This window comes from Apium graveolens, chromosome 11, assembly GCF_009905375.1.
Source record: "Apium graveolens cultivar Ventura chromosome 11, ASM990537v1, whole genome shotgun sequence".
In the NCBI taxonomy this organism is placed as follows: domain Eukaryota; kingdom Viridiplantae; phylum Streptophyta; class Magnoliopsida; order Apiales; family Apiaceae; genus Apium; species Apium graveolens.
Window position 1 is genome coordinate 187,710,373 of NC_133657.1, and position 144,179 is coordinate 187,854,551.

Sequence of the window (144,179 nt, forward strand, 5' to 3'; positions counted from 1 at the left end):
ACTAGCCCACAATACGCCACTCTAATCGACGGTACCTTCGATCAGGATTCTTCTTTTTGTCGATTAGGACTCTGATCGAACTAAGTGAATTTCTACCCTCCTGATCGAATAAAATATCGATCAGGATTCTTTTCTCTGTCGATCAGGACTCTGATCGAACTAAGTGAATTTCTACCCTTTTGATCGAATGAAGTATCGATCAGGATTCCTTTCTCTGTCGATCAGGACTCTGATCGAACAAAGTAAGTTTCTACCCTTTTGATCGAATGAAGTATCGATCAGGAATCCTTTCTCTGTCGATCAGGACTCTGTTCGAATCATTTCTTTAAAATTCTGGTCGATTTTTGACCCTTCAGTTTCCATCGGTGCTTCTAGATTATTCCTGACACTTCCTGATAATGGGCTTTTTTAAGTTGGGCCTGGTTATATGGGCCTAAAAACGCCTCGTATTCTGAGCTTTTCGCTTATATAAGAGAAGTGTGAAGTGAGAATCCTCACTTCACTCCTCATTTCTCAAACTTCCTCTCAAAATTCTCTTTAGAGTTCTCTCTTAAGAAGGCGATTTCCGGCGGCTTTAGCCACCGCAGCTCCACCTTTCTCAAGTTTTTTCTGGGTTTCAAGCATTCATCCGAAGCATATCAATGGCGGATCGTGACTTGGCTCGTTTGGGGAAGATGAATGTCTCTAAGAGAGGTACAAACATTCAAATTCAATCTCCGTATACTTCCTTAATTGATATGATAAACTCTAGAGGTGATGAATATCCTTCTCTATCTGAGTTAGATTCGTATAACCATGGTAACACCTTTCATGAGTTAGAGGATAGAATTGAGTCCCTGAATACCCTGTATAAACTTCCACCTTATCTTAGGATTACCCCAGCTGCCCCCGGGGATAGGACATGTAACTGGGAGGGGGATACCTTGTTTATTTATCGAGGAGCCCTGAACGCGGGTCTTAGGCTTCCGTTTCACGAATTTATTCCTCGTCTGCTTGCAGATGTAAAAATTAACCCTTGCCAACTTCCCTCTAATGCATAGAGGAATATTCTCTGTTTTATGGTTCTTTGTCTTAGAAACAGTTTTCCTATTTCTGTAGCTGTCTTTGGGAAAGTTTTTCAATTTTATAATAGTTTCATGAGTCAACCGGGCTGGGTTTTGATTCGTCAACGGCCCAAAATTCCCCATATTTTCGATAGCAACTCCATAGTAGAGAACAACCCTAAATGGAGGGATGAATTTTTTAGGCTGACCTAGGACGGGGGTGATTGGGCCACACTCTTCCGTAGGCCCTTTTGCAAAGTATCGGATGGTAGTCCTGGTAGCATCAGGTTAACTGATGAGGAGGAGGTGGCCTGTCAAGCCTTAATCTCAGATGATGGGAAAACAGACACCTGGACCCTTTTAGAGGAGTTTTCCTTGAAGAAAGTCGGTCTCTCTCAGGCCAGTGATAAGGGTAAATTTATACCTGCGTAGCTATTTTTCCTTCTCTTTAATTACAATTTTATTATCTTCTGAAATTTAATATTCCTTCTACTTTTTCTTTCAGCTTGTGAAGCTATTAATAACGTCAACAGGCCTAAGGAGGGGGAATCTGGCCGCCAGAAGAGGGCCAAGCTAAACAGGGACCCCAGGGGCAAGCCTGATGCTCCTGCTTTTCTTAAGCCCCACGTCCCTGTTGTGGAGCTGGGGGATGACGTGGATCATCCACTTAAGGCACACTCCTTCAGGCCTAAATGGGGCTTTAGGAGAAGTGACACGGTGGTTGGATCCACCAAACATGCTAAGGATTGGTCGTACCATTCCATCACTCCCCATGACTTCACTGACATCGTCACGGGGAGTGAAATCGAGACTATTGAGCTTCTGGGTTCTCAGGCCTAAGCTGCGGTAACTTTCTACTCTTTCTTTCTTTTTTAAATTCCAACTTTCTCATATTTCAATGAACTTGTGTTAACTCATATTTCTTTGTAGAGTAACACCTATTTCCAGGCGGCCCTCCATCAGGCTAGGTCCTGGAAGGGTAACTCTGATGAGTTTGAGAAGGAGATGAAGAAATGGGAGGAGAGAGCTAAAGTCCTGGAGAAGAAGTTGGACACGAAGAAGGAGGAGCTGGCTAAGGCTCATTCCGAGCTGGTGAAACTTAGGAGCGATAAGGAAAAACTCATCGATGACTACATGGATTCTGACAAGTTTAGGAATCTCATGGAGATTCATGATGAGGGTCTTTACTCCCTCCAGTTTACTCAGGGATGGGATGCGGCCGTAAAGGCGGTTTCTGAGAGGCATCCAGGCTTAGTTGACCCTAAGGACTTTATAGGTCATGAGCAGGCTGAGACGGAGGACAGCATAGATGCCCTCTTCAACTCCCCTCAGCCATATGATCGCATCTTGGATCCTAACACTGCTTCTCCTCCCGCTTCTCCTGCAAAGGATGTTGAAGGTGTTGATAAGGAGCAAGGGAATGAAGGCTCCCGCATGGAGGAGTAGTTTTTCTATTTTATAATTTTATCCTTAACTTATGTCTGAACTTTGTTTGTATCAGAACTTATTACCCTTCGGGGTTATTTCATATGCTGCTTTCCTTATTCGCATCTTTCTCCTTTATCTTTCCAATACTTAATATGCATTTAAACTTGAACTAATTGGCCCTTTGAGCTGTGCAACATGCACTCTTATAAAAGAATCCTTGAAGTCTTCTTCTTTCAATGATCAAAGCATGACTTTTTGTTAAAACCACACAAGGTATTATCACAACTTAAACATCCATAGGTCGAAATAATTTCAAACTTATTAATATGAAGTATAGTTTTTCTAAAACCTTACATAGTATGGGTTCGACCCTTAACAATAATGACTCGACAATGTAAATTCTACTGGATTATAATATCCTATGCAAGCAAAGCTTCAAGGTGCTTTTCAACCTATTTGTCATCTTGACAAGTGAGAATCGTACTCAGTTTCCCTACACATAGTAAACCTTCAAGTTTTGTGCATGCCAGGTTCTCGGGAATTCAAAACCATCCATAGTCTCCAGCTTGTAGGTTCCTCTACCTTGAACACTCTTGACTTTGTATGGCCCTTCCCAATTCGGGGCAAGTTTCCCTTTCTGTCCTACACCAGAAGCTTCTATCTTCCTCAAGACTAGGTCGCCTTTTTTGAAAAATCTTTCTTTAACTATCAGGTTGTAGTAGAATGAAGCCTTTTTCTGATATTCTACTATTTTCGCATGTGCCTCATCTCGCACTTCATCAATTAAGTCCAGGGCTAACCTTTGTCCTTCCTCATTCTCCTCAACATTGAAAGCTTGAATCCTGGAAGAGGAACATGATATCTCCACGGGAACAACTGCTTCCGCCCCATATGCTAACATGAAGGGAGTTGCTCCAGTTGTGACTCTACAGGTAGTCCTATAAGCCCACAATATTGGAAGTATCTCATCCACCCAATTATTCCTCGATTTCTCGATCCTCTTCTTTAGTCCATCCAAGATTATTCAATTTGCTACCTCTGCTTGCCCATTGGCTTGCGGGTGAGCCACAGAGGTGAACCGTAATTCAATTTTATTTTCTTTACAGTACTTCTTGAACTCCTCGTTGTTGAATTGTGTTCTGTTGTCGGTGACTAAGATACGGGGAATTCCATACTGGCACATAATATTTTCCCACAGGAATTGTGCAACCTGCTTAGTTGTGATTTTGGCCAAGGGTTTGGCTTCAATCCACTTAGTGAAATAATCAATGGCTACAATCAGGAACTTCCTTTGTGCCATGGCCATGGGGAAAGGCCCAAGTATATCCATTCCCCATATAGCAAAGGGGATGGGTGAGTTGATGGAGGTCAGCATCTCAGGGGGTTGTCTAACAATAGGTGCATGCTTCTGACAACGGTCACACTTCTTCACATATTCTTTGGCATCAGCCATCATTTCTGGCCAATAAAAGCCTAAATGGGTTATTTTATGAGCTAATGCTATGCCCCCCAAGTGTTGTCCACATATGCCTTCATGTACTTCTTCAAGAGCCAAACGTGCCTCATCAGGCTTGAGACACCTTAAGTAAGGAACTACAAAAGATCTTTTATACAAAATCCCATCTATTAAAGAGTATCTTAGTGCTCGAATAGCCAATTTTCGTGCTTTAGTAGCATCGTTTGGTAACCAGCCGGTTTGAATGTGAGCCTTAATGGGATCAATCCATGATGTCCCCAGGCCTATAGGAGCCACAAGCTTAACATCAATGCTCCGTGTTTTCAAAATGCGATAGTATACACTTCCAGAACTTTCTTCCATCTCAGATGAAGCAAACTTTGACAACGCATCTGCCTTAGCATTTTCCTCCCTTGGAATGTGCTCAACATGGCATTCATCAAATTTGGTCATCACAGCCCTTACTAGGCGGACATACTTAGCCATCGTCTCATCTCTTGCCTCAAACTCTCCCTTTACCTTTACCTGGGATATGACCAACTTCGAGTCTCCACAGACTTTTAAGTTCTTGACTCTAAGTGTCCCTGCTAAGCCAAGACCAGCTATCAGAGCTTCATATTCTGCCTCATTATTTGTGGTTGGGAAGTCTAGCTTCATGGCATACTCAATTAAGAACCCATCAGGGCTTTGTAAAACCAAACCTGCTCCACTTGAATTCGTTTTTGATGCTCCATCAAAATAGAGAACCCAGTATTTTTTTCCTTATTAACCTTCTCTTTATCCCCCTTATCAACTTCCTTGTCTTGAGGTATGTTATCTTCCTGCCCCCCGACTTCTTGGTTGGGTATGGTACATTCCACCATGAAGTCAGCTAGTGCCTGGGCTTTTATTGCCATCCGTGGCTTATACTTGAGGTTGAACTCTCCTAGCTCTATTGCCCACTTGATCAATCTCCCACTAGCCTTGGGACTGTGAATGATATTTCTCAGGGGTTGATTTGTTAGTACCTCAATCTGATGAGCCTGAAAGTAAGGTCGTAACTTTCTCGAAACCATTACCAAGGCTAGAGCAAATTTCTCAACAGTTGAATAATTCAACTCAATACCATACAGAATTTTGCTGACATAGTATACGGGTTTCTGGACTTTCAGTTCCTCCTTAACCAATATAGCCCTCAAGGCACTCTCTGAAACAGCTAAGTACAAGAATAAAACTTCATTCAAAACTAGCTTGGCCAACAACGGGGCATGGGCCATATATTTCTTTAACTCCTTGAAGGCGTTCTGGTTTTCCTCACTCCATACAAAGTCCTTAATATTTTTTAGTGACTTGAAGAATGACAAGCACTTATCTCCTAACTTGGAGATGAATCGTCCCAGCGCAGCAACCCTTCCTGTGAGCTTCTGAACATCCTTGACAGTTTTTGGTGGCTCCATGTCCAGGATCGCCTTTATTTTATCGGGGTTAGCCTCGATCCCTCTCTTGGAGACCATCAATCCCAAAAATTTTCCAGATCCTACTCCGAAAGCACACTTTGTAGGATTTAACATCATCTTGTGGTACCTCAAGACCTCAAAAGCTTCCCTCAAATGGGTTATATGATCAGTCTTTGCTAGACTCTTGACTAACATGTCATCAACATAGACTTCCATAGTCTTACCAATAAGATCCTTAAAAATTTTATTTACCAACCTTTGATAGGTGGCTCTTGCATTCTTAAGACCAAATGCCATAACAAGATAACAATAAACACCAAAGTAGTGTGATGAATGATACCTTTAGAATGTTATCCTTGTGCATCTTAATCTGATTGTATCCGCTAAATCTGTCCATGAAGCTCAGCATCTCATGCCCAACAGTGGCATCAATCAAAGTATCAATTCTTGGCAACGGAAAACAGTCTTTGGGACATGCATCATTCAGATCGGTGAAGTCTATACACATCCTCCACCTTCCATTGGCCTTCTTCACCATTACAGGGTTTGCTAACCATTCCGGAAATTGAATCTCCTCAATGAATCCAGCCTCTAAGAGCTTCTCTACTTCTTGTCTTATAGCCTCTTGTCTTTCCGGGGCAAAGTTTATTTTCTTTTGTTTCACTGTCTTCCGGCTTGGGTCCACGTTTAACTTGTGAGTAATCAGCTCCGGTTCTATGCCTGGCATATCAGCTGCTGACCACGCAAACACATCACTATTTTCTTGCAAAAATCTCACCAACTTCCCTCTAAGGGGCTCCTCAAGCGTGGCTCCAATTAAAGTCATCCTCTCAGGATTCCCGGGGTCTAAAGGAATCGAAACTAAGTCTTCTTTTCGCTTTCCTCTCTTCTCATCATTCTCTCGGACATCCATATCTTCGCTAGGAAGAACCTGCCCCCCAACTCCATCTGCCCTCAAAGAGGCTACATAACAGCTTCTAGCCTTTTTTTGATCTCCTCTCTCTTCTCCAATCCCGTTCCGAGTGGGAAACTTCATAACTGAATGGTAAGAAGAAGGGACTACCTTGAAGGCATGTATCCCTGTTCTTCCTATGATAGCATTATAAGTTGAACTAGCCTTTACCACCACAAAGTCCAACATCTGCGTTGTTTGCCTTGGTTCCTGACCTATGGTGGTTGGCAACTTGATTATCCCTTCTACAGGACATTCTACTCCCGTAAATCCATATATCGGCATGTCGGTTGGGGTCAATTGAGAGTCATTATACCCCATCCTTAGAAAGGTGTCATGGAGTAAAATATCCACTAAAGCACCATTATCCACAAGGACCCTCTTGACCGGGCTATTTCCTATTATCGGTGTTATGACCAGCGGGTCGTCATGAGGAAATTTCACACCTTCTAGGTCAGAATCGTCAAAAGCCAATGTTACTTCTGTCCTGGCCCTCTTCGGGGCTTCTCCAACAATATGCATAACTTCTCGAGCATATGCTTTCCTGGAGATCTTTGATAACCCAGCAGCAGTTGGCCCTCCAAAAATCGTGTTGATCACAGGTCCTTGGGGGAGAGGTCCTTCGAAGATTGTATTTATAATCGGTCCTCTAGGCTGGGGATTTCGCCCCTGATCTTCTTGATCTCTCCTTCGGTCATCAAAGTTTCTTCTCGCGTTGTTGCTCATATCCCCTCCTTCTCTAGTGTATTTGTTCAATCTTCCTTTTCGAATGAGGAACTCTCCCACTGATGAATTGCTTAATAAAATCCTGACTTAATTCTCTGAACGACCCAATAGAGTTTGGGGGCAAGCGACTATACCACCTTTGAGTCATACCCGACAGGGTTTGAGGAAAGGCCTGACACTTAATAGCATCATTCACGGGATGCAACAACAGTGCATTAGAGAATATTCTAACATGATTAGCGGGATCTCTCGTGCCATCATAAGCTTTGATAGTTGGCATCTTGAACTTCCTTGAGATATGGGTATTCATTATTCCTCCAGTGAAGGGTGGAGTATGATCATCAGGATCTCCAAGAGGAAGAAGATTGCTTGGATCAGCCCTTGGGACAACAGCCCTTCTCTGCACTGGACCATCCAGGTCTATGACAGGAGGAGGATTTCTCCCCCTAGAAGGTGCTTGGGGTCTGGTGGTCTGGTGCGCCTCCAAATCGCGCCTCAGCCTTTGAATCTCAGCCTCATGAGCCCTGATCCTTTCCTGCACTTCCTGGGGATTCATCCCTTGGGTGCTTTGAGGACGTTGGCTTCCATCAGCCATCGGCTCTTTGCCAGCACGCCTCCTACTTGGGGCTACTTCATCATTCGAAGACTCGGAGTCTCTTTCAGTGTAAGGACCAGAAAATTCCCAATCCTCGGGGATAGGAGCCAAACCTCGTATGTAGGGGGTGATTGCCCTCGTGCTTCACTCCGCCCAACATGTCCACTTCCTCCAACCTCGGGGCAACGGGGTATCCCATAAGGGGGGTTAGTAGTAACAAAAGTTGAATATTCATACCCGACAGGTCGAGAATTCACAGGTGCATGTACTTGTTGAACTTAAGGATTCGTACCTTGAGTAGCCGAGGGGATCGTCCCTTGTTGCTGAGGTTCAATTGCCCCTATCTGGGCTTCTCCTTGCGTGGTTGCATAGGTTGAGTGAGGAGGCACCTCCACAGTTGAAGAAATCACTTTGGCTGTCCCCGTTGGTGTTCCTCCTTCAAGGGCTCTAACTATTCTCCGTGTTCTCGCCATGGTTATTATTGTGCTTTTCCACAGACGGCGCCAAATGTTATGGGTAAAAAACTAAGGTTATTATTTGTTGTATTTATTACTAAGGTTCGGGAGCTCAAGGCCTATAATGGTTGCTCTCGTGTTTCGTAGCTTAATTCTGCCTTTACGAGATGCCTACGTATCTCTGAGAATTAGATAATCAAGCCAAAAAAACGTAGTTCTGATCTGTGGGATGAGGCCCCTTATATAGATGTGGGAGTCCTTGAATTGGACTTGGTATAGGAGACTTGGTGGTCAAGTCTCTGAATTAGGATGGACTTAGGAGTCCTAGGAAGTGGGAAGCTGATTCCTTATCCTATGAGGTTCCTTGGAGGCCAATCTACAAGGATTTATATCCCCACTAGGACTTATCTTAATAGCTATTTTTCTCCCTTATTAATTAATTAAGAAATTAATAAATAATCAGGGTTTGGGGCCTTCTTTGTTCCATCAGGCCTGATCTGGTCCATCAGGCCTGATCAAAGTGTTAACCTTTTGGTCTGAATATCATACATATTCTTATTGGGCCTAGCAGCCTACATCTTGTATAATCAATGTAATATTTAATTACACAATCAAGATCCCTATCACACATATATCTAATACCCATGGAACTAGTGTGACCGTCGTGCTTCTGCTGCGACAAGCCTTTGGTTAGTGGTTCTGCAATGTTATCATTTGTGTGCACTTTACATATGTGTATATCACCCCTTTCATTAATCTCTCGAATAAGGTAAAATCTCATGAGTATATGTTTGGCCCGGGAGTGTGATCTAGGTTCTTTAGCCTGTGCAATGGCTCCATTATTATCGCAGTATAGATCAATGGGATCTGCGATCGATGGAACCACTCCCAAATCAAAAATGAACTTTAGAATCCAAACGGCCTCCTTAGCTGCTTCACAAGCTGCAATGTACTCAGCCTCCATTGTAGAATCAGCTACTGTTTCTTGCTTTGAACTCTTCCAGCTTACAGCACCTCCGTTTAGACAAAACGCAAAACCAGACTGTGATACAGTATCATCTCTGTCTATTTGGAAACTTGCATCGGTGTAACCTTTTACAATGAGTTTATCTTCTCCTTCATACACCAAGAATGAATCTTTAGTTCTTTTCAGGTACTTAAGAATATTCTTGACTACCGTTCAGTGACCTTCACCCGGATTAGACTGGTATCTGCTCGTCATGCTCAAAGCATATGAGACATCTGGACGAGTACATACCATTGCATACATGATAGATCCAATTGCTGAAGCATATGGAACTTTATTCATGTGGTCCTTCTCATCCAATGATTTCGGACACTGGTCCCTAGAGATCGTTATCCCTTGAGACACGGGGACATATCCCCTTTTTGCATTTTGCATTCCAAAATGATGCAAAACCTTATCAATGTATGTGCTCTGACTTAGACCGATCATCCTTCTAGATCTTTCTCTATAGATCCTCATTCCTAGAATATAGGATGCCTCTCCTAAGTCTTTCATGGAGAAATTGCTCCATAAACAAGTCTTAACAGCCTTCAGAGAAGGTATGTCATTCCCCATTAGTAGTATATCATCAACATATAGTACTATGAATGCCACATGGCTCCCACTAACCTTCTTATAAACACACGGTTCATCTTCGTTTTGAACAAAGCCATACTCTGTGACTATTTCATCAAAACAGATATTCCATCTCCTAGAGGATTGCTTCAATCCATAAATGGATCGACGCAATTTACATACCTTGCCAGCATTCCTTGGATCGACAAAACCCTCAGGTTGTGTCATGTACACATCCTCTTCAAGGCTTCCATTAAGGAAGGCTGTTTTGACATCCATTTTCCAGATTTCATAATCATGGAATGCTGCAATGGCAAGTAAAATCCTTATAGACTTGACCATAGCCACTGGTGAGAAAGTTTCATCATAGTCAATACCATGAATTTGTTTGAAACCTTTTACAACCAGCCTAGCTTTTGTAGGTCTGAACATTTCCATCCATGCCTTTTTTCTTCTTAAAAACCCATTTGCACCCTATGGGTTTTACCCCTTTAGGTGGATCAACCAAAGTCCATACTTGGTTTTCGTACATGGAATCTCTTTTAGAGATCTCATGGCTTCAAGCCATCTCTTAGAGTCTGGACTGTTCATAGCATCTTGGTATGTGAGAGGCTCATTTTCATCTATGAGCATCAAATCACCACACTGAGTCAAGAGAAATCCATATCTCTCTGGCTCATGGTGAATTCTACCAGATCTATGAACAACCTGTGTTTGTTGACCATTATCATTATTCTGTTCTTGTTCCACTTCAGGTTCAATGCTATTTTGTGGTTCTCGATCTTCATCGAGATCTATAGTTCTCCCACTGTTTCTTTTGGAAACAAAATCTTTTTCCATGAAGACAGCATCTCGAGCAATAAACACTTTCTGCTCAGAAGGACTATAAAAATAATACGCCTTTGTTTCATTATGGTATCCCATAAAAATGCACTCTTCGGATTTAGGTCCAAGCTTGTCAGATTCTTGACATTTCACAAACGCCTTACATCCCCAAACTTTCATAAAGTTCATGCCTGACCGTTTCTCCTTCCATATCTCATATGGAGTCTTTTGAACCTTCTTAGTAGGAACACGGTTAAGTGTGAAAGCCGCTATTTCTAGAGCGTAACCCCGGAAACTTATTGGAAGATCTACATGACTCATCATCGATCGTACCATGTCCAACAAGGTGCGATTTCTCCTCTCTGAAACTCCATTCCATTGAGGTGTTCCTGGCGGAGTGAGTTGTGATACAATACCACACTCTTTCAAATACTCTCTAAATTCGGTGCTTAAGTATTCACCCCCACGATCGAATCGTAAGATCTTAATACTCGCATCTCCGCCAATTTGCTTCTCTACTTCAACCTTGTATTCTTTAAATTAATCAAAAGAATTGGATTTGTTCTTCATAAGATATACATATCCATATCTGCTGAAATCATCAGTAAATGTTATGAAGTAATAGTAGCCTCCTCTAGCCATCACACGTATTGGGCCACATACATCACTATGTATTAGCTCCAGACGTTTAGTGGCCCTTTGACCCTTACCAGTGAAAGGGGTTTTAGTCATCTTACCAAGCAAACAAGATTCGCATTCTTGGTATGATTCAAAATCAAACTTATCCAAGTATCCATCCTTATATAATTTGGATATGCGTTTCTCACTTACGTGGCCTAGATGACAATGCCAGAGGTATGTATGATTTGAGTCATTCATTTTTAAGTCGTTTGTTTTCTATATTACAGACAGGATTATCTAAATCAAGAACATATAAACCATTAAATAAACACGCAACACCATAGGTTAAATCATTCAAAGCAAAAGAGCAACTGTTATTCTTTATTGTAAACGAAAAACCTTTCTTGTCCAAACAAGAAACAGAAATAATGTTTCTGCGAATCGCAGGCATGTAAAAACAGTCTTCTAGTTCTAAAACAAGCCCAGAGGGCATAGATAAATAATAAGTCCCTACAGCTAAAGCAGCAACTTTTGCTCCATTGCCTACTCTTAGGTCCACTTCTCCCTTAGCCAAAGTTCTACTTCTCTGCAGGCCCTGCACATTTATACAAATGTGAGAAGCACATCCAGTATCCAATACCCAAGATGTAGAAGTAGACAAATTGACTTCTATGACATAAATACCTGATCCAGAAATCTGAACTGCTTTCTTTTTCTTCAGATCCTCCAAGTAAATTGGACAGTTTCTCTTCCAGTGACCATCTTTCTTACAGTAGTGACATTCACCCTTGGCCACACCACCTTTAGGCTTTAAATCCTGTTTGGGACCTGACTTTGGCTTGGGTGTAGAATTAGATCCAATCTTCTTCTAACCCTTCCACTTGCCCTTCTCTTTGGCCTTACCTTTATTTCCCACCATTAGTATGGGAGCAGGTTCAGCTGTCTTCATGTTGGTCTCGTATGTTCTCAACATATGCAACAATTCAGTAGGTGTTTTGTCAAATTCATTCATATTGTAGTTCACAACAAACTGAGTGAATTTGTTGTTCAAAGAATTCATGATTAGGTCAATACCAGTTTCCGGACCAATCGGGAAACCCAAAGTTTCAAGGTACTCAATGTAACCAATCATCTTCGGAACATATGTGCCAACTGGTTCACTTGCCCCTTGTTTACAATTAAAAAGTGACTTACTCGTGTTGAACCTTTCTTGACGAGTTTGGCATGCAAACATGCTTTGCAAGTGCTCATTGATAGTATATGCATCCATATGCACATGTTGTCTTTGAAGCTCCGCACTCATAGTTGCCAACATAAGACATGCAACATCATTTGCATCATTCTCATCCCTTGTGTGTGCTGCTCGTTCATCAGCAGTAGCACCCTCAGGAAGGGGGCCTGGAGGAGGAATATCAATGACATGAAGCTTGCGCTCCTGCCTGAGGACAATCCTCAAATTCCTCTGCCAGTCTAGGAAGTTGTTTCCTCCTGTCAGCTTGTTCTTCTCAAGGACTGAACGTACGGATAGTGTGTTTGTGTTGTTTGCCATTACTCAGTATCTACAATAATAAAAGCGCAAAATAAACATTAGATTGTCTGAGTTAAAATTTTATGTTCATATGATTATGATATATTCATAATATATCTCCCACTATTTTTATCAAATTAATAGCCCTAACTATTAATTCGGAAAGTATATCCCATAAATCTTTCTAGTGAGCCAAGATCCATATTTTGTCATGTCCTAAGTCAACCACTGGTATCCTTAAAATATGATTATTTAGGTAGACAACAGTTGTCAATTATATCATATATAATTCTTGGATAGTTTGGTGAACAACAATTGCTCTTATCTATCTAATAGATTTTTAACCAAACTCTATGCTTCTAAGTTCATAATAGTTGAATATAACCGTTTATATTCACCTTATTATGATGACTCAGTTAAGTTAGACCCAATGATACAACGTCCGAATATAACCGTTTATATTCGTCGCATTTCACCACGATAGATAGGAGTCCCCTGCCACTGACAGCCCTTCCCCTTATCGATCTAGGATTTAATGAGTGTTCATTCATTGGAAAGCATCTGTTTAAAACTTAATATTTTTACTTAGAGATTTTTAATTTAGAACGATAATGATCCCATCATAAAGAGATTCCTAATTTTTCCTTGAATAAAATACTTCAAATCAATACTCGTCAATGGTTTGATTTTCAGGTAGTGGAGGAGTCACATCGGTCTCGCTTAAAACCCACATCCTTACAAGTTCTATGAACCCGTTGTTGACAAAATCGCCCCATGTCAGAAATAAAGAAAAATCGTATTTTATTCCGTGTTTCATAAACACGAGAATCTCATGATCGTTTGTTAATTTTAAATCTTGAGTCGTTACAGATTTTATCTTGTTTAAAGGCATGGCATGGGTGATGTATCTAATACATACATGCATCATTAATCTAATTAAAACATGCATTTTCTAATCTACACATACTATTTATACATCATATGAAAAGTGCGTAAAGTAAACGTGCAATAGTTATGGTCCAATCCTATGTGATCTTTTCAGGCTAATGAAAAGATCAAGGTCAATCTATGGTGTAAAAAATAACTATTACATATGTCTTCTCTATTGCTTCCCTTGTCTCCTTGGCCTCCTGGGTGTGCCTCCTTGTTCCCTTGTCCTTCTTGGATGTTACATTAAGAATTATACTAATGAACTTACAAAAGAACTCGAGTTACATTCGAGATAAAACAACTACAAATAGAAAATAACATGCAAGTCGTATTTATTACAAACCAAAAGAATAAACCATTACAACTAAGGTCTTAAGGCCATAACTAAGCACCATGCTCAAGCAACCATTAAAGAACATGATAGATCATATAAAGATGACATATTATTTATTACTTTTCATGATCCAATCAAGAATAATAAATAAGTAAAGCATATGTCATAAGCAAAAATTAAAACGAAACCCTAAACACGCGGATCGACCTCCGCGGTGAGGTCGTTGGGGGGTTCGGGGGGCAGTGAGCCCCCCGATGGCGAATTTTTTTACGAAATCAAGTATCAGAATACTAGCAAAACATGTATCAGAATACTATTCCAGAAGCATGTATCAGTATACATACGACCCATATCCCAGTTTCCAAAAACATGTATCATTATACATATTATAAGAGATCGCATACATATGAGTTATGGAAGATCTTAAACAGACTAGTATCATCATATAAATCATTAACAGAATCATCATATCATTCATATAACATAACTGTTATCATGGCAGACTCATATAACATAATTGTTATCATGGCAGATTCATCACACATGCATACTTGTAAAAATACAGTAAACACGTAACCAAATCAACCCCTTATACACGTAGCTCTGATGCCATTGATGGGTTCCGATGCATAAAACGCAGCGGATAAACGTAAATAAAACAAAAATTTCAAAACCCAAAAACAGGATCCATGTATAATTGTGGGCAGATTATGGAGATAACGAATCATACCTTTCAAGAGCTTGACTTTCACGAACTCAACGGAGATCCTAGCTATCACGCTTTGTGTCTGCCTCTCGGAGAAACACCTCTATGATATCCACACGAGCACCACCAAGAACGTCTCACGAACTTGACTACGGAATGGATGTACTAGCCTCCTTCTTGATGATCTGAATTGCCTCTGCCTCTCTTTGCTGCTAGGGTTTTTTTTCCAAAACATTACCTCTCTCTTAACCTATCATTATCTATATATAATGACTGATTAAAAGGCCCATAACAGCAAAGCCCAACCCTAGTAGGTATAGGATTAAATAATAAAAACGAATTTATATTATTTAATTAATAACTAAGTCATACTTAATTATTATGGGCAAAAACATTCCCTTTAATTCGAATTTATATTATCCCAATTAAGTCTTACTTAATTATAATAAAATTCAAATAATCATCAATTAATTTAAATCCACAATTTAAATTAACTATTCCATTAAGTGCTCTATTTGTGTGACCCTATAGGCTATTATTTAATTGGAAATAATTTTATTCTCTAATAAAATTATAAACAATGAGCGGTATCTAGTAATACATCATTGTTACCCAATTAAACAATAATTAAATCGTGATTAGATAAAACCTTTCGTGATTAATGTTTTTTCGTGTAATATAATCCCTTTAACCATACATATTATAGATTAAACTCGAGGCATGTATTTAGTCATCCTCTTCAACATTTAATCTGGGTTTACTTTATCTAGAGTAGACTATCAAGACAAATCATTATTTGAGCAATGGCCATGCTTTTTATAATCTCACTCAATCAAGGGCCAATAATATATCTCCTAATTATAGGAGGGTTAAATCCTTTATCTATCATTCATATTTCTCATACGACTCATGATATACCCGATGTCCACTTTTATCATCACCCGATCAAAAGTAACTTTTAATATAGTCAAAGTATATTAATCCTCGTATAAAAATATAATGATTTCAAGTCAAAGGATCGTTACACCATGATCACTGTGAGTCTTTCTTATGACTTTATTAAACATGAAGAATCTCACTGTGGGTATGTCCAGTACCACGTTCTCTCACATGTACCTATGTATTGACTTTAGTATCCCCATACTTATAACCAATGAGATATGGTTATCTCGTCAAACAACATACTAGTCTATCTATGTATTATTATTGTCCTATATAATAATACTCAACTAGGGACCTTTAAGAATATGATATATTATATAATCTCAAGTTCAAGTCATGTACTTAAACTATACAATGTGTATCATGATTCTAAGGACATTTATTATGCAAACAAAATATCGCAGTAATTAAGGTCATAATAAATACATTTATTGAATGTTCAACTGACATAAAGATTTAAAAGAATAATGTATTGCCTCTAGGGCACCTACACTAACAGAGTCTGTGCATAAAAATCTAAAATCAATCTAGTTTCAACTTCTATTCCTCTCATTTTTTTCTTTCTTAATGAATATTCATCATCCGTTGATAAGTGATTGTCTTTCAACGGATATGCTTCACAGCAGTCATCCGTTGATAATTTCAACTACTCTTTCAACGGATTTTACATCCGTTGAATATCACTGCACAACTTGACATCTCAAAATCTATTACAAGTGCAGATGATTTAGTAGTTTTCCAATCACTCTTAGGTTTGAGAAAAAGGAGTGAATTGAGTGAGAGGCTAGGTTGCTCCAAGGCAAAAGGAGAGCAAAAGAGTGAAAACATGCATGCTATATCTTCCATCATGGAAAAAGAGAGTGAGTGGAGTCCCACCTTAGATGGAGAAGGTGAGGGTGTGAGGGTGGTGAGACAAGGGGATCCCTTGATGCAAGAACATAGAGATAATGAGAGAAAAGCATGTACTGGTGATATAAGGGTGGCATCCATTGCAAGTGAGTCAATGAATGTCAATAAGGCTAAAAGGAAAAGACTATATCAGCAAGAATATAGGGTTATTATAGACTTTATTTCCCTGGATGCTGAGACATTTACTCACCCTGTCACAGCCTATCAAACACTGGCTGTTCGGGGAAATGAGGAGGCAGAAAGGACACTTAATCTAGTACATATAACAGCATCAATACAAAGGGCCAAAGACATTTTGTCCTCTCTACCTCTTACAGCTGATGATGTGGGCTCAAATTTTGGAGCTAATGTTGATTCTGAGTTTGATGATGATTTGGTGATGAAGCTAGTACCAACTTAGGGGGAGATGAAGTCCCTAGTTCTTCTATTCAAACTACAGAATGGATACTCAGTAAGGAATGCAACTATCATCATTTCACAACAACCATGTTCAAATTAATCAACCAAACTCAGTCAGCCATTCAAGCCACTACAAATGCAAGCACTAAAGCTCTCTTAGAAGCCCATCTTGAGTCTCTCCAACTGCACAAGATTCAACATCTCAAACAGACTCAAGATGTGGATGAAATGAAGAATGCAGTTGAGGAAGATAAGAAAGAGTCGAATGAGAAGATTGAATATAAACTTCCAGAATCAATCATGAGAGAAGTGCAGCTCAAGCTCAGGAAAAAGGGTGATTTAACAAGGAAGGTTGAGGCCCTCACTGCAAGATTATCTAGAGTTAAAGACTCTGTGGACAAGATACCGGAAGAACAAGACAAACAAACTCAACTATTTCAACAACTGGTGGTTGCTCAAACTTCAACCCCTACTCTACTTGATGATAAAAAAAAAGGGGAGAAGGATGTGCATATTCAAGTCAGTAAAGTAATAGTTCCAGCTATTACTATCTTAAAGCCACCAGTCTTGGATAGTATTGATGTCATAAATCTTCCAGCAGCTGAGCTCAAGTTAAAATAATAAAGGAAACAGATTGATGAAAAGATTGCACAAGTATTTGGTTCAACTGCTACTCAAACAAAATCTATGAGGCATTTCACACAGTTGAAACTAATTACTTAGGAAGAAATGAAGCTAGGGAATTATGAAAGGGGACAAACTTCTATGAAAAAACAACAACAGTCCATTGTGGTTTTGAAGCCCAAAAAATCATTCCTCCAAATTCTCAAGTAAAAATCCAATGGACCAATTTTATTCACCTCATAGATCTGATGAAATGAAGTTGTTGGGTAAATCAATTGCAAGCTTCAAAACTACCAAAGACCCCATACTGAAGAAAAAGATGGCAAAGAATAGACATGGGAGTTTGATCTATGTGATGAGTGGTCATCCTCAGTTTGGAGAAGCCAAAAAGGAAGAGAAGCTAAGATTAAAATCTAAGAAAAAACAGGCTGTCAAAGAAGCTCAACAAAAAAGTGAGAGGCCTGTTACCATAACTAAAATTGAGAAGCAATTGAATGAAGAAGAACCCAAGCTGGAGACTTGAAAAAGGTTGAAGTTTAGAGCAAAAAGAAAGATTATTGAAGATGAAGAAATGGAAACTAAGCCAATTCAATCTACCACTTCAAGTCAACCAATTGTGCCCCCTATGGAGCCAGTTGAATTCAAGGTTCATCTAGGTATCAATTTTCATGGTGAGCCAATTATACCTAAGGATGAACCCATAAATTGGGACAGTTTACCAATACCTAATCTAAATCTACCACTACCAGTCAAGAGGAGGAACTCAAGGAAGAAACACATTTGAATCAAGTCTAACCCACCTCAATTCATAGCCATCTCCAAGCCTAAGCCTACAGTCAACAAGGAGGATTAACTCTTTATATGTGACATCAAAGAATTCTCAGACATCAATCTTTATCTGGATGAGCTAGAAGAAATAAGATGGATTAACACTTCATACAAGCTTCTAAAAAGATTGGTGTTTAGATACAAGGGTGGTACGGAAATTACATGGCCTCTCTACAATATTATCAATGAAGGATACAATGTCCTAGTGAAGGTGTTCTCTGCAATGAAGAAAGATTTTGGATTCACTAAGGTTGCCCAATCAGAAGTACTTAGCAAGATCAGTCAAATCAGACAAAGCTGGAGAGATACAAATGCACTACCTAGAGTTTTGACTATCCCATACACTGGTGATAGAGTGCATTTGAGACCTTATTGGATGATGAAGTTCAAAGATGAAAGATTTTTCAGGAGATTTTTCATAATTGAGGACCGGCTACAAATATCAAGAAATGATACTCTCAAGGAAATGCAGGAGATGCTGGATGTCAACAATGAAAATGAAGTTGAAGGCAACTTCAACACCGGATTGAGGAGAATAATGAGAAGCTGGGAAAGAGGAAAAGGAATTCAAGGGAAAAAATGATGTGCTCAGTCTAGAGAAGCACCTTAAAAATGACATGTAAATATTATTCACTTTCTTTGTTCAACTTTTCAATTGAAACATTTTGCAGTTTATCTACTTTTTAATATATTAGTTTTTATAGGGTGTTTTGTTATCATCAAGTTATCCTGAATTTATGCCTATAATTTTATTAGACATAAATTGGGGGAGATTGTAAGGAATATGTTGTAGGCTTGATGATAACTTACCAAAACACTCTAAGTAGATAAAATAAAAGATATTGTAGCTTTCAACGGATGACCACATTATTTATCCGTTGAAAGAGTAGCTTATATGAATAAGTATGTAGCACATTCTGTATACTAGAATAGTTGGGGGATTTGGGAGTTTTAGTTATTTCTAAGTCATGTTGACTACTAGCAAGATATACAAAATATGAGGGTTAATTATAAGTATAAAATGCCTTAAAATTTTGTATAAGTGAAATAGTATCAACTGTTATGGAAACAACTTCAACTGCTAATCTACAAAGCTTCAACAGATGAGTTAGTCAAGTTTCAATGGATGAGCTAGTCAAGTTTCAACAGATGAACTAGTCAAGTTTCAACGGATAATAGATGAAGCTTCAACGGATAACTCCTATGAAGCCTCCACGGATGATCAACCAAAATAGCAGTTCAAAGGGATTTGACAGTGACTTGACAATCATATCGGTTGATTGTATATAAAAGGAATGTGGCGGCCTTGTATTATCCCGAGTTTTTAAATTTGTGTGAGTCTATAAATCTTATTATTGACCTTAAGTGAATATTATTATGACAATGTGAATAGTCTGTATGTGCTTGTTATATAAAGTAGTATGGATTAACTGTGGCGCCCCAAAACCCGGGGTCAGGAGTCTCGGAGGCCACGCCATCTAAACTCACACTACAGTATATAAATACTCACGCTTCACGACCCCACACTTATAACACACACACACACTTACAGGTTATTATCTTGGAAATGAACCATCATAACTAGAGTCATTGCCCACCATCAAGTGATTATAATTACAACCCAAAAGTAATTAATCTTACCGGGGAGTGACCTTTAGGTAAGGCTAGTCCGCCGGCCAAATATACGTTTCTTACCTTACATAAGTCATACTTATAAATAAGCCGAACTATAAACAACTGAAAACTAATCCAGCTTATTCTGACTACATGTGGTACCGCACCAAATAATCTACGGAACAGCTGGCCATTTCCTACCCGTTTTCTGGCTGTGGTTCTCATGGCAGACATCTTGATTCACTGTTGTGTTGTGTCAATTTAAGAAAACAAGTAAGAGCTATAATGCCCAGCATAATAATGTACAGTATGAAAATGATTGTATGATAACATCATATATGACAATTATGTTTTATTCGAAAATAGTTTTCCTTGGTGATACACACCTTCTTATGAAAATAATTCTTTTAAGGGATTTTATTATCCTGCGAATACCTTAATAGTAATCCCAGCACCTAGGCTTGGGTTACGGTATTGCATCACAATTCCAATTGGAAGAATTAGGACATTCGTTGGAGCCACTGCATACGATGATCAGTCGTACTGCGATAAAAGTAACCTTTTCTACTAGTAGAGGGACGACACCTTCACATCTCGGTTATTACCCTTGCCACATACGGGCTATGTGTCATCATTTCGGATATACACATACTTCTCAGGTCCATAAGTACATATTGTACCGTCTCTTACGATACCAGTAGTCTATCCATTACACGAAGTACTTGGATCCTACCCCTCCCTTGTCCATTAGGAAATCCTATCATATCTCGAGAACTCGAACCACATCGAAGTTCCTCCAAGCGTTTTGCTTGTTGATGGGCATAGTTTTACTGTATATATATGTACTTCCGAAAGTTTTCGGAGGAAGTACTAAGGATGTGAGTTGACCGTTGTCAACAGATAATTAAATAAGGGGGAAAAGTTTCTCCTTGAAACTATATTCAAGATATTAAATAAGTCGGGATAATATTCTCCGACGATCTAAAATTACTCGAATGATTTTCCGAAATCAGAAAGTATGTTTTAAATCAGGATCTATGATTTTAAATTAAAATAAACTCTTTAATTAAATAATAATTAATTAAATAATAATCGATAAATAATTAAACCTCGAATGAGTTTACTCTTCAAAAGAGTATTTAAAATAATATTCCTCAACTAGTTTATGTTTACGCAATTAATAATCTTTAATGATTAATCAGGATTGAAATAATTAATTATTGGGGTATACTACGCCCATGATAAAAGAATAAATATATAGTATTTATTATTCAAATCAATAAAATATAGTTGAGGGAATATGATCGTTGGGAAATCGTTTTAATAAAAGTTCGAGGGGTTTTAATGTTTCGTAAGTGGATGTTGAGTCCCTTTTAAAACGTAATACTATGGACTTATAACCGTCCTATAATATCACCGGAATGATTCACGGGTTTAATCTTAAATCCCGACCGACTCTCGATCTTACATAATACGTCACGCTTAAAGCGGAATAAACATTTCACGATATATACTTATCGTACAACATCGCTATATTATGTGAAAATTCAACAACTACGTATTATGGCAAACATGGTATTTATGCAATGATAATAAAACAATCATTTCACAACACAACAGTAAATGGAGTTGGGTTCGTAAACTTGCCTGGGTATCTCAAGGTGGAGGATGCTCTAGGTTCCGCTCGGAAATCTATGACCATAAACACATTTTATTTCGTTAGGTTCCGTTCTAATTTACGGCAACTCGCACTCATGCGCTACTAATTATGCACCCTCTAAACTTATACTACCCTTATTATTCCTTCAAGTCATTATTCACATTATGGTCGCTTCATTTTTCCAAATATCTTAGGTTCATTCTCATTATCGTCGTCGGCTCCGCTTATGGATTCTCACGATTTCTACTCGCGCGGTCTCGGCTCCGATATTTTTATAAAATTTAGAAATCATTATTTTCACTTGAAATTTTTATGGAAGTTAGAAAAATAAATATTTTACTCTCTGTAAAAAATTTATGATTTATGAACACTTTTAAGTCTATCGTTTATATTTTCAAAGTTCATGATTTGTAGCAGTTTTCGTCGCGTAAATCACTTTTAGTAAAACGGCCATAACTTTTGATCTGTAAATCGGAATCAAGCGATTCAAGCGCCTAAACGATCCTTATAAAATTTTCTATCCTAAATAAGGGTTATTTTTCAAGAAACTTCAGTTTACAATTTCGTGACTTTCTGCAGAAACTTAAAGTTACGATTTGTTGGTTTTAACGAAGTTACGTTTACGATCGGGGTTTCGTTTACGCCCTAACTCTTAACACAACCACCAATAATCATCATTACATCATCAACACACAAACTCCTCTCAAGAACATCATGTTCTTGAGGCAACAATAATCAACCTTAAATCTACTTAACTTAAACACCAAGATTTTATCAATACCACTCATTAAACTAGGTTCACTACCACATACTAAATGGATCTTAAAATTGAATCTTAAATAAAGTTGGGCCAAAGATTTTTACCTTTCTTGAAAGTTTGAGATGTTTTCTTGAGGATGGTGGAGGCTTGGAAGTGCTTGGTATGATTTTTGGAACCTAAAACTACAATTAAAATCAAGAAACCAAAGAGAGGTTACTATTCATACTATTCACTAGTGAGTTTCTTGATTTTATTTCACCCATCAAACCTTAATAAAAAGAGATGAAAGAATTTTCTTACCTTAGTTTAATTTCTAGGAGGCTTGAGAATTATTAGGAGAATTTAACAAGAGCTAGAACTTTGAGTTTTGAATTTGAATTCCCCTTTTTTTTCATCAATAGTCGAATGGAAGCATCAAGGGGTATTTATACTACTCTTGGTTGCTTAGCTTAATTGATTTGCTAGGTTGCTTCTAGGAAGATGGGGTGATATCTTGTACTTGATTTTATTCTTCCTAGTATAGCATTCTAGGTTTATTCTTTGTAGCAAATCTTGGGGACAAATCTTAATAGCTTGCTAGGTTACAAGCTAAACTACATGGTTAGCTTCCTTAGTACACTATTTTGCTAGCTAGCTTGATCATCCTATGGTTAGCTCACTATTTGATGAAGTAACCATGGTTACTTTCTTACCATGGTTTGATTAGTGCGTTACGTTTATTTAATCGTTTACGCGTTCGCTCGGTTGCTTAAACGTTTTTGTAATACTTACTCGTAAATGGTTCGCGACGTAATTCCTTTCGTATTCATTCCTTATATTTTTAATTATCCTACTTGAATATACATCCATAGGGTTTTAATCTCGTAATTATATTGTGATTCCCGTAATCCTCGATGAGTCGTAAATACGGTCGTTTTTCAAAGTTCATTTTCTTCAAAAACTAATAGCGTTTACATACACTCATTTGATACGTATAACCGTAATATCAACTCCGAAACTCATTTTCTCATGCACTGCATAGTGTGGGCTCAAAATTATTTCCCGTCCGTCAGGGTTACTATTCATTTAAATGTTTTACAAGGTCTCAAAAATTTGAGTTATTACATTCTTCCCCTCTAACAAGGATTCTGTCCCGGAAGCAATTAAAAAATAAGTGGGGATATCTATTCCTCATTGCATCTTCAAGTTCCCAAGTCGACTCTTCGACATTTTGATTTCTCCATAAGATCCTAACCAGCTTCACAGTCTTGTTCCTCAGCACTTGTTCTTTTTGGTCCATTATCCTTACTGGTTGCTCGACGTTGGTCAGGTCTGGTTGTAAATCTACATGCTCGTATTCTATTATATGTCGTGCAACTGTATGGTACTTCCTTAACATAGACACATGGAACACGTTGTGTACTTGTTGCAAATTAGGAGGCAGGCGAGCTCGTAAGCTAGAGGTCCTATTTTCCTCAAAATTTTAAAGGGTCCTATGAATCTGGGACTCAGCTTCCCTTTCTTTCCAAATCTCATCACTCATTTCCATGGAGATACCTTCAATAGCACAAAATCTCCTACTGCATATTCCCTATCCTTCCTGGTCTGGTCGGCGTACTTCTTTTGTCTGTCCTGGGCTGCTACCAGTCTTTTCCTGATGAGTCCTACCATTTCCCTGGTCTGTTGGACTAACTCTGGTCCTAATATCTTGTGTTCTCCAACTTCATCCCAACACAGGGGAGAGCGACATCTCCTTCCGTAAAGAGCTTCATACGGGGGCATTCCTATGCTAGCGTGATGGCTATTATTGTAAGCAAATTCGATCAGGGGTAAGTGGTCATCCCAATTTCCTTTGAAATCAATGGCACATACTCGTAGCATATCTTCTAGGGTCTGAATAGTCCTTTCGCTTTGTCCATCAGTCTGGGGGTGGTAAGCGGTACTCATGTTTAGTCTGGTGCCTACGCATTCCTGGAAGCTTCTCCAAAATCGGGAATTAAACCTCGGGTCTCTATCTGACACTATGGCTACCGGAACGTCATGTCTAACTACTATTTCCTTCAAGTAAATATCCACCAACTTGTCTACAGTGTATCTTTCATTGATTGGTAGGAAGTGTGCGGACTTGGTCAATCTATCTATGATAACCCATATGGCATCGTGATTGGTCTTTGTTCTTGGTAAGCCTGTCACAAAATCTATGGCTATATGCTCCCATTTTCATTCCGGAATCTCTAGGGGTCGTAATAGTCCATTAGGTCGTTGATGTTCAGCCTTCACTTTCTGGCATGCAAGCACTTGCTGACCCACTCTGCTACTTCTCTCTTCATGTTAGGCCACCAATAATATTCCTTAAGGTCACGGTACATCTTCGTACTTCCTGGGTGGATTGAATATCTAGAGTTGTGCCCTTCGTGCAGCAGCTCATCTTTTAACTCTTGCACATTTGGAATCCAAATTTGGGACGCATATTTCATGATCCCTTTCTCATCCTTCTCGCATCTCACTTCTTCACCGGTCAATGTTCATCTTTCTTCACTCATCTTCTTTTCCTGACATACTCATATCTTTTCCGTCAGCTCTAGCACTAGCTTAATCTCAAATAATCCTTTCGTTCCCTTACCGGTCATCCTCACGTCAATTTCCATCTTCTCAAATTCTTTAATTAACTCCTCTGATATCATTATTATCTTGAGTTTTTCCTTCCTACTAAGGGTGTCAGCCACCACATTGGCTTTATCCGGGTGATACAAAATTTCACAGTCGTAGTCTTTTATCAACTCTAACCATCTCCTCTGTCTCATGTTCAGTTCCTTCTGAGTGAAAATATACTTGAGGCTTTTATGGTCAGTGTAGATCTCGCATTTCTCACCGTATAGTAGTGTCTCCAAATTTTCAGGGCAAACAGTATGGCTGCTAATTCTAGATCATGCGTAGGGTATCTACTCTCATATTCCTTCAATTGCCGAGAGGCATATGCTATAACTTTGTCGTGATGCATCAGTACACATCCTAATCCTTTAAGCGATGTGTCGCTGTATATCACAAACTTTCCCTTTCCATCGGGAAGAGCGAGCACTGGTGCTGACACTAGCCTCCTTTTCAGTTCTTGAAAACTCTCCTCACATTTCTCTATCCATACAAACCTTTCTGTATTCCGGGTCAGTCTAGTCAGTGGACCGGCTATCTTAGCAAAATCTTGCACGAATCTTCGGTAATATCCTGCTAAACCCACAAAACTCCTAACCTTTGTTGGGGTAGTTGGTCTTTCCCAATTGGATACCGCCTCTATTTTGGCAGGGTCAACTAAAACTCTTTTGCTACTCACCACATGTCCTAAAAACTGAACTTCTCTCAACCAAAACTCGCACCTCGAGAACTTGGCATACAATTTCTCATTCCTCAAGATTTCTAAGACTATCCTCAAATGTTCTGCGTGTTCTTGCTCTGTCTTTGAGTAGATCAGAATATCATTGATAAAACTATCACACATATATCCAGGTACTTTTTGAACACTTTGTTCATCAAATCCATAAAGGTTGCGGGTGCATTGGTTAACCCAAACGACATAACTAAGAACTCATAGTGTCCATACCTAGTGCGAAAAGCAGTCTTCGGTATATCTTCCGGTTTGATTTTCAACTGGTGATATCCTGTTCTTAAATCTATTTTGGAAAAATGTACAGCTCCCTTGAGTTGGTCGAATAGGTCATCAATCCTAGGGAGAGGGTACCTATTCTTTATAGTCAGCTTATTCAGCTCTCGATAGTCTATGCACAATCTCATACTACCGTCCTTTTTCTTTATGAACAGAATTGGCGATCCCCATGGCGACACACTGGGTCTTATCATTCCATTATCTAATAACTCTTGCAGTTGAGAAGCTAGTTCCTTCATCTCAACTGGGGCTAGCCTATATGGGGTCTTGGATACTGGTGCCGTTCCTGGTGCTAATTCTATAGCGAACTCTATTTCTCGGTTAGGTGGTAATCCTGGTAAGTTCTCTGGAAATACATCCTCGAATTCGTTTACTACGGGTATGTCCTGTATGTTAGGGACTTCCTTCTTGGTATCTATCACATAAGCCAAATAGGCCTCGTTACCTTTCATTAACAATTTTTTTGCCTATAGCATGGTTAGAAATTTCTGGTTCTGTCATTGACCTTTAAACACTACTTCTTTTTCATTTTGCACTCTTATCTTTACTCTCGTAATTATATTGTGATTCCCGTAATCCTCGATGAGTCGTAAATACGGTCGTTTTTCAAAGTTCGTTTTCTTCGAAAACTAATAGTGTTTACATACACTCATTTGATACGTATAATCGTAATATCAACTACATAGTGTGGGCTCAAAAGTTTTTCCCGTCCGTCAGGGTTACTATTCATTTAAACGTTTTACAAGGTCTCAAAAATTCGAGTTATTACATTAACCAATATTTGCACCCTCTTTCTTTCTGTGATTCCGAGGACGGAATTTCTTTAAGGAGGGTATATTGTAATATCCCGGACTTTTCAAAATAGGTTTATTATTATAAAAGTGATTTCCATAAAAAGAAAGGAATAAAATCTAATATTTTATTCCGGCTTGAATAGTTTTCAAAGTATTATATTTAAACTCCGGGTTATTGTGTTGTCAATGTGTAACTTCCTTTCTAAACTAAATATCATATATTGTTTCTAATAATTAGATTTATTGGTTATCTGAGTATAATTGTTATGTGATTAAGTAGTACATGTGGATTTGGTCGTATGTGTAGTTAGGCTAATTTATGAATATTATCTAAGTATATGAGAAATTTCTGCAGAATTAGATGTTAATTGATTTTTTGTAATTGCGGTTATATCTGCAAAAATGTGAGTTTTAATTTTTATTTTTTTCAAAATGAGTCATATATTATTTAGGTATTTTGCAAGTGATTTACTGGGTGTAATAAAATTTTATAAATGATTTGCGGATTTATTTGATGGTTTTTCTAATTAATTATTAATTATTAATTATTTGTGATTATTAGAAAACCTGCAACTTCAATGGTATAGGAAATCTACTAATTTGGTAATTTCCAGCACTTTTCGTGTTTGGACTTTTTCGATCCGGAGTACGGTTTTATTTGCAAAGATTCCGGGTCGGTTTTACGGGTATTAAATTATTATTTTATCGTCTTGATATACATGCAACCTAGATATTTTCGTTATCCAAGATATTTTGGTTAAAGTATTAGTTTTTATTAAAGTATGTGCATCTGGAGACTCGGAACCCCAAACCTTTATTAAATTATCTGGTTTTGATGTTTATCCTAAAACCGAGACTGTTTGAATCAGTTTTTATTTATTCTTAACTAGTAAGTATTGGATTTTTATATCTGACATGATCTAACGGGGTCCTAATTTCTCGTAAATATAAATAGCCTTCACAGTACTTTATTTGGTTCAGATAAACACAAATATACAGTAAAATTATATAATTATCGAGAGAATATATATATATATATACATATATTCATCACGTTCTTCATAATCAAACCAAGAATCGAAGGCGTTATCGAACTCCAATTTTGGTGTACAAGTAGTCGAAACGAAACTCTTGACGAGTACAATCAAGTTCTAACATCCATATTGCTACAGATATATTAGGTGATTTCCTAGAATTTTATTTAAATTCGAATTTAATTGGATTAATTAGGGCTTTTTGATATTGATGTTATTTGTGTGATTTGATGATTGTATGTTGTAAAAAATTGAATTCTGAGCATTCTGGTACATTATATGATGAATTTTGAGCTTCATAACATAGAGAAATTTGAGTTTGAAAATTAGAAATTAGGGTTTTTAAAGATTTGAATGTTCTTATTTCGAATTTGGGGCTTTTAGTTTGATTGATTCTGGATAAAATCAGAATTCATGAGCATGTAGATCACTGAGAATAGGTTCGAATTATGGTCTCAAATTGTTCAAAGGGTACCGGGAGCGTGTCACCGGAAAAACTCGGCCGCAGCTTTGGTTTTGGCCGGAGATCGGATTTTGATAACGAGACGAGGTTGTTGTTGTTGTTTCTGGAATAAGATGAATTTCTGAATGATTTTGCAACAAGAACAAATCGAAACCATGTTGATTTGACCCCGTTTGGCCTGCCGGAAGTTCGCCGGAATGTCGCCAGTTTCTGGAAATTTTCCATATTCCGGTTGACATTCAAGCAACTCCAGCGGCTGTTCTTGGTAGAGGGGAGTTTGATCCATCTAACCCTAATTGCAAATCCTAAAAACTGTTTCTGGGATTTTCTTTTTAAGGATATTCAAAATTCTTATTTTAAATTCTAAAATTCATTTTTAATTCAAAATTAATTTGGTTAATTATTTTTAAATAATTAACTGAATTATTTTAATTCCAGAAAATTATTTTCTTATTATTTCTAAAAATTCAAAACTTGATTTAATTATTTATAATTATTTTAATTATTTATTTATTGATTTAATTAATTGATTAATTTATTTAATCAATTAATTTTATCTGTAAGTAATTAATTAAAATATAATTATTTATAATTAAGCCAAATAATGACTTAAAAATATTAAAAATATTGATGGTAGCCAACCAAGAAATAGAAAATAGAAAATAGAAAAAAAATATTGATCAAATATTTTTAATATTTTTTACAAAAGGGGAAGGAAAATATTGAAAAATTCAACATCGGCTCTAATAAAATCTTTCTTTTACAAAAGGGGAAGGAAAATATTGAAAAATTCAAAGAATTAAATAATGCTTATAATGATTTAGTTCTTGAAACAAAAAAATGACTATAATCGAAGGATTATTAGACTCTGTCTGCTCGAAAAATCCATTGGATCCGACCAAAACTAAGAAATGGATGAGGGCAGTAATTAAGCTCAAAGATCCGGAGACAGTAATCAAGCTTCGACCTATGAAGTATAGCCCACAAGATCGAAAAGAATTTGGCAAGCGAATTCAAGAGCTTCTAGACATGAAAATCATTATTCCCAGTAAATTACCTCACATGTCGCTAGCATTTCTTGTAGAAAATGAAGCAGAAAGGAGAAGAGAAAAGAAAAGAATGGTAGTCAACTATAAAGCAATCAACGATGTTACAATAGGAGACAACCATAATCTCCCTAATAATGATTAGCTTCTCACCCTTATCAATGGTAAGAAAATATTTAGCTCACTAGACTGTCAATTTGGTTTTTAGCAGGTTTTGCTAGACGAAAAATCTCAGCCAGTTACGGCATTTACTTGTCCTCAAGGACATTATCAATGGATTGTGGTTCCATTTGGACTTAAACAGACACCCTTCATCTTTCAAAAACACATACAGAATGCATTTAGATCTTTTGAATCATTTTATTACATTTATGTTGATGATATCCTTATCTTTAGTGATAATGAACATGATCATTTGAGACATCTAGCAGCAGTAATAAAAAGATGTCAACATCTTGGTATAATATTATCCAAGAAGAAAGCACAGCTTTTCAAAACAAATATTAATTTCTTAGGATTAGAAATTGATCAAGGAACTCATTGTCCACAAGCTCATATTCTGGAACATATTAAGAAATTCCCAGATAAACTTGAAAACAAGAAGCAATTGTAAAGATTTTTAGGTATATTAACTTATGCATCTGATAATATTCCAAAACTTGAAATTATTCGTGCATCTTTGCAGGTTAAGCTCAAAAAGAATATTCCATAGGAATGGAAGGATTCAGACACCGACTACATCTGTAAGTTAAAAAAGAATCTCAAGGGGTTTCCAAAACTCTATCATCTAGATCCAGATGACAAGCTTATCATTGAAACAGATGCTTCTGGAGAATACTGGGGAGGGATACTCAAAGCAGTTAATTCTAAAAAAGAATTAATTTGCATATACGATTCTGTAGCTTTAAAGATGCTGAAAAGAATTACCATTCTAACGAAAAGGAATATCTCACGGTTATTAGAGTTATCAGTAAATTTTCTATTTATCTAACCCCAATTAAATTTTTGGTTAGAACAGACAACAGAAACTTCACTTATTTTCTTCGTATTAAGTTACAGGGAGATAATAAGCAAGGAAGACTTGTTTGTTGGCAACAATGGTTAAGTCGATACAACTTTGATGTAGAACACATCGAAGGGGTCAAGAACTGTTTGGCAGATTTATTGACAAGGGAATATCAACAATAATACTACTAATGACATCACTAGACACATCATTTAGTTGCTTTTTGCAGGCATGTCAAGCTTTAAAATGTCTATAAATACAGAAGGATGAAAGAAGAAATCACAACCAAAACCGAATCCATCCTCATAAACAAACTAGTTTCTCTCAAAAGAAATAAAAGGCTTATTTGCCTTAAAAAAATTTATCTCTTTCTTTGAGATTTCATGGACCATTCCTTGGAAAATAGTTACGAGCAACTAGCTCTAAAAGAAGCTATTTTACAAAAAAAAATCAGCTGCTAATCGATAAGAGACACATCATCCTTGCAGAAATGGAATATGTAAGGAAGTATTCTCTTCCTGAACAACAAAATGTTATTTCATCACCTTCTTCAGAAATGAACAAAGATGAGGCTATTCCTAAGCAAACGACTTCAGGTAAAGAATCAACAAATCCGTTAAAGGTTGTTGCTTTGCTAGAAAGCAAAACGGAAAAGGTCATTTCATCACCTTCTTCATAATTGAACAAAGATGAGGTTATTCATGAGTAAACGACTCCAGGTAAAGAAACAACTAATCTGTTAAAGGTTGTTGTTTTGCCAGAAAGCAAGACTGAGGTTCAGGCCTCCATAACGTTAGTAAAACCCTCTGATTTAAATCCGAGGCCTAACGGGGAAATTCCAATCCTTAAAAAGACTGAAGATCAAACTTCAGCAATCCCTATCGGATACAGGACCCCTAAAGCCTATTATGTAGTTTTTAACGGTTTTAATGCAGGAATATACACATTTATATTGTTTGCTAAAAGATTGTTTGCTAAAAGATTTTTTACACCCGTATTCATATGATTTCCCAATTATCTTTTCACAATATTGTTTGCTAAAAGATTTTTAATTATTTTTGTTTCTTAGGTAAATCGCAAACCTTAGTGATTTCTTCTTTAACAATTCTTTGAGCATAAGCTAAACTATACTTTGTTGGTCCTTTAGCCTCTAGATTAAATCTTTCTAAAGCTTTTAATCCTACCAGAGGAATCTTAAGGAGATAATATTTGACGTATTTTGCATATTTTTCCTGATCGTGTAGCTGGTACATATATTTTTCATAATCACAATAAAATTGATCTAGAAAACATATGTCACAAAGCTGCATATTAGTGATCATGGTTTTTGCTTTTATTTTAATTTTTTGTAACTCCTGAAGTTTATCAGAAGATTGATTTATTCCTAAGAACATGGTATAGATAGCATCTAAAATATTTTCAAAGGCTGTAACAGGACTCATAACTGGATCCTATTGGTGTTTTTAATAAATGAATTAACAACCCCTAAAGTCTTATATTCGACCAATAACAAAACTGTGTTTTGATCATCATAAAATTCTTTGTTAGTCTGAATAATCAAACTGATTTCTTTTGCCCATGAATCTATAAGTTCTTTTCTGTTTGGTTTCTCATCAATATTCAAGATACTACTACCAAAGATATTAGTAGTTTCTTTTGTCTCAGAGTTATAAGGATATAAATTACATTTTCTTTTTCTGTTTTCTTCGATTTTAACTCCTAATGTTCCCCCCATTTCTTGCTTTGGGGTAGAAGGAGGAGAAGCTTGTCTGTTTGTTCTGAGATTTTTGTTTCTTCATTTTCAGAACTGTCAGCTTTCGTTTCTAGAAAGTCTTACTGTTCTTCGGAACTGAAACATTCAATAGTGTTAATAATATCAAAACCAAATAAAGAGTTTAATTCATTACTATATTCTATTTCTTGGTTTGCTTCAGATTAATCATCTACCTCCATTAACCTGATTGCTTGTTCAAGGACTTCGACAGCTAAAAAGCACTTCTCTTCTTGTTCTTGGTTGGTTCAGATCCTGCTTTTTCCCGCCTGGTGTTCCTTTCTAAAACGCTATGAAGTATATATAATTTAACAATGATATTTTATTCATTATTTTAAAGTGATGTTGGATATGTAATAAAATATGTATCGATTCTGGCAAAAACTGACGTGGATCAGATATATATTTGGCCAATAGGTCCTGGATCAACAAGTATAGAAGAGCAACTTCAAATATCTAAAGTTAAAGCTAAAAAGAGTACTATCTTGGAGTAACGTATATTTTGAAAGTTTTATATAATTGAAATCAGTTTGATGCTACATAGACATTATAGCTAAGTGATTTTCATGGTTAGAGATGCTCTAAGTAAAAAAGATATAGATATTTTCTATATTATGTTAATATCACAAGCTAAGTCCAATACAATTTAAAAATCGCAAAATTTTTGAGTGCATGTATTAACTATAAAAATTGAAAGGGCACTACAGCATGCATGTAGTAGTGATGCAGAGATGTTTCCCCCAAAATATGTTTGAAATTCAAAGTTTAAAAAAAAATTATAAACTTTAGAAATTAATATATAAGAGCATTTTTAGGAAACTATTGAATCACTTCTAAATATAAAATAAATTTTTATTTCTTACTAATTTAGTGCATATTTCATCTCCAACAATACTCTTTACATTCACTGCTCATTTAGTTTTATATTATTAAAAACAACTTAAACTCATAAAATATAAAAGAAGGTGGGGAGATGGAGAAAGTATGTCGCATTGATTTAATAAAAAATATTAGATGAGAGTCATTTAGAGGCTTTTAAAAATTGAGGATATATAAGACACTCTTAAACTTTTAAAGAGAATCTAACAGTCTCTTGGATCTCTAGCCTTCCTCTTTATATTCTAACTTAAAAAACCTGTTTGAAAAGTCTGTTGAAGATACTCTAACTATAATAGTAAAGTACAACATATATCATGTGCAAAACTTTTTAATTTATACGCTTATAACGTTTTTCAATACACACCCGATAAAAAAATATTGTTTTGCAAAACATATAATTCAATATTTTTCATTAATAGACAACAATTTTCCTTTTTTTTTAAACAATATAGCAAGTTTAAACTCTTACGAGTTCATAAATAATTTTAACAAGTAAATATTGATATAACCTTTTTTTTACTTGTATAATGCATTTTTTTCTTCTTCTCAGGCTCTTCTCCTTTATTCGAGTTCTTGAAGGCCTACCAATGAGGCTAACTTACTATTTGGTCCAGCCAACCCAAATACTACAACTCTCATTATCAATGTTTCTTAAAGGATATCGTCAGAAAACTTATATAACTATGTAGTTTTCAAAAAAAATTAAGTGGAACTAATATTTAACTAAACAATTGACACAAGATTTGGTCAAGTACATAAAGTGACAGGGAACACAAATCTAAAAATAAGATATTTTTTACTATTAATTAGGAACCTAACACAAACTACAAACAGTGATAAATGCGTTGCCGTGTAAATAATGATAAGTCCGAACTGTTGTAGTTAATAACTGAATTAATCACATGACAATGATGAAATCAACATTTATATAATTAACTAAAGTAATTACAAATAAATTAAGTTATTTTTATAATAGTGTCTTTAATCGACATATACATTTTTTTTCTTTTACAGCTTTCTTGACGAATATCAGGGAAGTTTCTTATAAGTGGACTAACTAAAAACAACTACTCTAGATCTTCCATATCCATCAATTCGGAAGACAATTCAAGATACTCTTTATTTTTCTGTCTGCAAGTATTTTTTTTTTGAATGTAATTAGTTAATGATAATAATTATAGAATTTCAATATTCTTAATTTTATTATTTAAATGAAAGATGAACGATAATAGAAACTGAAACTGATGTTGATTTTATTAAAATATGTAATTTATTTATAAATAAAGGGGTTTGTAAATATAACTAGAAAATTTAAGGTTCATATAAACACCGACCCAAACCATGATCCTCAAACGGTTAATTTTCTTTTTTAAGTGACTTATATGTATATTAGACCAAACCTTAATAGTCAATCTTTAATAAGCCTATTACTGTAATAATGCACTGTACTTCCCAAATATTACCGCCTAACACGTGTGCATATTCTTTTTCACCCCACCTTCAGATCTCCCAAACAATTTCCCCAAAAATCTTTCTTTACGAAACCAAACTCACCCCTCTACTGTTCTTCCCTTAAAACCTCTAAAAATTTCATCTTTCATCTCTTACAACTTAATAATCTTGGCCAGGTACAATAAAGTTTCAATCTTTACTAATAAAGTTTCAATCTTTACTTCATTTTTATATTCTTGCACTTGATTAGCTTCACTTTTCTTGATTTTCTTGAATTTTTAAGTTGGTTTTGTAATTGGGTTTGTGTGAATTGTTGTGGTTTTTGTAGTGTAAATTGGATATTTATGAATTGGGTTTTGTTCAGATTGTGAGTATGGATAAGCATGATGATGATTCGGGTGTTTCTAGGGTTAGTGGAAATGCTACTGATTGTGTAGGTAGTGAAACCCTAATTGAGAAATTGGGTTGTGAGGGTGATGAGTTGATGGTGGAGGTTGTGGGGTCTGATGTGTTTTTTGATGGTGTTAGTGGAGTTGGGATGGGTGGGAATGGAGAATTGGGAGTGAGGGAAGATGGGGTTGAAATTGCGGGATCATCGAGTGATAAGATTGTGGTGGATGAGTATGTTGTGGAGAAAGAGGGTGGTGTTGAGGTGGATGTGAATGTTGCAGTGAGTGAGGGTGATGGGTTGGGAAATATTGCGGGATCATTGGATGATAAGGTTGTTGTTATGGAGGAAGTTGGTATATTGGCGAAAGAGAGTGTTGTTGAGGAAGATGTGAAGGTTGCGGTGAGCGAGGGCGGTTTAGAAAAAGGTGAAGAAGTGACTTATAGGGATGGTTTGAGCTGTGAATTGGCTACCCCGTCTGCTCGTGAAGATAGTGATATGCACAGAGATGGTAGAAATGGTGATACTAAAGTTGGCGAAGAGGATGTAAAAGCTGTGGTGGATGATGATTGTAAGAAATGTGAAAAATTGATTGAAAGGGATGGGGTGAGCCGTGACGTAGCTGCCCTGTCTGCTCATGAAGATAGTAATATGGATGGGGATGCTGTAAATTGTGATACCAAAGTTGTTGAAGAGGATGTCAAAGTTTTTGTGGACGAGGATTCTGAGAAACGTGAAATAGTGGCTGAAAGGGATGGTGTGAGCTGCGAAATGGCTGTCTTCTCTGCTCACGAAAATAGTGATATGCATGGGGATGCTTTGAAGTGTGGTAGTGAAGTTGTCAAAGAGGATGTCAAGGTTGCGGAAAATGAGGATGCATTAGGAAGAGGTGAAAATGTGACTGAAAGGGATGATGTGAGCTGTGAATTGGTTGCAGAATCTGCTCAAGAAGATTGTGGTATGCCTGGGGAAGCTGTAAATGGTGCAGGAGAAACTTTGGTGGTTACTGAGTCCTCCAGTGTAAATACCCATGTTGCAGAAAATCTTGATTCTGTAGTAAATGAGGATGGTGCTGAAGCTGTTAAATTTTCGGGTGAAGTTCTTGAGAAACAGATGACGCTAGAGATTGGTGGTTTCGGTAATGAAGCATCAGATGCACATGTTTTAGATGCTACGGGTTCTGCAGATAAAAGTGTTGATGCAGCCCAGAGAACAGAGTTGATTGAGGATGTTATCGAGGAAGATGTGAAGGTTGTGGTGAGCGAGGGTGGTGAAAGAGGTGAAGAAGTGACCGTAAGGGATGACGTGAGCTGTGTGTTGGCTACTCCATCTGCTTGTGAAGATAGTGATATGCACGGAGATGCTATGAATTTTGACACTGAAGTTGCCAAAGAGGATTCGGAAGTTGTGGCATATAAAGATTATAAAAAATGTGAAGCAGTGACTGAAAGGAATGACGGGGGCTGTAAGTTGACTGTCACATCTGCCTTTGAAGATACGGATATGCAGGTGGATAATGTGAATTCTGACAGTAAATTTGTTGAAGAGGATCCAAAGATTGCACTTATTATGAATGCTACAGGAAGAGGTGAAAATGTGATTGAAAGGGATGATGTGAGATGTGGATTGGCGGCTACCTCATCTGTTCATGAGTTGAGTGGTATACATGGGGTTGCTATAAATGGTGCTGATGAGGTTAGTGCCGGAGATAAATCGGTTGGTATCAAGTCCTACAATAAAGATACTAGCGATGTTCCGGAAAACCTTGCTACTGTAAATAATGAGGGCATTGCAGAGGAAGCTGTTAAACCATTGGGTGAAGTTCTTGAGAATCAGATTATGCAGGAGACTGATAAATTGCAAGAAGCAGATGTTCTAGACAAGGCTATGGATATTGAACATACAGATGATTATGATGAGAAAATTTCAGAACAGATGTCTCCTGGTGATGGGAGATTATTTAGTGATTGCCACTCCAGTTATTTGCTGCCACCAAAAAATGAAGGTGAGTTCGCTGCTTCTGATTTAGTCTGGGGGAAAGTCAGGAGCCATCCTTGGTGGCCTGGGCAGATATGCGATCCTTCTGATGCATCAGAGAAGGCGATGAAATATCATAAAAAGGACTGCTTCTTGGTGTCATACTTCGGAGATCGAACTTTTGCATGGAATGATGCATCTTGGCTAAGGCCATTCAGGACCCATTTTTCTCAGATAAAGGAGCAAAGCAATTCTGAAGCATTTCATCATGCAGTCAGCTGCGCGCTAGCAGAAGTTTCTCGTCGGGTGGAGTTGGGCCTTGCCTGCTCTTGCATACCGAAAAGTTCCTTTGCCGAGATTGAATCACAGATTCTGGAGAATGCTGGGATTCGTCAAGAAGCTGGTATTAGATACGGTGTAGATGAATCTTCTGCAGCTTCTTGTTTTGAGCCTGGGGAACTTTTGGAGCATATAAGATCATTAGCTGTCTTCCCGTCTGCTGACAGTGATGTCCTATTACAGCTTGTGATTTCTAAGGCTCAATTATCAGCCTTGTCTCGTTTCAAGGGACAGGGTCCCCTGCCCAAGTTCCAGTTATGTGGGGGTTTGCTGGAGAAGGATGCAAATACAGATGGAATTCAGCAGCACGGCGAACAAATTAAAGGTGAAAACAATTTCAGTAGCAAACGAAGTCATGATTTTGCTGATAATCTACCCCCAAGAAAAAGAGAGAGAAGCCTGTCTGATTTGATGGAGGATAAGCCACACTCCTCAGATGGTGACGATGAGTTCGACAGCAATATGAAAGACAAGTCTTTTGCGTCATCTGCTGGCATAAAGAGAAAGGCGTTAGATTCTTTCACTGAAGGGTCAGATAAGAGACAAAGTTATTATGCTGCAAAAGTGTCTACCACAGCATCTCAAACTCCTAAGCCATCTTTTAAGATTGGTGAGTGCATTCGCAGGGTTGCAAGTCAACTGACCGCGTCTCCATTACTTGTGAAGTCTAACAGTGAAAAGTTTCTCAAGATTGATGATAGTGTTGAGCAACATGTAGGGTTTGAAGATGCTTTGCAGACTCCTGTGAATTCCCAAAAAGAGGCGATGATGGTTTCACCAGAGCACTCTTCTTTAGCTGAGATTCTTTCGCAACTTCACTTGGCAGCACAGGATCCTAAGAAAGGCTACAGCTTCTTGAAAAACATTACTAGTTTTTTTACTGGTTTTCGACATTCAGTTGCTTTGGGCCAGAGCTCTAGAACAAGGAACTCATCTACAGGAAGAGGTGGTAGAAAGAGAAAAACACCTCAGTCAAATATGAACTCTCCTGAAGATTTTGAATTTGACGACGTAAATGATTCATACTGGACAGATAGAATTGTACAAAATTATGGTGAGGACGAACTGCTAAATAATGCTCAGAATGGAGAAGCCGAATATCATTTAGTGCTTCACCAGGCTGATAAACCCGTAAAATCTGGTCGTAGATCACGAAAGCAGTTTTCTAATGGGGAGCATTTAATTGTAGCAGAGGAACCCATAGCAGAACCTATTGATAAGAAGCCAGATTGTTCACCAACAGAACTCATACTTAATTTCTCCCCAGGACATTCTCTTCCTACGGAACTGAATCTTAATAAAATCTTCAGGCGCTTTGGCCCATTACGGGAATGTGAAACAGAAGTTGACAGGGAATCCAGACGTGCGAGGGTCGTTTATAAGAGGTGTTCTGACGCAGAAGTTGCTTTAAGTAGTGCGGGGAATTTCAGTATTTTTGGGCCAATGCATGTTGATTACGAGCTGAGCTATGTGCCATCAGCACCGTACAAACCTTTGCCGGTTGCAGCATTAGAAGGGGAGCTTAATGCGAATCCATTTATTTAGGTAAGTTTTCGTATTTTCGAAGATATAAATTTTCAAGAGTTAAAACAGAGTTGGTATTCAAATTATTAGTGAACTGTTCCTTCAATACCAAATTCCTCTTCTAACACATGCTAAATAACAATATACCCCTTGAGCTGGGATTAGTTAAATGAAACCTGCATAGAGTCACTGGGATTAGTTAAATAAAACCTGCATAGAGTCTCTTTCAGTTTTATGCACAATTATCTCTAGATTTTTATAGCCATATGGACGGGATGGTCACCAAGTAGGGGTGAAAGTTCTATTGAATTTTGATACATCCTGAATAGGAACTCAAACATTTGTCCTGGCATAGCTTTTTTGTTTGAGGTGTAGCAAAGAGATAATTGGCCTGGTCTGGACATGTGATATAAAGTTGTCAGATTGCAGTATCTTCCCCATTCTTCTCCTCCGTCTTTTTATTTTTGTCTAGTGCAATGTGTACTATCCCTTGCAACAATATTGTATTTTTCAGAATTTGCCATCTACTCGCTGAGTCCAAGTGAAATTGTTCAAATGTCATATAATATAATGAACTTTGTCAGCTCTACTAAACCGCCTGTATTATTCTAGTACTTGCTAGAGATATCGGTTGGTTTGAGTAAAGTGCTTTTAAAAAAAAATCCTCTTTTTCCTGATCTCTCTATTCGCTGTTGTAATTGCTTGCAATTGCCTGATGAGTCAACCTGAAGTCCTAAACTTATCATTTAAATTTGTTTCTTTTATCACAAGAAGTCAAGAACCACAATATATCTAGTTCTCATTATTACATATTTTTTTAAAAATTTAAATTGCACTTACATATCATTATTATATAATTATAGGTGTATTTATTGTTGAGAGGATCCAGAGGAACTACTGAGTGTGAGCTGCACAAGTGCTCGGGCTGGATGGAGATGGAGGTAACCAGTCTATTTGTTAATCTATCTATGAAGAAGATTCTAGAGATGTTGTCTAGTGATATTAGTGCCCTGTTGTTTCATGGCTATAATGTATTTTATCACAACCACAACGGTCATGTATTTAGTTAGGACTCGGCTGACTTCAGTATTGATAGCCAGGTGCCGAAGTTTTTTGTCCTTGTAAGATTAAATTTTTCATTTCATTATAAAATATGAAGTTGTGATATGTTATATATTTGAATTAAAGGATGCTGCTTATATTGGTCTGTCTAACCTTTTGAAAAAAAATCATACTTTATATTGCTGCTGAATAATTTCTTGGCTCATTAGTGTGAGCTTAGATATAGAGATATAGTGATTTCGTGTTATTATTTTATTATAATTTATGACATATGATGTTCTGTAGTCTTTTTTTTGGATTTGGAGAAAGTCTTTCTGGGCTCATGCTTTTCAACTTGATAGAGTGTTGACATACCTATAGAAGTCAAAAGAGCTTATGTTTTTTTCATGCAATGAGACTTTGCCATGAGGAGATGAAAAAATGACTTACACTTCGAGTCATAGACTCATAGGATACTGTAGTTCGCCAGAAGGATAATTTGACAAACATCAAGTCATCAGTATATTTTTGTTTTTTAATTATGAAAATGTGGTGTATTTGTAGATGCACTACGTGAACTTTATTGTTCTAGAGTTTTAGATAATGTTACTTTTTAATAATTTTATTTAAATATTTATATCTATTATTCAGACATTGCATATATATATATTTGCTATTTTCATATTTTTTTGTGAATTTCATCGATGAAGCATTTTACCTTCCCCTTAAGCTCTCGAAATATCTTTGCATGCTGCATTAGGCCTTTTGCCTTTAACAACTAATACCTATTTCATTTTTAAAGTGACTAATATAATCAGTATACTTACCAGTAACATCTATGTCCTTACCATCAACTAGGTAATGTTACTCTTGTACTACTAAAATAATGGATTAGGGAGCAACGGAAACATAAAGTTGCAGCATCGGAACCTCGGAACCTAGGAGTCGATTGCAAATTGGCCTTTAGTTTTGGCATGAAATATGTTAGTAGCTCTATACAATGTATGTTAATAATGACAGGCTTGGGATTTTTTGTTATTTTTTTTGGATGCTTTCTATATATCTGATGATCTTATAGTTCTAGCAGTTATATCTTTTACTTTCTCTTTTTCTTTATTGGCTGTGGGGGGTATGAAAAGCTGCTAGATGAGGTACATTGTTGAAGTAAATTTCCTGTTTAAATTTTTGTACAAAAAGTTATTGTTCTTGATGAAGGAAGGAGCCCAGATCGAAGCATAATTCTCTATTGGAACCTGGTACTAAATAGTAATAACATCGTTCTTCTTCATGAGTCGAGAACCCTACTTGGTTTGTTAACTACTAGTCTTGTATCTAAGAGACTGATGGCGTATAGGGTGGGGGATGAATCTGTTTCCTTGTATGTATATAATCATTCGATGATCAGATACTAGTGGGTGGCTGTGGAGGCGAACAGCTACTGTAACCAGTTTTTAAGCAAATTGCAAACCGGCACGTATGAGAAAATGTGTGGCAAATGCTTTCCTCAACTGTCATGCAAATATTGCAGGAGATACGATTTGTAGTTGCCTCCTGTACAGTTGTGTGGTGCATAGATCAACTATGAATTTTGTACATGCCCCATTGCCCATATCTGAGCTGTACGTGATGGTCATTCATTGTTGATGAATTACATTTGGAAAACATAGATTACTTTCTTTTTTTAGCATAATCGCATTCGAGAACAAGCTTATGTTGGGACTTGTAGTTTGGGCTTCCGTCCTGTACTTGAGTAGCATTGTTTTCGGCTTATGATTGTAAGTATGTCTGTCATTCTTGGCCAGGCGTGCTCTCTCAATCCCCCGCATTTTAAAATAATGTAAAGTATAGTTTTATAATTTTTTTTAAAATTTCCTTTTTTTTAAATAAAATTAGAATGTTTAAACTTTTATTTAGAAAAAAAAAATAAAAAAAAAAGTTATTGAACTATATTTTCTATTCATATTAAAATCGTATCTGACACTTTTTTAAAAACAACAACACTTAAGATGGATGGATGGAGTAAGTAATAATTAGGGGAGAGTATGGGCCGGTTCGACTCGGTTTTACCTTAAGAGGGATGGATGGAGTGAGTAATAATTAGGGGAGAGTATGGACCGGTTCGACTCGGTTTCTAGGTAAACCCGGAACCGGAACCATATACCTCGGTTTTTAGAAATTGAAAACCATAAATCTTCGAATTCGGTTTCGGTTTTAAAAAGCCGGTTCGATTTTCATCGGTGTTAAAAATGAACTTCTCTATTTTGTGGTACAGAAAATGAAGTGACCAGAAAAGCTAGTGGAAGCATCTACTGAACTTCTCTATTTTGTGGTACAGAAAATGAAGTGATCTGCATATATCCTTGTGTGAAATTCAAAGCAAGGGATACGAAAAGTGTACAACAATCCACTGCAGAAAAAGTACAAATTAAAGATGACAATCTACATCTACAGATTAGCGGAAAAATAGCCTGACACTTGCAAAGTCTGCAGAAACAAAAAGGCAGCAGAGTGGTCTTAAGCAACACAAGATTAACCGGCTATGTCACTGTATCACGGTCAATAAAGACATTTTTGATAGCATTTGAGCTCAAGGAGATGAAGTACAGAATACCACAACAGCCGAAAGGGAACAGCTAATTATTCAGAAAATAAAGCCCAAGTTTACAAAATACTAATCATAAGCCCAAATTTATAAAAGATTTTATATATATATATATATAATTAAAATTTATATAAATAATTATAAATAAATATTATTTATTTATTTTAAATATTCGGTTCGGTTTTTTCGGTTCTGTTTGATGGTATAAACGGAACCAAACCATTTCGATCGGTTCGGTTTTTTTTCGGTTTCGGCTCGGTTTTTATCGGTTTCGGTTGTTTTTGGCAATTTAGTGTAAAAATATACTCCCTCCGTCTTTTTCAATTGTTTACATTTTTTAGAGAGTGTCTGACACGTATTTTAAGGTGCATATAAAGTATTGTTTTATAATTTTTTTTTACAATTTTGTTTTTCTGAATAAAAATTAAAATATTCAACTTTTATTTAGAAAAAAAAATCGTAAAAATAAGTTATATAACTATATTTATTATGCACCTCAAAATGCGTGTTAGACATATTCTTAGAAATATAAACAATTGGAAGAGAATGAAAGAGAATGAAGATTAATACATATAGTGAGACGATCGCTGAATTCTTAAGATGGGAACCACCGAACCAGCCGGTTATTACTGTAATTAAAGTGCTGATTTCTTTTTTGCCAATAACTGCTGATTTTTTTGAAAAATTAAAATTCCGAATTTGTTAAATTGGTTATTTTGTGCAAAATTACAAATTTAAATTCTCGCTAAAGTCTATCTATTAAATATATAGGGGCAATTGTACTATTTCATAATTCAAGTTTGGGAAAATCAATTGAGACAAAATCATATATGAATAACAACATAATTAAGGCTATATTTGGGAATACGGTTAAAAACTGCTATATTGTGAGAAAAAGTGTTGAGGGAAAAAGTACTGTCAGAAAAATTAGATGACTGTTTGATAATTTTTTTAATTTGTGCATATTTTGAGATATAATATATAAAAATAATATTTTTGAAAAGGTTTGATAGTTAAACTGATAGTTATTTTCTATAAAAGTTGAAAACGGCTTTTTCCAAAAGCTCGACAAGTTTTTGCTAATAACAATTTTCAAACCAAAAGCGCTTTCAGCTTTTAGAATTTATCAAACATCTGTTTTTAATAAAAACTGTTGTAAATGAGTGCAACAGTAATACCAAAAGGAACCTAACGGATAGTATCGTGGACACCAACTTTCTGTGTGGGTTTGAATGTCCATTTGGACCTAAAAAACAAATAATAAAGGGAGGAGATTTTGTAGTATATTTTTTAATTATATATCCACCTAATCATGATTTTTTTTGGGAATTTATCAAAAATATCATTTTTTAGCAAAATATTTGTAAAAATACGGACACGTGTTGCATATGAGGTTGCATACGAGATTGTAACGGTTGCATATGAGCTTGATCTGTATTTTTACAAATATTTTCTGTAACTTGGATATTTATGAAAAAATCCCTTTTTTTTATTGCACCCATAACGTCATAACCATAACACTTTGAATGTTACACAAAAATAGAAAAATTTAGAATATAAATTACATTAATATTGAAATCTTTTATTCATGAACCTGAATTATAATATTGCAATACTTCATGAAATGAATTTATTTGTGATCTTAGTATCTATATTTACGCCTGTAGTTGCTATGTTTATATCCGTTTTTCTTTGTATAACGGTTTAATAATTCTAATATCTTTTCCGTTTTCCGCTTCCTTATATAATCGTTTTAGATCATTTTTATTTGCATATTTTTTTTCTTTAACTGTTTTAGATAATTTTATTCTCTATCTCCTTTTTTCAAATATTTCTTTTCTGTTTTAAAATATCGATGACAAATTTTGTGATAAAATTCAGCCTCTGTAAACATGTTTTATATTTTGATAATCACAAAAATAAGGTTATCTTCGAAAATATCAAGGTGATTTTTTTTATCACTCTGACTCAGGTGATATAATCATAAATGACTCTGATTTCGAACTCATAATTATCCCCTATTTAACCAACTGAGACAAACCTTGAGGGCTAATGATTTTAATCCTTCCCCGAACTTCTTTCATTTCTAAAACAAATATTTTACGAATACATTATTTTTTTTTTAAAAAAATGGCAAAATGCATCGTAGCGGGGGAGTTATATGAGTTCATAATGTATTTTAATAAATAAATTTCTAGATTTTTAATCAAATCAATTACAAAAGTATGCATCATGTATTAAATTAAGTGTTAAATTATGTATATTATATTAAAAATGCATTAAAAGATTTGGATAGTAAAGCATTAAGCCCAAAAGAAAAATTACAAATATATAATATTTTTGAAAAAGTAGCAAAAAACAATATTTGCAACTGTTCAACCATATTTGCAATTTAAACCGACCAGAGCCATAAAAAAATGCAATTTTAGAAATTATTTTGTAAGAATAAGGTGCAACTAAAATCAACTTCCATTAAAAAAGTTGTTGCATTAGAGATTATCTAATTACATAAAGTTGCATAATAACTTTATTTTTAAGAATAAAAGTTAGAAAATATATATTTGCAAAAAAGTTAAAAATATAAAATATTTTCACAAAAACATTTTAAATTAAGTATTTTATTAAAAACTCTCAAACAGAATTAGAGGATAGTTGGATAATTTCATTACCTAGTAGAAAAATATACCCAGATTTCATAAGTGTGAACAAAACCATACTCTAAAGTCAAAGTCTAAATCAATGGAGATAACTAGGTCCAGGGCTCCCACCATTGTTATTTGTCATTTTTTTGTCATTCACATCAATACAAGAATTTGTATAACAATTTTGTTGTAAATCTCTTTATATTTGTTAATTTATTGCCAATTTCAATTTTTAAATAATTTATAATACACAAATTATAGTTTTTACTTTTTTAAATTAATTATTTATTTTTAATTTTTTTAAATATTTTAAGATGTATTGAAAACAAATTCTTATAATTATTGTAGTTTTTGAAATAAAAATTAAATATTAAACCATAATTACATTATTTTTTTATTTAGCAAAAGTAAAATATTTATAAAAGTATGTATTCAATATATTTAAAAATATGTAAAAAAAATTGAAAGAAATTAATTGTAAGGTAGTATCATAAATATTGGGTATAATAAAAGGTCTTTCTATAGGACAGTTACATTACCTGGCGGGAAATCATAACTAGGTTTAACAACAGTTGCTAACTTAGGTTAAGATTAGCGCTTAAAATAACTAACTTCAACCGCCATTTTGTTTATGTAACTCAAGTTCCTTTAAATACTTTTGACAAAAAAAAGTTCCTTTCAATACTTTTTAGTTTTTATAGAAAACTATTCACCATTTTTAATATAATAAACATTAGAAACTCCAAATTTCAAGGTAAGATAGTGAAAAAAAGATGACATGTTATTTTTTTAGAAATTTTTATACAACTAAAATTAATCAAATTTAGAAAAACATTTTTACAATATGAGCCCCACAGCATAAAGTTGAATATTTTTGGAGGGTATAATAAGAAGCTAGTAGTCCAATGCAATTCCAAAGGTTTCTTCTTACAAATAGATACACGAGGTCACTCAAACCCTCTTCTCCTGTATATCTATACATTTCATGCTCACAAGGTACGTTTCTTTATACCTACATACGTACGTATATCTTGATTGTATCTATCTCTATGTCTTCATTTCCTCTCTACAACTTACACCAACCTCCTTTAAATTTTTTCGATATTTAACGCACTCACACACACACGGTCTTGTCTTTCACGATATTCGAAAACTCGATATCTGTTACAGGGAGAGAGGGTGATACCAAGCTGATTGTTTTAATTTTCTTCGATAATTAATGTGTTTTAGACAAAATTTGAACTCTCAATCTCCTTTAAGAGCCATGCTGATTGATTTTAATTTGTTCGATAATTAATATGTTGACCACACCGTCTTCGACAAAATTCGAACTCTAGATATCCTGTAAGAGGGAGAGAGGGTGATGCCATGCTGACTGTTTTATTTTTTTCGATAATTAACACGCTGACAGTATTTGACAAGATTCCACACTTATTATTTCATGTATTTGTACATGTCATTTATTTTACTTGAGTTTTTGTAATCTGATTATATTTGTGTGAATTGTGTGTTTGAACGTTTGTGTTTGATTGTTGTAGGTGTAGTGAGAATGAATGAGAATAATAATTTTTTGTCTAGGGTTTTAGATGATGGTGGTGGTTTTGGATTGGGTAGGGATTTTGGGTATGGGAAAGATGAAATAATGGTGGAGATTGTGGGGACTAATGTGTTTGTTGACGGCGTTGTCGGAAATGAAATGAATGGAAATGGTGGGGTTGGAGGGGATTTTGTGCAAGGGGAAGTTGGTGTTGAGGATTATGAAGTTACGGAGGATTTTGTGTTTTTGGAGAATGGTGGTGGGGGTACACGTGATGAGGTTACGGGTAGTGGTGAGATGTGTTGCGGGAATGGTGGTGGTTTGGGTGGACTTGATGAGGGGACAGGTAGCGGTGAGATGTATTGTGGCAATGCCAGTGGTTTGGATGGATGTTGTGATGGTTTGGATGGACTTGATGTGTTGAGGGGGAGTGGTGTGTGTTGTGGGAATGTCGATGGTTTGGAAAGACGTGATGAGGTGTTAGGAAATGATGATATGGATTGTGCATTGAGGACTCCTTCTGCTCATGAATGTAGTAGTGGTATGCGTGATGAGGTGATGGGTGGTGATATGTGTTGTGGGAATGGTGAAGCTTTGGAAAGACGTGATGAGGTGTTGGGAAGTGGTTATATGGTTTGTGCATTGAGTACTCTGTCTGCTCATGAATGTAGTGGTTTGTGTGATGAGGTGACGGGTGGTGATATGTGTTGTGGGAATGCTGGTGATTTGGCTGGAAGTGATATATGTTATGGGAATGGTGATGGTGATGGTTTGGAAAGACGTGATGAGGTGTTGGGAAGTGGGGATATGGGTTGTGCATTGAGGACTCCGTCTGCTCATGAATGTAGTGGTTTTCGTGATGAGGGTTTTAGTTCTGAAAGTGAAGTAAGTGCTGGAGATTCTGTAGCTAGTGGAAAGATGGAGGTGGTTGCTGAGAAAATAAATTGCAGATTTGATGATGATGCTGTGGAGCAAATGGTGGAAAATTCTGATGTTTTGGTGTCACGATTTGGATTTTTTGGGGATGATTCATCGAATGCCAATGCTGAATCTGAGTTTAGAAGTTACTCGGTTATTGCAAAGGCTGAAGAAATTTTGGAACAAGTCTTCGTGGAGGTGAAAGAAAGTGCTGTAAATGGCAAGGATCAAGTTGTGCATAGTATTGTTGTAGATGCAGAATCACCGTGTTTAGAAACCGTTCGAAGCATATCTGTCAAAAGTGCTTATGTCGGAACTGATATTGGCACAACTTGTGTAAATGCTGAACCTGTTGACCACCAAACTGAAGCTGTTGCAGGGCTGAATGAGATGCTGAATAAGAAAGAAGAGACTTGGAAATTAGGTCCTAAGATTATTGAAAGTGATGTATATGATGGAAAGTGTTTAGCAGGGGAAGGGTTTGTGAAGAACAATCTTGTTACTGGAACCTCCAGTGATCATGTCAATGTGAGTGTTGATTCCATATCCTCCCAGAATCCAGCAAAACTTGTAGTTGACAGTCAAGTTGCAGATGATGTACGATAAGGTTTCTAATAAAGGTATCGAGACTTCCAAGGGTGTTGATTTCAGTGAGGGTAAAGGGGATTGTGGAGAAAGCACTCGAACTTCTCCAGACTCGGTATCTACTATTGAGCACACTCAGGTTGTGGCAGGTTATAATGAAGCTGTTTATAACAAAGTCTCAATCGAAATGACTACAAATGATAGCTTCTTACAGAATCCTATGTCAGAGGTCTCAGAAATCAAAGCTGTACAATGTGAACCAAAGTATGAGGATGCCAGAAAAGATTGTAAACAAGCTCTCATTTCAGAAATGAACTTTGAGGAGGCTACAGACTATAAGGGGTCAGAGGCTGATGCTTCAGGTGTCAGTTTAAGTGTTTGTGGTGGAGATAACGACAGTGTCGATGCTATATTGAAGAGGACAGAGGTCCTGGATTTGAAGGAAGATCCAACAGCTGGTGTTTGTTGTAACTCAGGTTTTGTAAAAGAAGTTGTCAGAATAGAAAGTGTGATCCTGTTGCAGGAAAAAATGATTTGCCTTCACTTGAAGATGGCTCACAGAGACAAGGTCTGGTTTCTGAAACAGAGCCAAGTTACACATATGAAAGTTGTTGATGAGATTTGGAAATGATGTTGTAGAGGAACAACATGATATAGGAATAGTATCAGAAGGCATTGTGGAAGCAAGTTTGGAGACAATATCTGATCAAAAATTGGATTCCAACTCCAAACCGAGGGTCGTGGATGGGGATATGAATCTAGTGAAAGACTACAAATTTGAGTGGACTGAATTCGAGAGGCAGTGTAGTGAATGAAGAGAAAAAAGATGACATGCTGAAGCCAGATGTAAAACGAAGGAGATCGCTTGGTAGTGAGGATGATGAGAATAATATTTTGAACCAAACATTTACCGGTGAGATATTAAATGAAGGTGATTCAGATTCAGCTATTCCACATAGTGTCGGCGAGGTTACTTATGGGTCTGAAGCTGTACCTTAGTTCTGATATGTTGCAAAGGGATGTTAAAGCTGTGGATTACTTCACGAACGATGTTCCCTGTCACTTGCCAGATTGCAATCGGAATTCAGTTAATCTGATGTCTGATGGGGTAACTCCCGATAAACTTTTGCATCTGACCTTCCAAAAGGGGAATAGTGAACCTGTTTTGGGCAGCCTGGTTGATCATATGAGTACCCTTTGGAATGAAGAAGAAAAGAAGGTAAACGGTTCGCTTTTGGACCGAAATGTAACTTTAAGTTATGAGTTCAGTTGTGTAGACTCCAATTTTCAAGGGACTGAAAAAAATATTGACCTGCAAGATTCAGAGTGCTTAGATGCAAGTTCAACAGGCAACCATACTGAGGTTAGTCTAGCATCAAAATCACATTTTGGAAGTTAATTATGACGAAGAACAGGTTGATGTAAGTACTGATCAAGAAATGAAGAAAGGTTTTGTGGATGAATCTACCTTGGCTTCTTGTTTTGAGCCTGCGGAACTTCTAAAGCACATAAGATTATTAGCAGTTCTACCATCTGTCGGCTGTGATGGTCAATTACAGCTTACAACGTCTAAGGCTCAGGTAGCAGCCTATTCTCAGTTTCAAGTAGACATGTGTCCTCTGCCTGACTTTCACGTATGCTATGGTTTGTTGGAGAGTGATGCAAATAACTCAAGATTAAGTGATGGGATTCAGGGGCATGATGATGTGGCAGAGAGTCTAACCCCACGAAAGAAAGGCAGGAGCACATCTGAGTTGATTGGTGAAATGCCAAAGGTAGATGGTAAAGAAGAACGTGAGCTCGACATCAGGGATTCATCTGTTACAGCATCTGCTTGCAGAAAGAGAAGCAGAAAGAGAAAGGCTTTTGAATCTCTTGTAAATAGTTCAGGTAAAAGACAAGTTAATTTTGCTGCAAAAGTGTCTAGTTCTGCATCTCAAGAACCTAATAAGTCCTTCAAGGTTGGGGAGTGTCTATCACAACTTCGCTTGGCAGCACAGGATCCTGTAAGAAGGTATAGCTTCCTTAATGAAATTACTACTTTCTTCTCCGGTTTCCGACAATTTGTTATTTCTCAGTTTGGAGAAGCAACAAGTCAGCTAGTGCCTTCTGAGACAGATAAGCCTGTTAGATCTGGCCAGAGATCTCTGAAGCGGTTTTCTAGTGGGAAGCAAGTAATGGTAGCAAAGGAACCAGTAGTAGACCATATGGATATCAGGAGTTCAGATTGCTTGCTTTCTGAGGCAGATAATTCCATTAAATCTGGCCAGAGATCTCGGAAGCGGTTTTCTAGGGGGAAGCAAGTATTGGTAGCAAAGGAACCAGTAGTAGACCATATGGATATCAAGAGTTCAGATTGCTCGCCTTCGGAGGCAGATAAACCCATTAAATCTGGCCAGAGATCTCGGAAACGGTTTTCTAGTGGGAAGCAAGTAATGGTAGCAAAGGAACCAGTAGTAGACTATATGGATATCAGGAGTTCAGATTGCTTGCCTTCTGAAGCAGATAATCCCATTAAATCTGGCCAGAGATCTCGGAAGCGGTTTTCTAGTGGGAAGCAAGTATTGGTAGCAGAGGAACCGGTAGTAGACCATATGGATATCAGGAGTTCTGATTGCTCGCCTTCTAAGGCAGATAAACCTGTTAAATCTGGCCAGAGATCTCGGAAGCGGTTTTCTAGTGGGAAGCAATTAATGGTAGCAGAGGAACCAGTAGTAGACTATATGGATATCAGGAGTTCAGATTCCTCGCCAACGGGACTAATTCTAAAATTTAACGAGGGAAAATCTGTACCATCTGAACTGACTCTAAATAAAATATTCAGACGTTTTGGCCCGTTATGGGAACATGAAACAGAGATTGATAGAGAAAGTAGCAGTGCCAAGGTGGTTTACAAGAGGTGTTCTGATGCAGAAGTTGCTTTTAGTAGTGCTGGAGTATTCAATATATTTGGGTCAATTCTTGTTAGTTATGAACTCAGCTATAGTCGATCTGCACCATTTAAAACATTGCCAGATGCAACAGGACAAGACCAGAAAGCTGCAAATTAATGTCTCGAGGTAAATACAAACTTTTATTTTGCAGAATCAACAATCTTTATTGTTCAAGGAGATGGTACCTTTTAACCCCTTTAGAGGTCCAAGTCTGTCATACCAAGTTACTAATATATTCGCTTTTCATATATTGCTTTTGCCACAACTTCTGTAATTGATGATTTCAGTGGCTTGCTAGCTTCTTCATTACTAGATAATAACGTGTCTTTGATTTTTCGCTAAGCATCATGCTTACTATATGCTTAGCAAAATTTGGATCTCTTATAGGAAATGTATAGAATCTGTAGATGTTATTGATTAACCTGCTAGTGGGACTGGTTAATTGCAAAAAAAATTGCAGTAATAATTTTTTTTTTGTTCTAGAATCCTAAACTAAAAAACATCCTCTACTTTCTACACTTTATTATCCTAGTTATGGTGTTGCTACTATAAACTTGAAACTACATGCTAGTTGTGTACTTGTATTAACTTATCTGAACATATATTTGGTTGTAGGTGAAAGGAACCAAAGAGACTTCTGAACATAAGTTCGCAACAAAGTGGGAGGTGGTGGAGCTAGCGGTCTCATAAGTAATCTGGTTATAGGAAATTTGGCGCATTGTCATCGGTGCTATTAGGTTTTTACTTTTTGGGCGAGACGCAAAGTATTACTTTTTTTTCCTATTATCAGTATATTTAGAGGTTTATTCTTAGATAGCAAATTACAGCAAATTTCTGATATATAAATCAACTTGTTATAGATTATAAAACATGATGCTGCTTCTGGATTTTTTTGCATGCTGTTTAGAAATTTTAGTGTTTACAGTATCAACTGCCAGTATTAATATCAACTGTTTATATGATGCTGTTTATTCTCATAAGTTCTGTTTATTGCGATTGTGAACAACATGCTTTGTTGTTTCCTCCCCCTTGAATGAAATATATTATGTATTAAATAGTGCAACATAGCTTGACAAAAAAAAGTGCAACAGAGAGGTTTGCTGAGCCATTTTAATCCACATCATCAGCCCCATCGTCAGCCACATCAGGTCTATTTAAAATGATAATATTGGATCTACCGTCTAATCCATTTTAGGGCATAGATTCTCCTCTTCGTTCACACCCAACTCTTCCTTTTCCAAGATCCGTTGAACTTTATCCAGCAGAACAGACATTTAAGAGCAGGAGATCCTGCACGGGTCCTGCAAACAGTTTTCTTACAAACCATTCACGCCTACATTGAATCCAATGGTGATGACTAGTTCTTTTCTGACTTTCTTAATCCTGAATGATGTAATTTATTTTATATCCATCTCGTATATATAGATGCAAATACGTGATGTTCTTGACATTTTGTTGGCCCTTCCACATCACCTGCCTACGAATTCAGCTGTTTGCTAGAACTTGTATTAAATGTAAATTTAAAGCTAGAGATATTATGTAATTATAATTGGAATATGTAATTATATTGCTGGACCATTCATTGTTGTGTTGTAGTTTTATTCATAATAAACATGTGATGATTCGAAGCCATGTGCTGCTTTCGTTCCAATGTCTTCGACCAAACTGTTGTGACCAGTAACTGGAGAGAAACAATGATCGGTTATGCAACACATAACTGGGCACGTGTGTAGTACTAGACTACCCTTGTTGTCTATATTATATACTTAACCTATGTAGACTATTTCAAACCTGCTCAACCTATTACATTATCTATATAGACTCTTCCATTGAAGCCTTGTGTTACTCTTACCTTTTATCTCTAGAGTTTTTTTTTGGTTAAATTACCCTTCAGAGCGGTCAATAAGCAGCGTGGGTACATTTAATAAATGAAACTTTTATTACCCTTTTGTCTCTAATTACGAATGAGGTTTGAAATCTGTAAACCATATGCAGCCCTAAGGTTCCGATTATGTGCCCTCTGAATGAGTTTTATGTTAACCAATAGTTACTTTATCTGACTTGCGGGATTTGTTGGAGCACATTCAGTAACCATGTTTATCTTAACCTATAATGTAACTCATTTTATGATTTTGTATAAGAATGTGTATTATGGCCAGGGACATTTTAGAATGCATGTACTAAAGGAAGCATCAAACCGGCATGGTCCTTTCATGAGGTAGATAATACTCACTTTAAATGCACAATGAATCTTACTAATTTGGTAGCATCGGTTGCAATAATGTGTCTGATATAATTTGTGTTGTTTATTTCCAGATAATTTGGCCAGCGGCAGAGATATATTATATTTTGCGCAACATGCTAAGAAATTAATTAAGAAGATAGCATGGATTTTTTTCATGTAATTGGTCGAATATGGTTAGTACTATATGCCTCCGCCCCTACTTAATTTTGTTATCTTGATCTATTCAAGAATATTATGTTATCTTTATGAACAACATTTGTCATTTAAAAAAAGTAATTAGTTATATGAGTTATGCATAGGGTTCATCATGTGCAGTCTATAATTGTTGCCAAGTATTATTATCATTATCCGGAAACTATATGCGAGTATAGTGGGGGTATGAGTAGCCTTGTATTTAGAAACTATTTAAGTTTCATCCTATATTTTGTATTAGGGGTGCATTTACCACAAAAAAATTTAGCTTAGCCATTGGCTCATGGCACTTGAAGTGTGACGCTTAAATTTCTATTATGTAATGTTTCACCAATTAGTAATGCTTTTCTGCATGTTGCATTTTTATTTTTGAAGATTTATTCAGATGTTGCATCCATATGAGATGTGCTTGAATTTATCATATTTTTCTTTATATTTGCAGTTCCTCTGTCTGCTGATGACATTTTGCAAGAAGCGATAAAAAGTGAAGAAGGTAGTACTATGAACTCAGACTGAGTCAGAGCAGCCTCTGGCTCAATTAGGATGTGATATCGGTTTAACAGGAATATTTGAAACTTGTGGTACCTTATTATAATGCATTCCATCTTATCAAGTTATATTATTTGAACAATATCAAGCTTAATTTCCGTAAAGTGCTACATTGATTCCCTGAGTATAGTTTAACCTGAATTGAGTAATATTCCCATTGCAGATCTGAAGAGAATCCTTGTGCTGGCTCAAATTTAGTAGGTTTTACTAAGGTTTTTCTTTCAGATTTATGAAAGAACTAACATGAGCAAATTCAAATCTCATACATATGTTATGCTGCAGGTGGAGTCTCGTGCTGAAAATACGGCAGGCAAACCTGTAGAATTTTCATGTTACTTCTACTAGCGGGTTGCATTGTTGAGACTGAAATGGTAACAAATATCAATCTTGACACTATAAATTGAATGAAGAGACAAGTATAGCATCTCAATTAGCAATTTCACTAGCAATAGTATCCTTATTAGAGCTATCATTAGCAGTAGGTTCACATGCTGGAAGAATTGCAATCTACTGCGGTCAAAATGGGGAAGAAGGAACTTTAGCATAGGGCATGTGCCACAGGCAACTCTGAATACATTAACTTGGTGTTTCTGGCTACCTTTGGCTTTGGAAATGGCCAAACACCCATGATAAATCTTGCTGGTCATCGTTATCCTTACAGCGATGGCTGCACTAGCCTTAGTTCCGACCATGGGTGAAGAGAAAAAATGCAAAGAAAATTACATCCAGGACCTAAGGGACTGCCCATTATCGGACACCTTCATTTATTAGGTTAAAACCCTCACCGGAATTTGCAAAAACTAGCTGAGGAACAGGAACATCTAAGTAGTTTCTAAAGACCTGTGACCTTAATTTTGCTAGTAGGTGGTCCCTTGAAGTTGTGAAAGACATTATTCATGAGAAAAAAAAAATTCGACATGCACAAATACTGCACTGTGTAATTGCTCAGTAACCTCAGAATCAATTCTTTTCAACATGAGAAAGACAGAGCTTTAGCGAATTACTAAATATTCTTGAGCAGGAAGCTCAAGAACAGATTGATGTTTACATTAGTGCCAGAATAACATATATGAGCTTAGATGTCAGCTTCCAGACGGTGTTTGGGAAGAAATTTGAGGATAAGGACTTTCTTGACAAGCATGACCAATCAAAGAAGTACGGCACCAAGGACTTAGTTGATACCATGTTGGGCATCATAAGGTCTGGAGATTCAGAATTTGAGTTTGAACACTCACACATCATAGCTATTCTTATGGTATCCAATTCATAAAACCATGGATAGATCATATGTCTTTACCAATCCACTCAAGACAACCCAGGACAAGACTATTGCCAACAGATGCTGATTAAATCCTACACGGCTGTGTACAACTACTAATAGCTCTGCAAAACAAGGTATGTACATCTTCAATTGGTCTTCCTCCTCAATTACAAGCTTACAAACACTCCAAAAATACATGTCTCGCGCATAGGATTTTTTCTACAGGTACAGTCTAGGTAGATTGCAGGAAACCTAGATAGATAATAGAAGATTCTAAAACAAATACAGGTTTTGTTTCAATAGAGATAAATTTTTTGAATATATACGTAGAAAAGGTTCATTAACTGTTGGGTAAATATACCCGTCGCATGAACCCGGCCAAATACTTGATCTCCAAAAACCCCCTTATCTACAGACACATGTGTATAGAGGGACTCAAATCGCTATGCTAACTCATTTAATTGCAATAGATTGCTGCTAAATTACTTGAATAGAAATTGCATTCAACCTTTCACTTGGCTGCATATACTTCTGTAACACCTTTAGAAACAAGGTTGCTAAGACTTAACAGAGAAAATGAAAAATGTAAAAAAGAAAGAAACAGTATAAGATGAATTATTTGAGTCTTAAAAGCTTTCAACCATTGATAGATAAATCAAGTGAAGAATCTATAAATGGATGTTATTTTAAATTTTGGTCTCAAAATTGTTTGTATTTATGAATTATAATCATTTCAACCCCAGAAACTTGTTTGTATAACTTCCTTGTTGAAATATAATAGCTAAAATAGGATGTAGCTGATTGCATCATTTTTAGAAACATTGTGTGTTTTTTTTTTTCAGATTTTGATGAATATATTTAACTAGGGGTGCACTTGCTCAAAGAGTATGATAGATGCTCTGCTATCAATTTTGATGAATTGTTCATCTAATTAAACGGTGTGCTGCTTGAGACCATTTTATCTTCTTATAAAATGTAAAAACTATTTTCATTTGCTCCCGTATCACAAGTAATATGTAAATAGGCTGAGATTTGTATAGGTAACATAATAGAGTAATCAGTATAGTAGTAAAGGATTGTTCTTATGTCAGTTGAATCTCCTTGCTGCACTGAATTATAGTGCAGTAGTCACTAGCTTCCTACATCTCTGCTTGTTACTTTTTGATCACTTTCTGAAGCTTGTACTCTCTTTTTTTTTTCCTTTTAAGCCTCCTTTCCACAGTTTTTGTTTTGTAGAAAAATTAATTTTATACAAGAATGTTCATCACTCTCATTCTGCTTTTTAAAAGCTGTATGCCCGTAAAGCAAATGTTATATAAATTAATGGCCCATGTCATACGGAGAATGTGCCGTGCAAGTCGGGGGAATTTTCAGGTATATGAAGGTGCATGGGCATGGCAATTCTGTACAAACATAAAGCACTTGATATATATTTCAAATAGTTGTACAGAGCTTAGAGCTTGATGTTCGTATCTATATAGATAGAATAGGTAATTAGGTTTGAATGTATTATGTCTAGAGAGAATTCGTGGATGAAATATGCCTAGCTTAAGGTTTCTTTAGGCTTCACTCAACAGTAATCATATGCCATTTCTTTAACTTCATTTTTCTTTTCTTGAAGAACAGACAGAATCAATTATATATCAAGAAAAGTGTCTTAGTTTTGTTTCTTATGGTTTTGCATAAGTAATGTGTTGGTATTAGTAGACTGATGCTACATGGTTTATCTGTATGTACTAATTTACAAGTACATAAAGCTGTGGTGAAGGTCGGAACTATGTTCTAAATGTGTCTAATTACTACAGAAAAATTATGTGAAGAGGTGAAGCTCACAAATTTTACAAGTGAGACTGCCGCATCCAGATCTGATTATTCTTTAGAAAGGTCTTCATGTAAGCAGGTAGATGAAGAAATTGTTACTCGGCTCAAGTAATCTAGAATATGAATATAGCCTCATTTGCATACTACACAGGATCATACTTCCTCGATATATAGACGTGATTATATAGGCTCAGTTGATATATGAACTTCTAAGCGTCTTGAAAAGAGGCAAGATAAAATATTGGTCTGCTCAACTTTTACGCTGTGTAGAAATAATAGAAGAAAATAAATCAGTCGTGTAGCTTCTGAGCTTTTGTAAAAAGGTAAAAAAGTGACTATGAAAAAAAAAAGATAATGTAAGAGTATCTTTTCAAATTTTCCCATTTTTTTGGAAGAAAGTTTTGGGGGGAAATTATAGAAAAAATTTTCTCCCGATCATTTCTCTTCTCTCGCCAAAAAACTCGGAAACAAGTTTAGGAATAAAAAATTTAAAATTATTTTTTCTTCTCTTTTCTTTTTTCCATTTTCAAACTCTGAAGTAAAGCGTTAATCACCGCCTTCTATATTTTTGTTCATTAGTTTTGTTCTCAGACACCCACTAGCAAATAATTCTCCGGGAAAGATAATTTGAAGTCAAGAACTACATTGGATGTAACCCATAAAAAAAATTATAGATTTAGAATATGTCCGTGCAATAGTTGAATTTTTCTTTGAATAGTCGATGCGAAAAATGTGTCAGTATCCGTCTTCACAGAGAATTGGGATTTATTACATTAACAGATCCATAAGTAGTGCAAGTTTTTTGTTTATGTTTTAAACTGCACACTTGCTGTATCTCTTTGCCCCGGTCCTGGACATAAATATTGTTATAAGCTTCATCTAGAGACAAAAATAATACAGTGCAACTTCAATTGTAAATAAATATTACTCTCATCAAATAAATATATTTTTTATCTCAATATATAATAAATATGATGTATTAATTTCGATTAGTGAATAAATATTTAGATTTCGATAAATAAATATATTTTTTATCTTATCTTGCTGTTAACACTTGATCTACCGAACCCATTACAGTTTTGAAAAGAAAAAGTAACTCTGTTTTATTGTCACAAAGTACCTACGTGTTCAAGTAAAATGCACCTTGATTTTGTATTGCTTGCTGTTCGCAGGGTAATTCTTTTTTTATATTGAAACAAATCATAAATTTTTAAAGCAGTCCTTTCAACAAGACAAAAATAAGCATTCCTACACTCCAGAGTTTTTACACAAAAGAAAAGAAACAAAAAAAAAAGTAGCTAGTAAATTTTATTGTGTGTCTATGAGTTTAGTGCGAAATAGGAAATAAATAATGGAAAATGATAAAAAAAAATGAAAAAAGAAACATGGTATTCTGCGAGTTTTCTTTCAGAATTATCTCATTTTCGAAAAAAAAGTTTTGAAAAAATATTTCTTTATTGATCATTTTTCTTCCCAGAAAACTAGAAAATCACACTTATAAACTCCCCCCCCCTCCAAACCTCCTTCCTTTTTTATTTTCTTTTTTTAAAAATTAAATTTTCTTACAATATATAAATTCTCAGTGCATCTTATATTATATTTTAATTTTAATTATCTACACCAAAGTATTATAACAACTAAAACTAGTTTGTTAATGTTTGAAATGGAGGGTTCAATATATCTAGTATAATTTCGTAACCTAATTTTTTTTGAATAAAAATTCAAATTTTTAATTTTTTATTTTCCACAATTTTTTTTCTAAAATAATATATGTAACTGTATTTAACAGCCTTACGCACCGTATTTGTGAAATGTCAAAAATTCATTAGTATATTGGGACAGATCCATTTTAAACCGAATGGTTGCCGGCCCCAAATGACATTTTTTGGGGTAAAATGGCCCTTAATATCATTTTGGGAAAAAATTAACTCAAATGTCACTTCAAAACGGGATCTTAGGATCCGTTTTTCTATAAATCAAAAACACGATTTCATGTTTCGTTTTTCATTTTTTTTACATGTAAAACTGTATGCGGGCAGTGTTTTTCATTGTTTTTTCTGTTTTTTAGTGCTAAAACGCAGGTTGAGAAAATGGTTTTGTTGGAAAACTTCATTTCAAGTTCCATTTTGCATTTTTTTTTGCCAAAAATAATAGATAATGTTACACTTTTGAGCTTAACACATTATTTTAAGAGATGTTCTGTTCATGTTTTATTAATATCTATAAATATTTTAATATTTTTAAAATCCAAATTGAGAATTATTTAACCGTAAAATATTTAAAGCCAGTTAATAATTAATGTTCGGTTCCTAGGGTTTAGGCCCTAAATCCTAGATTAAATGGGATTGGTAAATCTTAAAATATTAAAAAATGTTAAATTAGGGACCACATTTTAATATTTTAGGGTTTACAAGTTCTTAATTTAGATTTTAAAAATATTAAAATAATTATAAATATAAATAAAATACAAATAAAATATCTATTGAAATAAAGTTTTGAGTTTGAAGACATAATATTATCTAAAAATAAATAAATTATAAAAACACTAAAAACATAAACAGAAAAACATTCTTGTTTGACATGTTTTTGTTAACAAAAACATGATTTAAAATCATGTTTATAAATCATGTTTATAGACGTTAAAAAAATAAAAAATAAAAAACAAAACCACAAACGCATTAAAGTTTTTCTTTAATAACAAAAACATAACTTCGTCCTCAGATTTGAAGTAACATTTGGAGCATATTTTTTTTAAAAGCAATATTGATGGCCATTCAATACCAAATAAGGACATTGATGGCCTTTATTCAATCGAACTGAAACACAAGTACACAACGTTGTACCGTTCCCGAAAAAACCAAACTCAAATCCATGGCCACATACATTGGATCTTCACTAAGTTCACACTCTCAGTTACGGTCAACTACTCCAATCTCCCTCACTGTCCAATCAGGAACCAGATATAATAATGGAATAATTAAATTGCGGCGTAGAGCTCAGCAGTTCTCAATTAGGGCTACAATTGAAAATGATAAGACTTCCTCTTCTTTGGCTGAGCTTGCTTCTCGTGATTCCAGAACTCATCCAAGTAATATTCATATTTTTTTATTAATTTTTTTTATCAATTATTTGTTGATATTTGAATTAATGTACTCTTATAAACCAGTTTAATATTTTATATTAAATGTTTATAAAAATGAAGTTAATTGATAACTATCTGGGAATGTGAATGGTTCGAGTGAAGAATTTTTATATATGTTGTTAATTAATCTGAATAATCGTAGTATAGTCATGATTACATATTTCGGAAATCGGAACTATTCGGAACTATTCGGTTAAGGCAGCGATTTATGATTTATTGGGTGATTTTCAAAAAATCAGATGATTTATCGGAAATTGGTCAAATGGGATAAAAAAAAATTTGCGGATTTTTAAGCGATTTACCGATTTCTATAACAATGAGTATAGTAGATTGTCAGATAAGTAGCTTATTTGTACTAAGCTTAATTGTAAACTGGACTTGAGCATTGGGTTTATACTAGTAGACCATGTTTGTTTCATGGTAATAAGTATAGGGTAGAATTATAGATATGCTAATCTAATCCCTAGGATTAATAATAATGGGATTATTGTCCCCGGATTATAATCTCGGGGATTGTAATCCCTCGAAACAAAAATGTTAGGGGTTTGTGTTCTTTATATAAGTGATTTTATCGCAGTATGCCGTGATTTTTATAATATTGAATTGAGTCCTTATTTTTATGTTTTAGAATAGTTCTTGTATTTTAATTGTAAAAGGTAATATTTTTAATGTATGAATTGTCTCCCTCAAACTAATATATATATACGTACAATTTGTGTTTGCTTTGATAGAAGTAATGGCCTTTTACATGGTTATGTTTCCTTATTTCCTTACCACCCAAACCCCTCATCTTAGCTCCTTCTATGTCCATATAATTAAAAAACTAAAATTAAATTAATTTGATATTACTAGATACAATATAGGAAATGGATTATATTTTAGGTTCTCTACTGGTTATCATAAATATATACATGAATCCGCACATGTACATCATATCATGTGAATCACATTAATATTTGTGTTTGGCATATAGACTGGCTTGTTACACAAATCGTAATCAGCTCTCTACCGAATAGCATTCATAGATCGTATGGAAGACCCCAGTATGCAAGTGAGATATTAAGGAAAATTAACCTCTGTTCAGTTGATTTTTTTTTCTTGGGAAGTACCATTACACTGTGCTTTGATTTGTATTGTAGAAAGAGCGAAGAGAAAGCTAGATAAATCGTAAGAGTTTCTTTTCTTTTTTGCCCATGAGTTTTTTCAGGAGAGAAGAGGATGGAAAAGAAAGAAATGTCTGATAATTTCCTTCCTACTTTTAGTAAATAATTTAGAGAGAATTTCTCACACAAAAGTTATATAATTCCTATATGGCTCTTTACCAACCTATATGTATGTCTTTCATATCTACACCTTTTCTTCCTCTTTAAAATAACTAGGGAGCGCACTGCAGGAAAATTTATTAGCTTCCTGTCCTTTATTTCCCTTTTCTTCGTAGGTTGCAATTGCAGTACTGTATGCCTTTTATAAAGATCCAGATTGAAAATAGATGAATATATTTATATCTGAAACTAAATAGAAATGTGTAATAATTTTGGAGGTTTTTCTTTTGGAATAAGGGTTCAATTGCATAAAAAAGATTAAATGCAAACTGAAGGGGGCGATCTGTTTTCCAGTACTGTGGTCATACTATAATTTTTCAACCCCTTCTCATGTCTTATCATTGTAGTAAAACATGCTGTTGTGAAATGTAGGACCCTTATCAACAAGTGATCTGTCACAATCAGTCAGGGACCGGTCCAGACTTCGAGTTGCTTACCAGGCATGAAATAATTTTTGTTACAGTTTGTTTCATGTACGTATATGGAGATTAATTTCGTAGAGGGTGTATTTTTTATTAATCTGTAATTTTTGTTTAATCAAGGGAGTTAGTGGTGCATACAGCGAATCTGCAGCTCAGAAAGCATACCCTGATTGTGAAGCTGTCCCTTGTGAACAGTTTGACATCGCTTTTCAGGTAATTGGATGTTCCATCTTGTTCTTAATTAACTAACATTTCACATCATTTTTCAGTTTTCTGCTAAAATGTATATGAACCAGTTCCTGTTAGGAAGTACTTTTAGGCTTCTTGACTGATAGGATATATGCGGGCAATGAATGGGGATGTATTAGTCATTTTTTGATTTCTTGGCATTAGAATGTGCACCACTCTTGTCAATTTGGGTTTATTGTACCTTATAGTTGAAGATGGGAAACTAATGAAAGGTTTAGGTCTTTTAAAGTACCAGTTCGTCTCATGCTATCACACCATCAGATAATCGATTAAGGATATCTAAAGTGCCTGTTTCTTTTCATTTGGATTTGAGGATCCTAAGCTGTCTAGAAACTGTTTGTGAATTTTCTAATCCACTAGATTAGAGTTCTACATGAAATAGTGACTGATTAGGTCTTTTGACAAGTAGATATAACGCATACTTATTCTCCTCTCTTTTTTCTTGGTGTGTGTAGGCTGTAGAGCAATGGGTCGTAGACAGGGCTGTTTTGCCTATTGAAAATTCCCTCGGGGGAAGCATCCATCGCAACTATGACCTTTTGCTTCGTCACAGTTTACACATTGTTGGGGAGGTGAAATTTGCAGTTCGGCATTGCTTGTTAGCCAATCATGGCGTGCAAGTGGAAGATCTTAGAAGGGTTCTCAGCCATCCACAGGTACAAATTAGGCATACATCAACCAATATTTGGTCCACGTGATTTTGTGAAATAACATTTGGCATTTCAGGCTCTTGCTCAGTGTGAACTTACATTAACAAAGTTGGGTGTGGTCAGAGAAGCCGTTGATGACACAGCTGGTGCTGCACAGGTACAGTTTTATGTGATGGAATTTGTAAGTTCTTAAGAAATTTCTTTACTAAAAGAGTTAGTAAAGCAGAACCTTACAGACTCAGCAAGGACTGATTTATCTACCATCATTGTCAAACTAGTCTTGCTTAATTGGGTTATCTCAGAATTGTATGATACTATGATGTGTGGTTTGGAAAGCCTGAAACAATTGAGGCAACTTCTTATTTATATTCTAGTATCCGATTTTGGAAGAGTATTCATTGTTTCTGAAAATTGACCCACTGCTTTGATTGATCTGCATGTCAGTTTGTTTCTTTGCATAAACTTAAAGACACGGGTGCAGTTGCTAGTGTGGGTGCAGCAAAGATCTATGATATGAATGTTCTTGCGAAAGATATTCAGGTTTGTAATGTTATGTTACAAGATAGTAGCTTCTGGTTATCAGTAATAAATATGCAGCAATTACGCAGGATGATTCAGATAATGTCACCCGTTTTCTGATACTGGCAAGAGAACCAATTATTCCAGGCACTGATAGGCCATTTAAGGTAATTACATTCAAATACTTACATGATGTCAAAGAATTAGGGTAAGTTAGTGATTACATTTGCATTATTGCTTTTGGCTATCCCCGAATCGTTTATACTCTATTAATTCCAGACAAGCATTGTATTCTCTCTGGAGGAAGGGCCAGGAGTGCTTTTTAAGGCTCTAGCTGTTTTTGCCATGAGAAAAATTAATCTTACAAAGGTGAAATCTTTTTTCCTTTAAAATTTTGAACTCTCGTTGTTTTGGGGGAGTCCTTCATGGTTTACTTAGGCCTTTCATGGGCTTTCTCTGTGACCAGATTGAAAGTCGTCCACGACGTTGGCAGCCTCTTCGACAATCTGTTGAGAATAATAATGGATCGTTAAAGTACGTGGTAAACCAAAATAAGATCTGCCAATTTTTTTTCCTTGTTAAGTGTCTCTTGTGGTCCGCAAGACTGATAATGTTTCTGTCGTTTGTTCACCTAGTTGTATTTTGTTTTATACCTACGGCTATTGTCTGGTGATTCAGAAACACTCAAAAACCAATGTTATAATTGACATGCAATGATCAGGTACTTTGATTACCTATTCTATGTTGATTTTGAAGCTTCAATGGCAGACCCTAATTCCCAAAATGCCCTCAAGCATTTAAAGGTTTTATTTTTTTTAATAACGCATTACTGTTTCCTAGAATGAGTGTTCAAACGTCAAAGAAAAATTATGATTTTTTAAAATCTACAGGAGTTTGCAACATTCTTGAGAGTACTGGGGAGTTACCCAATGGACACTGACTAGCTTGGCGTAAGTACCTCGCCTATGTGTGGGGGTGAGTATTATCATTAAAAGTGCATGAATTCATTGAATATTAATCATTTTAGATCCTTTAATTTCCTGCACTACTGTTTAGGGTCGGGTTTGTAGTTATACTTAAGTATTATCATTATGTTGACTATCATGTCACAGGTCTTGAGGATTATGAGATCTAGCCAACATTTCATTTTTATAAATGTTGGACTGCCATGTGCTACTATGTCCTATTTTAAGTACTCAAAATCATGAATCATGCTTACACACATTGTGGCTCATTCATAGATCAAAGCATAATCCTTGTTGAGTAGCCCCAGTAATATAATTGTAATTGCCATGTGTTTCGAGTTTCAGCTTAAGATGTGGACTGTCGGGGTAACAGTGTTAAATGGAGTATACTGGAACCCATGTACATATTTCAAGGAGCCTGTCTCTTACATCTGCAAGTGACGATCCTCCTCATCAGTGTGTTGGAGCTGGGTTATGGTTTCTGGATGCGGGATTTTACTCTTTTCAACTTTGATCGGATGTCTTAATATCATTAGCTATTAACTTCTTGTATTACTCAATCTTGTGTGTTCATAATTGAAGTTTAGTTTACTGTGAAAATGGATTTTTGTATTTGGGGCCAAGGAGAGATATCTTGTCTATTTTTACGGCTATAATGGATTTTTGTATTTGGGGCCAAGGAGAGATTTCTTGTCGATTTTTGTACTGGAAATGCACTTGTTATTATCAGAGAGAGTTTGAAGTATTTGATAAACAATATTCTGAAACATCGTCTAATTGCAAATTTTTGTTGTACCAGCAACCAAACATTTATTATCTTCCAAAATTCAAGAAATGAACCTATCTATCGGAAAAAGGATTTCAATAATATAAACTATTCAATTAGTTTTTAAAATTTTGAAATTACTATCCACTCTGAATCATATTGATACCGTCTTTCAAAACTAGATAAGTATCAAATTAAATTATTGAATTTAAAAATTATTATCATGGTGAATAGTTGGTTTTTTCAGTGGACAGACCTCAAGGGTACCTCAGCCTCAAATATACAAATGCATATTAAATTCTTTCTTTTATTTTCACGTATGTAAATTAGACCTAAAAAGGAAAAATACAACTTCAGAGTATGTAAGACAAAAAAAAATAACAGGTGAATATGTTAACATATGCTAAATTATTATTTCTTTTTTTATACTATTCAATTCACAAATCTATCTATCAATCAATCAATATTATTACATCAGAGACAAAAACTATTTAAAATAAAACACTCGTATAAATAGATTACTCTTCACAACATCTATCTACATGTTACTATCTATCTCTCTATATGTTCCTATTATATAAAAAACAAAAGATTGAAAGTTTTGATATGATAAATTATCCTTAAATTTTAATTTTATTTAATTATCCTTATTTACCTAATCTTTTCAATACAGTAGTATTTTATTAAAATCAAAATCAACTCACGCACTCCCTTTTATATTATCACGTACCCTCCAATTCTTTTTTTTTTTTTTTTTTGAGAAATAGAATTCCATTAAGCCAAAACATCCGACAATAATGTCTCCAACAAACATGATGGAGGAGACGGGATTACAATAAAGCAACTAAGCTCACAAGGAAACCTAGCAAGTTTGTGCGCTACCTTGTTCGCCTGCTTTTTAACATGATTAACTACAAGCCTACCATTATTTCTTAACAACTCTTGACAATGCTGCATCAAGTCCCCACTCTCCAGTAGGTTAGCCTGTCCTTGATTGATTGCATTGACACTAATCAGAGAATCACTCTCAACAGTAATATGATCACCTTCCAATTCCTGAGACCACAACATAGCTTCCAAGATGCCTGTTAACTCTGCTTCCACGACCGAAACAACACCAGCAAACCGCATTGTTTTACCTGCAATGTATTGACCTTGGTGATCTCTCAGAACCATACCAACTGAAAAAAAGTCTTGCCCTCCCACTACTGACGCATCCACGTTGATTTTAAGCTGATTTACCTCTGGAGGTTTCCATTTGTGCTCACTCCTTGCCTCGTTCTCTCCACCAATCTGCATACTCGAGTTTCTTTTATTTGCTAACTGCCAGTCTGCAACTTGTTTTTTGCTCCAGGAAATCACATACGATGCTGACATATTCTTGTTTTCGAAGATACGTTTATTCCTTGCAAACCAGATTCCCCAGATCACAGTCGAAATTTTGATCAATACATCATTTGAAGCGCTTGCCAACACATTAATTAGCCAAATATGAGCATATTCCTCCTCTCTCGTGTCAAAGTCGAGGCCTACTTCATGCCAACACTCCTTAGCATAATTACAATCAATGAACAGATGATTCATATGTTCAATATCTCCCACACACATCGGACATCCAATTGGGACTGGAACACCTCTACCCCTGAGTATATTCCTAACTGGTATCGTGTTACGGCAAAACCTCCACAACATCACTTTCATTTTATGAGGGATTTGCAGCTTCCATAACTTACTCCAACCACTTGACACCTGAATTCCTACTTCAGCAGTTTGAACTCTACACCACTCAAAGTACCCAGACTTCACCGTGTACTGCCCATTATTCGTATGGACCCAGGCAATCCTGTCTCTTGTACACACTTGCGGAATACGGGTATTTAATATGGCCTCTGAATCATCACCACTGAAATGCATTCGTACTTTGTCTACATCCCAAGCCTTCTCATTCTCACGAAAAAAATCACAAGCTCTCATCTGTTCCAACTGGTTGCTGACTGATGTGTTATCAACACAGTAAGTTTCCTTTGCTCTCAACCATTTGTCTTTAGCAATCAAGATCGACTTACCATCACCCAAAACCCATCTCAGACCCTTCTTCAATTCTTCTTTTGCCTGCCAAATACCTGACCATGTATAACTAGCACCTCCAGCTCTACCAGCTTGTAAAAAGTGACAGGTTGGATAGTATCTTGCCTTCAAAACACGAGTTACCAAAGCATTTGGTCTGTTCATTAGATTCCAGCATTGCTTACCTAATAAAGCCAGATTAAAACCAAGAATGTCTCTAAAACCCAAACCTCCCTTATTTTTTGACATACACATCTTGCTCCAAGCCAACCAACGAATGCCTTTGCTATTAGAGGAATTAGTCTGCCACCAAAACGCGTTCATAACTCTTTCTATTTCCTGGCACAATGACTTAGGGAGCAAAAAGCATGACATGGCGTATGCTGGAATTGACTGCACCACATTCTTTAACATGACCAACTTCCCAGCCTTTGACAGAAGACTCGAGCTCCATCCTTTAATTTTCTGAATAACCCTGTCCTTCAAGTACCTGAACACTGTTTTCTTCGATCGTCCTATTAACGAAGGTAAACCAAGGTATTTACTATCTCCTATATCTTTGTGAACTCCAAGCTCCTGTTTTATCTGAACTTGCTTATCCATCCTGACATTCGAGCTAAAAAAGATCGCAGATTTTTGGTAATTCACTGCTTGACCTGACCACTCTTCATAGTAGTTCAGCAAATCTTTAACAGCCCTTGCTTCTATCCCATTAGCTTTAAAGAATAAAAAGCTGTCATCGGCAAACAATAAATGCGTAACTGCTGGAGCCGAATTGCAGATACGACAACCATTTATTTGCCCTGAACCTGCAGCTGATTTCAATGCCTCTGACAAGCCTTCAACGCACAATAAGAACAAGTATGGAGATAGAGGATCTCCTTGACGGAGACCCCTAGTCGGCACAATGGGACCTAATGTAGATCCTTGAAAGGAGATGGAATAAGAAACAGTTGTCACACAAAGCATCACCCATTTGATCCATTTTTCTGAAAATCCCATCCCAGTCATTCGACTCCTCAAATAATTCCAGTTCACCCGATCGTAGGCTTTGCTGATATCTAATTTTAGGGCCACCTCTCCTTCCTGGCCACTACTTTTGCGTTTCATGTAGTGTAATATCTCAAATGCCACCAGAACGTTGTCTGTTATGTTTCGACCCGGAACAAAAGCTGATTGCTCTTCAGAAATGATACCTGGAAGAATTTTTTGAAGCCTATTCGCCAAAACTTTCGCTACAATCTTATATAGGACATTACATAATGCTATTGGTCGAAGGTCTTTAGGATCATCAACATTATCTTTCTTAGGGATGAGCACCAAAGTAGTATCGTTTACCTCAACTGGAAAAGCAATTTCTACTAGCCATTGTTGACAACACTTGAACACCTCTTCCCCAATCAGCTTCCAGAAATGCTGAAAAAAAGCTGGGTTTAATCCGTCCGGTCCACTTGCTTTATCTGGGTGCATGCTCTTAACAGCTTGTGTAAATTCTTTAAAAGTCAGCTCTGCAGTTAACTCATCGTTTTGACTGTTCGAGATTACAAAATCAGTAATATGATTTGGCTGATTAGAACTATTGTCCGAAGCCTTGAACACCTGACTAAAGTACTCCATTAACACTCTGCACATTCCATCATGACTGGTATCAAGGGTTCCATCATCAGCTTTCAGGCCAGAAATATGATTAAGCTTTTTTCTACTCGATGCCGCTGCATGAAAGTATTTAGAATTTGTATCCCCCTCCTTTAGCCAAAATGATTTGGCTCTCTGTTGCCAATAAGCTTCTTCATGAATTAATAACTCATTCAGTTTGTCCTTCTCATCAAAATACATTTGGACACCATCGTCATCCTCTCTGCTTTTTAAACTATCAATAACTTCCTTTAGTTTCACTACCTTCTCTCTGAACTTATGAAAAAACACTCTCCCCCACTTCGCCATATATTTTGAGACTGAAAATAACTTAGGCAGCAGGTTCATTGCAGGAAGACTTTGCCAGAAACTTGTAACCTCCGTATGAAAATTACTTTCTTTCAACCACGTATTTTCGAATCTGAATCTGAATTGTTTCTTGGGAATTGACGTATTAACCAGCTCAAGCTTAATGGGATCATGGTCAGACACTATAGCATGAAAAACCGTTAATGTACAAAGAGGGAATTTGTGCCACCACGAACTGTTTGCAAAGCATCTGTCTAATCTTTCACGCACCCATCCTGCCGTTCCTTTACTTTTCTCCCAAGTGAATTCACCACCTTTCAAGTCCACTTCTATCAGAGAGCTATCTTCCACTGCTTTCCTAAAACCGTCCAGTAAGCTCTGTGGATGCTTGTTCTTACCTTTCTTATCATTGGCATAAAGCATATCATTAAAGTCTCCGAAAATGCACCATGGTAATTGAGACATCGAAGCCAGAGATCGAATGAGGTTCCAAGATTCGTGTCTTCTTTCTCTCTCAGGATAACCATAAAACCAAGTAAGACGCCAGTTTCCTCCACCTCTCTCTTTTATTATAGCATCAATGTGATTATTAGAAGAATCAAAAACAGTGCACAAAACATTATGTCTCCAGAACATTGCTAAACCACCTCCTCTCCCTTGTTTGTCTACCGAATGAAAATTAACAAAGCCCAGTTTCAAAGCTAGGGCTGTAATTTTAATACTATCAGCTAAGGTCTCAGATAAACACAAAAGATCAGGCTTATGAGATTTGATCATCTCTTTTAACACTCGAACTGTACGAGGTGAGCCCACACCTCGACAGTTCCATCCTATAGCATTCATTGATGATGGCTGGCTTGCTTTGCAAGCTCAGCCGGACTAGTTTGGTTAGAAACTGATAAATCCCCATTAGAAATAGCAGCCTCTTCTTGATTCTGAATTGCCTGAACAATGTTAAGTTGTTGGCCCGAATCAATCTCCATGTGGCCCAACCCATCTGTTACTCCTCTCCTTCTTTTTCGGTCCTCTAACTGTATATCCTCACCATCCTCCTCATTTAGCTCATAAAGAATATTTGACGTGGTTAAATATCCCTTAAAATTAGCTCCATTTATATCAATCTGTTTGCTACCTTCACGGACGTTTGTTGCACTCCCCACCCGATGATCACTCACCTTCATTATCTCCTTTCCTTTATTTGAAAAAACTTCCCCCGCAAAATTCTCTCTACCAATCCTAGCCTCCCACGTGTCATCACCTTCATCCCTTAGCCATTTACTCTGTACCTGCCCTGCCACCCTACGCGGCGGAGCCCTCAGCCAACTCCCCCATTCCTTCGTTACCACCTCAACCCCTTTCTCCATTGCATTTCTGCAGAATCTATCCGTGTGACTTACCAAACCACAAGTGAAACAAAATTCCCCCAAACGTTCATATTTGCACTCAACTGTAAATTCCTGCCCATCTTTCTTAACTATTTTCTTCTTCCTTTTGATCGGCTTCCTAACATCCAATTTTATTCGGACCCTCATACATTCCCGCCAGATTGACGTACTGTTTTTAACATCATACTCCAAGAATACACCAAAGAAGTTTCCCAACTGCTTCCCCACCGTTTCCAGCATGTACCCAACCGGGAGATTGTAAAGTTGAATCCAAATGCTCAGAAAACATGGCTTAATACTCGCTGGATTCTGACCTGCCTCCACTGTTTCCAAAGCCACCATCGCATTATCGAAAGACCATGGACCCCCTTTTAAAACCCATTGCATATCTTCCTTTCTGTAAAACTGGAACAGAAAACAACCTTGATCAAGATCCTTAATACTTAAGCCCATTGCTGGTCTCCAGACGTCTGCTAATTTCGACTTCATGGCTCGTACGTTTATACTCTTCTCTGTTAGCAACCGACCCACAAGACAGAGCTCATATTTATTAGCTTTCTCATCCACATCTCCATCCAACACAAATGCTTCATTTTCTTCCTCGTCAATCTCCAAGGACGCCATACGATAATCGATGTCTTCCCCACTTACCATAATGACAAGAAAAAACTCTCACAATACTCTAAATGATTAAGAATATGGAGAGAAACATAAAACTCTCACATGAATATGGAGAGAACTCCGTACCCTCCAATTCTTGCTACGAAATCCTCACAACATCTACGTCCACTTAAAATTGAAGAGTTCGAAACTAATCTAACCTTAATATAAATATGTATACAAGAGGGGGGGAGTTATGTAATTGAGCCGGACAAACCTAATTGAAATAAAGAGTAAAATTTGGAGATTAACTTGCTTTCGAGAAAAAAAATCAAAAGTCAGGGGCCGAGGAAAATATCGAATAAATTTGAAACCGTAAAAAATCGCTTTAAATCGATTTATATAAAACCGAATCGAAACCGAAAAATTAAAAAACGAAATTCGATATCGGTTCTAGAGCGAAATTGATTCGAAAAAACCAAACCCATCCAATCCGATTATTAAAATTAATTATTGAATTATTATTTTTATATAGTTTACCACTACTTATAAAATAAGTACATATCTATACTATATTATAATAAACGAAATATTACAATTTGGTTGATTGGTCATTTTTAATTTTAACTTATATTGAAGTCAACTTTCTCATTCAATTTAAATTATACTTCATATTGAACTCTGCATTATATTAAAATTAAGTTCTTCTACCAATTTAAATTCTAATTCATGTTAAGGTCAATATTACTGTAATTGATATTGAATCAACTTATTCTACTAAATTAATTTTTATTTAATTAATTTCTAAAACGGTCTTTACTATAACAATCAATTTAATTATTATTTAAATAAACTTCCTTACCAACAAACTTGTTTAATTAAACTATAAAATAGAAATTATAATATAATACAAAAAGATAATTTGTAACTCGATATAATGGTCTCGGAATATAACGAAATAACTTACACTTTTCACTGGGCTAAAATAAAATTATATTATTATTCTGGGTTAAATTAAAATTTAAAACAAACTAAATATCATTAATTGAATTTGATTGGTATAATGTGTCTCCTGCTGAGATAAAATAATCAGTATTATTGATCTAGCTAAAAAATATAATATATTATTGAACAGGGTTAAAACAAAATAATATATATGTTATAAGTTGATTGCCATGTAGTCAAAAGTTAAATAGTAAGGCTAGATTTATAGGAGTAGAATTTTCACATTGCATTTAATAAACATGTTGCTTGTATTGGCTATAAATAGCCTCACTTGTTACACATGAAGAAGGACAAAAAAAAATATATAGCTTCAGCTTCTTTCTCTCTACACAACTCTTTTTATCTCCATTTCTGCTCTATTTAGTTTTACAAAGGTTCGATATAATACTTTTGTAGCTATTATTTTACAACACGTTATCAGCACGAAGCCCTGCCGAAACTGAGAAGGATTGTCCACTTTAATTTATTATTGGTCGGAGATAATCTGCATACGCAGACGTCCGTATGGCGGGTGAAAATACATTTGTCATTTTATATATAGATCTGTTTATAATATCAATGATAATAATGATATATACATTGATTATTGCATACTTGTTAACGCACCCGATTAAGTAGGATTTTATGTAATATTTACATTGATGAATTAAAATTTAATAATTTTCGTGTTAATTCAGATTTAGTATGACAAATATTACAAGCTTGTCGTTCGTTTCCTTGGACATTTTTGGCGATAATTATTTATCATGGGTACAAGATGTAAAGTTGCATTTGGGTTCAAAGAAATTAAGCGATACAATAAAGGCATAAAATAAATCCACGACTGAAGAAAACTTTACCTCCATAATTTTTCTCCGACACCATATGCATGAAGATTTAAAATCCGAGTACTTAGAAGTCGAGGATCCTTTTATTTTATGGGAAAATTTAAAGGATAGGTTCGATCACCAGAAACTAGTTTATCTACCTGCAGCTGAAAATGATTGGGCAAATTTAAGACTTCAGGATTTTAAGAGTGTCCGAGCATATAGCTCTGCTTTGTTCAAAATAAGTTCTAGGCTTATTATGTGTGGTGAGAAAGTTACGGAAAAAAGAAAAATCGATAAAACACTATCAACTTTTCACCCCAACAATATCAACTTAGCAGAGATGTACAGGGAGCGCAAATTTACTAAGTTCGGGGATCTTCTATCAACTCTCCTCGTTGCTGAATAGAATCATGAATTGGTGATTAAGAATCATCAATCCCGTCCAACAGGATCTGCCCCATTACCTGAAGTAAATAACATGTCATTCCAGCCGAATGTACGTGGAAAAGGGTATAGAGGTGGACGGGGCCAAGGGCGGTACCGTGGACGAGGTCGGAGCCACGGGCATTTTCGTTCATATAACAACTCTGGTCACCGGAAGTGGCAATCTGAATCACAGAGTAAAAGAAAGGCACCACGAGGAGGAAAAACTGAAAATGTTTGCTATAGGTGCGGCATGAATGGGCACTGGACACGTAATTGTCATACCCCAGATCATCTTGTTAAGTTATACCAATCTTCTCAAAAATCAAAAGAGAAAATGGTAGAAACAAATTTCGCCAACAATAACATAGATGATTTTCCGAGAATCACAACTGGAGGAATAAGCATTAATGGTCCGAATGAACCTAACGAAACTCCCATATGGGAGGCTGAAGATTAGTTTCATATAATTATTATAGTAGTGTGTATTGTGTGTTTTATTTTGTTTGAACTATGTAGTATGTTATGTTCTTATCAAATAAATTATGTTTCTTAATTATATACAGAATGGATTCTGAAGATATATGCATTGCTGATTGTGGTACAACTCATATGATACTACAGAACCAAAAGTATTTTACCCAAATAACCAAAACCCAAGCTCAAGTCGGAACGATTTCCGGCGTATCTAATATAATCGAAGGTTTTGAAAAAGCTAGTTTCGTCCTACCTAACGGTACCCACATACACATTTCAAATGCATTATATTCTAGTAAGTCTACTAGAAATCTTCTTAGTTTTAAAGATATCCGACTCAACAATTTTCACATCGAAACTACCTCTGAGGCTGATAGAGAATATCTTCTTATTACTTCCGCTAATCCTAGCAACAAGAAAATCTTAGAAAAGTTTCACTCACTTTCCTCAGGATTATATATAATAAAAATTAGAACTATTAAGTCACACAATGTCGTTGCTTCCAAACTCATAGATCCAAAATCTTTTACACTTTGGCATGAAAGATTAGGTCATCCTGGCGTCTCTATGATGCGTCGTATTATAGAGAATTCTACTGGTCATCCTCTTAAAGATTTTAAAGTTCTTTCCAACAATGTGAAAGGAATATGTCCTAAGTCCAATCATGTATTAGGATTTAGGAATAACTTTTATGTAATCTGTTTTGATTTCATTGATATTAATAAAGACTTGTTTTGTTTTTATTACGGGCTTTATCTATTTAAGTGTTTAAATAAGATATACCATATTTTATAGTAAAGCTTTTTATGGATTATGATGAGATCATAATAGTGAGACCTAAAAAGATGATAACTTTAAACTTAAATAGTTCCTGGTCATAGGATTACTAACTGGTAATTAATAATCCGCAAAGATCGGTACATACTATGCTTGCTTCATTATGAAGGATGTCTGTTCTCATAGACATTTGTGTGGTGACACTATAGCTAGTATGTAGGTGCTTATTATGGAATAAGTTCACTGAACATGACTCGCCCAGCTGAATAACTGATGGAGTTCACTCACGTGTCAGCAGTTGTTCGCTTAGTGATAGTTGAACAAGTATCCTTAGACTTGAGGTCATCATAGTCATCTTGTGTACACTGAACTATGCTTTGGTTTAGTTCTCCAGGGACAATTATTAGGGCTCTTCTGGGTATAGGAATTTGTACACGAAGATAGTGTATGATCAATAAAGGATCTACCCCTTTCAGTGAAGGAAGCGAATGTTCAAGGCTGATCCACTTATGCTAGTTCAGGAATCTCTGACCAGAGTAAATGAAATTAGAAAGGAGTTTCTAATTTGCATAGAACTACGCATAATAGATGGTAAGCAAGTGATTGAATTAGATAGGCTTGACACGAGATCCATGCCTTGTATTTAATCGGGACATTGTAGGGTAGAAGGAGTTTATTGTACGGTAACTATTCACTGACAAGTTCTTGGTATTCTAAGCAGTGAATTCATATTATCCGTATAGTCGCGATATGTTGAGAAGCATCACTCACGATGTAGAATAAATGTGATTAATTAATTAATCATATTTAATAAATTAGAGAATTTATATAAATAATGATAAAATAGTTTTATTATTATTTATTTCTACTACCGGCTTAATATTGAACCTACAGGGTCACACCATAAAAAGAGAATGATTTTATGGTGGAGGAATTAATTAATAATGGCTAATAATTATTTATTTGTGAAATAAATAATTAATTGGTAAATTTAATAATTGATTAAATGAGATTTAATTGATTATAAATTAATTAAGAAAAGTTCTTAATATTATTAATTAAGGATTTAATTTTTGGAAATTAAACCAAGAGAGAGAATTAATTCTAAAGTGTTTAGAAAAAGGATTAATAATTAAAAGGTGTTTTAATTATTAATGAGAATAATAAATGGGATAATAATAATATTATTTATGGAAAAATTTCAGCTGAAAATTTTGCCTATAAATACACTATTATAGACCCTATTTTATTCTAACCCCAGAAACCCAAAAGTTTCAGAAAACCAAATTCTCTCCACCTCCTCCTCCTCCTAAAAGTCGTTTTCTTGGTGGATACCGGTGGAGTGCTTCACACTTGAGGAGCAACTGCTAAGGATCTCTGATCGTTGTCTCCGAATTAATTTTAAAAGGTTAGATTCGATCCCTCGAATTTTTATTCACGATTTATATGCTTTTATTTGGATTTTGTATGTGTAAAAGTGTTTTTCCACGCCCCGCTGCGTTTAAAAATCCAACAATGGTATCAGAGCATAGGTTGTATGCATATAGATCTGTGGTAAAAATTTCAGAATTTTATGTGCGTGTATGAATTAATTATGATTTTTACAAGTTATATTATGGATTAATTTTGTCTGATGAGAAATCGTTTCTCATAATAATTTTGAATATTGATCTGGGTTCTACAAGTGTTGTAGATCGTCTGGGTATTTTTTTCATAATTTTATGATGTATAGATTTTTTATTATGAATTTTTGAAGTTCTAGCAATTAAAATTCGTAATTAAATAATTATATATATATATATATTGTATGTATATATATTTGTACTGTATATATTTGTTTGCACGGAAAGTAAAGGCAAACAAGACAGACATGTCAGGAGAAGTACAGGACAGGCACAACAACCGAGAAGAAAAAGACGGCTCTTGAGAAAATTAAAAAAAAATATATATAGGGGTGTAACGCATTCCGGGAATGCGTTACACACTTGTGGCGCATTCACGGAAGGCGTTACACCTTTTAAATGGCTTAAAAGGCTGTAACGCATCACCGGAATGCGTTGCAGGGATTGTAACGCATTCCTGTAATGCGTTACAGCCCGTCTGTTGATATTAAAATTGATTTTCTGGGAGTTTCGTAACTCCGTTTTAGGCGTGCAATATACCGTTGGATTCGTTTTTCCGAGACGGATCTAATGGAGTGATCAATTTTAGTTTATATAAAAGTTTTGAACTGTTTATATTTCCATGAAGTGTTTTAAAGTTGTTTTTGACTGTTTTAATTGCTTTTAAATGCTTCATGTGATACATAGAGATGTATAATGCTTAGACTAATGTGCTAGATGATGTAACATGCCTACCTTGATGTTTATTCATGTTGATATATGTGATATATGCTTAGTTTATCATGCGATGATAGATTTAGGTGAACTTAAATGAACATAAGGCGTTTGTTAGACAACCTAGTATAGTGAAATTGTTTCATAACCTTAATAACAATATTATGAATACAATCATGAGATTCTTGTGTTTATGAAACACGTAATTGAATATGAATTTTCGATATGAGAGAAAGGATGATTCTGTCAACAACAGATTTCTATCTATAAGAAAGGGTTATTAAGTGACGCCTCTTGACAATGCTCCACCCGATCTGAGAATCGTCTGATTATTGATTATTGATTTGAAATATTTAAGTTAAAAGGAAGAATCTCTTTATAATATGATTATGATTGTAACGTAATATAATCCCTCTAAAATTAAATAATATCAAGTAGTAATTGGCCAATGATACAACGGGCTTGTGTCGGTCATAGCCTTCCAACATGATAGAAAAGTAGTTCTTATTTTTGAATCATTGTCGGTTCGTGCTACAGCCGAGGGCTTTGATTTCGAAATAAGAAATACTTGTCTATTACATAGAGATGTGTACATTGAATAAGAATCTAAAGGTCGGTACGTGCTACAGCCGTGGGCCTTTGGGGACTGATTCAACTGTACGGAATGTTGGGTTAGACTTGACTTAGAATATTAAGTTTGTCGTGCTACAGCCGAGACTCAATTATTCAAGAGGCTAAAGTTTGATTAGGGAATAACATGAGATGTAATTGACAAGAGTTGTCTGCCTATTGAACATTATATGGCGGTTCGTGCTACAGCCGGGGTCGTGTAATGGAATGTAGGATCCCTAATCCCACTAGCATTATGAATGCTTAATTTTTCACGTAGGGGGTTGAATAAATTAGGAAAACTAGTGGGAGCCACTTATGAATAAAGACCCGATTCATATAGTGTTTTGAAATGAAATCGAATATTTGCTAAGTGTTGTTATGTGTTTATCATTTACAGATTTACTTTGTACGTTATGTCTTCTGCACTATCACTCAGGAGCATACTGGATGCTCACAAATTGACTGGTCCTAATTATGCTGACTGGCTTCGAAACTTGAGAATTGTTCTCAGGATTGAGAAGCTGGAATACGTGATTGACTCACCTAAGCCTACTGAACCTGCTAGTGATGCACATAATGATGAACACGTTGTGTATCGTAAGTGGATAGATGATGCAAATGTTGCTCAATGCATCATGCTAGCTTCCATGAACATTGAGCTACAGAAGCAACATGAGCATATGGATGCTCACACTATCCTCATGCATCTACAAGAGTTGTATGATGTGGCAGGGAGGACGGCTCGATATGAGATATCGAAGGAGTTGTTCGGTTGTAGGATGTCTGAGGGATCATCTGTGAATGACCATGTACTTAAGATGATCAATTTGATTGAACGTCTTGGACAACTTGGTTTTGCCATGGATGGGGAGCTGAGCCAAGACTTGGTCTTGCAATCGCTTCCGAGTTCGTTCTCACAGTTTGTTGTGAACTTTCACATGAATAAGTTGGATGTCAGCCTGCCTGAACTCCACAACATGTTGAAGACTGTGGAATCGAATTTTCCCCCTAAGAAGAGTTCTGTTCTTCTAATTGGTGAAGGTTCCAATCCTAGGAAAAGGAAGAGGAACTCTTCCAAGAAGAAGAAAGTAGGTGAGAAAACGCCGGTTCCACCAAAGGCTGAAGACCCCAAGAGCAAAGTTGTTTGCTTTCACTGTAACAAGGTGGGGCACTGGAAGAGGAACTGCAAGGTTTACCTTGCAGAATTGAAGAAGAATGGTAGTGAGACTACCGCTTCTGATTCAGGTATGTTCATGATAAAAGTGAATATGTCATTTCTACTTGGGTATTAGATACCGCCTGTGGTTCTCATATCTGCAATTTGTTGCAGGGACCAAGGAGAAGTAGGACTCTTGAGGAAGAGGAGGTGATTCTACTGATGGGAAATGGAGCAAGAGTTGCTGCTGTAGATGTAGAATCATTTTATTTACATATGCCTACGGGCAAGACCATTGTTTTAAATAATTATTATTTTGTTCCCTCGATTGTGAGGAATATTATTCCCAAGTTAGACTTGGCTGGATTTTCATTTATTATTGAGAATAATGAATGTTCTATTCTTAGAGATAATATTCTTTATGGACGTGGTACTTTAAATAATGGTCTGAATATATGTGACATAATTTACTTCAGATTGAATAAACTAATAAAAGAAAAGGGATGATGAAAATCTCACTTTATAGTGGCACTGCAGTCTCCATTTAGTGGACATGGAGAGAGGGCTGCAAATTTGCTAGGAGTGGTACACACAGATGTATGTGGACCAATGTCTACGCAAGCCATGGGTGGATTTTCATACTTCATTACTTTCATAGATGATAGATCTAGATTCGGATATGTGTTTGATGAAACACAAGTCTGAGGCCTTTGAAAAGTTCAAAGAATATAAGTATGAAGTGGAGAAACAACCAAACATAGTATTATAACTCTTCGATCAGATCGAGGTGGTGAATACTTTAATGGAGTGTTTCTAGATTATCTCAAAATAAATGGTATAGTCTCCCAGTGGACTCCTCCAGATTGGTATCTGAAAGGAGAAATCGAACTTTGTTAGACATAGTTCGGTCCATGATGAGCTATGCAAATCTTCCAGTATTCTTATGGGGTTATGCATTGGAAACCTCAGCATATTTAATGAATAAGGTGCTTTCCAAAATCTGTTCCTCAAACTTCGTATGAGATATGGAAAGAAAGGAAACCGAGTCTTAAACACGTTAAGATTTGGGGATGTCCAGCTTATGTCAAGTAAGTTGACCCAGATAAGCTGGAATATTGTTCCGTAAAATGTAGTTTTGTGGGATATCCTAAAGAGACTTTAGGGTATTACATTTGCACCGATCATCGGGTGTTTGTCTCCAGACATGCTACCTTCTTGGAAAAGGAGTTTATCCTTGAAGGAAACAGTGGGAGCAAAATTGAACTTGATGAAGTTCAAGAAGCACAAACTACTACGGATCAAGTGGAAACACCTGTTCTGACTGAACAACCTTTTGTGGAACAGCCCATTCGTAGGTCAGGGAGAGTGTCTCGCCAACTTGAGAGGTAATATGGCCTTGTCATTGAGAATGACAATGAGTTGTCAATCATTTGATAATGACGACCCTGTGACCTATAATGAGGCTATGAGTAGTGTTGATTCAGAGAAATGGCATAGTGCCATGAATCCAGAATGGAATCTATGTATACGGTATACAAAAGATAGATTATAGCAGATGGCCAGGTGGAGACCTATAAGGCCAGGCTTGTGGCAAAAGAATTCAAACAAAGGCAATGGATTGACTTTGATGAAACTTTTTACATGTAGCCCTGTTAAAATCAGTTCGGATTTTGCTTGCGATTAATGTGGTTTAAAGCAAGCTTCTCGAAAGATGGAACATTCGTTTTGATGAGATAATCAAAGAGTTTGATTTTATCGAAAACGTAGATGAACCATGCGTCTACAAAAGGGTTAGTGGAAGCGCGGTAACATTTCTTATATTATATTGAATTAGAGTTGACACACACAACAACATAGCAGACCCACTCACAAAGCTACTTTTTGAAAGTCACTTTGATCGTCATAAAGATGAGATGGGTATTAGATACCAGAGTGATTGACTTTAGTACAAGTGGGAGATTGAAAGGAATATGTCCTAAGTCCAATCATGTATTAGGATTTAGGAATAACTTTTATGTAATCTGTTTTGATTTCATTGATATTAATAAAGACTTGTTTTATTTTTATTACGGGCTTTATCTATTTAAGTGTTTAAATAAGATATACCATAGTTTAGAGTAAAGCTTTTTATGGATTATGATGAGATCATAATAGTGAGACCTAAAAAGATGATAACTCTAAACTTAAATAGTTCCTGGTCATATGATTACTAACTGGTAATTAATAATCCGCAAAGATCGGTACATACTATGCTTGCTTCATTATGAAGGATGTCTGTTCTCATAGACATTTGTGTGGTGGCACTATAGCTAGTATGTAGGTGCTTATTATGGAATAAGTTCACTGAACATGACTCGCCCAGCTGAACAACTGATGGAGTTCACTCACGTGTCAGCAGTTGTTCGCTTAGTGATAGTTGTACAAGTATCCTTAGACTTGAGGTCATCATAGTCATCTTGTGTACACTGAACTATGCTTTGGTTTAGTTCTTAGTCTCCAGGGACAATTATTAGGGCTCTTCTGGGTATAGGAATTTGTACACGAAGATAGTGTATGATCAATAAAGGATCTACCCCTTCCAGTGAAGGAAGCGAATGTTCAAGGTTGATCCACTTATGCTAGTTCAGGAATCTCTGGCCAGAGTAAATGAAATTAGAAAGGAGTTTCTAATTTGCATAGAACTACGCATAATAGATGGTAAGCAAGTGATTGAATTAGATAGGCTTGACACGAGATCCATGCCTTGTATTTAATCGGGACATTGTAGGGTAGAAGGAGTTTATTGTACGGTAACTATTCACTGACAGGTTCTTGGTATTCTAAGCAGTGAATTCATATTATCCGGATAGTCGCGATATGTTGAGAAGCATCACTCACGATGTAGAATAAATGTGATTAATTAATTAATCATATTTAATAAATTAGAGAATTTATATAAATAATGATAAAATAGTTTTATTATTATTTATTTCTACTACCGGCTTAATATTGAACCTACAGGGTCACACCATAAAAAGAGAATGATTTTATGGTGGAGGAATTAATTAATAATGGCTAATAATTATTTATTTGTGAAATAAATAATTAATTGGCAAATTTAATAATTGATTAAATGAGATTTAATTGATTATAAATTAATTAAGAAAAGTTCTTAATATTATTAATTAAGGATTTAATTTTTGGAAATTAAACCAAAAGAGAGAATTAATTCTAAAGTGTTTAGAAAAAGGATTAATAATTAAAAGGTGTTTTAATTATTAATGAGAATAATAAATGGGATAATAATAATATTATTTATGGAAAAATTTCAGCTGAGAATTTTGCCTATAAATACACTATTATAGACCCTATTTTATTCTAACCCCAGAAACCCAAAAGTTTCAGAAAACCAAATTCTCTCCACCTCCTCCTCCTCCTAAAAGTCGTTTTCTTGGTGGATACCGGTGGAGTGCTTCACACTTGAGGAGCAACTGCTAAGGATCTCTGATCGTTGTCTCCGAATTAATTTTAAAAGGTTAGATTCGATCCCTCGAATTTTTATTCACGATTTATATGCTTTTATTTGGATTTTGTATGTGTAAAAGTGTTTTTTCACGCCCCGCTGCGTTTAAAAATCCAACACAATGACCTTCCATGTTCAGCATGTTCTTTAGGAAAATTGATTACTCGACCATCCCCTATTAAAGTACAACTTGAAAACCCAATTTTTTTAGAAAGGATCCAAGGGGACATATGTGGACCTATACACCCATCATCTGGCCCATTTAGGTACTTCATGGTATTAATCGATGCCTCAACTAGATGGTCTCATGTTTGTCTTCTCTCGACTCGTAATGATGCTTTTGCAAAACTACTTGCCCAAATAATCAAATTACGAGCTTAATTCCCAGATCATTGCATTAAGTCAATTCGTTTAGATAATGCCGGCGAATTCACATCTGCAACTTTTGTCGACTATTGCATGTCTGTAGGAATCTCAGTTGAACACCCAGTTCCTCATGTACATACACAAAATGGGTTAGCCGAGCCTTTTATCAAAAGACTCCAATTTATTGCAAGACCGCTGTTGTTGAAGGCAAAATTACCTACATCTATTTGGGGTCACGCAATACTTTATGCTGCTAATATTATTAGGATTAGACCAACTTTCTACAACCAACATTCTCCGCTACAACTGGTACTTGGTCAAGTTCCTAATATTTCTCACTTCAAAATTTTCGGAAGTGCTGTATATGTGCCGATTGCTCCACCACAAAGATCGAAGATGGGAGCTCAAAGAAGAATAGGTATCTACGTTGGTTTTGATTTCACATCTATAATTAGATATCTGGAACCTCTAATCGGAGACTTATTTACCGCAAGATATGCAGATTGTCATTTTGACGAGTCTATGTTTCCTCCTTTAGGGGGAGATAAACATTCAAACAAGGTTAATCCTGACATAACATGGAATGCATCAGGATTATATTTTCTAGATCCACGTACTGGTCAATGCGAACTTGAAGTTAAAAGAATTATTCATATGCAAAATATCGCAAACCAAATGCCTGACGCATTTAACGATTCTAGAAATATAACTAAATCTCAAATACCTGCAATAAATACTCCAGCTAGAATAGATATACCAATTCAAAAATCAGATACAAAAAAATTGGTTACAGAATCAAAGCCACGCTTGAAGCGTGGTAGACCGGTCGGTGCAAAAGATGTTGCCCCACAAAAAAGAAAAATAAATAAAATTGCCCCTGAAGTGGCACATGCTCCAGAAGAAGCAAATACCCCTAAAGTGGTATTATCTCCTGAAGAGATTCCAGTCCCCGAAGATACGGGATTACACAATCATGAAATTTCAATAAATTATGTGCATGATATGAAATTATGGGATCGAAGTAAAGCCATAATCGATGATGTATTTGTGTATTCCGCAGCATTGGATGTGGACATAAATTCTGATCCTGAACCATAAAGTGTGGATGAATGCCGTCGAAGAAAAGACTGGCCAAAATGGAAAGACGCAATCTAAACAGAATTAAATTCATTGCGTAAAAGAGAAGTATTTGGACCTGTTGTCCTAACACCAATCAATGTGAGCCCTGTTGGTAATAAATGGGTATTCATAAGAAAATGAAATGAAAAGAATGAAATTATCAGATATAAAGCCCGACTTGTAGCACAGGGGTTTTCTCAAAGACCTGGCATTGATTATCAAGAGACATACTCGCCAGTGATGGATGGAATTACTTTTCATTTTATATTAGGTATGGCATCTAAAGAAAAATTAGAAACACGTCTTATGGACGTCGTTACTGCATACCTGTATGGTTCACTTGATTGTGAAATTTTTATGAAAATCCCAGAAGGGTTAAAAATGGATGAGTTCAAGAAACCTCGTCATAAATACTCTATTAAACTTCAACGATCATTGTATGGACTTAAGCAATCTGGTCGTATGTGGTATAACAGACTTAGTTGTTATTTACAAAAGAATGGGTATATTAGTAACCAAATTTCTCCATGTATTTTTATCAAAAAATCACAATCTGGTTTTGTGATTATTGCTGTATATGTGGATGATTTAAACCTTGTAGGAACAGCTACAGAGGTTGATGAAGCTGTCATATACCTAAAGACATAATTTGAAATGAAAGATCTTGGAAGGACAAAATATTGTCTTGGTATACAGGTCGAGCACTTGTCATCAGGAATTTTCCTCCACCAATCTATATATACAGAAAAGGTTTTGAACAGATTTTACATGGATAAATCTCATCCATTGACTACTCCAATGGTGGTTAGATCTTTAGAGCCTGATAAAGATCCATTTCGACCACGAGAAGATGATGAAGAGGTTCTTGGTCCTGAAATCCCATATCTAGGTGCAATTGGTGCACTCATGTATCTTGCAAATAATACAAGGCCGGATATTGCATTTGCTGTGAATTTATTGGCTAGATTTAGCTCTGCTCCGATGGACAGACATTGGAATGAGATTAAACATATATTCCGTTATCTTCGGGGAACAACAGACTTTGGATTATTTTTCCCGAAAAACTCAACATCTCAGTTGATCGGATATGCAGACGCTGGATACTTGTCAGATCCTCATTCTGGAAAATCACAAACTGGATATGTATTTACATATTGCGGTGCAGCCATTTCCTGGAAATCCACGAAGCAAACTACAGTGGCAACCTCAACAAATCACTCAGAACTCATTGCAATTCATGAAGCCAGTAGAGAATGTATTTGGTTGCGGTCTATCATCAAGAATATTCAAGAATCATGTGGATTGTCAGTCATCACAAGAAGTCCTACTGTCATGTTTGAGGACAACACTGCATGCATTGATCAACTCAAGGAAGTATATATCAAAGGGGACAGGACGAAGCACATTTCACCAAAATTCTTTTACACCCACGAGCTTCAAAAGAATGGAGAAATTGATATACAACAAATTCGATCATGTGACAACCTTGCGGATTTATTCACGAAATCATTACCGAATTCAACATTTGGGAAGTTACGACATAACATTGGAATGCGTCGACTCAAGAATTTGTTACAAGAAAACTTCGGAAAATGATTAATTTTTCCAAGGAGAGATTGTACTCTTTTTCCTTCGCCAAGGTTTTTACCCACTGGGTTTTTCTTTGACAAGGTTTTAACGAGGCAATTTATGATCCACACTATCATGACAATCAAAGGGGAGTGTTATAAGTTGATTGCCATGTAGTTAAAAGTTAAATAGTAAGGCTAGATTTATAGGAGTAGAATTTTCACATTGCATTTAATAAATATGTTGCTTGTATTGGCTATAAATAGCCTCACTTGTTACACATGAAGAAGGACAAAAAAAATATATAGCTTCAGCTTCTTTCTCTCTACACAACTCTTTTTATCTCCATTTCTGCTCTATTTAGTTTTACAAAGGTTCGATATAATACTTTTATAGCTATTATTTTACAACAATATAATATTTATCTAGGCTAAAAAAGATATCTTATACCGTTCATCCAAACTAAAATCAAAATAAAATCAAAATATAAGCAACCAACTAACCAAAATCATATTTCCTATTTATCTGGCTTAAAACAAAATAATCCTATTGCTCAAATTATTTATTTACATTTACTTAATTAATTTATCATTTTGACATAATTATCTTATATAATATTATTGGTAAAAATTATGAAACTCCTGAAAAAAAGTTATATATAGCTGGAGGGTAGGCGAGTAGGGGACAATATTTGGGTAGATATAGATGGTGTATGATGTTCCGGTTAAAACAAAATAATGAATATTGTTGACACTTTCAAAACAATTGCACTACTGAATTGGGCTAACAAAAATTTAACTGGAAGATAATTTGTTGGTCGATATAGTGATATCGGGCTAAAAAATAATACATTACTTACTCTTTTAACAACTATAATTAAGGGTTAATTATCAAGTAGGTCACTTACTGCGTCCAAATGTATCAAATGAGTTACTGATTACAAAAGTGACTCAAATGAGCCACTGATTTGAAAATTTATACGAAAAAAATCACTCTATCATTACTCGAAATTCTTAAAAGTATTATATATTGAGTTTCGCACAATTTTTTATGAATGATATTACTTCCAAATTAAAGATTCTCGAGTTCTAGTATTTTAGATATTTTTTTTAGATTTTTAAATATTTATCTAATATTTATTTTTATTTAAATCAAATAAAACAATAAAAAAATTAAAAATAAATAGTTGATAAAATTTTAAAAATCTAACAATATTATCTAAAATAGTATAAATCGGAACATTTCATTTGGATGTAATATCATTCGTAAAATATGTTAAACTCAATATATAATACTTTTAAGATTTTAAACTAAAGATAAAATGATATTTTTAACACATATTTTTAAACGAGTGACTCATTTGAGTTAGTTTTGTAATTAGTGAATCACTAATATTAAAATAAAAACAAACAGTAAAATTACAATTATTTAAAACAACCGTGCATCGCACGAGTTTTATGTCAGTACTATTATATTAAAAGTGAAACATTAAAAGTTGGATTGTTGGTCCTTGGTCACTCAATCTACAACCGTCAAATTAAATTGATGAGAACCATTAGATATAATATTAAATTATATTTTTAAGTGATATAAGATCAAATTTTTCAAATAATATATTATTAAAATTATTATAATTTATTATATATAATGATAAAAACAACCGCATGAGCTATATACTATCTTTAAAAGAACTTTATTTAATTTAATCTTTATAAGATTCTTTTATTTTATTGTTTAACTAATTTAAACAGAGATAAAATTACACTACAACAGAAATATGATCTCGTAGATACAACACAATTTCTGTTCAAAGCTTTCAGCTTTGTGGCGCTTTCATATAAATTTAACCCGTGTGTCTCTGAGAGAGAGATCGAGAGAGAGAGAGCGAGAGAGATTTTGGGGGAGAGATCGAGAGAGAGATCCGGTCGATGTCGAGAGCTAGGCGAGCAACACTACCTCCGGCACAGGAGGTATATATACATATATATCTAATCTCGTCAATTTTTCTATTTACCTTATTGTATATCTGAAATTTGAATAATTGTATCGTTTCTTATATGTCAATTTGCTATCCATTTGCTAAATTGATGTGAAATTGTTACAATTATCGCAATTGAATAAGAATTATGCATCCTGCACTCTTTTCGATTAGTTTTGCAATTGAATTGAGATTATTATTTGCAGAATATTGACAAGCTAGATAATGTTGTCAAACAAGGCAATTATTACGGAGCTCAACAAATGTACAAATCCATTACCGCAAGGTATATATTTCCGCGCTATATGTGTGTTTTTGATAATTATTATTTCGATAATTGTGCTCGTACGAAGTCAGTTAACTTGATTTGAATTTTATGTTTTATGCCAATATGTAAATTGCTTGATAAGTGTTTGTTTTATTGTAGGTATGTGGCGGCCGAGAGGTATTCAGATGCGCTGGAACTTTATCAGGCTGGTGCTCTCGTTCAGTTAGAACATGAACAAGTAATGCTTCTATTTATGCAGAGTAAATTTGTGTATTCATGTAAGCAACGATAGAGTTGTACTACTTTAATAGCAATTTAGGTTGAATTGTTGAATATACCTTATTTCAGGATATATGAACCTAGGTTTGCTTGTGTTCGGCTGAGTCTTGAACCTTGGTGCAGACCGTTTGCTTTATTAGTAGCCAATGTGCTTCTTTTTGTACCTTAAGTAGTGGGGGGGGGAAACAAATCTAGTATTTTTCTCTCCCTAGAATAGCTAAATAGATAAAAAAAAAAGATAGGGTTTCAAGTCGTGTTGCCTTCTCTAGTTTGCAGTGGAATTTTTTTGCACAGCAATCTCTTTTCCTTGTTGGAATTTGAAACATTAATGTACAATGCATTTTACATATCCTGTGTTCCAGGTCACTTGTGGGGCTGAACTTGCAGTGTTATTCGTGGAAACCCTTGTGAAAGGGAAGTTTTCTTACGACGAAGATACTTTAGGTTAGTTAAATTTGCTCTTTCTTTCTGGTGTTATGTCAAGTACTTTATCTGCGAACTTCACAAATGTAGTCCATTTGTGAAATAAATTATGTTAGATATAGTGCAAATACATGGAATACTCATAGTAGGTGTTAATGTAGCATATAAATGCAAATGCATAGACTTGCGTATACATGTTTTTTAGGGACGGATTTACAGCTAGGGTTGTTTGTGCATCAATATTAAGCAACTTGCTTGTCAATTTAGGAGATTGAATGCCACTAAATCTAAAATATTAACTGTAACTATCTGCATAAAAATAAATCTAACATGTTATAGGAAAATTAAATTGTCACACAACATGATAATGATAATCAGATTTAAACTCAAGGCACAAATATGAAGTCATGGTAACAAAATAAAGATAGAGAATCAACTATAAGCCGTATGGATTAGTTATGGTCTTCCCAACAGTTGGCAACTTGACATAAATTAAAAATCATCATCTTTAGGCTCTTCTTCAAGATTTTCGAAATCGTTGTCCTGATTATCCTACCATTCTCGTTCAGTTGTGCGCACTTCACTGAAGTTGCATCGCATAACCAAAGCGAAGCGCTTCAGCCTCGCATCAGTTCACATCTTGCAAATGCGCGCTTTTAATAACACTTGGGTCAACTAACCCACATTGCTTTACCTGGCTTCATGTGGCAACACATGAGACTAAAATATCAGTAAGTGCATTTATGCACTCTGGAGGATCCGTTTAGGATCTTATTTAATAGCATTAAATAAAATTTTGCAATTAATATTAAAATATATTGATATCGAATTTTGGGAATATTAATTAATTTGATTACTTAGTGTAGGGCTGTTTTTCCATATCTTCCCTAGTTGAATATTATTGGTATTCATTTGCAATACATTAGAGTAACTATTGAGGAACGTTCATTGAGAAGACTTAAAATTCCCCATTTTGGGTTAGTGTTGTATTTTGAGTTAAGTTATATTTGAAGACATACATATATAGTTATGATTAATATATATATTTTAAGTGTTTCCTGACATTTGTTTTGTGATGACACAAACTTAATTTTAGACCGTGTTAGAAGAATCTATGAAAAGTTTCCTCGAATCCCCGTACCACATAATTTGGATTTGGCTGATGATGACATGCAACGACTTCATGAAGCTCTTGGAGCAGCAAAAACACGCGTTGATTGCTGCTCATCATTTCTCAAAGCAGCAATTAAGTGAGTTTCCTCTTCTCTATTGGATAGTAAATATATCTCATTAGTTAGTGTATATTTCATCTGTTTAATGTTTATCCGAAACTAAATATCCTTTATTTTGAAATAATGTTTGAATAATTGCTAGCACATGCTCTAAAGATTTTCTAGAATTAAATATTCAAAAAAAGCATGGGAGCTTGACAAATGTAACCTCAAGATGACATGATTGTTATTTATTTTTGACAGTATATATGTTGAGTAAATATGATTACATTCATAAAATAACATGATAATGTTCTATTAACAATGAAGGAGAGCAAGGTATTAATACATAATATTTATTTATTATATAATAATAAAAGAGGAAATAATGTTCGATTCTTAACAACAAAAAAGAATATAATGAATATTCATTATTAAGGGACTAGATTAATTATCGTTCCTCACTAGGATATAAAGAATATATCTCTTATATGTATAATAAATAAAAATTATATATGTAATGTACCATATATATAATATAAATTAATTAAAAATTACAAAGTCACAAATTAGCTAAAGAGATCATTTTTTAATAGGCACATGACTATATAAATTGGATATAGACATAAATTTAATTGAAATATTTTGTTGGATTAATTGTGAATATTTTGAATGTCGATTGCTGAAGTTCCTAAAATAAAGTCCCACCTATTTTATCAACATCTTCTTTGTTGCCAAGAGTTTAGCAGTATTCATTGACCTATAATATTATAAAATAATTAGAAATATAGTTAATAAAAAATTAGAAATATTGAAAATTTTAAGAATTCTATTTTTTCACATTTTTTATAATGTTTACTTCAAGGACGGTATATGCACTCACTGTTTTGTTGATAGAGCATTTTAATCGAGAAAATGTGTAATAATTACAAACTCTGTTAACCGAACTCTCCAGTTTTGTCCTCGTACCCCGTCCATCGAACATGACATGGGTGTGAGATTCGAGTTGTATCCTTAGTATTGAAAGTGAATATTTCACTTTACTCTAATTCAAAAGAATTGTAAGGTTTATGGACAACTTTATTACATGGAAAAATGTCCATAAAATACTTGTTTATCTGTAATCCTTTTAATTCGAAACTATTTATTTTGATATTTATTATTAAGCATACATTATATCTTGGTTGTAGACCCTAGATTTGAAAATGTACATTAAATTAAGACTATATACTCCCTTTGTCATAGCTTATATAAAAAAAAATATTATTTGCAAAAGTCATTGACAAAATTTTATGTGTTAAATAACATGTCTGAGTGCCATGTGTTTAATTTTGGATCCATATCCAAGAATTTAAGTTTTTCTATTAATAAAAGCATGAGACTTGGATCTGCACTTGTGTCCAAGCCTCTTACACAAGTTCAGGTAATATTGTTTACAAGTAAGAAATTGACATCTATATTACGGTTTGAAAAGAAAAAAGTAATTAAAAGTTGATAACAAATAAAATTTTATTGATTAAGTTCCAATATCTAATATCTATATACAATATATTAAAACTACATTTTGTGTCGATAAATTTCAATGGGTAAAATTAGGGACCTGCTGATCTCCATATTATTGATGATTATTCTGTTAAATTTTGAATGGATGTTATAGATAACCTAACATTCCAGAATTTATAATTTTATTGTGCTTTAATAAGAGTATTTTCACATTATCATAATGTGTATTAATACATTTTAATTTATAATAAAACAAATGATCAAATTCTTATCGAAACACATCGTCTCTGGATACAAGCTAGCATAAATCTTCTATTGAAACATATCATCTCTTGATACAAGCTAGCATTCTATAAATATCCCGTAATTCCATAATCTCTTAATGTTCCGCCAGCTTCGACTAATGGGTGTTATGCATACTCTGGGCTGTATTTAAGTCAAGTTCAGATCATGCTTTAATATTTTATTTATCCGTAACCTTAACTTTAAATGTAAGATTACTAATATATTACTGATGAATGTATGCAGCATTTTAAAATTGGGTCAGACTAATTCACAGAAATTATTAAGGAAAAGTAAACGACTGTAGGACATTCCCCCAGTACAAATAACTATTGGTAGAGATACAATATTCTGTTGACGTCTATATAATATCTGCTTATGTTTGAAGACTCATAGTAGGGTACTTCTGTTATGATGTACCAACTGTGAAGTCACTAGCAACTTTGATTATTAAAGTAAACGGATATCTAGTAAAATGTAGGTTAGCATCCTAATAGTTGAAACCTTGAAATGAGTAGGAAACAAGTGCTTCTATATTTCCATTGCTCGGATATGTTTGAACTTTTCATGGTAGGTTGATGGTTGGATTGGGTGTCCTACATTAGGCGGGTTTGTGTTCCTTTTAGGACCAACGTTTTGGAGAGCAGACTAATGGCCAGCTAATCTGGAACTGTGTACTTTATTACTGTTGTGTGGAATATGGGACAAATTCTTTACTTTTGGAGATCTTTTCTATGTTATTCTTGTGTGAGTAAATTTTCGTTTGAGTAAATTTTTGCCCGACTTACTGTGAACAGTGCTTTAATCTTTGAACATCTTCAAAATTTAAGAAGCAACACTTGCTTAAACGTGTTCTGTAGTTTAATTTGTTTAAGGCTGGTTAGACTCTTTTCCTCTCCTTAATTACTGTTTTCTTTTGTCCTAAGAAAGTTTTGTTCTTAGTGAAGTTGACGAGAATATGCTGACTAAATTGGAACTGAATCTCATGCGCGTATTTTCAACATTGCATATACTTGGTCAATTTTGTACATGGTGTGGTTTTGAAGGATAAAATAACTTTGCATGTGAGTTGATTATATTATTTGGCCCACTGACTTGCCTTTATTTTTGAATTTAGGTGGTCCATGGAATTTGGAGCTCAGAGATATGGATCTCCGGAGATACACGACATGCTAGCTGAATACATATACTCTGAATCCCCTGAGGCGGTAAGTTTGGCAGCATACTTTTGGTTTAACATTGTTCGACCTCTTTAGTCATTTACTAGACAGTTAAAGGGCATGCCAAATATATCCAACTCCGTTCATGTAATGAACACACAGACACTAGACGGGGGGCGTCCAGTTACAAGTAATTTGGATGCCATATGCCTAGCTAGTTCTTTCTATAGTACTTTTTCGTGTTTACTATATTTCCGAGGTGTTAGTTCTTTTCATTAATGGCCACAATGAGGTGGAAGTATTTCCCTCTGTAATGCAGCTTCAGGTTTTTGAATTGAATTTTTTATTAAGCTGCTATATTACATAGTCAGATTTGCAAAATATCTGGTAGATATGGTTGTCCAGTTTGTGAAATTGTACTCTATAATATCTGTCACAGTCAATATTGCTATATCTTGGCGCAATCATCAGTTAGTTTTGATATGCAGGATATGACAAAAGTTTCTTTCCATTTTGTTCGAGGGAAAGATCCGAAGAAGTTTGCTTCAACTCTTGTAAATTTTATGGGCAAGGTTAGCTGTTTTATATTTTCATTTTGTTTCTTCGAAGTTCAAATTATGAACTGCCAAAACATATAATGGCTTCCTGTTTCTATGCTTAAAGTTCCCTATATGTTAGTTCTAATTAAATTATCACTGACACTGTCAGAGAAAAGTGACTGACCCGTGAAGTGTGTATTAGAAATATATAACTTTATAAGCATAATAATGTTTTTTTTTCTGATCTGTCCCACCTGACCCTTTTCATGTACAATTTTCTCTATTTGTACAATTTTATGCTTTTTCTTTACCATGAATGTACCAATCCCCAATCTGTAGTGTTTTCTTTTCAAGTTGCCGTAACTAGTTAAGTTGGTTTTCTTTGACAAAGAATTTGAAGTTTAAATGTTTAACTTATATAATGTTTAAGTATGCAGTGCTACCCTGGTGAAGATGATATGGCAATTGCACGGGCGGTTTTAATGTAAGTAAATTTGAAAGAATATATTTAAAGTTTTAGGTTGTCATGGGTTCATTACTTTGTAAATCATGTTGCTTTTGCAAGATTCCTATATCTCGAAAACACAAAGTTGATATTTAAGTGCCAGTATGTCTTGTATTTCAATTTGAGTAAATAATCTGGACTTGGAAAATCAAGGTCTCTACTCTCTATCCATCTTGGTCTCTTCTCGGAGATAATGCAGTTTGTAAGTGCTTCTGGAAGTTGTTGGCTGGAGTTCAAATCTACTTTGTGCATGTTGTCTTTATAAAACACATGTCCAAGTTTTTTGGTTAAGCCCGAAGTTATCTTTGATGCATTATGATTTTTCCTTCCAATTTTTTAAATTTTTTTGAAAAAATTTATACATTAAGAGGGAAAAGTTCCGACCTGCAAAAAATACAGGTACAAAATTCTTTATGAATTGAATTCATGATCATAGGACCATAAATAAGCAAAGTCAAGTGAACAAGGTTACGACATTGGTATACCATCAGAAGTTTAAGAAGATAAACAGAGTACAATAAACCCAAAAGAAGTTTTGAACAAATAAATATAGAAGCCTCAAAAGCTACTTCCAAACCCAGCGGACATAGAGCGTCTACCTTATTGCTCCTGAGCATCCAGTAGTTGTTGAACCTCACTCACCATTCCCCTTGCTTGAGAATACACCAGTTTTTCGCTGCCACCCACAATCTGAGAAGAGCTTGTAGCTGCGAAGGAGTCTCAAAAGAACTCTTGAGAGGGATCATTATATACTTAGGGTTGCTGTCCAGGGGTTGCTTAGTGCATTTCTCAGTCGTAAATTCCATTTCAAAAAGTGTCTTGTAAGGCAGCTTCTCTCAAGGTGGCCAGTCCGAAATAGAACGTATCAGAGATGCAATCTTCAAGATATCAAATTTGACTCTGGCATGAGTAAAAGATTCATCTAAGCAAGGTCAAGAGAAATTGTGCCTTAGACGCATGCAAACTTTAGCATACAGTCCATTGCAACCTTTTAAATGTGTGAGCCAAAATCAAAGAGATGGCTAGGTACCCTAGTCCTTCAGTGGACTAGTAGATGTGAGGGATATTATTCTGAAGTTTGAATAAGAGATTTTCGTTGTCATTACTTCATCCCGTATTTTAAGTATAAATTGATTTAGTAGGAGACTGAACCATGAATTGCCTTTTCATGACTCATCAACCCGCTAGATTCATTTTTGGAAAGAACTGTTCAAGAAAAAAGTAATCCTCTCTCTCGCTACTAGTTGATCCTCAGACCTCCCCCTTTCTTATTCTATCAACTCAATTTATTCTTAGATCCTGTTCCTCAACATTATTAACATTTATGTTTCGTCTGTCTCTCTTCCATCTATCATCTTCCCAACTCCTTCTTTTACTTATTCCTCTTACAGATTTACCTTTCAAAAATAATTTCAAGTTAAATAGTATCAAGTTATCTTTCTTTTTTTTATTATTTCTCCTTTTCACATAATGATCGCCGGAGTGAAAGGTGGTTCGACAGAGTTAGTGATCTTGAACGTGATCTCGAGCGATTTGGGTCGAAGAGGAATCGTCAACTGGAACGAGCGAACTGGATCGAGGTTCCATAGGGTGGCCCACGAACCATGCAACTATTGTAAATAGTAATCTATGGACATCCGTCTCTAGAATTAAGTTGTTGTGAGGCCTTGTAAATTATACTGAATTAGATTTTCTGAAGTCAAAGCGTTTGGTTACTCGTGGAAAAATAAAAAGTGCCCTGTTTCCATGCAAAGTATCTGACTCAGATCCCATATCCACACCCATGTCATGTCCGATCGACATGGGTATGAGGGCAAAATTGAAGAGCCTGGGTAAAAAAGTGTAAAATGTGTATGTGCGTGTAAAATTCCAATTTTCATAAGTGTAAACGTAAACCAATTAAAATAATGGAAGTATGTAATAGCCTAGTATATTGCTTTTTATGTTAAAATTACTCGATGCTAGAGTGGGAGTTCTTGAATGAAAATAAAAGTTAACTAAGAGTCGAAGACAACAAATTGATACCTCTTTAAACATATCATGTATCATGTTAAGATCATGCAACGTACATGTCTTGAAACTAATGTGTTATTTTTTTTGTAGGTATTTATCATTAGGTAACCTTGGAGATGCTAATGATCTCGTGGATGAAATCCAGAAGCAAGTGCAAGCTAAGGAGCTTGACTATCCGCATTCAGAGTTGATTCAGTTCATAAATTACCTTTTAGAAACGTAAGCTTGTTTTTATTGTTTGATATTTATGTAGTATATTTAGTTGTATGATAGTTGGTTTTGCATGGTTTATGAGTCATTCGGGTACGTGGTACGGGTTGGGGTACATGAAATGTTAGTTTTTATGAATTGGGTACGATGACCGACCCACTAATCGAAATCGATATGAGGATTATTTTTATCTTTATTTTTGTAATAAACATTATGTAAATATTTGTTACTCTACTTATGGTTTACTTTTTTTTATCTTTAAAAATTTATTTTTAAGCAAAAAAATAGAAGGTGAGCAAATCGGAAAATGTAAAATCTTAAATTTGAAGTGGTGATGACTTTCGATACTTATTTTAGGGATTCATATCATTTCTGGTAATGAAGGGAATTCAGAACCATGCACACTTGTTTTTTTTGTCAGGAACCATGCAACACTTGTTAGTATATACTTGTTTTGGTTTTGTTTTATTTAGTTAGTTGTACACGGTGCCATGTTGGTTATCATCTTTGTTTGGTATATGGTCAGATTTCATGCTTTTGTGTTTGTCTTTAATGAAGGATTACGTTGTAGTTTTCCGGTGCTAGATTTATATAGTGAGATACTCATAGCCCTTTGCTACTCTAAATTAAAAAAAATTACTGGCCGTTCTCTCCCCCCCCCCCCCCTCCCTCGTCGACAGTTTTACAATGCTACAACTTTAATGTTTCAGTTATGTTAAATTATATAATTTGTTCCCAGATTATTGTCATTGCCGTAGTTACTAATTTGCAAAAGTTAATGCTTCATCTTAGTTTGGATGTATTGTTGTTATTTTTTTTTTGCCAATACCTTATTTATTTTGTCAAGATTATTTCCGGTTTTTATTTTACAAGGCTTATTGTTGTAAATATAGGCAATCGCATGTTATTGACTTATTGTTTTATGGCTGTGCTTACTAACTCCTATGTTTGTGTGTATTGTATTACTATTCACGAATGTTAAAGAGATGCACCAATAAATTTCTTTAGTGATTTGTGTGTTTTCCGAGCTTAGTCCACAGCTTAGAAGAGTTGTGCATGAGTTCTATTAGATCTGAACACAGGTTACTAACAAGCAATTCACTTCATTTGCACTATCTATTAATGTTATACTACTAAAAACCGAAACACTAAAATTTAGGTAGCCGGTCTGTCTATCATTGGATCGGGAAAAATTTATAGCAAAATAAATTATTTGATCTTTTGGACAGGGTTTAAATATTATAACCATCGATTTTTTATTTAAATATTAATGATATGGATTGGTTATTTTTTCGGGCCATATTAAAATATTAAAAATATTGATTTTTATAGTAAGATCTTAGATACAAAATGTTCTATATATGTCAATTTGCATTTAAGATATGTTTGCAATCATGTTATAATATTAATTACGTTAACTCTTTTCTTGAATCATTTATATTAATTTTATTTTTATTAGATCCTATTTAAGATTTACTCACATTACAATACTCTATGTATGTTAATTCATATTTACCATTTTTAATTCTATTTCTAATTAATTTTTTTAGTCACTTATAAATTGTACTATTCCATGTGTTTCTTAAGTTTTGTGTACAATATAAATCATATTAAATATCTTATATAGGTTTAAATCCAGTTTAGGATTAATTTTTTTAATTTTACATATGTTAATTTCTATTTAGAGGATTACTAATATTATATTAATATTAGCATGGTCTCGATGTGACTCGAAAATAGGGAAATCTTATCTTTTTCTGACATGCAGATCTGTCAGATTCTTTTGCCAAAACTTTTACCTTCTAGCAATATAGCTGGACAAATGATATCGGATTATAGATCTGATCTCTCTCTTCCTCGCTAATATTATTATATTAATACTAGTACGGTAATGGGTATGCCATGAGAGAGAAGGTGAACTAAAATCAGTGTGTTATTGACATTATTGTGTCAAATGCAGGTTGGAGAGAGATGCTTTGCCACTATTTAATAGGTTGAGACAGAGTTATGCATCCAGTATAGATCGAGATCCTGCATTGAATGAGGTGCCTCTTTTTTATAGAAATTATACTGAATTATTGATTAATGTATGAACTTGGCATATAGTATTGTCCCTGAACTCGATAATTTTAGCACCGTGTTTTTTTTGTATAGTTAAAAATGACTGCCAGATGGCATATCTGTTTCTTTAGCTCGCGATGATTTTAATATATTTATAACTTATGCGCTTTTGTTTTGTGTAGTTGCTTGATGTTGTTGCAGAGAAGTTTTATGGAGTACGACGTAGAAACCCAATGCAGGATATGTTTGGAGATTTCTTTAAGGTATTTTTAATGAAAACATCAGTCTCGCTAATGTTTGTTACTAACTATAACCAAACCGCGTATTTGTGTGTGTGTGCACAAGCTTACAGGGGTATTATTCATGAAAACGACCGTCTTGATAATGTTGGTTGACGACTAGAACCAAACTGTGTAATTGTGTGCGCGGTCTCGCTGATTAACTCAGTGGGGCGGGCAGGCCCTGAACTTAAATTGGGACACATACATATGAAATTTTTAAAAAAAATGTGGGGAGGGTGTGGTTGAATGGACCCTCCTGATCTGCCCCTAGATTGACTGTATTCTTATGAGTTATGACAAATTGTACTCAAAAATGATAACTAATATCGCCTTTGTGGCTACTTGTTATGCAGATGATGGGAGGTGATATCATGTGACAAACCAAACCAAATTGTCCAGCCTAAATATTTCACATTGCTATTTCGACCTATGCAGAAGCATTTTCAGAATAGTGAAGTACATGAACAGAAGCAGACCACCTGTTGTAATATTGGAATTGCTATATTAACTATATGAAATACTAAAATGACTTTTATTGACATCATAGCCAAATTTTGCTAGTAAGATGCATTTCAGTGACGAAATAGTACATTAGGTAGTTTGAAATTCGAATTCACCGTTTTTCACATTGTTTGTGGATTTAACAGAAAATATGTCTTATTCTGGTTAACAGACTTTTTTTTCACCCTTCCAGATTGCAGTCTGTCCTGAAAGTTGTATATATTTCCTATGAATTTTGGTGAGCTATATTTCGTGGAAAATATATACACTGCATTACACCAAGATTCATATTGCGAGTGCAAAGGGATAGCCTAATGGTAAATACTTGTTGTCCAAGGTTTTGAATTTGATCCTTACTCATTCCAAAATTTATCTAATATAATTGATATTACTTGGTAATATATTATCAACGGGTTGTTGTGTAGATATAGTGTTGTTTTAGACGCCTAGGTCCTTTCATTATATACAGTTAAGTAGAGATGATATTATCCTAGACGCTTAGAGCATCTGGAAAATTTCTAGAAATGTTAAGTAGGCCAGAAAAATGATTAGCAGTACTTTTATGAATTTATAAAAGATATGATAGTATGTTTCATCAAACAACACGAGCAACAATATTCCAATTCGGATTATGATCTACAGTAATGTTTTGGTACAGAAATGATGAACGCATTGGTAGATGTAATTCAAAGCTGGTGTTTCCTGCAATTAACTTCCATACTATGTGCCCGTTTGGAAAATCTTAAAATAAGTAATTTATAACTTAAAATGCATAAGTTACTTATAAGTTATAAGTAGATGAAAACTTATAAGTTATATAAGTGTTTGGATAGTTTATTTTTAACTCAAAATTTTACTTAAATGAAATATAATAAATAATTTTTATATACAATTAAATTCAAATAATATTTATAAACATATATTTAAAACTAAAATTAACAAAAAAAAAATAATAAATCGAAATAAGTTGGGAAAAAGTACGTCGTTACTAACATACAACTTATTAGCTTATAAGTTGTAAATCCAATTTATAAGTTGTGTTGACAAACACTCGTCGATAAATACTTACGGGCTTATAAGCCAATAAACTACTTATTTGGGTTACCCAAACAGGCCCTGATACTGTATATTAAAAGATGAAATAAGTTATTAATTTTAAAAACAATATTGATTTTCTCAAAAATAAATATACAAATATTCATCCAAAGTAAAAAATAATAATAATTTATCACGTTCAAATAATTTGTTTCAGCTGAAACTAGAAAAAATGTTAAGTTCTAGTCATTTCACATAATATTATTGGATTTTTATATATATTTTAAATTTGTAAAATAATTATAATCATCCTTTTAAATTTGTTCTACTACTTCCGTAACTCGTTTGTGCAAACATGAAACAACTAATTAGTCAGTCTCTTTCAAACGTTTCTCTTTTATGTCATGCATCCCCTCCTAAAAAATCTATATAAACTCTAAATAAGATCAATATTTTCATCACTCAGCTCTCTCAGAGATCATCATCTGTTGCTTCTTATCCTTGATCCTTAAGCACTATGGCTTCTTCATTGGGCTTTAAAATTCTTTTCATGGGATTATTAAGTACCATGACTTGCTTTGTTGCTTTGGCTATTGATGTTAATCCTCTTCAAGATTTCTGTGTTGCTGATGCAGATAGCCCAGGTATACACTTTTATATTGTACCTCTACATGCATGCTTAACATATATTTAACTACCACATCCTTTTCAATCTTGTCCGCGTAATCAAGTTACCAGTTCTCCTAAAACCTTAACGTATTAGGAAGCGGGCTTAACAGTATCATATCATTAACAATATATGCACAATGTACTTGAGTTAATTACTTGACGAAATTTGTTCTTCTATGATCAGTGCTGGTAAATGGACTTGTTTGTAAGAACCCTAATGACGTGACTGAAGCCGACTTCTTCTTCAGTGGATTGAACGAACCAGGGGACACATCGAATCAACTTGGATTCAATGTAACTACAGTGAATGTTGTTCAGATTCCTGGACTCAACACTCTTAGCATCTCTCTTGTTCGTATCGACTATGCACCAAAGGGAATCAATCCCCCTCACACACATCCTCGTGCTACTGAAATTCTGACAGTCATTCGAGGTCACCTGCGTGTTGGATTTGTCACTTCCAATCCGGATAATCGTCAGATCACCACGGTCCTTAAAGAAGGTGATGTGTTTGTGTTCCCCGAAGGTCTCGTCCACTTCCAACAAAATGTAGGAGAAGGCAATGCAGTAGCATTTGCTGCACTTAACAGCCAAAACCCCGGGGTTATCACCATTGCAAATGCTGTTTTCGGGGCCGATCCTGATATCGATGCTGATGTTCTTGCCAAGGCCTTCCAGCTCAACCGAAACACAGTCTTACAACTACAGGAACGTTTTTAAGCAGATGAAAGTACTGTATGGGATCGATCAACTTACCTATATGTATAATAATTAATAAATTGCCATGGCTGTTTAGGCTTTGTGTAATGAATATTTTAATTTGTATTGTTTAATAGAGAAAATGCTTTTAAGTACATAAATAAATATATGAATTCATGATCGAATTCCTATTATTACAAAATCAAGTTATTTTCCGGTGAACTTGGGTGTTTACGTATCTAGGAGTATTTATCCCTATCAAAATGCCATTAGAAAAACAAAAAAAAAATCTACCCATGAATAAAAGTGCAAAGACTAAAGAGTCATAAGAATGATAATTTCCAGAAATTCCTTTAGTACTGTTGGAATTGATTAGATTAATACTTAGTAGTGTAAAAATGTGCACATTTCGATGATACATATCACCTAATATGCAAGTTGAAAATGTCTCTACCATGCACATATGCACAATGCAGGTTTTACCAGATGTATGTATCCTAGTAAGATTGTTGAACAAAATGTATCCGTTCACTTACATGCACCCTTCAGTATTATTTTCCCCAAAAGTTACCAACACATCAGCCAACATTAGCACAAGTTATTATCCTAGTCGAAAGATGCAAGTTTACAAAAGATGTACAAAATGTATTATGAAACAACGGATATGTGCATGTCACGGCCTACAATGGCAAGACAAAATTCAGACAACAGAGGTCTAAAGGTATAGCGGATACAACATCCACATGAAAAAGGAAGACTTCTCGACAAATTAAACCTTTAAAAACTTCAACTTTCACTTTGATACTACCTAATCCGAAAAGAACTAAAATCTTTCTGATAGCATTAACATGACACTAGATTACGAAGCAAAATAACACTCCTAGTGGATTTACCCATTAGATATGTTCTGTTCCTCAGATTTGTCCATGGCCTTCTTTGCAAGCTCATATCCGGCAAAGTTCATAGCACCTAATGGAGCAATCCAAAAGAACCTAGGCACAGCTCCTTTAAATAACCCAATGGGTCCTTCATGGCGGAGGATAGAAATGGCCACCAGTGACATTGATACAGGTCGCCCTTGTGGAGCAGTCATTGTTCTAGTTTTCATCACATCGAAAGGTGTCGTAGCAACTGCAGCTAGTCCACCAGATAAAGCCCCGACTAAGATAGTTTCCCATGGTTCTAATTCCCGACCCAGAAGTTGTTGGAAAGCCTGAGAATGAATATGTGATATTAGTATACGATACTCACAGATTTCCAGAACATGTTATGGAAGTACAAATGGTATTACTTTACCCGCCTGTCTGTTATATCGATCTGACACAACAGTATACAATTTAGCTTGATAAAAATCCAGTGCAACCACTTCATACATCTTTCTAGGTCTAAGGTTAGTCTATATTAAGATGATGGATCGGTAATTTTTAAAAGATCAACGATAACATGCAAATCAAGTTTCATATAGTCTATACTCGGTAGTATAGACTTGGTCCACTAATTCAAATCAAGTTTGAAACTCTCTCTCTCTCTCTCTCTCTCTCTCTCTCTAAATGTGTGTGTGTGCACGCGCGTGTGTCCCTATATCTCCTAGCAAGCATCTCCCCGGAGTATATGGTGTGGAGAACCCATTATGAGCTTAAGATGTAACGAGGATGCAAGTAAATGCAAGATGGAGAAGAAGGGCATTTACATCTATCGCCAAAAAATTTCATACCTTTTTGGATTCAGCATAAAGTCCCATTCCAGCAACGTAGAAAGGCACCTCACGGCATAGAGTGGCACCAGTCCCACGGAAAAAACCCTTTAGACCATCTTGCTGCCAAGTACCAACAATAGCCTCTCCTACATTGTCAAATATGCCAGCCTGCAACCGTTGTTTAAGAACCTCACAGGGTATCCGCACTGCTGTCCCCAGGACAGTGCTACAAAATGATGCTGCAGACTGAACCTGAATAGGATGACATATTTAGATCTCTAAGCACATCTTATCTTTTGAACATGATAAAATTAATGTGAAAATAAATACAGAACACAGACTCTAATGTGACAGACAGTGACAGTAACATGTAAGAGTCTACATAGCTATGCAAATGATAGCATTTAGTTTCTAGAGTATTGATACGTGTGATAGTTAAAGTGTTAGTACTAAGCAAGATTCTCTACAGAAATGATTGCAAAATCAGTTGAACCGCCCTAAATATAGAAATTACATTCTCTATTCCTCCCCAAATGAGGGATTAAGTATTTTTCGGTAATCCAGATTGATAGATATTAGTGGATAGACAATTTATGTCCCATTATTCGGTTAATGTGAAAGTCTTAGAGTGAACACACACAATGAAATTATATGCACTGGCATTGTTCCCTTCTATAACCAGGAATGTTTTGAAAACATAGCAAGTCAACAAAATTTGATTGTACTTGTACGCATGTACTACAAAGTCAAGGATCTTAGTATAATACGAAAAGTGTTTTCAGTGTACAGCACCATGTAAGACTTACTTGTATGTCAGGAAGTGTTGGAGCAAATTTTATCAACACGAGTTTACTTGCTTCAAATATCCCAGTTCGCAGTCCATGGCTGTAAATATCAAACAAAGAAAAATAATTTAAAAAGGATTAAAAATGGAACTGAAATAATCAAATAGATATGCTGTGGACAGCAAGAGATGATAGAAATCACCTTGAAAATTGACCAAGAACTGCTGGTATGGAGCCTCTATATAATCCCTGGACTCCAATTTGTGGAAGTTTTGCAATTACTTCTGGAAAATTAAGAGTAGATGCTTGTACCTGAGTCTGATAAGAACATCGGATATTGTTAGTTGACCATTTAGAGTAAGAACTTAAGTAGGACTTTATTGTAATCGAAGTACACATATTTACAGTATATACTATTGTTTACTATTTTTCTCCAATAAAAATTGACAGTAGCACAATCAAGTCCAGGATTAAGATACCACCACAAGCTAATAGATATATTAGTAGAAAAGCAATTTTTTAACAATGTGTTCCCTGCTCAAGGATATCATCATTTTTACTTTTATCTTTGAGTATCCAGATATATAAGAAAAAATAAGTGACAAGCCTTCTAGAATAAGATGACAAAACCTTTATTCTTGTAAACAGTTTGTGTATACCATTAACAAGGTTAAAAATTTGATACAGAGCCAGTTTACAAACAAAACACTGACATTTTATAGAGCAGAGACTTTCTACGAACGAATTGTTATGGGTGCAATTTAACAATGTTCCACTGATGGAAGCTTGGGACTTGAACCTTAGTGGTAATATAGGACATGTAATACTAAGATATAAAGAAGAAATATTTGCCTTTATAGTATCCATTGGATACAATATAGATGTAGATAGCGCAGAAGATAGTCCTCCCGCCAAAGCAGATTTAAGAACATTTCCAGTAGGTAATTCAACAGGTGGTGCAACAGCAACAACCGTAGCAGCTTCAAACCAGATGTTCCTGTATATAATATAATATAAACTGCTTTGTAAATAAGAGCCTGGTTAATAAAAATCTATCGTAGAGGCAGTTATTGCAAATTATAATTTTTTGCCCACCACATCATGAAAATATATATTATCACAGGCACAAGCAAAAGCATGCAACTTTGCACACACAGAATTCACATACAAGCTTCCTTTTAGAAATTCGGAATAATAATCATTTGACATAATACTAAACAACCAACATACTTTGGATATACTAAGCCATGAAAAAGTTATCAAAAAAGTGTTAGAACGAACACAAAGACTAGTTTCTAAATACCTATAAGAGTTGAAACACAATATATGTACAATACACCTTTGCAGCTTGTAAAAACATGGTATTCCTTTAAAATGCAAAATGCTAAGCATGTACAGTGTACACTATCAGAAAGATATCAGTTTTCTTCATTTTTCTTCCTTGGTTTAAAAATAATAGCAATTCTGATCTTTTGACATGCATCTTTGAGAGTAAATAGTATTTAGTCTAGATTTTTATTTGATAAAAAAAAATATAACTAATATTTCATACAACTATTTACATTATACTCTTGAATATGGGTGCCAAAAAAGTCAAGGCAGATTTGAAAAGGAGGCAGCATAAAGCAATTTTTTGTTCAGTCCTATGTGGGCAATTTGTCTCTCCCGCATTTTCTTCCCTCATTTAGTCATTTTCATTATTCAACAAAGCTTACCACGTGTGAATAATTACCAAACCAGCACACCAATCTACAGTGCCAGTTATCCAGACGTGGATACTTAACCCGTTTGGAAGTACTTGTGTCACACGTGCTATATACAACAATCACTTAAGCCAAAACTGCAGTTAAAAACAGAAAAACAGTTCTACATTCTCACATAACAATTCCAGACACGTCTTCCCTATATCCCACTTAAAATAAAAAATACATGGATATGACGTTTTATATCCCATTCCATGTATGCAAACTATATAGTTTGAGTCAGAGAGACTTTGACTTTAAGGTTTGTATTAGTATAGATTAGACTAAAAGACAAGCTTGCATACCGAGGATCTTCTTGAAGTCGATGGGATGGAAGCAGAAGCAAAAAATTCCTGAAATGCCCATAAGAAATAAATTCCTCAGCGTCTGCATTTAAAAACCGCATCATTGCGACAGCATTGTCTTCATTTGCTGGGAGTCCAGCATTTTTCAAAGATGCTAATATTTCACTTTTTTGTAAAGTGCCAGACTTGCTCAAACATAGACTAGTATAAGCTCGCAGTATGGTTGGTTCCTTCTGTTCCATCAAGGACAAAAATTGCTTCCAGCCAAATGACTTTGAAAACAAATGACTCCTGGTTCGACGCATGAGGTCATGAGCATATCTTCGAGGCAATTTTCTCTTTCTCATTGCAATCTCAAGATCCTCCAAATTGACTTTGCCATCACCATCCCTATCTAATTCGTCGAAGAACCTTCTTCCTGTAAGATCAAATTTTAATACATGATTAAGGAACTAGAAATGACTTGGAACTAATATCAAAATTCAAAAGTCCCTTTACATATAATCAATCACTATTATCATCTAGGTGGAGATGACAATTCTAATTACTGTTTATCAGGAAAAATACAAAGAGGCTAGCGATCAGATTAAACATATAGCAATTTACATACAAAGCAAAACAAAAGGAGACTGCGTCACGCGTTACACTTAATATCATGTAATGAGAAGGAAATATTGTTGATATTCAGTAGACCCCAGTGTCTGACATTCACAATATATTTGTCATGTCTACTTCAACAAACTACTTGGTGTATCACGTATCAAGCTTTAACTAATATTTGTATTTTTGTACACCGCAAAGCAGTATCCAATTAACTATATCTCTCAAGGATTAGTTAGTTTGACTTATTTGGGAAACAATTTCCAAAGGAAGTTAACATTATTTTCTTTACATTTAAGGGACATACAGCCATAAAGGCAAAGCATCAAATTTATAACCAGGTCCAAACCCTAGTGCAATATAATCACCTAGATGCAAATCACAAAATTCATGATCCATCCCTGCATGGCACTAAACTTTGATTTAAGTGGGGGTAGGAGGAGGAGGTTGGTTGAGGGTCCATTAACATAATGCATGTCACGCAGGGCATCAACAACAAAAATGCAACACGAGTAATCATAGAAGAAAATAATTACAGATTGTTGGGTCTTTAAACTGTTATCTATGACTCTTAAATGGTCTAGGGTAGTGGTAGGGGGCCTACAACACATGGACACTTGGACAGCATTCTTCGTATACTCATCAGGCCATGTTGCAGTTTCCTTAACACAAATCGCAATATTAGACCTATATTAACAGTAACAAAGCATACCTTCTGCCTCAGTGTATCTGAAAAAGTCCTGGACTGAGAATAACTTCTTCTTGTCTGGATGATCTTTGGATGCTCGCCCTGCCAACTGCGGTATAAGTTCAATCAGTTCTGTCAACGACACAGTCGACAGAGTTGATCTCAGACGCTCAACATTAGATAAGGGAATACTCAGTAACCCGTTCACCGTCCTTTGTGGTGGTTTCTCTTCACTCTGCTCCTGGTTTCCATTGTTAACTCCACCATCAGTCTCTTCCTTTTCTTCTTCATTCACTTTCATAATACTTGAAGGAACACCGCCAACTCTAGCAAACTTCAAATTTCCCAAAAAGCCACTGACATCTGCCCGTTTACCCTCCAATATACTAGTAATCGCTTTTAGATGATCAAACTTATTCTCAGGTGGCATAACCGGCATTGTGTCACAACTGCTACATTGCATTTCTTGAACACCAAGATCAAACTTCTGAAGGTTTTGAACTAACATATCAAACAGTAAACCTATACAACACTCAAGTGACATTTTCTTTCCTTCATTTTCGAAACCCGCATCTTGGAATTCCCTCTTTAACTGACCTTTTGTCTCCTTCTGCTTAACTCCACAAAAAACCCTAGTCTTTGATTTATTCGTCATAAATTCAGGACCCTCCTTATTTCCGCTACTTGATTTCTGAGATCGCTTCTTACCCGTCTTAAAAAGATTCGGAAAAGCCTGAGCAAAGCCAGTTAACAACAAAGACCAATTAACTGCAATTTGCAAACAATTTACACAACTAGCATCCTTCTTACCACCATCCCTCTCTACCACCTCCTTCCTCCGCACATCATGTCTTTCCGTAAACATTCCCAAAAACGTCTGCTTTTTCCTACCATCACCAACCACACATTGCCCCACCTTCTTCCCATTATCCACTATCACATCAAATTCAAGATTACCACCACCACCCTTATTCTTACTACCAGGCCAACAATGCTCTAAATCCTTAGCTGCTTTTCTAAAACTCGATTCAAGCGGAGCAATAACATTCTTAACCAACTCAACAGAATTAAAAAAAGACTCCACAGGATCATTCCCAGACACCATTTCTAAAACCCCACCTCAAATTCACTCCAATCAACACAATCCTAAAATTTAAAGATTCAAAACACCCACTAATCAGATTCACAAGATTATCAAAACCCACATACAATAACAAGATTAGAGCAAAACCATTCTTGTATTTACAGTTTTACACAGCAAGATTGAAGCTTTTACAGTTTTAGTATACATACATACAAACATAAGTATGTTCATACAAACATAAGTATGTTCATACAAACATATACATATGGATAAATATATGTATTAAAAGAGTGTACCTGATAAAATTAAGTGGATAATATTTTAGACAAAATCTGATACATCCGAGGAGATAATTGTGGAGACTGAAACAACAACCAGAACATAAACAACAGGCTTCCTCTTCTTTCAGTTTTGTTTTTTTTCCAAACTCATTTTTAATTTTATTTCTTATTTTTACTGATTTGCCTTGTCCTTAGATTTTATGTTTATGTTGTGTTTATATACTTACATACACATCTGTGTGTGACTAGACAAGTTATATGGATAAGTATAAAGAGTTACATTTATTTTTGCATTTTTCTTGTGAATTGTCTTGATCTTTATTTTTTAAAATATGTTTTGTTACATTTTTTTAAAATATTAAATTTTTGGATATATCGAAACCGAATGAAAAAGTGAGTGAAAATTCAAATTTGAAACATACCTTTGATTTGTGAAAATTGCTTAAAATTTGAAAGTGAATATTCGGAAACAAGTATAATTTTAACTCGTGAAATGAAAGTCGACTATTAACGAATGTGATTGATTTTGTCGTGTCGTGAATATCGGGTTTTTTCCGTGTCGTGAATATCGGGTTTTTTACGAAAAAAATAAATTTAAAATAAAAAAACTTTCTGTTTCTAGGTATTTGATTTAGTAGGCTAAATGTAGAAATCAAAGTTCATGTTTGTTCCGTTTCTTTGTCACCATTTGTGAGCAAACATCATCTAGTCCCTGACTTTAGTGGCAGACTGGCAGTTACATGCATCCCCAGTTGTGTTTATCAAAACTCTAAACTCATCAACTCATCTTTTTCAAAATTTTATTTGATTTTATCGCCTCGATTTTTCACCATTGCGACATACAAACAAATTATGGATAAGAATAAAGAGGAAATGAGTAATGTGGATAAGAATAAGAAGAAAATGTATTTCACATTTGGTGTTATTTTAGTTCTATATTTTAAAATTTTAAGTTTAAATACTGACTCAACAAGGAGGGTTAGGAGTTAGGAAAGTGATCAAAACAACACATTCAAAAAAAATAACAAGACATTTAACAACTCTTAATTGATTAATGGTTAGAATTGTAAATTGAACTTCGAATTGGTTTTAAAAGCACCAACTAATATTTATATATATTAAAAATACCGGAAATCGAGTAGTGTTGGACCAGGACAAGACGGCCCAAAGAAATTATACTTAGAATAATTACAATACATTATGTAAAGCCTAAGAAGGCCCACATTGTAAGGATTGAGCCCATTTGAGACTTAGTATAAATAAAAGACAACAATCCCATTTGAAGGGGTTGGCTAATTAAACAAAGAAGATCATCTCCTAAAACTATAGTCTAATAATAATATTATTGGCACATCATTTGGCGCTAGAAGGAGCTTTACTTTAACAAGATCCAACCAGAAGATGATTGTAGAAGAGCTTGATCCGGGAACCGCCGGACCAACTCAGGTAAAGGAGTTGACGGCAGAAGTTGCCGCCGACCCCTCGACCCGCGGCGATCGCGAGCTTCCTAAACAACCGGCATTGAAGCCGAAGTGTTTGTTCCCTCCACCTGAGGCTCCTCCAGAAGATCAATTTCTAGGATTGAAGGACTCAATCCAAAGGGACAGAAAAAGAAAAACTGTGTCAGACCAGCGTTTTAGAGTGCAAACATCTAAAGGAAAAAAAGTTCTCTCGAGCGACGTTTGGCTGCATTTGGAAAAGAAAGAAAGGCTAAAAGCCCAAAACCAAGGAAATCCAAAAGATTCGCTTGATTCAGATGAAGAACTCGAGTTTCTAGAGCGCGAAGCTCAGAGATTGCAGGCTAAACTTGAGCGAAAACGCGAGATTCACCGTCTCCGTCGAGAGCTCCAACAAACTACAATTCAAAATGAAGGACAAGACGATGAATTTTATGACGAGGATGATGCGGAGTACGAATATGAGCCCTCGGCGGAGTCAACGTATTCGCAACCTCGCGAACGTCGACAGAGGACAGTGTCATCTGCCGATGTCTCGCATCAGACAGAATCCACGGAATCTATATCTCACGAGGAGTTCGCCAAAATGCAGGAGGAAATCGCCCAGATGCGAACCTTGATGAGAAATCAGGCAGGGTTTGAAACCGTTTCCGAGAGCCCCCTATCATTAGTGCTTGAGAAGGCGCGCATCGACAGGACGTTGAAAACGCCTGCTCTCGATCATTTCGACGGATCCTCGGACCCGTTAGCATTTCTAAATACATTTGATGGTCGCATGGCTTTCTTCGGCCACTCGGAGATCGCTAGGTGTCAGTTCTTCTCCACTTGCCTTCAAGGCACGGCTCTCCGATGGTACAGTAACTTGCCACCTCGGTCAATCGACTCGTGGACAACTCTGAAAAGCAAGTTTCAAGCCCGATTTTCCAGCAACTACAAAGGAATCAAAGTTACTGCATCCTTGATGACAATGCATCAACGCTCCGGCGAAAGTCTCAGGAGTTTTCTAACCCGGTTCAGAGAAGAGATAGCGGAAATTCCAGACTTAATAGAACAGATGGCTGTCAATTTCCTGACAGCGGGCATCGATAAGTCTAGGCATGGCCTCCTTTTAGAAGAGATCTTTGAAAAAAGGCCGAAAACCCTACAGGTCGCGTTCCAGATTATAGAACACCGCATGATGCTTCAAGAAGCGGTAAGCTGTATACAATCTCCACGGAGGTCGTCAAAATATGAACGACGCGAAGCTACAGTCCACGATCCCCTGCGAGGGAAAGGCGCCGAGAGCGCCGTAGGTCGCCCCCGCCTCGCACATCGGACCTTCCCCCGAGGGATAGAAGAGAAAGAGATTGGCAGCCCCACAATCGTTCTGAAAAAGAGTTCACTAAACTCAACAATGAGAAAACAACAATTTTGGCGGTGTTAAAAACGGAACCGGATTATCGCCCTCCAAGACCCATGAAACCAGGAAGACCACCAAGCTCCAGATATTGTGAATATCATGAAGACACCGGCCATACAACAGAGCAATGTTTTCAACTTAGCAATCTCATCGAAGGAAAAATTCGTCGAGGGCAACTAGTCCACTATGTGCAGCACGATGATGAACCCAGACGTCACCATCGAGGCGAAGACGATCGTGTCATCGACGTTATTTTTGGCGGCGTAGCCGCCGGGGGCCTCTCCCACAACTCTCGCAAGATTTATGCTCGAGAAGTCTTTAATGTCAATCCCTCGACAGCCAAACGCCCTCGAGCGAATCCCTCCCCCGTCATCTCTTTCTCTGATGACGATTATCGTCCCGGTCTCATCGAAGGCCATCAAGATGCTCTCGTCATCACAACACGTGTGGGAAACAACACGGTTAAGAAAATGTTGGTCGATAATGGTAGCTCTGTCGACGTGTTATATCACCATGCTTTTTCCCGAATGGACATAGGAGATCGAAGACTCGAAAACTCCCGAACCCCGCTATACGGGTTCACAGGCAATGAGGTTCACGTTGTAGGAACCATCGATATACCAGTGCTTTTCGGTTCCCCACCCTGTCAAATTTGGAAAATGGTCAAATTCCATGTGATTAGCGCTTCCTCAAGCTTCAACGCCATTTTAGGACGAACAACGATCACCGCGCTCCGAGCTATAACATCTATCTCCCACTTGAAAATGAAGTTTCCCACAGATTTCGGCGTGGGAGAAATGATTGGGGATCAAGTAACAACAAGACAATGCTACCTAACCACCGTTTCTCCAAGAAAAAAGACAGAGGAAGAGTTAGAAGTCAATCAAGTACTAGACATCGACCCAAGAGAATTGATTGACTCATCCACAAGCAATTCATGCTCCCCTCTCGAAGAAACAGAAGATATAGAAGTATTTAAAGGAAACCCTGATAAAACAACAAGAATTGGCAAAAACCTCTCATCAGATCTCAAAAAAGATATCACGAACCTCATCCGGGAATTCTCCGATATTTTTGCTTGGGCCCCGAGGGACATGCCTGGCATCCCAGAGACCATTGCTCGACATTTGCTGCACATCAGTAAGGACACCAGGCCTGTGCGACAGAAACAACGCATATTCTCGGCCGAGAAAAGAGCAGCCATCGACCAAGAAGTCGACAGACTCCTCGACGCCGGCTTCATCGAGCCCGTGCAATTCCCCACATGGATATCAAACGTAGTCCTGGTTAAGAAAAGCAATGGGAAGTGGAGAATGTGTATTGATTATTCAGATGTGAATAGGGCGTGTCCTAAAGATTTTTACCCTTTGCCCAATATCGATCAACTCATCGACGCCACAGCGGGAAATGAACTCCTGTCCTTTATGGACGCCTTTTCGGGGTATAATCAAATTAAGATGGATTCCCATGACTGGCAACAAACTGCTTTCATCACTCATAGGGGAGTCTTTGGGTACAAAGTAATGTCCTTCGGATTAATCAATGCGGGCGCTACTTTTCAGCAGATAATGGATAAAATATTCTCCTCACAGATAGGAAGAAACATGCTAATATACGTCGATGACATGATCACAAAGTCAAAAGCTACCTCCGACCACGTGACAGACCTTCGAGAAACGTTCACCAATGCAAGGGCAAATAACATGCGACTGAACCCGGCAAAGTGTTCATTCGGCCTTACTGCAGGTAAATTTCTGGGGTTCCTGGTTACCCAGAAAGGCATTGAGGCCGATCCAGCTCAGACAAAAGCTATTCTAGAAATGAGCAAACCAAGATCCATTAAAGACTTACAAAAACTCACAGGGTGTATAGCCGCACTTCGAAGGTTCATTCCTCAATCTTCAAAGAGATGCCTCCCATTTTTCTCTGCAATGAAAAAAGCTTCCAGATCATCGCAGTTTGAATGGAACGAAGACTGTGAAAAAATTTTCACGGAGTTAAAGATGTTTTTGACAAATCCTCCAGTTTTAACACGACCCTTAACAGGTGAGGCGCTACGGGTATATCTCTCAGCTTCCGACGAAACTGTCGCAGCAGTATTGGTCCGTGTCGATGAGGGAAAAGATATTCCTGTATATTACATCAGTCACTCACTACGAGACGCGGAAACAAGATACCCTCAAGTCGAGAAACTCGTATACGCTCTCGTTGTCGCGAGTCGTAAGCTACGCCATTATTTTCAAGCGAGAGAAATCCATGTTTTGACCAATCTTCCTCTGAAAAGAATCCTGCACAAGCCCGACATAACAGGCAGGCTCGCAGCTTGGACCATCGAGTTAGGCCAGTTTTTCATCGAGTATAAACCTCGAACGGCGATCAAGGCCCAAGTTCTCTCAGATTTCGTCGCCGAGTGCCAATTCCAATCCAAGACCCACAAACCTGAAGAGGATCAGTCTCGTCCGTGGCTTCTGTTCGTTGATGGTTCCTCGACATCCAGCTCTGGAGGAGCAAGGGTCAGATTAATCAGCCCAGGAGGATTCAAAATTCAGCAGGCTCTCAAGTTCGGGTTCTCCGCCACAAACAACGTGGCTGAGTACGAGGCACTCATTGCCGGGCTAAAGCTCGCATCCGATCTCGAAGCAGAGGTCATTGACATATTTGGGGATTCTCAGTTGGTTTACAAACAGATAAGTGGCGAATTTAAGACGCATAATGAAAGGATGGCCCGATATTTAACAAGAACACAAGAGCTTCTTAGCAAATTCCCTTCATGGAAAATGTCAAACGTCGACAGGGAGGAGAACCAGTGGGCCGACTCTCTAGCCAAACTAGCCTCTTCCAACCTCCCCACTAATCTCAGCCCAACATACGTCGACATTTTGGAGACCCCCTCTATCGACGAAGTATCAGTCAATCAAATCCAGGCTAGGCTCGATTGGCGCCAACCCTTCCTTGAGTACATTATCGACAACAAGTTGCCCGAGCACAAGTCCGAAGCCCGCGCTCTCATGTTCAAAGCCAGGAACTACTGTGTTGTGGGTTCGGAGTTATACCGACGTGCCCTCTCTGAGCCTCTACTCCGTTGCTTGTCTCCAGAAGAGGCCCTCCAAGCGATCGTAGAAATACATACGGGAATCTGTGGAGAGCACCTAGGAGGGAAAACATTAGCCCTCAAAGTTATCCGACAAGGCCTATTCTGGCCTACAATCCGGAAAGATTGTGAAGATTACGTCAAGAAATGTCAAGCATGTCAGCTGCATGGAAGTGTAAACCGTCGACCCACAACTGAGCTGAACTCTATTCTCAGCCCATGCCCCTTTTTCCAATGGGGAATAGATATTGTGGGTCCCTTTCCAAGGTCCAAAAATCAGTGCCAATACATCGTAGTCGCTGTGGATTACGCAACCAAATGGGTCGAAGCAAAACCCCTTGCTAAAATTCGAGAAAAAGAGATGATAGAATTCTTTATGGAATACATTGTCTTTCGCTTTGGGATCCCCAGAATCTTAGTTTCTGATAATGGCACTCAGTTTGTAGGAAAACAATTTGAGGAGGCCCTGCTCGAATTAAAAGTCCAGCATATCAAAGCATCTGTAGCATACCCCGAAGCAAATGGACTAGCAGAGGTAACAAATAGAACCATCCTACAAGGCCTGAAGAAAAGAATTGAAGAAATACCCCGATGTTGGGTCGACGAACTCCCGAATGTATTGTGGTCGTATAGGACGACTCCCCGAAGTGCGACGGGCGAAACTCCCTTCCGACTTGCATACGGAGTAGATGCTGTCATACCTGTTGAGATAAGTCTCACCTCACCACGGGTCGACGTATTTGATCCTGCTCTATCTCTCGTCGGACTTCGCCTTCACAATGATCTGTTAGAAGAAACAAGGGAAGAAGCCCGAATGCGGATGATTACCCAACAAGAAAAAAACTGCAAGGTACTTCAACAAAAAAGTCAAACCCAAAGACTTCAAGGTCAACGACCTTGTTTTAAGAGATTCCGCAGCATCACAACCCACTATCTCAGGAAAATTCAAACCAGCTTGGGAAGGCCCCTATCGGATCTCGAGACTTGTAAGTACGGGGACCTATGAGCTTGCGCACCTCGACGGGAAACCCATCAAAAACGCCTGGAATGGAATTCACCTCAAAAAGTTCTATCAGTAATTTAATCTCAGTTGTAACTTGTTATCGAGGCAGTAAATGCCATTTCAAAGACAAACCCCCAATGTAACAGGGGTCGTTACGAGGCTTCCACCGAGGGGTGTTCAGGTTATGATGAACAAATTCCTTTAACTTGGAAAAAGCACAGACTTTCACTTTCTTCGCTCCTTACTTAACTAAAAAAATATATAACTCCAATAATCGGAGACTCGAAAATCATTCATTTCTAGGCAAATGTTTATACAGCCTCTTCACGACGACAGTCTGGGCAATAAAATCTCTCTTATAATGTAAACACTCGAATACGAACTTGATAAACGGCTTAATATTTCAAACTCGAGACAAATAGATGGTAAAACCAGCCAATACGTAACTGCTTACAACATGGAAATAAACTTAAACAATGGATCGCATACCTTATACTTCCTACAAATCCATCATCCGGTGTTATCAATAAAACTCTTAAAACACATAAAAATGCTCAAATTCGATTACAAAAAACCACAGGGCATACCCTGCCTTCATGCGTTATCACCCTTCGATGCCAGGTCACGAAGATAGTCATCAAAGTCATGTCCCTCGACGGCAATACCAGCCTCTTCCATCCGTCGAAGACATCGTCCATAACCGTCGCCCAGAGCACCAGCGATATCTTCAACAGCTTTCTCTACCTCTTTCTTCAAATCTTCATTTTCCTTCACAATCAACTTGTAGGAGCCATCCATTCCTTCGACCTGTCGAACCAAGCCTTGGCGCTTGCCTTTTTCCTCTTCAAGCTCCTTTTCCACCTCGAGCAGTCGACCCTCGAGTTCTCGTATCCTCCCACTCGACACTTGATCAGTAGCCTCCATCTCAGAAACCTTTTTCGACAATGCGGAATTTGCCTTAGACAAATCAGCCACCCTATATTCGAGTTCCGCAAAGCCCACCGCAATCTTCTTCTTTTCCCCCTTCAAGGCAGCAACTTCAGCTTCGAGCTTAGAACAAGCCTCACCATCAACATCAGCCTTGTAATCCTCCAGTATATGCATAAAATCGGAAAGAAACTGCAAAAAAAAAGAAGGGGGGGACATGAAAACAGGGTCGACAACTATGACTATAAACGACTATGACCGAACATGAAAACAAAGAAACATGCACATAAAAAAGGAAGAGAAGGGAATGCGCGTACCCTCCCAGCCCGGCTCTTACATCGATCAACAAGATCCTCACGCTTCCTCCCGTCATAAGCAACCAAATCCTGAGGTAAGTTAAAGAGATTAAGTGCTCTCAAGGGCACGGTTGATCCCCCCGTCCATCGCTCCGTGGGCTGAATCTCGACCCTCATCACCTCTTTCTTCGATCGAGGGTCGACGGTCTTTCCATAAACCCTCTCCCCAGCAGTGGCCACAGTTTTGTTCACACCCTCGACCCCGCACCCCCGTCCTCCAACAGCTACCTCATCATCCTCCCTCCGAAACCGCTTTCGAGGGTTACCTTCCACGCGGACGAGATCTGAGACAACCCTCTCATTGTCTTCAATTACCTTGTTTCCCTGGTCATCGAGCAATTCAATAGAAACTGAATGAGGAACCCCCGACGGTCCAGCCCTGGCCGCATCAGCAGGCTTCCTCGCGGCACGCTGCAGCAACAACATCATTGCCTTGTCCATTCCTCCTCGAATCCCACCGTCTAAAACCTTTTTAAGTGAAGCGCCTTCCACTACAAAGAAACAAACAAAACAACAAGTCAGCCATCCTATATATAGGCACTTACGAAAATTAAAATAATCAAGAGCCGACGATGACAAGTACAAAAACTAAGTACGTAAACAAAATAAGGGCAATAACAATTAATACATCCCCCTTACAATCGTGCATCCCTAAAAATCCAGAGTCCTTCAAATCTAAGTGCGTATACCATGTCCTCGACCCATGAAACTCATCCAGGTAGGCAGTATCGTGCTTCTCCATGTTATTTAAATAATCAATCGTGCCCTGACTAACTTTCCCGCAAGGCTTTACAAATTCCAAGTCAGGACCCCCAACGTACAACCATTGCGAGTGATAACCGGAGTTCGACGACCTAACACTAACAATCTTCATCCTTCGATGTCGGGAGTCGAAATATACTTGACCACCATAGTACCGCACACCATAAATAGAGAAAAACAATTTCAGAGTCGGTGATCGACCCTTATCACAACACAGCGCCACGAAACCACTTAACTGAGCAACAGAATTCGGTGTCAGCTGCCCTAAACCACAACCGATAGCCTCATACATCGTCAGGAAGAACGGATGCATTGGCAAACGAAGACCAAACTGAAACATTATCATCGCAACCCCATGCATCCCGAACTCGGGCATCATCCAAACCCTCTCATCTGCTGTCGGCACTCGATACTGGTAGCCGTTAGACAGGTCGATATACTTCTCCAACTTACTCGCAGGGGGGTCGACGGTGATGTAATAACTAAGATAGTTTAGACTAGGTTTGCTCTCAAATTCGATCCTACCTAGCCGAAGACTTTCCTCGACCGTTCTATTCCTAAGTTCCAGGGTACGAGGACTTAGGGGTGGAGAGGGCATAGGACCTGGAGGCACCCCCTTCAAAAACTCATCGCTCCCTAAGAAATCAAAAGATCCACACTGACCTAGGTCCGGGATCTCTAGATTATCCAAGTTCAAAACAGACTCCTCGTCACCTTCCTCTAACGGTCGCTTCCCGGGGTCCCGATTGGTGGCACTATGCGACGACGACGACGAAGGAAAGTCGGCCATTATAAATTGGTAAACTACAGATAAACACGACCGACCCGCAGATAAAAAGGAAAGGGAAGAGAGAGAGAGAGAGAGTAGACAACTTACAACGCGAGCCAAGAACGCGCAGCAATCCCCTTTTAGACGCCTGGAGAGGAAGTCGAAGAGGTTAGCCCGGAAATCTGCAAAAAAAAAAAACCTGGAAAAACAAATTCAGAAACACACATGAACGGATATATACCTTCCAAAAAAAAAGAAAAAGAAAGAAAAAGAAAGGAGAGAGAACAACAACAAGACAAAAAAAAGGCATTGCGTTTAATTCCTTTCTTTTTTCGGGCACACACAGTTGACTCCTATCTCGAATTAACAGTTATTTCTTATTTTTCTTTTGCTTCGTTTGTTCGTTTTTTCACTGATTTTTCCCTTCATTTTATTATCTTGTCCGGTCACTAACTTTATTCAGATATCAAGACAAAAATCTCGGAATTCAAAACGCAAAGGCGGAAAGCACGAAAACGCAAATCTAAAGATATTGCGTAAAACAAGGAGGGGGACTAATGTTGGACCAGGACAAGACGGCCCAAAGGAATTATAGTTAGAATAATTACAATACATTATGTAAAGCCCAAGAAGGCCCACATTGTAAGGATTGAGCCCATTTGGGACTTAGTATAAATAAAAGACAACAATCCCATTTGAAGGGGTTGACTAATTAAGCAAAGAAGATCATCTCCTAAAACTATAGTCTAATAATAATATTATTGGCACATCAAGTAGTATGGAACAAAATACATTATTTATTAATATAATCTACATTTGACACTATGTAATACATATTTTTGTTTGACGTTAAATTTTCTAAATTACGTCATCATGTCTCGACAAATGAGTAGTATGAAATAAAGTCTATTACTAATGAATATAGTCGCATTTGACATTTTTATTTAATGTCAAATTTTTCAAAATTATATTACCATGTATCGACAATAGAATCGTTTAGAATCTTTCGTCATCAACTCTAGTTCCGTATAGCATACAATTCAAAATAAGTGATCAACGTTTATATTTATTGATTCATACAGACAAATGAGAATAGTATGATCTACCCTCCATTCTGTACCATGATAATATTCTCGTCTGTGATCTTATAATCTCGCGTCATAAAAAATTTTTGATTTAGCATCACGTCTAATTTTGACCTGACTAGTCATTGTTGTTCTTTATCGAATTCTTATCATAAAACAATGATGAGCAATTACGTTCCTACTAAATGTTTATATTTGTCCCTATACATATAATATAATAAGTATTGAATATCATGTCACGACAATATTATCGCTTATAATCTCGCGTCACGGGATCTGACTTAAACTTTTGTCCGTCAACAATCATTTTTATCAACAAATGAACAAAATACCATGTTTCACTCAATATGGAACCACACCTATTTTTAATCATAACTAGCTTTGTAGCTCGTGCGAGACACAGACATGTTCTAAAATATTACAATATTTTTTATTAATTTCGGTGTATCTTTGTGATATTTGAAAATTTAAATTAGTGATAAATATTGGCTGTTACGAACCTTGTTTTTCTATGTGTTGTATTCAAAGAAGTTCTCAATGGCAATTATATTATTGTCGACTTGTTTGATACCCCATAATATGTTTTTTTGTATTTTGTGTTGTATTAGTGTTTATTTCGTGTAACACACAAACATAGTGTATATGTGACCATATATCATCGACCTAGCAATTTATAATTTGATCAGCAAAAAAATATTTTTTGTGTTGTATTGATAAGAATTTCATGTAATATACGTGCATGATGATGTGCATGATGATTTAAATGTGATTATGTTATTGTCTATTTTGTAAGTAAGTATTTGATACTCATAATATGTCATAAATTATCGTATTAAATTTCAAACAGTTTTAAAAAATATTATATTTTATCAGCTACTTAAACCATGATTAATATGATACATGTAATTAAAAAAATTGATGTAATTTAATCATGTTTATATTAATAAATATATGAGATATCTAATTCTTAATTAAATTAATAACTTTTAAAATGATATATATTATTGTAAGTAACATATGTATGCATATATATGTAAGTGTGTGTATATATATAGCTATTAATTACAAAATAATTAATATGCATTAATGAAGATTAGCTATTAATGGATATTAAATATGAAATAATAAATATGATAAGGGTTAAATTTGTCATTTTACATTGAATAAATTGTCTCACCCAACCCCCATTTGCTCTATTATATAATAGATAGATTAAGATATCTTAATAAAATTTTAATAGGCAACATCATCTTTGATGGACTATATCACAAAATTTAATCTAATTTTTTGGCATAGCTATTGTTATACTATTAATGTTTACAAAATTATACACGAGCCATCGAAATTTCAAAATGTCCAATTTGATCGCCAAATTTACAAAATCACCCATATTGCCAATTACTTAAAAAGATAATGTTAGTTTCTAATCTCCCAAAAACTCTTTTACTAATCGCAAGCATTATAAAACTTTTTTTTTAATTATCTATGTGGAACTTGTAGTCTCTCACCCTCTTGTTATTCTTTCTCGATCTTCACTCTTGACCTCTCTCGTTATTTTCTTCGCTTCTTATTTTATTTATTTTTTCAATTAAAATTTTACATTTCGATGAATTGTTCTCAATCTTTAACATTGTTTCCATTTTTCGCTCTCTCTCGTTGTTTCCCAAGAGTCACTCTCGCCCTCTTTTGTTAGTTTTTTCTTGCTCTTTGTCGTCGTTCTTTTTGACGATCAAAATTTTTCGTATAAAATTTTGTCCCCGTTTGGTAAATCTTAAAATAAATAACTTATAATTTAAAATTAATAAGTGACTTATAAGTGATAAATAGATGAATCCTTATAAGTTACATAAGTATTTGGATAATTTTACTCATAAGTCAGATTTTTTTAAAAATTAATTAAACCAAAATAAATTATTTTTAAATATAATTATCTTAATTTGTGATTTTTAAATTATATTAACGTTTAAAAAATACATTTTAAAACTGAAGTTAATAAAAAAGCGAAAAATCAAAATAAGTTGATAAAAAATACGTCGTTACTAATATTTAACTTATAAGGTTAAAAGTTATAAATTCGGCTAGTACGGGCTTATAAGTTAATAAGATACTTATCAATAGTAACCCAAATAAGACCGCCCTTTATGTAGTCTATACAACTAAAAATTACAACAAAAATGAAGGTATCTGATAAATATCTTTTAGGGTTATACATTCTTATTCGTAATAATTTAGTATATAGTCAACAAATAAAATATCTCCTAATAATATAAATAAATCAAATTTTTATAATGTTCTAATTTATGTATAACAAATTAACAATCTTTTATTGTGATCCTGTATTTTTCGGTTATAACATATTATTGTATCTCTCGACACTCCCCTTCAATCAAATTCATGATACTCAAATTGAGAGTTATCAATAAAAAAATTTAAATCATCCATTTCAGTTAATCACTTGAATCAGTTTTCTCTTTATGGTCAGATCTCCATCCTTGTCGTCATCTATGTTATGGATGTCACTCTTATTGCCTCTTTCACGATTTTTCTAAAATTTATCCTTCTTGTTGCTATTGGTTTGCACCATTTTTTTTAAAACTTCATTAGCATCGTCGCTGATCGTCGTTGTCGTCATTTCTAATCAAAAAACGGTCATCTGTTATCGTTCGTTTTATCGTTTGCAATCGAGAAACGCTCATCAGGCCGTCGGTCTTTGTCGTGTTTACTTTTTCTCATACCACGAGTTCCAGTAGTGTTAATTGTTGCACTACCAACTATAACATGTTTAATTTTTCGGTAATCGTAAACTCTTGCAAGAATAATATAAGCTCTAATATCAGCTATACATTTTTATTTATAATAATTTAGCATATATAGATCACAATACTCGGTTAACAAGTATAATATTCTCTAACAATGAAAACAAATTATATCTTCCTAATATACAAACTTACGTATAACAATCTCTTCTCCTCCTCACATTTCAACTATAATATATTATGATTGATAGGGTACAGGCAACTGGATAGGGCCCAACCCGTATCTAAGGGGTATCAGGCTCAATTGATGTACCAAAACCCCCCTCACCCGGGACATCAAGTGGAGAGACCTCGGCTCAGGGCCAACCTAGGACCTGGATCACCCCCTAACCAGGATCCAACCCATGACCTGGATCTCCTAACTAGGTTCCAGCCCATGACCTGGATCACCTGCCTATCAGGGTCCAGCTCATGACCTGGATCACCTGCCTACCTGTATTCAGCCCTAAACCAGGATCACCCTGAGGGGGGGCCCAGCAAGCACATGCACACTCCACAACCCGCCAAGGAAGGGTACGTGGGCACGTGACGGTGACAGCTATCAACAACCAACATATCAGACAAACACGGCGCGTGTCAGAAGGTCGTTAGGACGCCCTAAAGGTGGTTATCCCCTGGACACGTGTGTGCAATCCACCCAAGCCAGGTGTCTTCCGCCTCCAAAAATCAATGGTCATGATCTAGAGGTACCAACCCTTAAACCCTACCTTTAGGCTATATATACCCCCAAAGATGAAGGGTTTGGGGGTTAGAAAATACTTTCATCACACACACACACTTTCATACACTCAGCCTATACACACACATCAACCTTAGTCCTATCTATCTTCATCTTCCCCAACCAGTTTCTTATTCTTACACCGGAGGCGCCGCGGGGACAAAACCCCCCCTCCGGTGTTGTTTTACAAGCTCCAAACAGCAGCTACACCTCATTCTCACCCAGAAGGTCCAGGTACGGCGTCGGAAGGAGACGCCCTGCTCACCGGAGTTATCATTTGGCGCTAGAAGGAGGGGTCGAACATCCTTGGGTCTCGGTGCCCCTGGAATCACCTTCATCAGCAAACTCTTAAGAGAGTCCACGTCTTAAATCTGTAAGAACAAAAGCAACCATACCCTCTCTTGAATATGAATGTTCATTTTAGCCACGTTTGTGTGAGCTCATTACTTTAGGCCACGTTTGTGTGAGCCCGCTCTCGTTTGTTAATTTTGGTTGTTTAGGGTTTGATAATCTTGATAGTCTTGAAGCCTGGGGTTTGATAGTCTTGATAGTTTTAAAAATCAGATCTGCTTTAGTTTGCGTATTTTCTTTGTGTTCTAGAGCCTGTTGTTCTTGTTCAGTAGTATTGTTAGCAAAACTCCGAAAGTTTTTTTGGTGTTATTCTGAATTTTTTTTGTAATCTTCAAAAAAACAACCTTAGATCCACAATTTTAGCCTCAGATCTTGGTCAGTTGTTTGTGCAATTGTGGTAATGGCAAGAGCAGGAAAAAGCACGGTCGGTAGGCCCTCCGCTAATACCCAGGAAGAAGAAAAAAGAACCTAGTAGGAAGGAGACGGAAACAACCAGGAAGAAAAAATTAGAAGAAATGAAGGAGCAAATAAGAAGGGAAGAAGAGGCAAAGCTTGAGCTAAAGATCCAGAAAAGGATGCAACTGGAAGAGGAGAGGCTCATTGCTAAGACAAAAGGCAAGAGGACCCGGAGGGACCCTACCCCCAAGGTCATTTCTGATATGAAGAGGAGGGGCAAAAAGACCTGAAAGACATGATCTATGAGCTCCAGAGAAAGATGGAAAATGACTCCGGAATGGAAGTTGGAGAAACTCTAACACCCTTCAGTCATTCGCTAGAAACCATACCTCGACAGAAAAACCTCAAGCACTACAATTTCGATTCTTTTGATGGATTGGGGGATCCAGAATAACACTTGAATTATTTTGAACAGATTGCCCAGATATACTATTACAATGACTTGACAAAGTCTAGATTCTTCGCCTCGACCCTCAAAGGGGGGCTCAAAGGTGGCTCAGCAGGATCCCCTCACGAAGCATCCACTCCTGGAAAGAGTTTAGAGGAGCCTTCCTCAGAAGATTCAGAGCAAATAAGACACACGAAATGCATATGTGTCACCCGGAAACCATCCGCCAATAAGACAATGAATCACTCTCAGCTTATATGCGAAGGTTCCGGGAAGCAATCAACAAAATCTCAAATCTTGATGAGCGGGAGGCACTGAGCATATTTCGAAGGAACCTCGATCTGGAACACAATGAAAGGTATATTGTAGAGCTGATCAAGAAGGAACCTCAGAGCCTAGTTGCTGCTTACTCTATGGCAGCCAGATTCATCAAGGAGACAAATGTGCTCCAGGCCATGAGGATGACCCGAAACGGGGGATCCAGGAGCAAGAACTCTGATGACAGACCGAAAGGGGGTTACCATCAGGAGAAAAAAGTTCAAGAAAAGCCAACAAGCCCAACAGACAAACTTGGTGCAAAACACTCCAATATTTCAGAGGCTCGGTCCTAAGACAGAACCTAAAAGCGACCCCAGTCCAACCAGGCAAGCCAGAGAGCCTAGACAAGAACCAGATTGGACACCACTAAACAGGACCCGGGAAGAGATATTAAAGGAAATCAAGGGAAAACCATTTTATTACCCACCAAAGCCTATGCAGACTCCCCCAGAGAGTAGGCCTTACAATAGGAAATGTGACTATCATGAGACCCATGGGCACAAAACTGAGAAATTGTCTCTCTCTCAAATATTTCATAGAAGACCAAGTCAAAAAGGGCAACCTGAATCAGTACATCTCCCGGGATACAAACTAGAAGGATTAAAGACAAAGAAAAGGAAAGAATGTAGTGAATGTGGTCCTAGGAGGGTCACACTCTCCCCCTAGGAGCCCGGGATCAGGAGATGAAGTATTCTCCATCCAATCCTACCCGGAGATGGTGATCTCATTCAGCAGCAAGGATTATGAAGGAGTCAACCCGAATCACAATGAAGCTTTGGTAGTAACACTTGACATCTTTGATAACTAAGTAAGGAGAATGCTGATAGACAATGGATCTTCAGTAAACATACTCTTCAAGCATACTGTGGACCGGATGAAGCTAGGGAGTGTGCGCTCCAACGAATGCCGAGAGGACCCTCTCTACGGGTTTGGGAATAACTTGGTCCCGATCCAGGGAACCTAATACTTGCCAGTGATATTTGGATCAGCCCCGAACTAGGTCACCCATGTGATAAAGTTCTACGTGATCAACACTCCCTCATCCTACAACGGCATAATCGGGCGTTCAGTCCTGACCAGGATCCAAGCAATCACCTCCATATCACATTTGAAAATCAAATTCCCAACACCAACCGGGGTAGGAGAAGTTAAGGGATATTATGAAGTCGCTGAAAGATGTTATAGCCAAGCTCTAGTCATGACTGAAACTCATCAAGAAAACAAGAGGAAGGCCGTAGTACTTCGAAAACAGCAAAGTATTAAGAAATATCGCCCTCACTCAAGGGATGATGCGAGAAAAGAAGTCCAGATCATAGAATCCCTCCCAGATCCAAAAGCAACCAAGACAAGCTCGAAAGAGCAAAAAAGCAACCAAGTCACATCAGAGATTGAATTGAGCCCAGGCCTCGACCAAGGCAATCCTACTGTGCAAGCAACCAACCCGGAAACAAGTCAAGTAAAAGAAAGCAACGAAGAAGAAATGACAGCCCATGGTCAGGTCTATATGAAGAAGAATGCAGATGCCCGGATCCAGAAGTTAGTGTCAAGCATGGATCATTCCAAGATTGAGGCTGCTGTAGAAACGGAAACAATTCCGATCAATACAGGTGATCCTTCCAAGAAGGTAAAGATAGGCTTACTCCGAGGGTACTCTGATATATTTTCCTGGAACCCAAGAGACATGCCCGGGTTGGATAAATCCATAGCAATGCATAGCTTGGACGTCAACCCCAAGAGGAAGCCAGTTAAGCAGAAGAGAAGGAATTTTGCCCCAGAAAGGCAGAACGCAATAGATGAAGAAATTGAGAAACTACTCAAAGATGGGATCATATGCAAAGTCAAGTACCCGGAATGGTTGGCAAATGTTGTGATGGTAAAAAAGGCAAACGGGAAGTGAAGAATGTGTATTGACTACACTGACCTAAACAGTACATGCCCCAAAGATCCTTACCCCTTGCCAAATATTGATTAATTGATTGACGCAACATCCGGATACGTCATTCTGAGTTTCATGGATGCCTACTCGGGGTACAACCAGATCAAGATGGATCCTAAGGATATCCTAAAGACAGCCTTCATTACCCACAGGGCGGTCTATTCCTATGTAATATTGCCTTTCGGATTGACTAATGCGGGAACAACCTACCAGAGAGCAATGAATAAAATCTTCAAAAACCAGATAGGAAGGAACCTAGAATCCTATGTTGACGATATGATTGCAAAGTCCACAAGCATCCCCGGTCACATAGGAGGCCTAAGAGAATGCTTTGACAACTTGAGAAAATACTCACTCAGGCTCAATCCAGAAAAGTATATATTCAGAGTAGGGGCAGGAAAATTTCTTGGATTCATGATAAGCAACCGGGTAATTGAAGCCAACCCAGAAAAAATAAAGGCAATCCAGGAGATGAAGCCTCCCAGAACACAAAAGGATGTGCAGAAGCTAGCAGGGTCACTAGCAGCACATAAAAGATTCATATCAAAGCTAGCTGAGAGATGCCTACCATTCTTTGACCTGTTAAAAAGATCAACAAACAAGAAAAAAGTTAATTGGAGCCCAAAATTCCAAAGCGCATTTGAAGAAATTAAAAGGTACCTTTCTCAACCCCCTGTGTTAACCAAAGCCCAACCCGGGGAGCCCCTATCCCTTTACCTATTAGCAGGGGTCCTGGCAGTTGGAGCAGCCCTGATCAGGGAAGAGAACGGAAATAACAACCAGTTTATTATGTGAGCCAGGTGCTAAAAGATGCGGAGACCCGATACCCAAGGCTAGAAAAGTTTGTTTTTGCCCTGGTTACAGCATCCAGGAAGCTCAGGCACTACTTCCAGGGAAGGGAGATACGGGTGGTAACTAACCAACCCTTAAGGAAAATAATACACAAGCCAGATATCCCAGGATGGTTGGTAAATTGGGGAGTAGAGCTAAGTCAATTCAATTTGAGTTTCATCACAAGAACAACAATCAAATCCCAGGCTTTAGCTGATTTCACCATAGAATGCAATTTCCCGGAAGAAGAGCATGTGCCCATGAGCATTGACCCTGTGACAAACACTGACCAAGACCTAGGAGCCTGGGCTCTCAAAGTTGATGGTTCTTCGACAAATGAAAGATCAGGAGTCGGGCTCATCCTAAAGAGCCCAGAAGGATTCACAATCCAAACAATAATCTCTTTTGGCTTTTCAACAACAAACAATCAGGCAGAGTATGAGGCCCTAATAGCAGGATTGAAGCTAGCCAAGGCACTCAGGATCCGGAACCTCAAAATCTACAGTGACTCCCATATCGTAGTAAAGCAAACAAACGGCGAGTACATAGCCAATTATCCAGTTTTAGCCAAGTACCAGGCTCTGCTCCAAAGCTACCTCGCATTGATACCAAAAACACAAGTCACTCAAATCTGCAGAGAGGAAAATTTAGAGGCTGATACAGTATCTAAACTGGTTCAAAACTCGTCAGACCTGGATTGCTCCGTCTATTTCGAAGAGTTATAGAGACCAAGCATAGAATCTGAAGAGGTCATGAAAATAGATAACAGCCCGAATTGGATGACTCCATTTATCGACTACTTGGAGAAGGGAGAGCTCTCAGAAGACAAAGGGAAGGCTCAAAGATTAAAAACAAAAGCAGGAAAATTCTTCATCGAAGAGGGGATACTCTATCAACGAACCTTCTCATCACCAATCCTAAAGTGCATTGGCCCATGAGAGGCACGGTATTGTGTGATGGAAGTTTACGAGTGGATATGTGGGGATCATATGTCCGCAAAGGCCCTAGCTCACAAGATCATAAGACAAGGGTACAACTGGCCAACTATTCACCAGGATGCAATAGATTTTGTGAAAAAATGCAAGAAATGCCAGATCTTCAGCAATGTGACCCGGATGAGCCCAGTCCTACCCTTCTCGGTCTGTTTCGCCAACCCCCTTTGCTGTATGGGGCATTGATATCATGGGACCCTTCCCCAGGGCCAAAGGAGACCTCAGGTACTTGCTAGTTTCAATTGATTATATGACCAAATGGGTAGAGACAAAGACCATGAGAACAATAAACCAGCAAGATTGCATCAAGTACATGGACAACATCTTGATGAGGTTCGGGATCCCGAGAGTACTGGTCTCGATAACGGGCCACAGTTTGTTGGATCAGAATTTGAATCCTACCTCCAAGAGCGAGGTATCCGGCACAAGAAATCATCTGTAGCCTATCCTCAAGGGAATGGCCAAGTAGAAGTAACCAACCGGATCCTTCTCCGAGGGATCGAAAAGAGGCTCAGGGAAAGTAAAACCAAATGGCCAGAAGAGTTGCCTAATGTTCTATGGGCATACAGAACAAGCCCTCGAACAAGCACAGGAGAAACACCCTTCAAACTGGCTTATGGAACTGAAGCTATGCTGCCAATTGAAGTAGGATCCCCCTCCCATCGAGCAATCAATTTAGATGAAATAGCAAATAAGGAGGGGCTCAGAACAAATATTGAGCTAATTGATGAAGTCCGAGACCAGGCGGTGGCAAGGATGGAGAAGTACAAGGAAAAAACTAAAGAGCACTTTAGCAAGAAGTCCCGGGTCAAAAACTACCAAGTTAGAGACCTGGTTCTTTGAGACACGGAAGCTTCAGATCCTACCAACACTGGGAAGCTAATGCCAAGGTGGGAAGGCCCTTATAAAATCAAGGAAGTTCTAAGGCCAGGCACATACAAGCTCATGAACATGGATGAATCAGAGATCCCGAACACTTGGCATGGACTCAGACTCATAAAATTCTATTAGTAGAAAAAGTAACCAAAAGCAAACAAAAAACTTGTAGCCTATGGCAAGCAACCATTGTATGGAAATTCTAAATCAATGAAAAGAGTTTTCCTTTCTCAAAAAGTTGTTATTTCTCTTACCTTAGCAGTAAAGCAAACAGAAAACAATCCGGATATAGTCTCATACCCGGATTGGAAGCAAAAAATAAAAGCAGAAAACCCGGAAAAATTTCAAATCCGGATCCGGGTTGAAAACAACAATTATGTACTCAGATTTTCTTCCAAGTACATAAAGCAAGATAAGCAAACATCAATCCAGATTAGTAGCATACCCGGATTGAAAGCAATATTACAAGCAAAACAAAACCCGGATAAGCATCCAGATCCGGGTTGAAAACAACCATTATGTACTCAAATTGTTTTCTAAGTGCAAAAGATATCAAAAGCAAACAACAATTCGGCTATGCTAGAATACCCGGTTCAAACCCGGATAAGAAACCAAATCCGGTTCAAAAGCAACCATTGTGTACTTCGATTATTCTTTTAAGTACACATAGAAGCAAAAGCAACCATCAATCCGGATATGGTATCATACCTGGATTGAAAGGCAATATGAAAAGCAAAAAATAATAATAACCCTGATAAGACTTCATACCCGGAACGACCGGCTATAAACCCAATCCGGGTTGGGGGCCGTAACCCAATCCAGAAACAACTCCGGTTAGAATGCAATCCAGGATCCGGATCAAGCAACAAAATGAACTGACCCGAGTTGGCCGTCTAAACCGGATCAAAAGCTTAAATAAGTGCGGTATCCTCAAAACAAGCGAGTTAACAAAGAAAATCTAATTAAAGGCAAGTTCTGGATTGCCATCAATCCGGAATAAATCCAAATATTACAGTTAAGTTCGAATCAAAGTACGAGAATCAGAAATCCTATAAAAGGGAAATTACAAGGGCTGGGCCCGAGAAGCTTAGCAAAGCTGATCAGGATCTAGAGAAAACTGGGGCTGGGACCGTCATATGGCTCCGGTTCACCTCGACCCTCTTCAACAGCCGATTTCGCTGCAAGGAACTCTCAAATGAAACTGTCCCAGTTGGCCAGAGGGTCGGATTTGATGTGCCTCTCTGCAACAAGCTAGGCTCTGCGGACCTCCGGAACCCCGGCTTGGGCAACCTCAAAATCGTACACATCATTGGCCTTGAACTCAGCAATTATAGCTTCCTTGTTTAAATCCTCCTTAGCAGCCAGGGCCTTCAGCTTATCTACTTCTTCAGCAAGGCCAGCAACCCGGGCCTTCTCTTCCTTCAGCTGCTCATTCAATCCGGACTCAACAGTTCGAAAGCCCTCCCAGGCCTCGTCCAGCTCACCCTTTAAGTTGTCAGCTCGTAACTTCTCAGCTCTAGTCCGGTTGTCGGTCTCACGGATCTCTGTAAAAGCGACATCCGAGCACATGGATATGGCGCTCCCGAGATGGAAAAAGACAAGGTACAAACTAAGTACAGAAGCTAAGTTGGAGGACACAATCCGAAATTAAAACCATGGGATAATTTAAGATTACCTGCCCCCATTGCCCGGTTACCCTCTTCAAAGCAGCAGTCATGCTGTATCCCTCAACTTCCTCCCAGTCATTCTCAGAGGGGATGCTCGACATGAACCCGGCGAGGTCAACCAAAGACTTGGTTCCTATCTTCACAGGGTCCCCATCCGGACCTTTCCCTTCCGAGTCACAGATGACCCGGTTAGAGACGACAGCTTTGCCCCGTGTAGGCTTGTTCGGGACTGATTTCCTTTTCTTCCTTGGGGGATCCTCATCGTCCGGAATCTCCTGAACCTCGGGCTCAGAATCCCCTGCACCAAGGCCTGGATTCGGGACGTTCTGAGGGACAGAAGATTCGGCCCCCCTCGAGGTCAGCAGACCCGGATCCAGGTCCTGGGGCCCCCTTAGTGGTCTTGAAGGCCAATCCAAGAGTATTGAATATTGCGGCATAAGCGGAAGAAGACATAATTCCGAGATAGTCACGGTTAAAATGAGGTAGACCTGAAGAAAGATAAGAAAAGCACAATTCAGGTTCCAGGATAAAAAACAGAGATGATCCGGATCAAAGTATACAAGTAAGCGATCTGGATCATTAGCCAGCAATTTCTATAAACAAGCTACAAGTAAAAGGCAAGAAGGACCAGGATCCAGATCAATGAACGGAGTAAGCGATCCGGATCATGGACCAACAATTTCTATAAACAAGGTACAAGTAAAAGGCAAGAAGGACCAGGATTCGGATCAATGAACAGAGTAAACAATCCGGATCATGAGCCAGCAATTTCTATAAACAGGCTACGAGTCAAAAGCAAATAGGACCGGGATCCGGATCAACAAGCGAAGCAAGAGACCCGGATCAAGGGCCAGCATTTTCTCTAAACAAATTACAAGTCAAATACAAGTAGAAAAAACAGACCTAAACAGAGCAGGCGACCCCGGATCAATATATTTAAAAACTTACATCCGAGTTTAAAGAGCAGCTTGTGGTTCATAAAAGTGTCCCGGGTCGGCTGGAATCCGAGGGAATCACAGAATGTCCTCATTTGAGACAAGGCCCGACCTTCAAGTACAGCCGGAATGGACTTGGTATGAACGCCTTTCATTGTAAAGTAAGGAAGATAAGTTAGATCATATCCCTTCAGCAGAATGATCTCCCCATTTCAGAACTTTAAAGAGCTCTGGTGCATAATAGGCTTGGCTCTGCCCGGGCTGTACCCACACTCCGCGGCCCGGAACCTAATCTCATAAAAAGATTTCTGACTAGATTTGGAAAGATAAAAGATTTGGTGGAAAAGCTTCAGGGTCGGCAGGAACCCAGACTCGTTGCAACAGGCGATGAACCAAGTCATAGACTTTATCCCATTCGGAGTGATCTGCATTGGGGGATATCTTGTACACATGCTTGCAGAGGTGTTTGATAAAAATATGGCAGCGGGGTCTCCACCCGGATCTAAGATGCTCCATCCAGATCGGGACGAACCCATCTTCCGGGCGGTGATAGATCCTTTCATGAGGTTCCGGCCACCCCCACTCAATATCAGGGGTCAGTTGAAACGCGGCCCGGACCGCCTCATTCATCTCAGCCAGATCTGCTTCGGAGAATAAATCTTTAAGTTGGTAATGATCCCGGCTTATAGAAAACTCGGCGAACATCCTCTCGAGAGCTTCCTGGTTATACACCCCGGGGTGACCATTAGGCTGTCTGTCATACCTAACCCTACTGTAGTAGACTTCGTTATCAATCTCTGTAGGCTTCTCAATAAAGTGGTATTTTACGTCTATCTAGTACCCCTCAGGTGTGAAGGGGACCGAATTCCCTGGAATCTTCTTGTACCTAAAATTCAAAATTATCTCAGTGGAAGGGGAGGCTTTCTTGCCCATCTCTACCCGGATATGTTCTCTTCCAGAAGAATCCGGATCACTCTCGTCTCCAGAAAAGGTTGGGTAGCAGTTAAAGACTCCCATAGCGCGCTTCTTGGTCCGGACCATATACCTATTAAAATGAAGGTCAGTTAGCCAGGACCCTACAAATTTTATTTGTCTTGCTAAGCGGTCCGGATCAAGTACGTTATGTTAGTTTTACCATAATGTAATGATCCGGACCACCAGTGCAAGTCCAACCCGGAAAAACATTAACGATCCGGATCATGTAACTACAAGCCAAAAAACTAAACAACCATGGACCCGGATCCTGATGACAAATGCCCAGACCCGGATCCAAAGCAGCCAAACAAATTGAAAACCCCTAGTAACATAGTTCTGCCCGAACAGCTACCCTGGATCCGGGTCTTACACCCCCTACCCGGATCAAAACTAAATCATAAACCCACAAACAGCCAAATTGAGAATCAAAAAGCAGATTATGCACTGTTTACATATACATACACTTATTCAAGCGAAGAACATCAAGAACATATGTTGCAAAACCCAGAAAATCGAACCAAGAACCCACAGAAATCGACAAAGATCGAGCCTAAAACACAGAAAAATATACAAATCTGCAAACACATAAACAAAAACATACAAACCCTCTACAAAAAGAACTAAAAGCACATAAATCTACCGATTACTTCAAAGTATGCGAAAACTAGAAGGGAAATACAAAAATCGAAAATAAAGAACAACGAAAGGGTATTAGCGGCTTACAGATCTGTCGAACACAAGAGCAAGTAGAGGCGGAAAGGCGGCGGAAAAATAAACTCCAAAGCTTCAAAGAACTCCAAGCGAATTGAAAGAGAAAGAGGGTTGTGACTGTTGGTTTTCTTTTTTGATGAGAGAATAAAGAATAAGTTGGAAGAAGGGAGCAGCCTTTTATAGGTCAAAGAAAAGGAACAGCCCCTGCCACGTGGCAGGGTGTAGTTGGCTAGAACATCAGTTACAAAACGCATATACGCTTCTATATACACACATAAAACCACATTGAAGGCCCATAATCATTATGGGGCGATTTTTTAGGAATTAACTGCAAAAAATTCAAATTCATGGGGGGAACTAAGCAAAAACCGTTATAAATTCCCAAATATTTCAGAATTCAGAACGCCCAACCCAGATCAGTAAGACCAGATCTGGATTGGGTGGCAACCAGGGAGCAGAAATTTTTCTAAAGAATCAAGACTCTTCTACCTTAATCCGGATTGGCATCTACTACACCAGATCCGGATTGGGGGCAACCAGGTGCATAAAATTTTCCAAGGCACCAAAATTCTTCTACCTTACTCCGGATTGACATCTACTACACCAGATCCTGATTGGAGGGAAACCAGGTGCAGAAAATTTTCCATTGCAACAAAATTCTTCTACCTTAATCCGGATTGGCATCTACTACACCAGATCCGGATTGGGGGGCAACCAGGTGCAGAAAATTTTCCAAGGCACCAAAATTCTTCTACCTTAATCCGGATTGACATCTACTACACCAGATCCGGATTGGGGGGCAACCAGGTGCATAAAATTTTCTAAAGCAACAAAATCATCTTACAATAATCCGGATTGACATCTACTATACCAGATCCGGATTGGGGGGAAACCAGGTGCAAAAAAATTTCTAAAGCAGCAAAATCCTTCTACCTTAATCCAGATTGGCATCTACTACATCAGGGAATAACAGTGAAGCGGAAACTTTTCTCCTAAAGCAACAACTAGGTGATATTACTCTACTCCCTCATCCAGAAAATCTGCATAAGGGAGTGGGGGCAAATGATAGGGTACAGGCAACCTGGATAGGGCCCAACCCGGATCTAAGGGATATCAGGCTCAATTGATGGACCAAGACCCCCTCACCCAGGACAATCAAGTGGAGAGACCCAGGCTCAGGGTCAACCTAGGACCTGGATCACCCCCTAACCAGGATCCAGCCCATGACCTGGATCTCCTAACTAGGTTCCAGCCCATGACCTGGATCACCTGCCTATCAGGGTCCATCTCATGACCTGGATCACCTGCCTACCTGGATCCAGCCCTGAACCAGGATCACCTTGAGGGGCCCCCCAACAAGCACATGCACACTCCACAACCCGCCAAGGAAGGGTACGTGGGCACGTGACGGTGACAGTTATCAACAACCAACATATCAGACAAACACGGCGCGTGTCAGAAGGCCGTTAGGACGCCCTGAAGGTGGTCCTCCCCTGGACACGTGTGTGCAATCCACCCAAGCTAGGCGTCCTCCGCCTCCAAAAACCAACGGTCCTAATCTAGAGGTACCAACCTCTAAACCCTATCTTTGGGCTATATAAACCCCCAAAGATGAAGGGTTTGGGGGTTAGAAAACACTTTCATCACATACACACTTTCATACACTCAGCCTATACACACACAGCAACCTTAGTCCGATCTATCTTCATCTTCCCCAACCAGTTTCTTATTCTTACACCAGAGGCGCCGCGAGGACAAAACCCCCTCCAGTGTTGTTTTGCAGGCTCCCAACAGCAGCTACACCTCATTCTTTCCCAAAAGGTTCAGGTACGGCGCCGGAAGGAGACGCCCTGCTCGCCGGAGTTATCAATGATATCTCTTAATAGTAAGAGCTAAAGTTGAAAAGCCAAAAATTAAAATTACAATTGAAGTTAAAAGGTTAAGAGTGATAATGTAACATGCTTTTCCCCCCTAAAAAATGAACCCAACTGAGCAAACTGAGCAACCGTGGTATCTCTGTTTCTAACAGTCCGTTTGCCCAACTCAAGAATCTTACTTTTGAAAGATTGTTATTGTTTTGTTAGTATGTGTTAAAAAGCCTAATATCGTTGTTTGGTTCGAGCCCGGATTTAAGATGACCCGTTTGGAGCAATTTTGAAACCAAAAGGTGAGGTAAAGTGCACTGATCCAGTCCAAGACTAAAGCCGAGGCCTGTATTGAAATACGTATCTTTCAATGGGCCGGCAAAAAGAAATGAACAAAGAAAAGCCCAGCCCGTTTGGTTTATGTTCACGAACGAGGCATACAAAAAGAAACTAGAGTGAGAAAAATGATCAACAGTTACATGAGTCATGACTCATGACACAATGTTTTTTTTTTTTATTTCTGCTACTAAAATCTCAATCTGGAGATTAACCTTTAATAGTTTTTTTTAAAAAAAATTACAAGCACCTTTTATAGTTTTTAAACAATAAAACCAATTTTACTGTTAACCAATACGTTTTTTTATTAATATATTATGATGGAAAAAAATGAGTGTTATCTCTATTATTGTTGATAGCGAAATAAGTAGAGATATCCTCTTACTAAACTTGATAAATTTATCAAGTATAATTCCTTCATCAAATTCGAGATTGTTAATAATTGAGTTGAACTTGGACATATACCCTGTGTTCCAGAAATAATTTTTGAAAAAAATAGAGAGAAAGTTGAACAATATATTTCCAATCCTTATTCCCTAATCTATTTTTTGGAGAAAGAAAATAAAGCTAAAGATTAAAAGAAAAAAGTTTCTCTTTATATTCAAATATCAAAATTTCCTTTTCACTTTTGAGAAGATCGGAAGATCGGAGGAGAAAAAAAATTAATAATTTTTTATTAGTTTCTTTTCTTTCCTAAGGTTTTGCTAAAACATGTGTCCGTTTGGTAAATATTAAAATAAGTAAATTATGATTTAAAATAAATAAGTGAATTATAAGTTAAAAGTAGAAAATTATTTAAAAGTTAAATATGTGTTTGGATAATTTTACTAATAAGTTAATTTTTTTCTTAAATGAATTAAAATAAATAATTATTAAATATAATTATCTTAATTCTTAAATTTTAAGCTAGATTAACATTTGAAAATATATATTTTAAAACCAAAGTTAATAAATCAGCGAAAAAATCAAAATAAGTTGGAAAAAGTACGTTATTACTAACATTTAATTTATCAGCTTATAAATTATATATTCACTTATAAACTGTTAAGCTAACATTCAAACAGCGGCATTTTTTTGCTGATTTCTTAGATAAATTGAAATAAAATTGTCTACATCTTCTATAGATAAAACTCTAAAATCAAAATGACTAGCATTAGAAAACATCCAAGAGGCCCGCAAGGGTTGGTTCAGTTGGTTAAAAAGAGGAAAACTATCCTCTTGGTCACAAGTTCGAATCTTACGGGAGAAGAATTTATGATTATGCTTCCTGAGTCAGAGTCTGCGCAGCCGAAGGGTAGCGGCTGCGGGTTACATACGATAAAAGAAAAAAGAAAAAAAAAAGAAGAAAGCACCCAAGAGTCAATGACAAAGATTATAATCACAGCTAAAAGCTAAAAGTGAGGCTTTGAGTAATTTACAAGATCACTTTGAAAGAAAGAGCATTCAGTTGGGATAATTAATCATTTGATAAGTCACTTTCTGTGAGGGATTAAAAAAGCAATTTAACTATAATGAAGGTAGTTAACCCCGGAGACTAATAAAGGAGTATTAATATATTCTAGATTGCTTTTGTTTGCATCTGTTTGTAATGACTAATGTGACGTCAGTACCTTGACTGTAAATTCTTCTACTCACATCTCACCAAGTCTGAATCTTGAATTACATGCTACTCTTCTAGTACAACAGGCATGTGGTTTCACGTGATTCTCATCAATCTTGTAAACTTCAGACCGACCATTCAGAGGTTTGGTCATTGATACCACAAGGTATTCATGAAACCTAAGCCAAGTTACATTATTTTTATAACTACAAGGGGATCAAACCATGTCTCTTGTCGTCATAAAGGAGAGTAAATGGTTTTAACACTGCAGTTAAACCTATTTAAAGTAATAGGGTTGGATCGAGAAAAAATATTATTTTAACGAGTTTATTATTTTATCAAAAGTAAAAATACACTATGTTCATTATATCGAGACTAGAAAAAGTATTATTTTAATAAGGTTATTACTTTAACGATTATTATTTAATCGAGTTTCAACTGTAGCTTAAATCTGGAATCTCGAAAGTTATATTTTTAATGAATGGCGGACTTGTGTCTACTATAATTTTGAGTTCTTTTTCTCGTGCAAGGGAGTAATTTCGAGTTTTAGGTTGTGTATCGATATTAAACATTAAACAACAAAATAAAGACGCGAATGTTATCAGCGGTAAATAGACAAAGAGAAGTCGGAAGTTGGAGATTACTTTCAATTTAAGAGATGGACAGAATCAAATGCGGGCAGACTGCAGAGAGTCCGTGAAGATCTCTAATGAATCAAGTTTTGCACTGCTAATTACATATCAAAGATATTTAGCAAGTTTTGCACTGCTAATTACATATCATAGATATTTAGCGAGATTGAGGAAGTTTTACCAGAGATATATGAAAGAGACAATCAGCAAATATTAGACAAAGAACTTCCAGAGTCGCCCAATCGAAGCATATGCATATGATACGTGCGTAAATAGTGAGAAAAAAGCTGAAGGATAAGCAACACAACTTGATCATATAAATGCTTGAAATGCTTACACAAGACTAATTCCTCCCCAAGCCATTATCTCTACAAGAACATTCATAATAAATAACATTGCTATGAACACAGTGGTTAAACAAGAAAATGAAAACAATACCATCCATTTGCACCACAATCAAGAGTAGTTTTGAAGCGAAATGATTCAATTTGAGGCCATTTGTTTCTGCTCACGCATTGTTCAACACCATTGCTGTCTAACTAAATTTTTAGTTTTTTTACTCGTGTCCTTTGCAAGTTATCCCTTAAGGTCCACGGTAATGTCCTTAACAGAGCTTGAATCCATCATAGGAGGGCCAGAATGTCTCCTCGGACCAACTGTAGAAGATGAGAAGGAGAGGCGCTTCTTTGCAGTACCCATTGGTGATTGCTTTTCTGGTGTTCTGCTATTTTCCATTCCCAGGGGGCTTGGTAGTCTATACCTAGCTTTAGCTGATTGTGTTGGTTCCATGTAACTTGGAACTGCAGGTGAGCTAGCAAGGCTTTCGTCGTCTCCCACTGATGAACCACCTGCAATACTGTGCCTCCGCCATCTTTCTGATTGAACACTACGGAAGCTCCTAGAGTCGTCTTCGGTTCCACAATTACTCCCCCTTGGGCTTGGGGGCCTCATTTTCCCACCTATTGATGATGAGGACGGTGCCTTCGAGGGAGGAGTGGATGGTGATTGGCGACTGGGAGGACGACTCAGCTTTTGACCTGCTGGCGATAGTAGCCTGTTACCAAAGTTAAGATCACGACGAGCTCCAACAGAAATGGCATGGCTTGTTGCACTGTTTACAGATGCACGGTCGCTGTTAAGTTCTCTATCAGTTGCATTTCTGCTTTCCCATGGCCGAGATGCCATCCATCTCTCTAACCAACTCCATCCCCAGTGAGGATTACTTGGATCCATAAATGTTGGATTTGAAGATTTGGAAGAGTTCCTCAACAGTCTCTATTAAATGATATCTCATGCAATTAGATATAAAAATAAAATAATTGCAGTTCGAAAAAACATCCAGATGAATTGTATCATTTTCAAGATCTTATATGGAAATATAACATGATATGAGTAATTAGGATTAACATAAAAGCGAATCTAACAGAATTTCAAATAAAATATCAGAGAAAAGCATAAATCCACCATGACTTTCAAAATTTCTAGCTACTAAAATAGATGTAAATTTGTTTAAATTCCAAACACGGAAAAGAAGGCTCTTATTTACATCAAGCACAATATCGCTTAAGTTTGACACTATTTAAACTACTGGCAAACGGAAACAGATTACCTGATGGGAGTATGCATAAGCCAATGCTCTTTCCCTTCTAATAGCAGCCTCTTGCTTCTGCTGTAGGTTTGCATCTACTTGCTCCTTGGATTGTGCACTATCATTCCAATCCTCTCCAGCCTGTTGTCAAAACAATATAAGTTAGACAGATGACAACATATTATAATGCGTAGACCAACAAGGGCCTAAAACAAAACTCAGTTGATAAATATAAATTTGTATGCGTGTCTTTGTACTACCCTGAAATGCTTCTTCCAGAAAAAAATTAAAATGACAAAACTATGCTCGTGCAGCATGCTATAAGGAAGCATGCAAAGTTTAGATATTTCATCTTCGCACTTAAAAGCAGATTACAGATAAAAAGAGACTCCAAGCAGTGGAAGACTGGAAGTTCATGAGAAGTTTTTGAACAGAAAACTTCAGTGTAGAAACAGAACTAATGATCTTCAGATCTTGTCTTCCATTCTAAATTTATAATACAGAAGTTTAATCAATTTCTCTGAGAGGCCAAGATTTGAGACATTTCTTGTAAGATATTTCATTGAAAAAACATTCTCGACACATTTAATATATAGAAAGAAACCACAAAGAAATGGAAGTGAAAAGAAAAGGATGCAAAATAACAGGAAAAAGAAACTGAAGTTGTGACCCCAGATGACCCATAAACATCCGCAAACCTAAAGAAAGAGGACTGTAAGGGAACTCACAGAAGATCTCAATCTGTCAGCTTCCTTTTCATGTTTCTGCAGCAACTGCCGCTGCAGAGCCTGGTTCTCCTCTGACATTCTGAGCCTCCTCGTTCGAATCTGAGACTGCACCCGAGCTAAAGTCTGCATGCATCTTAAGGTGGTTGCAGCTTGCCGTTTGACAGATTGCCCCTGGATTAATGTTTTCAACCTTACTAGCCCTCGTAATGCCCGCAATGCCCTTCTTGCCTGGGAATAGATCAACCCAATTAGAACATCATATCATGTGACAGATAAACATTTCGTTGTGATAAATATGATGGCTAAAATGGAAACTTTTAACAAAAATACCCTATCTGTCTGCTGAAAAAGATTAATCAACTAACTTAATTATAATAAGGCTACACACACTTAAAATACAACACCTAAAATTAATATTAACATAATGTAATACAAGAAAGCCTGTCAAATATTACAAGTTCTTACCAAGTGTCCTCGAAATGCTGTTTGAATTTTGATAGCTGCGGTTTCTTCGTTAGATTTACCAGAGTAGCGAGCTGTACTTGTGAGCCGCACAACTTCTGCAGCAGCCTGAGCAGACGCTACTGCTGCTTCTGCAGCCACAGCAGTTGCTAGGGCAACAGAATAAGCATGTTTGCTTTGCTGATTCTCGGCTTCTGTCAACTTAACCTCCTCTGCCGAAGGAGAAGGATCAGGGATTTCCGCTGCAGTTTCTGTTGGCTGTTGGAATCCTACATCCAAACTCTTATTTCTCCCAAACCATTTTTTCTTTGATTTATGCTGTTTCTGTTAAAACACAAAAGAAAACATGTTAAATTTTATTTTAAAATTATGCCACTATACAGTACTACAAAGAATTGTAATATAACAGTAAAAAAAATCAGACCTTATCTTTCTTTTCCTTGGGTTCAGGACTTAAAACCTTCTTCACTGCAGAAAGCCAACTCCCTTTCTTCCCCATTTCCTTATCAATTCATCTGAAGAGAAAAGCAGAAGGACAATTATTAAATTAGATGCCCAGATCACAGCAAAGCAGCAATAAATTCAGAAAAATGTTATGGACCATTGCACTTAATATATGAACAATAAATTTCATTTATTGCTCCACATAGGCTATGTTTATTACCTTCAAGGTAAGTTTCACAAATATAAAAGACAGATCTAAAATCAAACATATGGGAAAAGAAGTAAAAATTATCTTTCTATAGCATGTCCTGTCAATACTAGTTAAAATGTCAAAATATACAAGTAGTAACTGAATATCATGATGCCAATCCAATAAAGCATGAAACTTTAAACCCATTCTCTTATTCTTCATACTTTTAATACATGTAGTAACAAGATCTTCACAATAAGCATGTTTGATGTTCCCAACTACCCTATTAACAATTCTCACAAACAAAAACACATCAATATTGAAACTTCAATTGTCATAGATACAATTATATACATTAATATGGAAAACATAGATCAAGTGTAAACACATCCATTTATTAAAGCAAAACAAACACATTACTCAACCACAAAATGCAAAAAGTTTCAAACCTTCATACACCCATTTGGTAAAAACTCAAAATCATCACATGAAAATCAAAACCCATCTAGATTTTGCCAAATAAGAAATACCCAGATCACAAAAAATCAAAATTTACAAACCAAGTTTCAACATTTTCATAAAAAACACACGATGATGATAAAGTTTCAAACTTTCGCATACCCAGATGTTAAAAACTCAACATCATCACAAGAAAATCAAAACCCATCTACATTTTCCTAGATAAGAAATACCCAGATCACAAAAAAAATCAAAATTTACAAACCAAGTTTTAACATTTTCTTACAAAAACACACACAATGATGATAAAGTTTCAAACTTTCATATACCCAGATGCTAAAAACTCAATATCTTCCCAAGAAAATCAAAACCCATGTACAAAATGCAAACTTTAAACAACCAACACACTTACCCACAAAAAAAGTTTCAATCTTTCTTGAAAAACACACACAAAATACACACACATACATATACATAACATTACCTGCAAAATGTTAAACTAAGAGATCTTTGAAAAACTGGGATCTTTGTTAAGAATGAGGATAAGCAAGAGAATATCAAAGGACATTAAGGAGAAAGAAAGGAAAGAGACAAAGAAGTGTTCAATGAAGAATGAATAGGAAGGGTATAATTGGAAAAAATAATTAAGAGAATTTATGGTAACGGCAACTTTAGGAGTACGGCAGAGGTGGGTGCAGGGTGGGGTCCATAAGTTGTGATTGTCCTTATCCTTTTTAAGTGTGAGAAGGTAAAGGACAACTAACAACCTAGCTGTCTTTCAGGTTTTTAGGATTTGTTTATTAACTGACAATGTCATTAGTGCATGCTGTTATGTGTCTTTAATTACTTTTTAAGTTATGGTTTGTAATGCTATAAACGGGTGAGGTTAATATCATGTTTAACCTAATCTTTTACTATGCTCCACAGTTTGAAAATGGAGAGAAAAGAATAGAAAAAAATAATAATTTTAGGGTGCTGATATTGCACACCCTGTAATTGTATTTTGTCTAAAATAACGTTCACTTTTAATTCTTTTACCCATTATAGCATTGCATAATTCTTTTACCCATTATAGCATTGCAAAATAATACTCAGTAACAATATCTTATTTTTCTAGCATTTGTTGTTAGAATTAACAGCGGGCACAAATGGAGAGCATTCCCGGAAAAAACTCAAACCCTACAATTGTAAGAACACCACAATCTGAAAACATGGAAAGAGAACTACTATAACTTAATGAAGTGATCGATTTGATTAAATCAAATAGCGTTGAGCATATTACAAAAATATTTCATCCCAACAACTCTACCCAATCTATTTCAAGCAACACCAATTGTTCAGGTAGTTCACATTCTTTATTTATCATTATCTTATTATTGTTTCTTGGGTAGGATACATGATTACTAAAAAAGATGATATGAAACACATTTTTGAAATTTATGGGTATATTTAACCTTATACCTTAATTGTTTGACATAAGGTCCAAAAGAAAATTTTAGTATTTCTTTTGATTAACCTGTCATTTTGTCATTTATTCTTAAATACTAGTGATCTAACTGACTTCTTAACCTTTTTTTTTGTATTTGAAAATATATTTAACATGTTGCAAATTTGTGATAGGTCAAGAAGATAACAGACAACATTTTAGTTTCAATAGGTTGTTGCATGTAACATCAACTCAATATTCAGACCGCGAGAACTTGTATCCAGCATCCGTGAAGTAGCTTCAACACTTGGATTCGCAACCGTAATAAAAAAATCAAAAAAATATCGTTATGTTAGAATTAGTTATGATCGAGGAGGGGACTATCGCATTAATAAATTGCCAATAAAGAAACGAGATACTACAGTTAGAAGAACAACAGGAACTCGATTGATTCAATGCCCATTTAAAATTTGGGGAAGAAAGAAAAGCAACGGATTCTGGGAGGTTGAAATCAAAAACCTGACACATAATCATGTTGCTTCTAAGAGTATCTCCAATAGAGGTTGTCAAGGGGTTGCCAAATCTTATGTGGCATGACACCCTTGGTTGCCAACCTATTGGAGTTGTATGGTTGCCAAGAGGTTGCCTACCAAGGTTGCCAAAACTTGGCAACTTCCTAAAATGGTTAAAATACATATACAAATGCAAAAAGTTTATATCAATAATGCCTTTTTTAGTTTATGAGTCATTTACAATTTAATTTAAGGGACCACATAGGCAACAATTAAAGGTTGCTTACTATTGGAGTAGATAGTTGCTAAGTTGATATAAAATTGAGTGAAAATAAAAATATTAATATATATGATGATTTGGCAAAGTTGACAACTAGTTTGATAACCCCTTAGAGACGCTCTAATGTCATGTCAGGGCATCAATCTCATCTTCGATTTTCAAGGGAAGAGTTTGCTCGCATTCGCGATATGACGTTGTCTGGAATTGCTCCTCGATAAATACTAACTTATCTTCGACAAAACAACACAAATCTCCAGGCTATTTCAAGAAGCATATACAATGCGAGGGCTAAAATTCGAAAAGAGAGCTTGCGAGGACGTCTGATGATTCAAGCAATATTTGAAGAACTAGGACAATGTGAGTTTCTTTATGATGTAAAACATGACCATGAGGGTCACCTGGCTCATTTTTTTATTGCACACCCTTCGTCGATCACGCTTACAAAAAATTATTCTTCCATTTTTCTCATGGATTGCACTTATAAAACAAATAGGTATAAGATGCATCTTCTCAATATCGTTGGAGTAACAAGTTTTAACACTACATTCTTCTCTGCTGTTATATTTTTACAAAAGGAAGAAGTTGGAGATTATGTGTGGGCACTAGAATGTTTTGTAAAAATTTTAGGACTCCAACGACAGCCCTTGACAATTGTTACTGATAGGGAGTTGGCACTAATGAATGCAATTAAAGTGGTCTTTCCAGATTGTTCTCATCTTTTATGTTCATGGCACATTGAAAAGAATATAATGGCAAAGTGCAAGAAAAATTTTGATAAAAAGAAGAGTGGGAAGAATTTATTATAGATTCGAAAAACGTGATGAAATCGCCTGATGAAGTGTCATTTTTCAGTTCTCGGGGTCTGCTTA

At 36.6% G+C, this 144,179-nt stretch overlaps 11 protein-coding genes across 12 annotated transcripts; 7 read left to right on the plus strand and 4 right to left on the minus strand.

Annotated features, from left to right (window-relative positions):
• Nucleotides 1-34,471: 34,471 nt before the first annotated feature.
• LOC141698124 (uncharacterized) lies at nt 34,472-39,864 on the plus strand. The gene is made up of 3 exons (XM_074502741.1): nt 34,472-34,611; nt 34,764-38,684; nt 39,527-39,864. The coding sequence occupies exon 2, from the start codon at nt 34,809-34,811 to the stop codon at nt 38,682-38,684; it is 3,876 nt and encodes a 1,291-aa protein (XP_074358842.1). The 5' UTR covers nt 34,472-34,611; nt 34,764-34,808; the 3' UTR covers nt 39,527-39,864.
• A 9,049-nt stretch (nt 39,865-48,913) lies between these two features.
• On the plus strand, nt 48,914-51,758 carry LOC141696270 (uncharacterized). The gene is made up of 3 exons (XM_074500432.1): nt 48,914-49,351; nt 49,404-51,047; nt 51,537-51,758. Exons 1-2 carry the CDS (start codon nt 48,914-48,916, stop codon nt 51,036-51,038), a joined length of 2,073 nt encoding a protein of 690 aa, XP_074356533.1. The 3' UTR covers nt 51,039-51,047; nt 51,537-51,758.
• Nucleotides 51,759-59,704: 7,946 nt separating this feature from the next.
• Nucleotides 59,705-65,025, plus strand: LOC141698042 (arogenate dehydratase 2-like). Of its 2 annotated transcripts, none has more exons than XM_074502647.1 (12): nt 59,705-60,077; nt 61,826-61,893; nt 61,996-62,088; nt 62,580-62,780; nt 62,851-62,931; nt 63,219-63,314; nt 63,383-63,460; nt 63,573-63,662; nt 63,760-63,827; nt 64,015-64,096; nt 64,184-64,268; nt 64,604-65,025. In XM_074502647.1, exons 1-11 carry the CDS (start codon nt 59,861-59,863, stop codon nt 64,235-64,237), a joined length of 1,128 nt encoding a protein of 375 aa, XP_074358748.1. In that variant the 5' UTR covers nt 59,705-59,860; the 3' UTR covers nt 64,238-64,268; nt 64,604-65,025. The 2 variants fall into 2 exon arrangements, with proteins under 2 accessions (XP_074358748.1, XP_074358749.1); XM_074502648.1 differs by having other exon boundaries at nt 64,184-64,243.
• Nucleotides 65,026-69,874: 4,849 nt separating this feature from the next.
• LOC141696272 (uncharacterized) lies at nt 69,875-71,074 on the minus strand. The gene has a single exon (XM_074500433.1). It carries the CDS (start codon nt 71,072-71,074, stop codon nt 69,875-69,877), a length of 1,200 nt encoding a protein of 399 aa, XP_074356534.1.
• Nucleotides 71,075-72,889: 1,815 nt separating this feature from the next.
• LOC141696273 (uncharacterized) lies at nt 72,890-73,240 on the plus strand. Its single transcript, XM_074500434.1, has one exon. It carries the CDS (start codon nt 72,890-72,892, stop codon nt 73,238-73,240), a length of 351 nt encoding a protein of 116 aa, XP_074356535.1.
• A 13,693-nt stretch (nt 73,241-86,933) lies between these two features.
• LOC141698286 (protein GET4) lies at nt 86,934-98,571 on the plus strand. Its single transcript, XM_074502957.1, has 12 exons — nt 86,934-87,141; nt 87,356-87,435; nt 87,577-87,655; nt 88,059-88,140; nt 89,216-89,369; nt 92,233-92,323; nt 92,764-92,847; nt 93,252-93,298; nt 95,423-95,551; nt 97,503-97,587; nt 97,786-97,866; nt 98,238-98,571. The coding sequence occupies exons 1-12, from the start codon at nt 87,100-87,102 to the stop codon at nt 98,259-98,261; spliced, it is 978 nt and encodes a 325-aa protein (XP_074359058.1). The 5' UTR covers nt 86,934-87,099; the 3' UTR covers nt 98,262-98,571.
• Nucleotides 98,572-99,871: 1,300 nt separating this feature from the next.
• LOC141696682 (putative germin-like protein 2-2) lies at nt 99,872-100,990 on the plus strand. Its single transcript, XM_074500795.1, has 2 exons — nt 99,872-100,064; nt 100,274-100,990. The coding sequence occupies exons 1-2, from the start codon at nt 99,938-99,940 to the stop codon at nt 100,807-100,809; spliced, it is 663 nt and encodes a 220-aa protein (XP_074356896.1). The 5' UTR covers nt 99,872-99,937; the 3' UTR covers nt 100,810-100,990.
• A 317-nt stretch (nt 100,991-101,307) lies between these two features.
• LOC141696681 (uncharacterized) lies at nt 101,308-108,159 on the minus strand. The gene is made up of 8 exons (XM_074500794.1): nt 107,985-108,159; nt 106,629-107,750; nt 105,317-105,734; nt 104,122-104,266; nt 103,472-103,587; nt 103,291-103,369; nt 102,503-102,736; nt 101,308-102,001 (listed from the first exon to the last, which is right to left on the minus strand). Exons 2-8 carry the CDS (start codon nt 107,707-107,709, stop codon nt 101,678-101,680), a joined length of 2,397 nt encoding a protein of 798 aa, XP_074356895.1. The 5' UTR covers nt 107,710-107,750; nt 107,985-108,159; the 3' UTR covers nt 101,308-101,677.
• A 7,220-nt stretch (nt 108,160-115,379) lies between these two features.
• Nucleotides 115,380-116,355, minus strand: LOC141698262 (uncharacterized). Its single transcript, XM_074502932.1, has 2 exons — nt 116,164-116,355; nt 115,380-116,038 (listed from the first exon to the last, which is right to left on the minus strand). Exons 1-2 carry the CDS (start codon nt 116,317-116,319, stop codon nt 115,514-115,516), a joined length of 681 nt encoding a protein of 226 aa, XP_074359033.1. The 5' UTR covers nt 116,320-116,355; the 3' UTR covers nt 115,380-115,513.
• Nucleotides 116,356-126,892: 10,537 nt separating this feature from the next.
• LOC141696274 (uncharacterized) lies at nt 126,893-127,357 on the plus strand. Its single transcript, XM_074500435.1, has one exon. The coding sequence runs from the start codon at nt 126,893-126,895 to the stop codon at nt 127,355-127,357; it is 465 nt and encodes a 154-aa protein (XP_074356536.1).
• A 10,152-nt stretch (nt 127,358-137,509) lies between these two features.
• On the minus strand, nt 137,510-141,733 carry LOC141697311 (protein IQ-DOMAIN 3). Its single transcript, XM_074501609.1, has 6 exons — nt 141,577-141,733; nt 140,424-140,514; nt 140,003-140,323; nt 139,538-139,765; nt 138,831-138,950; nt 137,510-138,496 (listed from the first exon to the last, which is right to left on the minus strand). The coding sequence occupies exons 2-6, from the start codon at nt 140,496-140,498 to the stop codon at nt 137,798-137,800; spliced, it is 1,443 nt and encodes a 480-aa protein (XP_074357710.1). The 5' UTR covers nt 140,499-140,514; nt 141,577-141,733; the 3' UTR covers nt 137,510-137,797.
• Between the last annotated feature and the right edge of the window lie 2,446 nt (nt 141,734-144,179).

Excerpts from the sequence above, each read along its gene's own strand:
- LOC141696682 (XM_074500795.1), top strand. The coding sequence starts at position 99,938 with ATGGCTTCTTCATTGGGCTTTAAAATTCTTTTCATGGGATTATTAAGT. Across the intron at positions 100,065-100,273 it reads TGCTGATGCAGATAGCCCAG|TGCTGGTAAATGGACTTGTT; the intron begins GTATACACTTTT and ends TTCTATGATCAG.
- LOC141696272 (XM_074500433.1), bottom strand. The coding sequence starts at position 71,074 with ATGGTAAGTGGGGAAGACATCGATTATCGTATGGCGTCCTTGGAGATT.
- LOC141698286 (XM_074502957.1), top strand. The coding sequence starts at position 87,100 with ATGTCGAGAGCTAGGCGAGCAACACTACCTCCGGCACAGGAG. Across the intron at positions 87,436-87,576 it reads TACAAATCCATTACCGCAAG|GTATGTGGCGGCCGAGAGGT; the intron begins GTATATATTTCC and ends GTTTTATTGTAG. Across the intron at positions 88,141-89,215 it reads TTACGACGAAGATACTTTAG|ACCGTGTTAGAAGAATCTAT; the intron begins GTTAGTTAAATT and ends ACTTAATTTTAG.
- LOC141696273 (XM_074500434.1), top strand. The coding sequence starts at position 72,890 with ATGCATGAAGATTTAAAATCCGAGTACTTAGAAGTCGAGGATCCTTTT.
- LOC141698262 (XM_074502932.1), bottom strand. The coding sequence starts at position 116,319 with ATGAGGGTCGAGATTCAGCCCACGGAGCGATGGACGGGGGGATCAACC. Across the intron at positions 116,039-116,163 it reads GTAAGAGCCGGGCTGGGAGG|TTTCTTTCCGATTTTATGCA; the intron begins GTACGCGCATTC and ends TTTTTTTTGCAG.
- LOC141696681 (XM_074500794.1), bottom strand. The coding sequence starts at position 107,709 with ATGGTGTCTGGGAATGATCCTGTGGAGTCTTTTTTTAATTCTGTTGAG. Across the intron at positions 104,267-105,316 it reads CGACTTCAAGAAGATCCTCG|GAACATCTGGTTTGAAGCTG; the intron begins GTATGCAAGCTT and ends TATTATATACAG. Across the intron at positions 103,588-104,121 it reads ATCCAATGGATACTATAAAG|ACTCAGGTACAAGCATCTAC; the intron begins GCAAATATTTCT and ends TGTTCTTATCAG.
- LOC141696270 (XM_074500432.1), top strand. The coding sequence starts at position 48,914 with ATGAAGGTGATTCAGATTCAGCTATTCCACATAGTGTCGGCGAGGTTA. Across the intron at positions 49,352-49,403 it reads CAACAGGCAACCATACTGAG|GTTGATGTAAGTACTGATCA; the intron begins GTTAGTCTAGCA and ends GACGAAGAACAG.
- LOC141697311 (XM_074501609.1), bottom strand. The coding sequence starts at position 140,498 with ATGGGGAAGAAAGGGAGTTGGCTTTCTGCAGTGAAGAAGGTTTTAAGT. Across the intron at positions 140,324-140,423 it reads CCAAGGAAAAGAAAGATAAG|AAACAGCATAAATCAAAGAA; the intron begins GTCTGATTTTTT and ends GTGTTTTAACAG. Across the intron at positions 139,766-140,002 it reads CAGCATTTCGAGGACACTTG|GCAAGAAGGGCATTGCGGGC; the intron begins GTAAGAACTTGT and ends ATCTATTCCCAG.
- LOC141696274 (XM_074500435.1), top strand. The coding sequence starts at position 126,893 with ATGAGCATTGACCCTGTGACAAACACTGACCAAGACCTAGGAGCCTGG.
- LOC141698042 (XM_074502647.1), top strand. The coding sequence starts at position 59,861 with ATGGCCACATACATTGGATCTTCACTAAGTTCACACTCTCAGTTACGG. Across the intron at positions 60,078-61,825 it reads TGATTCCAGAACTCATCCAA|GACCCTTATCAACAAGTGAT; the intron begins GTAATATTCATA and ends TGTGAAATGTAG. Across the intron at positions 63,315-63,382 it reads TTCTTGCGAAAGATATTCAG|GATGATTCAGATAATGTCAC; the intron begins GTTTGTAATGTT and ends GCAATTACGCAG.
- LOC141698124 (XM_074502741.1), top strand. The coding sequence starts at position 34,809 with ATGGATAAGCATGATGATGATTCGGGTGTTTCTAGGGTTAGTGGAAAT.